Source organism: Schistocerca nitens, chromosome 10 (assembly GCF_023898315.1).
Source record: "Schistocerca nitens isolate TAMUIC-IGC-003100 chromosome 10, iqSchNite1.1, whole genome shotgun sequence".
Classification (NCBI taxonomy): domain Eukaryota; kingdom Metazoa; phylum Arthropoda; class Insecta; order Orthoptera; family Acrididae; genus Schistocerca; species Schistocerca nitens.
The window spans coordinates 5,158,881-5,303,059 of NC_064623.1; the positions used below are offsets into that span (position 1 = coordinate 5,158,881).

The following is a 144,179-nucleotide window of genomic DNA, read 5'->3' on the forward strand; positions in this document are numbered from 1 at the left end:
CATTTGGCCAACGCTATTCCGTCTTACCCGTAGAAATGTACGTCCAGATTAGTATATAATATACCCGAGCTATAAGTTGTAAAATTGTAATATCTGTAAACTGAAACAATTGCTGCAATCGCTGTAAAGTCGAGTGATAATGTTTAAAATAAATAGGTAATCAACTGTCACCTTAAAAAGGAATTTATTTAAAATAAAAGCTATATAGTGCAGGGACCCACACATCAGCGTGTGATCCCTCCAGCCCCTCGCCTAGTACCGTACAGAAAGGACACGCTCTCTAGGTAGCGCTCTCAAGCTCCCCTCCCCAGTTATCCGTTGCGCAATTTTCATTCAGGGCTTGACGACATCAACTTTCATGTGGCGTCCCTAGGCAAGGAGGTCTGACGGTAATCTTTCAACATAAATACAGATATTGCGATATTTGATCATATTCACATCAAGAGTTACCGGATACAAAACAAACATTAATAACGGAATTCAGAAATATATTTCTCTATTTTACGAAGCTACCGTTGTTCCCTGTAAGAAGAAGTATTTATTAGACTCTACTTCATTTACTTCTACAAACATGAAAGAGATTTCGCTGTTAGTGCAGATGTAGAGTAACTGCTTGAAGTAGGTGATTGTACAAAAAACGTATCTGTACGATCGGGAGGCCGTGACGCTACAAGATCGGCTGGGATTGCCCCTGCAGCCAGCGCCGCTCTCGCATGTAATTATGGCGCAGCAGCGGGTGCTATCTGCCGCTGTGTTTGATGTGCTGGTAATTATCGCGCAGCCGTACACACAGCTGCACCGTCTGCCCGCCTGGGAACAATTGGCGAGCAACGTGACTCCGCGCCTGGTAGTCCGTCCGTCCCGCACTGCAGCGGAAGGATGCGGGCCAGCCGCTTACGAAACGAGGGCTTTGCTCTCTCCTCGTGCGGGGGCGGGATTGGTTGCGGGCCGAGTGAGCCTCTGGGCGGGTCCCTCTCCCACCTACGTACGTATATAAGCGGCCGCACACTGCTCGTCTCGTAAACCGAGCGACGCCGAAGGCCAGCGCTCTGTCTGGCCCGCATTTCAGCGCGAGACGTACGCACTAGCAGTAAGGCGTAAGTATTGCCTCGTTCCAGTCGCACGGAACCGGTTTCCTGCAAATGGGACTGTCACCGGACGTAGATGCTACACAGTACATTCGATTCTGCCGCAGCATATTCAGAGTGAGGAATATCGTTACAGGTGTATCACAAGGAATGATGTCCGGCCTACTCTTATTGTTGGTCTTATACAGGGTGGTCCATTGATCGTGACCGGGCCAAATATCTCACGAAATAAGCGTCAAACGAGTAAACTACAAAGAACGAAACTTGTCTAGCTTGAAGGGGGAAACCAGATGGCGCTATGGTTGGCCCGCTAGATGGCGCTGCCATAGGTCAAACGGATATCAACTGCGTTTTTCTAAATAGGAATCCCCATTTTTTATTACATATTCGTGTCCTACGTAAAGAAATATGAATGTTTTAGTTGGACCACTTTTTTCGCTATTGTGATAGATGGCGCTGTAGTAGTCACAAACATATGGCTCACAATTTTAGACGTACAGTTGGTAACAGGTAGGTTTTTTAAATTAAAATACGGAAGGTAGGTACGTTTGAACATTTTATTTCGGTTGTTCCAATGTGATACATGTACCTTTGTGAACTTATCATTTCTGAGAACGCATGCTGTTACAGCGTGATTACCTGTAAATACCACATTACTGCAATAAATGCTCAAAATGATGTCCGTCAACCTCAATGCATTTGGCAATACGTGTAACGACATTCCTCTCAACAGCGAGTAGTTCGCCTTCCGTAATGTTCGCACATGCATTGACAGTGCGCTGACACATGTTGTCAGCCGTTGTCGGTGGATCACGATAGCAAATATCCTTCAAATTTCCCCACAGAAAGAAATCCGGGGACGTCAGATCCGGTGAACGTGCGGGCCATGGTATGGTGCTTCGACGACCAATCCACCTATCATGAAATATGCTACTCAATACCGCTTCAACCGCACGAGAGCTATGTGCCGGACATCCATCATGTTGGAAGTGCATCGCCATTCTGTCATGCAGTGAAAAATCTTGTAGTAACATCGGTAGAACATTACTTAGGAAATCAGCATACATTGCACCATTTATGTTGCCATCGATAAAATGGGGGCCAATTATCCTTCCTCCCATAATGCCGCACCATACATTAACCCGCCAAGGTCGCTGATGTTCCACTTGTCGCAACCATCGTGGATTTTCCGTTGCCCCATAGTGCATATTATGCCGTTTTACGTTACCGCTGTTGGTGAATGACGCTTCGTCGCTAAATAGAATGCGGGCAAAAAATTGTCATCGTCCCGTAATTTCTCTTGTGCCCAGTGGCAGAACTGTACACGACGTTCAAAGTCGTCACCATGCAATTGCTGGTGGATAGATATATGGTACGGGTGCAATCGTTGTTGATGTAGCACTCTCAACACCGATGTTTTCGAGATTCCCGATTCGCGAAATTTGTCTGCTACTGATGAGCGGATTAGCCGCGACAGCAGCTAAAACACCTACTTGGGCATCATCATTTGTTGCAGGTCGTGGTTGACGTTTCACTTGTGGCTGAACACTTCCTGTTTCCTTAAATAACGTAACTATTCGGTGTACGGTCCGGACACTTGTATTATGTCGTCCAGGATACCGAGCAGCATACGTAAGCACACGCCCGTTGGGCATTTTGATCAAAATAGCCATACATCAACACGATACCGACCTTTTCCGCAGTTGGTAAACGGTTCATTTTAACACGGGTAATGTATCACGAAGCAAATACCGTCCGCACTGGCGGAATGTTACGTGATACCACGTACTTATACGTTTGTGACTATTACAGCGCCATCTGTCACAAAGCGAAAAAAGTGGTCCAACTAAAACATTCATATTTGTTTACGTACTACACGAATATGTAATTAAAAATGAGGGTTCCTATTTAAAAAAAAAAGCGCAGTTGATATCCGATTGACCTATGGCAGCGCCATCTAGTCGGCCTACCACAGCGCCATCTGGTTTCCCCCTTCAAGCTGGACAAGTTTCGTTCTTTGTAGTTTTTACGTTGGATGCTTATTTCGTGAGATATTTGGCCCGGTCACTATCAATGGACCACCTTGTATACAGGGCGTCTTCCGTAAGAGTCAACAGACGCATTATCTGTGTTGTCTCGGCGTATATTTTCAGTTTTGTTTTTACAACGTGTATCTGCTGTCACATCAAACAAATTCCGCTCATCGAGTCCTCCATGTGGCGCTCAGCGTCTACGATAAGCGTCAGTTTGTTTCCCGTTAGAAACTAAAAGATTTTTAAATTGGAATTTTACGTGCCCATTCGACAGCGCGGTCCCAGATTACTCCAGCGCGATATTCATTTTCCAGTATGGGTTAACAGGGACGGTAAGACACGAAGGATAGCTAACAGTACTGCAGCAGCGACTGAGCAGCGCCGTTGCCCCGTGCTGGCCGCTACCGCGCTGCCCAGTCGCTGCTGCAGTACTGTTTGTTGTTTTACGTGTTCACTACTCGCCTCAGTACACGTTCGGTAAAACGAAAGTCGCACTAGAGTAACGTGGTAGCGCTCTGTCGAATAGGCACGCAAAATTCCGATTTAAAACTTTTTTGTTTGCGATGGGAAACGAACTGACGCGTTCCGCCGACGCTGGGAACCGAATGAAAGACGTGATGAGCAGAACTTGTTTGAGCTGACACCACAAACACGCCGTAAAAACTAAGTTGCAAATATCTGCTGAAACACCAGACAGAATGCACCTGACGACCCATAGAATAGACATCCTGTATATAAAGCACTAGTCCCCCCCCCCCCCCCCCCTGAACCCCACAAAAGTTTAGAAAATGTTTGAAATTATGTTTTAAGTATGTTGAAAGTAGCTAAGGGCTCTCATTATCAAACATCAGATGAGTATAATGTGGGTAACTTCCACTCTGTTTTAAGAAAAGTAAATATATCACGCATCCCACTGTTTGTGAGGCCCTCCTCAACTGTGTGTCGCAAACTGATACACTAGTATATGTCGATACTGTCTACAAACTGTTTTGCGAACAGAGTCAGTACCAAAGAAGTGATACATTAAAAGAGCGCCGGCCACGACGTCCCAAACTCACGCGTGCGTGTGTGTGTGGGCCGCGTGCGTGTCGGCCGAGACCCCGCCCCCCACTCTGCTCTGCTCGCTCCCCCTCGGAAGTAGCCGTGCGGCATTTTCCGGTCGGCACAGCCCTCAGAGTTCGGCAGATTCGTGGTGTCAGCGCTTTTTACCCTTCGCTGTTTGTTCGCGGTATGAAGGACGTTCGCAGAGTAAATTTCCTTTACTTCACGTCTATGGGCACAAATTTGTATGTCATCAGACTACCGGTTTCGGTCTCTATTGACCATCTTCAGATCTGTTTTATAGAAACATGTCCTAATATACTGGAGCCATAGTGGCATTGTAGAATGCTAAACACAAAATCAATGCCAGGTTGTAGCATTTGGCGATGCCATTACGGCGCCATTATATTAGGACATGTTTCTATAAAACAGATCTGAAGATGGTCATTATAGTCCTAAACCGGTAGTCTGATGACATTAAAATTTGTGACCGTAGACGTGAAGTAAAGGAAATTTATTCTATCTTCGGGTAGCTGTTCAATTCGCGACCATGTCGCAGCTTGTGACCATTCACAGTGGCTGTTTGCGCAAAAGGAGACAGTCTAGTTATCTGTCGTCACGATGCTTTAAAATGACAGAAGAGAGGGATCAGAATTCTCAGTTCGTATAAGCGACGGGTTGTCCTTATTTGTTATGAAACGACATTACAATTACATGCAGAGAGAATTTAAACATTTAGATGACAATCCAGGAGCAAAAAAATTCAACGATCGACAGACGGGATTCATTGTTCTGTACATCAAGAAGCGCTCGTGCTAAATTTGCAGACATCGAGCAATTGGCAGTACGAACAGTAAAATTCCTGACGTCGCACCCATTATTTCATAGTCAGTTGCAACAGTTTTCATTGGAAATGAACGAAGAGTTAGGAGACTTCGTATATTACTGCAAAGTAAGTTGGTTAAGTCGAGGCGCATGCCTGGAACGATTTTTCGACTTAAAACTCGCTGTTGTTCTATTTATGAAGGAAAAAGGAGTGCAGGAACGAAAATTAGAACATCGGGAATGCATTGCAGACTTCGCATTTTAAGTGGACTCCACCGCACACTGACCACAGTGAAACACTCCAAGGTAACCTCTTTCTGATTTGATGAGAATGCATTTAAAAAGAAAATCGCGTTGTAGAAGGGACACATTGTGACAAAGACAGTCGAGCTCCGTAAGCTCACTGGCGTTAAGGGAATGCTGGTTTGAAGAATTCATTGTGGTCATGCCAGTCTAACACCCCTTTTCGAGCTGTTTTCGGGACCGTTTGCCATTTCAGTTGAAAGCGGCCCTGTGCAAATACAGGCGTAATTGATTGACCTGGAAGCTAATTCCAGTTTCAGTGACAAATCTTTTTATGTTAAAACTGTCCAGGATGTATATACATTGCCTTCTTCAGGTAGATTTTCGAAGTCTCTATAATGAGCCTGCGAAACTGCTACAATACGAATTTCGATCGAAGTATTCGTATGAAAGACGTACAAAACGCAAGACGATGGCTGACATCGCGTACACACGATCTCTGTCTAGATTTCTTGAAAATGAGCTTCCAGCAGTATTATAAGAGGTTCCTTTGACTACAAGAACGGCTGGCTTATTTTAGCAGTGAAGGCCCCTGCCTCATCTGAACCTGACATTCCGCGGAAAAAGGGTCGGCACGAATGGTCACGTTCCTCGCCCACCGAACCGCTGCCCCTTCAGTTCTTTTGCCTGTGGGGATGGTTGAAGGGGGAAGTCTATGAAGAAAAAGTAAACTCAGGACACCAATCGATTGTTCACATTGTGAACAGCGCTGGCCCCTCCCAAAAGAACGGCAAGACGATCTCAGAAGACCTTCTCGTGGTGTTGTCAAGAGATTTCTAAAGTGCACTGAACTCTTAGGTGGAATTTATGGCAGTCGACTTTGAGCTTAATCATTTGCCTTTGCTTAACACCCTGTGTGTTTATTTCATTGGGTTACATTGCAATAGCGGTATCCCTGTAAGTAATAAAAATTGAACACATCTTATATGGACTTATTAGTTAGTTCGTCAGAGGTTCCATAGACATTAAAACGAATATTTTGGCTCAAATGGTTCAAATGGCTCTGAGCACTATGGGACTCAACTGCTGAGGTCATTAGTCCCCTAGAACTTAGAACTAGTTAAACCTAACTAACTTAAGGACATCACAAACATCCATGCCCGAGGCAGGATTCGAACCTGCGACAGTAGCGGTCTTGCGGTTCCAGACTGCAGCGCCTTTAACCGCACGGCCACTTCGGCCGACGAATATTTTATCGAAGTGATGTGGAACGAGTCAGTTTACAGGATATGTTACTGTGGTGTCACCGCCAGACACCACACTTGCTAGGTGGTAGCCTTTAAATCGGCCGCGGTCCGTTAGTATACGTCGGACCCGCGTGTCGCCACTGTCAGTGATTGCAGAACGAGCGCCGCCACACGGCAGGTCTAGAGAGACGTCCTAGCACTCGCCCAGTTGTACAGCAGACTTTGCTAGGAAAGGTTCACTGACAAATACGCTCTCATTTGCCGAGACGATAGTTAGCATAGCATTCAGCTACGTCATTTGCTACGACCTAGCAAGGCGCCATTACCAGTTTATATTGAGATTATAATTCACGTATCAACAAGAGCGATGTTCTCCTATTGTGGATTAAAGTTAAGTATTCCAAGAGCTTCGTACTTTATTTATTAGACTCAACTACTTTAACTGTTCCAGACCTCACGCCAGCCTGCGTGAGCTAAAACGCGTGCATTTCGGCCTCCTCTAGCAACACGGTGTTGGCTCTTCTGCCAACACATCAGTTACACGTGATTAGTGTCGGCAAAAAAAAAAAAAAAATGGCTCTGAGCACTATGGGACTTAACATCTGAGGTCGTCAGTCCCCTAGAACTTAGAACTACTTAAACCTAACTAACCTAAGGACATCACACACATCCATGCCCGAGACAGGATTCGAACCTGCGACCGTAGCGGTAGCGCGGTTCCAGACTGAAGCGCCTAGAACCGCTCGGCCACCACGGCCGGCGTGTCGGCAACAGTGAACATATTATTACTTTTAGGGTTCCGGGGCTCAGTAGGTAAAATGGAAGTATCATAGCATTGCTTTGTTGTCCGTCCATTCTTCTGCCTGTCTGTACGACTGTTAAAGGCCCTTTTTCTCAGGTACGGGTATACGTAACAAGTTTAAATTTACCTCACACACTGAGGTCTGTGGTCCCTTGGCGGTGTACAAAATTGAAGCTTATAAGTAAATGCAATCAAAAGATATGTCATTTATGTTCTTTTTTTAACACTTGTAAACTCACTGATGGCCGAGCGGTTCTAGGCGCTTCAGTCTGGAACCGCGTGACTGCTGCGGTCGCAGGTTTCAATCCTGCCTCGGGCGTGGATGTGTGTGATGTCCTTAGTTAGGTTTAAGTAATTCTAAGGTCTAGGGGACTGATGACCTCAGAAGTTAAGTCCCATAGTGTTCAGAGCCATTTGAACCATTTTTGAATACCTATAAGGTACCTCCCGTTGGCCTAGAATAATGTACACTACTGGCCATTAAAATTGCTACACCAAGAAGAAATGCAGATGACAAACGGGTATTCACCGGAAAAATATATTATACTAGAACTGCAATGTGATTACATTTTTACGCAATTTGGGTGCATAGATCCTGAGAAATCAGTACCCAGAACAACCAACTCTGGCCGTATTAACGGTCTTGATACGCCTGGGCATTGAGTCAAACAGAGCTTGGATGGCGTGTGCAGGTACAGCTGCCCGTGCAGCTTCAACACGATACCACAGTTCATCAAGAGTAGTGACTGGCGTATTGTGACGAGCCAGTTGCTCGGCCACCATTGACCAGACGTTTTCAATTGGTAAGAAATCTGGAGAATGTGCTGGCCAGGGCAGCAGTCGAACATTTTCTGTATCCAGAAAGGCCCGTACAGGACCTGCAACATGCGGTCGTGCATTATCCTGCTGAAATGTAGGGTTTCACGGGGATCGAATCAAGGGGAGGGCCACGGGTCGTAACACATCTGAAATGTAACGTCCACTGTTCAAAGTGCCGTCAATGCGAACAAGAGGTGACCGAGACGTGTAACCAATGGCACCACATACCATCACGCCGGGTGATACGCTAGTATGGCGACGACGAATACACACTTCCAATGTGATTTCACCGCGATGTCGCCAAACACGGATGCGACCATATTGATGCTGTAAACAGAACCTGGATTCATCCGAAAAAATGACGTTTTGCCATTCGTGCACCCAGGTTCGTCGTTGGGTACACCATCGCAGGCGCTCCTGTGTGTGATGCAGCGTCAAGGGTAACCGCAGCCATGGTCTCCGAGCTGATAGTCCATGCTGCTGCAAACGTCGTTGAACTGTTCGTGCAGATGGTTGATGTCTTGCAAACGTCCCCATGTGTTGACTCAGGGATCGAGACGTGGCTGCACGATCCGTTATAGCCATGCGGAAAAGATGCCTGTCATCTCGACTGCTAGTGATACGAGGCCGTTGGGATCCAGCACGTCGTTCCGTATTACCCTCCTGAACCCACCGATTCCATATTTTGCAAACAGTCATTGGACCTCGACCAACACGAGCAGCAATGTCGCGATACGATAAACAGCAGTCGCGATAGGCTACAATCCGACCTTTATCAAAGTCGGAAACGTGATGGTACGCATTTCTCCTCCTTACACGAGGCATCACAACAACGTTTCACCAGGCAACGCCGGTCAACTGCTGTTTGTGTATGAGAAATCGGTTGGAAACTTTGCTCGTGTCAGCACGTTGTAGGTGTCGCCACCGGTGCCGACCTTGTGTGAATGCTGTGAAAAGCTAACCATTTGCGTATCACAGCATTACTTCCTGTCGGTTAAATTTCGCGTCTGTAGCACATCATCTTTGTGGTGTAGCAAATTTAATGGGCAGTAGTGTAATAGGCAAAAATGAAGGTTTCACAATAGAACCAGAGGAAAAATCTAAAAATTGCAAATTTTAATTATATCACACGAAAAAAAATTCTTTTTCTCATTTGTCATCCGACGTTAAACTTAAAATTGAAGCAGTCAGAGCAGTCAGTAGTTCTGCATTCTCGCTGACTGGTCCGCAGAGCTAAAAGCCAAACATCAGGAAATGAATGATTTTTATTGCTCATGTGATGAGTTTCGGAATTAATCCATCATCAGATATCCAGGAGCGATGACTGCACGTAGATATGGCATTTAACAGACAACAGCCATATCTACGTGCTGTAAGTCTGCGATTGTTTGCTTCACACACAACTTGAAACTCACCATCTACGTGCCGTAATCGCTCCTGGATATCTGATGATGCGTAAATTCCGAAACGCATCATATGAGCAACAAACTCATTCCTTTCGTGATGTTTGACTTTTACCACTGCTACTGAGTCAGTCTGTAAGCACAACTGCTGACTCTTTTAATAACGGTCGCCTGCCTCCTCCATGACTGCGTTTCACCTTTATGTTATTGAAATTAAAACGTTCTCGACAATCGTGGAATCCCCAGGAACAATATCCTGCCAGTATCAACGTCGTTAACACGAAAACGTCGCACAGATTCACGATTCCCGGAATGCATGAACTGTCTGTATATACATAGTTAAGTTCGTATGGAACCCCGAGTGCGCCAGTATCACTAGTTGTCTTGGCCGTACTCGTGCAGTTGCACTTACAACTAGGTTTTTTTTACAAGCTACAAACGTTTGAATAACAATTCGTTCATGGAGATGAAGGAATTATCAAGGGGAAATCATTTTGGATTACTAACTTCCTCACTTATCTATCTGTCTTTATCCCAAAGAAAGCAGGTGTTGACAAATGCGAAAATTACTGGACTGTCAGTTTAATAAGTCACAGCTGTAAAATACTAACGCGAATTCGTTACAGACGAATGGAAAAACTGGTAGAAGCCAATCTCGGGGAAGATCAGTTTGGATTCCGTAGAAATACTGGAACACGTGAGGCAATACTAACCGTACGACTTATCTTAGAAGCTATATTAAGAAAAGGCAAACCTACGTTTCTAGCATTTTTAGACTTAGAGAAAGCTTTTGAAGCCCGCATCTCGTGGTCGTGCGGTAGCGTTCTCGCTTCCCACGCCCGGGTTCCCGGGTTCGATTCCCGGCGGGGTCAGGGATTTTCTCTGCCTCGTGATGGCTGGCTGTTGTGTGATGTCCTTAGGTTAGTTAGGTTTAAGTAGTTCTAAGTTCTAGGGGACTGATGACCATAGCTGTTAAGTCCCATAGTGCTCAGAGCCAAAGCTTTTGAAAATGTTGACTGGAATACTCTCTTTCCAATTCTGAAGGTGGCAGGGGTAAAATACAGGGAGCGAAAGGCTATTTACACTTTGTACAGAAACCAGATGGCAGTTACAAGAATCGAGGGACATGAAAGGGAAGCAGCGGTTGGGGAGGGAGTGAGACAGGGTTGTAGGGTCTCCCCGATGTTATTCAATCTGTATATTGAGCAAGCAGTGAAGGAAACAAAAGAAAAATTCGGAGTAGGTATTAAAATCGATGGAGAAGAAATAAAAACTTTGAGAGCCGCGCAGGATTAGCCGAGCGGTCTCAGGCGCTGCAGTAATGGACTGTGAGGCTGTTCCTGGCGGAGGTTCGAGTCCTCCCTCGGGCATGGGTGTGTGTGTTTGTCCTTAGGATAATTTAAGTTAAGTATTGTGTACGCTTAGGGACTGACGACCTTAGCAGTTAAGTCCCATAACATTTCACACACATTTGAACATTTGAAAAACTTTGAGGTTCGCCGATGACATTGTAATTCTGTCAGAGACAGCAAAGGACTTGGAAGAGCAGTTGAATGGAATGGATAGTGTCTTGAAAGGTGGGTATAAGATGAACATCAACAAAAGCAAAACGAGGATAATGGAATGTCGTCGAATTAAGTCGGGTGATGTTTCGGGAATTAGATTAGGAAATGAGACACTTAAAGTAGTAAGAGTTTTGCTATTTGGAGAGCAAAATAACTGATGATAGTCGAAGTAGAGAGAATATAAAATGTAGACTGGCAATGGCAAGGAAAGCATTTCTGAAGAAGAGAAATTTGTTAAAATCGAGTACAGATTTAAGTGTCAGGAAGTCGTTTCTGAAAGTATTTGTATGGAGTGTCGCCATGTATGGAAGTGAAACATGGACGATAAATGTGGTGCTACAGAAGAATGCTGAAGATTAGATGGGTAGATCACGTAACTAACGAGGAGGTATTGAATAGGATTGGGGAGAAGAGAAGTTTGTGGCTCAACTTGACTAGAAGAAGGGATCGGTTGGTATGACATGTTCTGAGGCATCAAGGGATCACAAATTTAATATTGGAGGGCAGCGTAGTGGGTAAGAATCGTAGAGGGAGACCAAGAGATGAATACACTAAACAGATTCAGAAGGATGTAGGTTGCAGTAGGTACTGGGAGATGAAGAAGCTTGCACAGGATAGAGTAGCATGGAGAGCTGCATCAAACCAGACTCAGGACTGAAGACCACAACTGTCAGACATGTTATGTTACTGGGCAAACGGTGAATAATTTTTTCTGCTGTGTATTGAATTGTTTTCTGAGCCCCTGACAGCTTTCATAATGGGTGATAAGTCGTTTCTCACCTCTATTATTGTAGGTATTGTCTTCACTGTTTTCTTCATGTGACGTATTTCGTTAGCGAAAAATAATAAAAAAAGAACTCATAAACGTGTAGCACATAGCCATATCCACAAATTAATTTGCAATGGAATGTAAAATGAGTCATTCCACATAGTTGCGGTTTATCGTGCAAAAAGATCCATGGGAAATGAAAATTACTAACTGTAGAGTTTTGCACTGTAGGAAGCAAGGGAGAGGATGTTGCTATGGGTGGCTGGTATACTTTTTCTGCAACACAAATGCACACGTGGATTAACACGGTTCTTTATTTACAAGGACTGGAAATTATACTTGACTGGAACAGAGTCCATGTGTTGTGATAGCCTCACTACAAGTCCAGCTATGATCACTACCATAACCTGTGATGAACTACACCCACTCCGCGACTGAACTGACAGACACCAGACATGGATTGTGAGGCAGTGAGGCCCTCTGGTCAGCGGCGGCGGCTTAAGTAGCTGGTGTCGGGAGGGCGCTGGCGGCGCATTGCTTGTCGGTGTGTCTCTGGCAACAACTTACGCCAGCACACCAACTATACAGGTGTGTTGTGATGGCACAGTTAAAATGTCTAGCGCCTTGAAGATAACACATGTACATGGCTACGGCTGGTGAACAGATATCATTCTTACTTTTCGCTTTTGTTCAATCAACACGTTCTTTCTCAGTGATGAGTTGCCCCAGAAAACTATTCCATAACACATTACTGCGTAGAAAGATGCAAAAATACGAAGAGTGATAGTAGCTGAGCTTAGCTGTTTGAGCAAGTTATTAATATTCTTCTTCCAGAGTTCCAGTTTTCATTTGCATTCTGTTTGTTATGTATGAGTCGAACCAATGCTGTGCCATAAATTTCATAAAACTTAATCAAAAGCCTCGTAAAGGTCACAAAAAATAACGACTGACGATATTTTATTATTTAAGGCCTACAATATTTGTTTAGTGAATGTATACATAGCATTTTCAGTCGAGGAAATGTACTAGAATTCAAACTGCGATGTGCTAAGCAAATTGTTTCTACTTCAATGTGAGACTACTGTTGAGTACATTACTTACAAAAATTTGAAAAAACATCAGTAAGGAAATTAGATGAGAATTATTTAAATTTTACCAAAATTACCCTATCTAGAGAGTTTTGATACACTCTAAGAGAAAAAAGGGTGTACTGCGAAGGAATTATCCCATGTAAATAGAGGCAAATTATTACAATTTCAGAAATATTGTATGATTAATTCAAGAGAAAGAACTTCACAAATTGAACAAGTCAATAATGTGTTGGTCGACCTCTGTTCCTTATGAAAGCTGTTTTTCGATTTGGCATTGACTGGGAGAGTTCTCGCATATCCTCCTGAGGATACTGTGCCAAATTCTGTCCAATTGGCAAATTAAATCGCCAAAATCCCTATCTGGTTGGAGGGCACTGTCCATAATGCTCCAAACGCTCTCAATTGGGGAGAGGTCCGGCGACATTGTTAGCCACGATAGGATTTGGGGAGCACGACGATAAGAAGTAGATACTTTCGCCGTGTGCGGCTGGGTATTATCTTGCTGAAATGTAAGCCCAGAGTGGCTTGGCATGGAGAGCGACAAAACGGGGCGTGGGATATCGTCGACGTACCGCTTTGCAGTCCGTGTGACGCAGATAACAATCGAGAGGGTCCTACTATGGGTAGACCATCACTGCTGGTTGTCGGACCGTTTGGCGGGCGACACCCAAGCTGGTACCCCGCCGCTGTCTGGGTCGTCTTCAGACACGTCTTCACTGTTCATCGGAGCTCGGTTCGAAGCGGGACTCATCACTAAAGACAATAGTACTCTGACCAATGAGAGCGCAGGCCAAAGACAAGTCTGGAGACGGCGCAGACGCTGGTGAGGTATCAACTCGCCTCCCGCTCGCCCTACGGCCCGACACCCAGCAGTGATGCTCTGGTGGGCCAGTCACACTGATGGCGGGACCACTTTCGTTGTTATCTGGGGCACCGTTACAGCACAGCTGTACGTCGACCGTTTACCACTGCCCGTTTTGTAGCCATTTATGACAAGCCATCACGTGTTTACATTTCAGCAAGACAATGCCCGCTCGCACACGGCGAGAGTTTCTAGTGTTGCTTGCCGAACCCTGCCCTGGCCAGCAAGTCGGCCGGATCTCTCTGCAATTGAGAACCTTTGGAGCATTATGGGCAGGGCCCTCCAGCCAGCTCGGGATTTTGACGATGTAACGCACCGATTGGACAGAATTTGGGCACGATTTCCCTCAGATGGACATCCAGCAAGTCTGTCAACCAGTCAAGCCGAAGAAGTGCTTCAGCAAGGGCCAGAGGTGGGCCAACGCGCTGTTGGCTTTATCAATTTATGATGCCCTTTCTCTCGAATAAATCACCCAGTTTTTCTGGATCTACCGATTTCGGCCCCATTCGTATGATTCCTTCGCGGTGCATCGTTTCTTTTTCGGTCTTATTACAGTGTACGTAGGAAGTGTTGGCGCCACGTCAGAGGCGCTCTGCTGTTTGTGTGCAGTGAGAAGGCGCGATGTCGGTGAGTGGGGAGCGGCTGCGGCACCCGCTGGCGGAGCGCCTGAGTGCCGGGTTCGAGCACCGCTACGGGGACGGCTTCGTGGTGACGCGGCCCGGCGGCCTCGTCATGCCCGCCGAGTTCCTGCTGGACGCGCAGCGCGTCCACGACTTCCCCGTCAGGCAGGACGACGTGTGGCTCGTCACCTTCCCCAAGTCAGGTCAGTCTGCGAAAGGAGAAGGTCCTTACAGAGCTGACGCGTTAGACTCGCGGGGAACCGGCAGTTCCCCCTCGCACTACTTTTGTGACGTCACCTCCTGCTGTTTCGCGTCGAGGAGACAATTCGAGGCTGAGAATCCTTCATTCTACAAGTCCCAACTTTCTAGATAATCCTGTTCTTGACAGGTTCGGCTTTCTGCATTATACAAGGCTTCAGGGCAGATCGCCGATAATGTTTTCATTTTGTATTCATCCGTAAGTTGTTATTGCCGCACACCCTCATAATGAGTTTGAGTGCAACATTCACCTTCTTTCTTCTTGGTCCCATAACACTTTTTTTTCTGTTACACCAGTTTGTGTCCATTGTCCTAGGTTTTTAAATCTCTCCACGTTCTACATTTTCCCTCCTTCTAATGTCACAAACGTAGGAGATTCTTGACGTTCGCCATATACTGTGCTTCCTCGATAGAGCGTTGTAAACCTGTTTATTTCTGTGTCGGATGGTTGGATTCCCCGTCTCTTCTAATGATTGTGACAAAATCGCAACATCGTCTGTAAATAACAGTATATCTGTATTCCTCTCCTTGCATCCCAATCGTATTCCATCCACTTGTCTCATTTCTCGTCACCTTTACCTGATCACCTTTACGAGGACACAGCGAAAGAGGTGACTCTGGTTTTGGTCTTAAATCACTCTGAAATTGACTTTCGATGTCGTATTACATAAGGGCTGCTCAGTCAGTTCACTCCATTTTCTAACCAAACTCACTCGTGTATATAAGAAGTTGCCACGGACCTGCCAAGTTATAGACCAATATCCTTAACGTGAGCTCACACCCAAATTCTTTAACATATTGTCGGATCGAATGTAACAAATTTCCTTTAGATGGGAAAGCTTCTGTCCAGAAATCTTCACGGTTTTAGAAAGCATCGATCGAGTGAAACACAGCTTCGTCTTTTCTCACACGATAATGTGCTAACCACGGATGAAGGGCAACGGAAGATTCTATATGCCTAGATCTACGGAAAGCGTTTGACACCGTGCTCCACCGCAGACTGTTAACGGAGGTACGAACGGTACGTATGGGAAAGGTTCCCAGGTATGCCAGTGGCTCGAAGACTTTTGACGTAACAGAATCCGGTAGATTGTCCTCGACAGCCAGTGTTCATCAGAGGCAAGGGTATTGTCGGGAGTGCCGCGGGGAAGTGTGACAGGAGCGGTGTTGTGGTCTGCATACGTAAATGATGTGATAGCGTGAGCAGGAATCTGCGGCTGTTTGCTGATGACGCCGTGGTGTACGGGAAGTCATCGTTGTTGAGTGACTGTAGAGCGACACAAGGTGAGTTGGGCGAAATTTCTGGCTGCTGTCATGAATGACAGCTGTCTCTAAATGTAGAAAAACGTAAGTTAATGCGGATGAGTAGGAGAAACAAACGCGTAATTTCCGGATGCAGCATTACTAGTGTCCTGCTTGAGACAGTCATGTCGTTTAAATATCTGGATACAACGTTGCAAAACGAAATGGAACGAGCACATAAGAATGGTTGTAGGAAAAGTGGATGGCCGACTTCGCTTTGTTGGCAGAATTTTAGGATGGTGTGTTTGCGATTCGCTTTTGAGTGCTGCTCGAGTGTCTGGGATGCCCTTCCGGTCGGACTGAAGGCAGACATCGACGCAATTCAGAGGCGGCCTACTTGAACTGTTACCGGCAGGATCGATGAACAAGCAAGTGTTACGGAGACGCTTCAGGAACTCAGATGGGAATCCAGAAAGAGGGAAGGCGAACACTACTGAGAACATTTGGAGAACCGGCATTTGAAGCTACCTTCAGGACGACTCTACTGCAACCAAAGTACATTTCGCGTAAGGACCGCGAAGGTAGGGTAAGTCTGGGAAAGTCGGGCCACTTTTCTTCTTCAGCATAAACTTTGTGTGTTTCTCAACTTTTCGACTTCAGACAGCATGTTCGTATATAGTGTCATATAAACTTAAGCACAACGCCTTATTGAGGCACTGCCGCTTAGAATACAAGAGGTATGGTAAAAGGAGAACATACGTGAGAGCTCCATCTCACCCATAGGTGCAGCAGTGACATGGACCAGTGTACTCTGAGAGATGGACCGTAAGAAAAGGCTATATATGAAGAAAAGAGTCAACTAGAATTTAGTATTTTTACTTGGAATGTGTTGCAATGAATACAGAATTATATTGTTAAATAGTTTAGTCCAAAGCAATTTGATCAGTTTATTTTAAATCTTGACTAAACTTTGGTTTTCCTAATGAGCTGTTGGTTTTGTCCAATCATTAGCCTGTCTTTCTCTCACCACAGCAATTACACCGACTACCAAATGTTGAACAATATTCATGTGGCCTCCGTAAACAGGAAATGCACTTAATCCAATCGTCAATTTTATTAGTTTCGTAATAGATTTCGCCACACACAACAGATTCATCTTCACCCCATTCATCAAAGTTATTTTCGTAATCTCCTACAATATCTACAACTGATGAATACGATCAGCTATTTACATTATTTTTCTGTTTTAGCTTCTTCAGTCTTTCTCTTCACTAGTATTTCTCCTTGGTTAGCTTTTTGTGCCTTTTTTATGTTTCCTTTCTGCTGTTATCCGCCTATTTCTTTACCGTTTCAATATTTTCAGCATAGTTTAGCCCTTTGGATGCAGTGACTGCCTTCTTCTTAAAATTCATGGTTTTATTAATGCATGGAACAGATGATATTTCTTCCAAAAGTTTTCTCTGTGTTGGTTTAGGAGTAGCCAGTTTTGAGACGGTAAACTTAGATGTTTTACGTTTAGCAGGAGTGGAGTCCGCAGTTGTGTAAGTGAAAGAAATTGCCTTGTATAGATAACACTTCTGACGAGCTTTGAATCAGCAGGTCTTTTGATGACCTTTGAAGTGGTTCGTTGGCCTGTGTGTGAGATTCTGTTCTTCCATTTGTTGGCACAGACATATCTTGCGGCAAATAAGCGTAGTCCGGGACTTCGGCCCTCTTCAGTGGGGTTGTTCCACATCCCTTGTAGCTAAATGTAGCTGTATTCCACCTCTCACACATTAAGGCAAGTGGTCCATCTCTCTCAAACAAGTACTGGTCCATCTCTCCCGACTGTCTGGGGGAGGCGAACCACCCTCACTCATACCTGCAGATAGCGGAATCGTGTTAATTGCATTTGTAAAGCTCGCATGTAGGAAAAAAAAACTGCATCAATATTGCGCAAACTAAGCCTTAATACTATACTTACATGGCTACACGATAAAACTTTTCGGCTCACCAGAACTAAGATGAAAATGTCAGCAACACTTTTGCACCACGTTTGTTCTTGAAAGAGGTCCTCGCAGGTAGCTTGAGCTGCTCTCCAGCGGCGCATTTGTGAACTACGCCACTGCTACGTCTCATCCTGGACTGACCCTAAGATAAGAGAGATTGGGGCTCGTACGGTGCCATAAGTACAGTTGTTTTTCCCTCGCTCTGTTGGTGAGTGGACCGTGCAAGGAAATCGCTAGTGATGGCTTGCTGAGTATGTACGTACACGTAGGTGTAGCTCAGCGATCATAGTGTCTGGCTGCCTTGCGGAGGACCCGGATTCGTTTTCCGATACTGGCCGGGTTTTGTCCTCGGCGGGAGGACTGGAACAGGGTGGCCTCTGTCTCGTGAGGTCAACTGGGGAAACTACTTGAGTGAGAAGCAGAGGGTCTAACGTCACGAAAGCCGACAACGGCCGAGGGAGTGGTGTGCTGACCACACGGCCCTCCACAGTGCGTTGTCACAGGATGGCACGGTGGTCGGTCGGTCCCCCTTGGTCCTCAACACGTTGCAGATGTCAGTCGTGGTGAAAACACTGTTCAGTGTCTTATGTCGGAGCAGAGTAGATTCCAGCGTGGCCACATTGTTGGTGCTAGTATGCTGGATGCTTTCGTAACCGAGGTAGCCAAAGTGTTTGCTGTTTTCTCTGCGGCGCGCTGCGGTCATCTAGAACATGTTTTATCGCCTTTTAATACAAGTATGATTATTGTGTTCACCTGGTGTTATTGGCCGTTTACCGGATCGGATGGTCAGCAACTGCAATGGCGAACGGACTCTACATCTACGTGATTACTCTGCAATTCACAATAAAGTGCCTGGCAGAATTCGTGCTTCTGACACAGCACAACCTGTATTTATTATTTCCGACAGCACTCGAAGTTTGTTTGAATACCAACGGGTTTCCTAAGCGGAATTAGGAATGGTAATACGTTTTTCGTGTTTCCATATTTTTGTAGTTTTTTATTCTAAGAGTGTGTTACTGCTACGCACTTATTATGTGATCACCTCGAAACAGTTGCTGGAAAAAGTTTTAGTTTTTAATTCAGTCGTTTCATTGAGCAACTCTCTTTCGTTATTGATGTTATTAGCGGCTACTTCTAGCTCCTGTATGCTGGGCATGGGCGAAGTTTTGGGTAATGTGTGAAGCAAATTATTTTTGAATCTGCGCCCTCTTTCTGGGACACGGGCAACTAGAGGAGATTTATAAGTCTCACCTGCTCTGAAAGAGTCGAGATGTTCTTGGAATCGGAATTTTTAGTTTATTGTATGTTTTGTCCAATGCAGCATGTGTAAGTTCGCTTCGGTACGCCACATCTAACTCAAAACGTCTGTTGTCTTATCTATTCATAAGTTGAAAATGAGGTGGTGAAAATCCGAATGAGAAACGACTCCGTTTTACTGATTAAGATTCAAAATGTTAAACTTTGAACGTTAACATATATCGTCCCATCATGAGGCTAAACTCATCTACATCTACATCTACATCTATACTCCGCGAGCCACCTTACGGTGTGTGGCGGAGGGTACTTATTGTACCACTATCTGATCCCCCCTTCCCTGTTCCATTCACGAATTGTGCGTGGGAAGAACGACTGCTTGTAAGTCTCCGTATTTGCTCTAATTTCTCGGATCTTTTCGTTGTGATCATTACGCGAGATATATGTGGGCGGTAGTAATATGTTGCCCATCTCTTCCCGGAATGTGCTCTCTCGTAATTTCGATAATAAACCTCTCCGTATTGCGTAACGCCTTTCTTGAAGTGTCCGCCACTGGAGCTTGTTCAGCATCTCCGTAACGCTCTCGCGCTGACTAAATGTCCCCATGACGAATCGCGCTGCTTTTCGCTGGATCATGTCTATCTCTTCTATTAATCCAACCTGGTAAGGGTCCCATACTGATGAGCAATACTCAAGAATCGGACGAACAAGCGTTTTGTAAGCTACTTCTTTCGTCGATGAGTCACATTTTCTTAGAATTCTTCCTATGAATCTCAACCTGGCGCCCGCTTTTCCCACTATTTGTTTTATGTGATCATTCCACTTCAGATCGCTCCGGATAGTAACTCCTAAGTATTTTACGGTCGTTACCGCTTCCAATGATTTACCACCTATGGCATAATCGTACTGGAATGGATTTCTGCCCCTATGTATGCGCATTATATTACATTTATCTACGTTTAGGGAAAGCTGCCAGCTGTCGCACCATTCATTAATCCTCTGCAGGTCTTCCTGGAGTACGTACGAGTCTTCTGATGTTGCTACTTTCTTGTAGACAACCGTGTCATCTGCAAATAGCCTCACGGAGCTACCGATGTTGTCAACTAAGTCATTTATGTATATTGTAAACAATAAAGGTCCTATCACGCTTCCTTGCGGTACTCCCGAAATTACCTCTACATCTGCAGGTTTTGAACCGGTAAGAATGACATGTTGTGTTCTTTCTTCTAGGAAATCCTGAATCCAATCACAAACCTGGTCCGATATTCCGTAAGCTCGTATTTTTTTCACTAAACGTAAGTGCGGAACCGTATCAAATGCCTTCCTGAAGTCCAGGAATACGGCATCAATCTGCTCGCCAGTGTCTACGGCACTGTGAATTTCTTGGGCAAATAGGGCGAGCTGAGTTTCACATGATCTCTGTTTGCGGAATCCATGTTGGTTATGATGAAGGAGATTTGCATTATCTAAGAACGTCATAATACGAGAACACAAAACATGTTCCATTATTCTACAACAGATTGACGTAAGCGAAATAGGCCTATAATTATTCGCATCTGATTTATGACCCTTCTTGAAAATGGGAACGACCTGCGCTTTCTTCCAGTCGCTAGGTACTTTACGTTCTTCCAGAGATCTACGATAAATTGCTGATAGAAAGGGGGCAAGTTCTTTAGCATAATCACTGTAGAATCTTAAGGGTATCTCGTCTGGTCCGGATGCTTTTCCGCTACTAAGTGATAGCAGTTGTTTTTCAATTCCGATATCGTTTATTTCAATATTTTCCATTTTGGCGTCCGTGCGACGGCTGAAGTCAGGGACCGTGTTACGATTTTCCGCAGTGAAACAGTTTCGGAACACTGAATTCAGTATTTCTGCCTTTCTTGGGTCGTCCTCTGTTTCGGTGCCATCGTGGTCAACGAGTGACTGAATAGGGGATTTAGATCCGCTTACCGATTTTACATATGACCAAAACTTTTTAGGGTTCTTGTTTAGATTGTTTGCCAGTGTTTTTATGTTCGAATTCGTTGAATGCTTCTCTCATTGCTCTCTTTACGCTCTTTTTCGCTTCGTTCAGCTTTTCCTTATCAGCTATGATTCGACTACTCTTAAACCTATGATGAAGCTTTCTTTGTTTCCGTAGTACCTTTCGTACATGATTGTTATACCACGGTGGATCTTTCCCCTCGCTTTGGACCTTAGTCTGTACGAACTTATCTAAGGCGTACTGGACGATGTTTCTGAATTTTTTCCATTTTTGTTCCACATCCTCTTCCTCAGAAATGAACGTTTGATGGTGGTCACTCAGATATTCTGCGATTTGTGCCCTATCACTCTTGTTAAGCAAATATATTTTCCTTCCTTTCTTGGCATTTCTTATTACACTTGTAGTCATTGATGCAACCACTGACTTATGATCACTGATACCCTCTTCTACATTCACGGAGTCGAAAAGTTCCGGTCTATTTGTTGCTATGAGGTCTAAAACGTTAGCTTCACGAGTTGGTTCTCTAACTATCTGCTCGAAGTAATTCTCGGACAAGGCAGTCAGGATAATGTCACAAGAGTCTCTGTCCCTGGCTCCAGTTCTGATTGTGTGACTATCCCATTCTATACCTGGTAGATTGAAGTCTCCCCCTATTACAATAGTATGATCACGAAACTTCTTCACGACATTCTGCAGGTTCTCTCTGAGGCGCTCAACTACTACGGTTGCTGATGCAGGTGGTCTATAGAAGCATCCGACTATCATATCTGACCCACCTTTGATACTTAACTTAACCCAGATTATTTCACATTCGCATTCGCTAATAACTTCACTGGATATTATTGAATTCTTTACTGCTATAAATACTCCTCCACCATTGGCGTTTATCCTATCCTTGCGGTATATATTCCATTCTGTGTCTAGGATTTCGTTACTGTTCACTTCCGGTTTTAACCAACTTTCCGTTCCTAATACTATATGCGCACTATTTCCTTCAATAAGAGATACTAATTCAGGAACCTTGCCCTGGATACTCCTGCAGTTTACCAATTTACGTTAACTTTTCCTGTTTTTGGTCTCTGAGGACGGACGTTCTTTATCAACGATGATAATGTTCTCTCTGGTAAGCCGTCAGGTATTTTATCGTTTCGCCCAAGGGGGGGTCCCTCTAACCTAAAAAAAACCCCGTGTGCACGCCACACGTACTCTGCTACCCTAGTAGCTGCTTCCGGTGTGTAGTGCACGCCTGACCTGTCTAGGGGGGCCCTACAGTTCTCCACCCAATAACGGAGGTCGATGAATTTGCAACCATTATAGTCGCAGAGTCGTCTGAGCCTCTGGTTTAGACCCTCCACACGGCTCCAAACCAGAGGACCGCGATCGACTCTGGGCACTATGCTGCAGATATTAAGCTCAGCTTGCACTCCGCGTGCGATGCTGGTTGTCTTCACCAAATCAGCCAGCCGCCGGAAGGAACCAAGGATGGCCTCAGAACCCAAGCGGCAGGCGTCATTCGTTCCGACATGTGCTACTATCTGCAGCCGGTCACACCCAGTGCGTTCAATAGCTGCCGGAAGGGCCTCCTCCACATTACGGACGAGACCCCCCGGCAAGCACACCGAGTGCACACTGACATTCTTCCCCGACCTACCCGCTATTTTCCTGAGGGGACAAAATGGGATTGTTTTTTTTTTTCCTTTAGTGAACAGTTTATTGTCATTCTCAACAAATTAAAAAAATCATTACAACTGTAACTATAAGTTTAAACTTGCGCATTCCTCTTTGAACGAATTGTTATGACAGGTGCCAGCTAGAGATAGATTTCTTTTCTCGTCTTTCTACACTATATAAACACATAGCCGTTTAACTCGCTTAAGAAGTGAATTAGACATTATTACTTCGATGTTAATCGTATTCCTACAACAAACAACTAATGTCGAGTTTTGACCATTGACAATTGGCGTCTAATGTGTACCCGCTAATTACCGTTGGGCCGGAGCTGCATCTAGTATTGGCTGTATTAATTACAGCATCGTTCATTTGTTGTTATAACTTTTCAGACTTCAAAGTATTAGCAACAGACAGATTAAATTATGCAAACTCTAACTTAAATGCATTGTCTAGTCACAGAAAAGTATTGTGATTCCAATAGACGTGTCAAAAGACAAATTCACACTTTTGTGTGTTGATTAGCGACGTACAGTAATGTATCTTCGACAAATGAGTTACACGTATTAGATAAATATGAGATTTCAGCATCGTGTAGGAGGCCCATAAGGGATAACTATTGTAACCTCCAAGTACGAGAAATCCCTTACTATATGGGACGGTTGGCAACCCTGCCTTCTTTACACCTTAAGACGCCACCTGTCTGCTTTCATCTTGGTCTCATGGTACAAGCTACTGAAAATGCGGTCCAGCTTCCAATTAATTTGTTGTGGTTATTATGAACGGACGTGAACGACGGTTCTAATTAAAAATTACTCACAGTATTAACGAACCCTAGCATTTATGAATACTTGGGTTAGCAGCAAAACACAGCACAACATATTTACACATCTATACATATAATAAAACTGTAACTGGCCAACGTTTCTACATAGGAGACATTTAGCTTATAACTGCAATACAAGCCTAAAGAACTAGTTTTAAAATTTTTGTTTATTTGTCTGTTTGTCTGTTTGACCGTTAGTTTGTAGGAGCATCACGCAGAAACTACTACACGAAACTAGATGCGATTTTCACAGTCGTATTGTTGGAGGTGTAACTTAAAATTTGGTGCATGTTTCATCTTGATATATTGCCAAGAAGCCGAGTCGTCTATACATACGGAGTTCTTTTTGTTAACTGGGTCTGTGGGGGGAAATCGGATCCATAGGAGATACAGTGAAACTGTCTTAGGAACCATTAGGTGCTTTTTTGTGAAAACAGTTTTTACATAGTAAAATTTTTGGTCACTCTTGAGTTATATATGAAAACGAGTAATTCACAATATTTTTTAATGTGGATCGACTCAGTTTTGTGTAAGGACCTTTTCATTATATTGGAATAAAATTGGGGTAGCAGAAGTTTTGTAACACTAAACTAAATAAACCAGGACAAAAATGATAGAATCCGTAAAAAGTAATATTTTGGAACGTTTTATCATCAAAATAATGATGTTAGCAGTTTAATCCCTATATGCATAGACATTCTGTAATTCATTCTTGAATCGGTGTATATATTATCGTTGATAAGTTTCATCGAGTTGGCACTACTATTATCATTGACAAGTTTGTCGAGTTGACACTAAAAATCTATTATCGGTCTTAAGTTTGTCGATTTAACACTAAAAATCAATTTAATACGTTTCTTCAGAGGTTTCCATCGTGTCTTATCGATATAAGTGAGTAATACACTTTTTGTGATTTCGTATTAGTGTCTTCGTTCGTTTAACTTCTTTCATTCGTCAACTCTTTCATCAACTGGTGTAACAATTATCGTTGATAAGATTGTCGAGTAGTAATAATGCCTTGCCAGAGATTTCGTCCATGTGGATCTCGACCCCGCATGAATTTTGAAAAACCTTGGAGCTTATTATCGGTGAGAAAAACAGATATAAAAAAACTAAGGTTAAACTGTCGAAATGGCCAATGGTAAAGAATTGCAGTGTGTGTAAGCACGGATCCTATAATTTTCGTAATTTCTTTAAGTACAACACTAGGCTGTTCTGCTGTCGAGGTCTACTGGAATTTCATACTTCATATATCGGTATCTTTGCTTACAAACACAGCAATTCTTCACCGTTTTGGACTCGAGATCCACACGGACGAAGTCGTGGGCCAAAGTTACTTTCTAGTAACACTCGTCCACTACGTCACTAACCACCGTTGCTCCAGTCCACACTGACGCCATTACTCCATTCCATACTGGTACGGAAGTTGACTGCACAACACGACTTCAGCTGACTGGACACCACCGTACTGATTCGACTCGACCCGACCTACCAGCCCCGCGCAGACAGTGCGTAACACTAATCTAAACACCACCAGAAGCCACAACGGTACCGACCGGCCGCCGTGTCATCCTCCGCCCACAGGCAGATACGGAGGAGCGCGCGGTCAGCACACCGCTCTCCCGCCCTTTTGTCAGCTTACGAGACCGGAGCCGCTACTTCTGAATCAAGTAGATCCTCAGTTTGCCTCACAAGGGCTCAGAGTACCTAACACTGCCGACGCACAATTCAGCTACGTCATTCGAAGATTACTTTTACTCTTAGCTTCAGCCAGCAGATGTGCCGTAGGCTCAGAAACGATTGCATCGATTGTTGTTGATAATTCTTCCGGGTTATATGGCCGCGGTCCACGGAATTATTCTATTCCTAACGTTTCGTCCAATACTACGTCGGACATCTTCAGAGGTATGGCTGGTCCTGCTGAGTCCTGCCTACCTATGGCAGTCTAAAACATAAAGTGTTTCGGAAGAGCACACATACTGATACTTACATAAGAACTCCAATCATCACCCACAACAAAAAAGAGGTGTAATCAATAGTGGACAGGGCAAAACGGATTTGTACCCCGGAAGATCTGGATACGGAACTGAATCATCTGAAACAGGCCTTCGAAAAGAATGGTTACTCAAACAAAGAAATTAATAGAGTTTTAAGACCTAATTACTGCAGGCTAAAGGAAAAGGATGGTACACAGCAATGGAAGAACACGGTGTCTTTACCTTTCATTAGTAAGGTTACAGATCGAATCGGCAAAATTTTGTTGAAACTTAGAGTGAAACCGGTAATCAAACTTACCAGAAAAATAGGACAAGTACTTCGTTCTGTTAAAGATAGAAGACCACCATTATCATCTAGCGGTGTGTATAAAATTCCGTGTACTTGTGGCAGGGTTTATGTTGGTACTACGAAAAGAAGTGTGAATACGAGGGTAAAGGAGCATAAAAGTCTTTGCCAACTGGGAAAAATAGATAATTGGCCGTTGCGGAACATGCACTTCAGTCAGGTGACCATGTAAGTTTTCTGAACCTACAGTTTTAAGTGCTACCACGAACTATTATCCACGACTGTATAGGGAGGCTATTGGAATTTATAAACATGAAGATAATTTCAATAGAAAAGAACAGGCCTTGAAATTAAGCGAGATATGGACAGTGGACCGTGGTCTAGGGGTAGCGTCTTTGATTCATAATCAAAACGTTTTCGGTCCCGGGTTCGATCCCCGCCACTGCCTAAATTTTGATAAATAATCAGCATTGGCGGCCGAAGACTTCCGGCAGAAGAAGTCTGCCTCATTCTGCCAACGGCCTTGTCAAAGAGGGCGGAGGAGCGGATAGAGGTTCAGGGAACTCTCTTGTCCTAGGGGTGGGAAATTGCCCCTAAAGGCGGAAGAATCAGCAATGATCAACGACATGAGGATGCAAAAGGCAATGGAAACCACTGCATTAAAGACACGTAACGTGTATCCACAGGACATGTGGCCTGTAATTGCAGAAGTGTCATGATGATCTCTCCATTGACAAAAGATTCCGGAATAGTCCCCCATTCGGATCTCCGGGAGGGGACTGCCAAGGGGAGGTTACCATGAGAAAAAGATTGAATAATCAACGAAACGATAACGTTCTACGAGTCGGGGCGTGGAATGTCAGAAGCTTGAACGTGTAGGGAAACTAAGAAAATCTGATAAGGGAAATGCAAAGGCTCAATCTAGATATAGTAGGGGTCAGTGAAGTGAAGTGGAAGGAAGACAAGGATTTCTGGTCAGATGAGTATCGGGTAATATCAACAGCAGCAGAAAATGGTATAACAGGTGTAGGATTCGTTATGAATAGGAAGGTAGGGCAGAGGGTGTGTTACTGTGAACAGTTCAGTGACCGGGTTGTTCTAATCAGAGTCGACAGCAGACCAACACCGACAACGGTAGTTCAGGTATACATGCCGACGTCGCAAGCTGAAGATGAACACATAGAGAAAGTGTATGAGGATATTGAAAGGGTAATGCAGTATATAAAGGGGGACGAAAATCTAATAGTCATGGGCGACTGGAATGCAGTTGTAGGGGAAGGAGTAGAAGAAAAGGTTACAGGAGAATATGGGCTTGGGACAAGGAATGAAAGAGGAGAAAGATTAATTGAGTTCTGTAACACGTTTCAGCTAGTAATAGCGAATACCCTGTTCAAGAATCACAAGAGGAGGAGGTATACTTGGAAAAGGCCGGGAGATACGGGAAGATTTCAATTCGATTACATCATGGTCAGACAGAGATTCCGAAATCAGATACTGGATTGTAAGGCGTACCCAGGAGCAGATATAGACTCAGATCACAATATAGTAGTGATGAAGAGTAGGCTGAAGTTCAAGACATTAGTCAGGAAGAATCAATACGCAAAGAAGTGGGATACGGAAGTACTAAGGAATGACGAGATACGCTTGAAGTTCTCTAACGCTATAGATACAGCAATAAGGAATAGCGCAGTAGGCAGTACAGTTGAAGAGGAATGGACATCTCTAAAAAGGGCCATCACAGAAGTTGGGGAGGAAAATAATGGTACAAAGAAGGTAGTTGCGAAGAAACCATGTGTAACAGAAGAAATCCTTCAGTTGACTGATGAAAGGAGGAAGTACAAACATGTTCCGGGAAAATCAGGAATACAGAAATACAAGTCGCTGAGGAATGCAATAAATAGGAAGTGCAGGGAAGCTAAGACGAAATGGCTGCAGGAAAAATGTGGAGACATCGAAAAAGATATGATTGTCGGAAGGACAGACTCAGCATACAGGAGAGTCAAAACAACCTTTGGTGACATTAAAAGCAACGGTGGTAACATTAAAAGTGCAACGGGAATTCCACTGTTAAATGCAGAGGAGAGAGCAGATAGGTGGAAAGAATACATTGAAAGCCTCTATGAGGGTGAAGATTTGTCTGATGTGATAGAAGAAGAAACAGGAGTCGATTTAGAAGAGATAGGGGATCCAGTATTAGAATCGGAATTTAAAAGAGCTTTGGAGGACTTACGGTCAAATAAGGCAGAAGGGATAGTAAATTCCATCAGAATTTCTAAAATCATTGGGGGAAGTGGCAACAAAACGCCTATTCACGTTGGTGTGTAGAATATATGAGTCTGGCGATATACCATCTGACTTTCGGAAAAGCATCATCCACATAATTCCGAAGACGGCAAGAGCTGACAAGTGCGAAAATTATCGCACAATCAGCTTAACAGCTCATGCATCGAAGCTGCTTACAAGAATAATATACAGAAGAATGGAAAAGAAAATTGAGAATGCGCTAGGTGACGATCAGTTTGGATTTAGGAAAAGTAAAGGGGTGAGAGAGGCAATTCTGACGTTACGGCTAATAATGGAAGCAAGGCTAAAGAAAAATCAAGACACTTTCATAGGATTTGTCGACCTGGAAAAAGCATTCGACAATATAAAATGGTGCAAGCTGTTCGAGATTCTGAAAAAGTAGGGGTAAGTTATAGGGAGAGACGGGTCATATACAATATGTACAACAACCAAGAGGGAATAATAAGAGTGGACGATCAAGAACGAAGTGCTCGTATTAAGAAGGGTGTAAGACAAGGCTGTAGCCTTTCGCCCCTACTCTTCAATCTGTACATCGAGGAAGCAATGATGGAAATAAAAGAAAGGTTCAGGAGTGGAATTAAAATACACGGTGAAAGGATATCAATGATACGATTCGCTGATGACATTGCTATCCTGAGTGAAAGTGAAGAGGAATTAAATGATCTGCTGAACGGAATGAACAGTCCAATGAGTACACAGTATGGTTTGAGAGTAAATCGGAGAAAAAAAAAATGGTTCAAATGGCTCTGAGCACTATGGGATTTAACATCTATGGTCATCAGTCCCCTAGAACTTAGAACTACTTAAACCTAACTAACCTAAGGACAGCACACAACACCCAGCCATCACGAGGCAGAGAAAATCCCTGACCACGCCGGGAATCGAACCCGGGAACCCGGGCGTGGGAAGCGAGAACGCTACCGCACGACCACGAGATGCGGGCTAAATCGGAGAAAGAGGAAGGTAATGAGAAGTAGTAGAAATGAGAACAGCGAGAAACATAACATCAGGATTCATGGTCACGAAGTCAATGAAGTTAAGGAATTCTGTTACCTAGGCAGTAAAATAACCAATGACGGTCGGAGCAAGGAGGACATCAAAAGCAGACTCGCTATGGCAAGAAAGGCATTTCTGACCAAGAGAAGTCTACTAATATCAAATACCGGCCTTAATTTGAGGAAGGAATTTCTGAGGATGTACGTCTGGAGTTCACCATTGTATGGTAGTGAAACATGGACTGTGGGAAAACCGGAACAGAAGAGAATCGAAGCATTTCAGATGTGGTGCTATAGACGAATGTTAAAAATTAGGTGGACTGATAAGGTAAGGAATGAGGAGGTTCTACGCAGAATCGGAGAGGAAAGGAACATGTGGAAAACACTGATAAGGAGAAGGGACAGGATGATAGGACATCTGCTAAGACACGAGGGAATGACTTCCATGGTACTAGAGGGAGCTGTAGAGGGCAAAAACTGTAGAGGAAGACAGAGATTGGAATACGTCAAGCAAATAATTGAGGACGTAGGTTGCAAGTGCTACTCTGAGATGAAGAGGTCAGCACAGAAAAGGAATTCGTGGAGAGCCGCATCAAACCAGTCAGTAGACTGATGAAAAAAAAAAAAAAAAAAAAAAAAAAGGACAGTGGCGTTACAAAATCGATAAGTGATTTTTATCTATGACGGACTATTATCGATAGTTACATTGTGGCGTTACAAAATCGATAAGTGATTTTTATCTACGACGGACTATTATCGATAGTTACATTTTATGCTTGACTAGTTTTCTCTCTGCTACTATGTGCAATCTAGACCACGCCCACTTCCCTCGGTATTTAGGCCGCTCTGCGACGCCCGACTCGTCAGTCGGCAGGACTCAACATGACCAGCCATACCTCTGAGGATGTCCAACGTAGTATTGGACGAAACGTTAGGAATAGAAGAATTCCATGGACCACGGCCATATACCCGGAAGAATTATCAACAAAAGTACCATCCGGTCGTGAAAGCCTTCATTGTATGATTGCATCGATTACACCACTCTCTAGATACGTAAATAATAATAAAATTTCCGTGAAAACTTGGCACGTGAGGAATCTTAAACCTCACCGTTTCCTCACCGATGTGGCAAATGGTTACTATTTGAGCACGTTCATTCGGCAGGTACGACCTGGACGCAGGAGCTGGTGTGGCTTCTGATGAACGACCTGGACTTCGAGACCGCTAAGGAGATGTGCATCACCAAACGGTTCCCGTACCTCGAGTGAGTACCCGGAGAATGAAGTGTCGGAACGGCGGCTCCTTTGTAAGACTGCTGTCCGCAGGCCCCGTGTTTACTGTTGCCGGCAGACACGTGAGCCTGGTGCCCGCGGCGGCCAGGCAGGGGGCGCCGGACACCATCAGGCGGGCAGCAGACCAGCCGCCGCCCAGACTCATCAAGAGCCACCTGCCGCCGGCGCTCCTCCCCAGGCAGCTATGGACCGTCAAACCCAAGGTAAAGGAGGCTCTGCTGCAGTAGAGTCGTGGTTTCCATCAGCATGTTTCAGGTGCCGAGTACAAAAATGTATAAACCAAGTCCCACCGCCAATTACACTGTAGTTGTTATTGTGGTCTTCAGTCCTCAGACTGGTTTGATGCAGCTCTCCATGCTACTCTATCCTGTGCAACCTTCTTCATCTCCCAGTACCTACTGGAGCCTACATCCTTCTAAATATGCTTAGTGTATTCATCTCTTGGTCTCCCTCTAAAACTTTTACCCTCCAAGCTGCCCTCCAATGCTAAATTTGTGACCCCTTGATGCCTCAGAACATGTCCTACTAACCGGTCCCTTCTTTTTGTCAAGTTGTGCCACAAACTCCTCTTCTCCCCAATTCTATTCAATACTTAATCTTTAGTAATGTGATCTACCCATCTAATCTTCAGCATTCTTCTGTAGCACCACATTTCGAAAGCTTCTATTCTCTTCTTGTCCAAACTATTTATCGTCCATGTTTCACTTCCATACATGGCTACACTCCATACAAGTACTTTCAGAAACGACTTCCTGACACTTAAATCAATACTCGATGTTAACAAATTTCTCTTCTTCAGAAACGCTTTCCTTGCCATTGCCAGTCTACATTTTGTATCCTTACTTCGACCATCATCAGTTATTTTGCTTCCAAAATAGCAAAACTCCTTTACTACTTTAAGTGTCTCATTTCCTAATCTAATACCCTCAGCATCACCCGACTTAATTCGACTACATTCCATTGTCCTAGTTTTTCTTTTGTTGTTGTTCATCTTATATCCTCCTTTCAAGACACTGTCCATTCCGTTCAATTGCTCTTCGAAGTCCTTTGCTGTCTCTGACATAATTACAAATTCATCGGCGAACCTCAAAGTTTTTATTTCTTCTCCATGGATTTTAGTACCTACTCCGAACTTTTCTTTTGTTTCCGTTACTGCTTGCTCAGTATACAGATTGAATAACATCGGGGAGATGCTACAACCTTGTCTCACTCCCTTCCCAACCGCTGCTTCCGTTTCATGTCCCTCGACTCTTGTAACTGCCATCTGGTTTCTGCACAAATTGTAAATAGCCTTTCGTTCCCTGTATTTTACCCCTGCCACCATTAGAATTTGAAAGAGAGTACTCCAGTCAACACTGTCAAAAGCTTTCTCTAAGTCACAAATGCTAGAAACGTAGGTTTGCCTTTCCTTAATCTTTCTTCTAAGATAAGTGGTAGGGTCAGTATTGCCTCACGTGTTCCAACATTTCTGCTGAATCCAAACTGATCTTCCCCGAGGTCGGCTTCTATCAGCTTTTCCATTCATCTGTAAAGAATTCGCGTTAGTATTTTGCAGCTACGACTTATTAAACTGATAGTTCGGTAATTTTCACATCTATCAACACCTGCTTTGTTTGGGATTGGAATTATTATATTCTTCTTGAAGTCTGAGGGAATTTCGGCTGTCTCATACATCTTGCTCACCAAATGGTAGAGTTTTGTCAGGACTGGCTCTCCCAAGGATGTCAGTAGTTCTAATGGAATGTTGTCTACTCCCGGAGCCTTGTTTCGACTTAAGTCTTTCAGTGCTCTGTCAAACTCTTCATGCAGTATCATATCTCCCATTTCATCTTCAACTGCCTCCTCTTCCATTTCCATAATACTGTCCTCAAGAACATCGCCCCTGTATAGATCCTCTATATACTTCTTCCACCTTTCTGCTTTCCCTTCTTTGCTTAGAACTGGGTTTCCATCAAAGCTATTGATATTCATGCAAGTGGTTCCCCTGTCTCCAAAGGTCTCTTTAATTTCCCTGTATGCAGTATCTATCTTACCCTTAGTGAGATAAGCCTCTACATCCTTACATTTGTCCTCTAGCCATCCCTGCCTAGCGATTTTGCACTTCCTGTCGATCTCATTTTTGAGACGTTTGTATTGATTTTTGCCTGCTTCATTTACTGCATTTTTGTATTTTCTCCTTTCGTCAATTAAATTCAATATTTCTTCTGTTACCCAAGGATTTCTACTAGCGCTCGTCTTTTTACCTACTTGATCCTCTGCTGCCTCTACTATTGCATCCCTCAAAGCTACCCATTCTTCTTCTACTGTATTTCTTTCCCCCACTGTTGTCAATTGTTCCCTTACACTCTCCCTGAAACTAACTCTGTACAACCTCTGGTTCTTTCAGTTTATCCAGGTCCCATCTCCTTAAACTCCCACCTTTTTGCAGTTTCTTCAGTTTTAATATACAGGTCATAACCAATAGATTGTGGTCAGAGTCCACATCTGCCCCTGGAAATGTATTACAATTTAAAACCTGGTTCCTAAATCTCTGTCTTACCATTATATAATCTATCTCAAACCTTCTAGTATCTCCAGGGTTCTTCCATGTATACAGCCTTCTTTCATGAGTCTTGAACCAAGTGTTAGCTGTTAGATGCGATATTCCGCTCAGAGTGAACAGTACCTAACATGGTATTGTCACCTTTGTAGCTGTATTCATCGTAAACAGTGTTCCTCTGTCGGCCAATTTCACTGACATCGATTTGTTGTAGAATCATGGAACATATTTTGTGTTCGACATAATAACCTTTCCAGACCCTGAGAAGCTCATATCCAGAAACCAGCACGGTTTTAGGAAACAGCGATCATGCGAGACACAGCTGGCCCTTTCTGTGCATGGGTTACAACAGGCTCTAGATACCGGCTCCAAGGTTGATTCCATATTTCTCGACTTTCGAAAGGCGTTCGACTCAGTGCCGCACTGTCGCTTACTACAAAAAGTGCGCGCTTACGGTCTATCCGATGACATATGCGGTTGGATAGAAAGTTTTCCAACAGACAGGGAGCAGTATGTCGTCCTGAACGGGGTAACTTCAACAGAAACAAGAGTAACTTCAGGTGTGCCCCAGGGCAGTGTAATAGGTCCGCTACTTTTTACGATTTACATAAACGATCTGGTTGATGGTATTGACAGCGGCCTTAGACTGTTTGCCGATGATGCTGTAGTCTACAGGGAAGTAGTATCACACGAAAGTTGTGAACAAATCAATCAGGTTTGGCAGAAAATAAATGCGTCGTGTAATGACCGGCAGTTATCTCTCAATATTAGTAAGTGCAACCTACTGCGTATAACAAGGCGAAAATCCCCGTTAATGTATGAGTATAAAATAAATGATCAGTCTTTGGAAGCGGTAACATCAGTAAAGTATCTGTGTGTGACTATTCGAAATGATCTCAAACGGAATGATCAGATTACACAAGCAACGGGTAAGGCGAACTCTAGATTGCGGTTTGAATTCTTGTGACAGCTCATTGAAAATGGATGCAGCTTAAAACTGAGCGCCTTGCGCAGAAGAGTGAAAGACGTGCGGTAAAAATGCACATTGGATTTCTGCTTAATATTAACTGAGTGAAAGCTCCTAATTCTTGGGAATAAGTTGATACTGTTAACAAGAAACGATATACAGGGTGACTCACTAACTATTGCCACCTAGAATAACTCCGAAAGTATGTCAGTAGCTGAAAAGTTTGTAGGATAAATGCAGCATGGGACAACTGTGGCCTAATATCGTGTAGGGCATACAGGCAGAAGTGCCGCAACACGACGTGGCGCGCACTCGACTAATGTCCCAAGTAGTTCTGGAGGGGAGTGACACCATGAATCCTGCAGGCCTGCCCATAAATCCGTAAGAATACGAGGAGGTGCAGATCTCCTTTTGCAAGGCATCCTAAATATGCTCAATAATATTCACGTCTGGGAAATTTGGTGGCCAGTGGAAGTGTTTAAACTCAGAAGAGTGTTCCTCGAGCCACTGTGTAGCAATTCTGTACGTGTGGGGTGTCCTGCCCGTCGGAATGCACAATGGACACGAATGGATGGAGGTGATCAGACAGTATGCTTACGTACGTGTCACCTGTCAGAGTCTAGACGTATCAGGGGTCCCATATCACTCCAACTGTATACGCTCAACACAATTACAGGCCTTTCACCAGCTTGAACAGTCCTCTCCCGACATGCAGGGTCCATAGATTCATAAAGTTGTCACCATACCCGTACACGTCCATCCGTCCGATGCAAACTGAAACGAGACTCGTCCGACCACCCAACATGTTTCCAGGCATCAACAGTCCAATGTCGGGCCCAGGCAAGGCGTAAGGCTTTGTGTCGTGTAGTCATGAAGGGTACTCGAGTGGGCCTTCCGCTCCGAAAGCCCGTATCGATGGTGTTTCGTTGAATGGTTCGCACGCTGACACTTGCTGATGGCCCAGCACTGAAATCTGCAGTAATTTGTGGAAGCGTTGTACTTCTGTCACGTTGAACGATTCTCTTGCAGGATCTTTTTCCGGCCGCAGCGATGTCGGAGATTTGATGTTTTACGGGATTTCTGATATTCAGGGTACAATTGTGAAATTGCCGTACGGGAAAATTCCCACTTCGTGGCTACCTCGGAGATGCTGCTTCCCATCCCTCATTCACAGACTATAGCAGCACGTTTAAACTCAGTTAAATCTTGATAACCTGCCTTTGTAGCATCAATAACCGATCTAACAACTGCGGCACACACTTGTCCTATATAGGCGTTGCCGACCGCAGCACAGTATCTGCCTGTTTACATGTCTCTGTATTTGAGTACGCATGTCTATACCAGTTTCTTTCGCGCTTCAGTGTAGTTTGTCTACTCTATACTGCCGCCATCTGTATATGTGCATGTTGCTAACCCATGAGTTTTGTCGCATACTTGTATATATGTAGATGCAAGTAATGTACACATATAAGGGGCAGTCCAACGAAAACGAAACAGACGGAAAGAACTATTTGTCATTTCAAAAGTAATCGCCGTATGTGTTAATACTTGTAACCCACTGTGAGTTATGGTCAATACCTTCACGTGGAAAATTTTTGCTATTGCCTATGGAAACATGACTGTACCTAGGCGTGTACGTATTCGTCCGAAGCAACTTGAGGACCACGAACGTCTTCTTTCAGGACTCCAGAAGTATGGAAATCGCACGGCGAGTGATCCGGATAGTATGGAGGATGTGTACTGGCTTCCCAGCGATTCTTCAGCGGCGTACACGAACCAACCTTGTCAACTTAGTGTCAGCCGGCCGTTGTGGCCGAGCGGTTCTAGGCACTTCAGTCTGGAACCACGCGACCGCTACGGTCGCAGGTTCGAATCCTGCCTCGGGCATGGACGTGTGTGATGTCCTTAGTTTAGTTAGGTTTAAGTAGTTCTAAGTTCTAGGGGACTGATGACCTCAGGTGTTAAGTCCCATAGTGATCAGAGCCATTTTGAACCATTTGAACCAACTTAGTGTCACGATATTTCCCCATACGATTTCCGTACTTTTGGAGCCCTGAGAAAAGACATTCGTGGCCGTGTATTTGCTTCGGACGAAGAGGTGTACGCCTCGGTACAATCATGCTACCGTAGCAACCGCAAATATTTATCTACAAAGGGACTGGCCGTCTTGTCTGACAGAGAGATAGATGTACTAACAGCTATTGCGATTACTTTTGAAACAATAAACAGCCTACTTACTTTTTTTCCACGTGTCTCGTTTTCGTTTGACTGACCCTTATGGAGAGTCGCGGCACGAGTGCTACATGCGCCGCTGCCAGGCGCCGGAGTGAAGTCGCGGTGTCGCCTGTTTTGCAGATCATATACGTCGCCAGAAGTCCGAAAGACGCCGCCACCTCGTTCTACTACCACAACTGCCTCATCCACGGACTCAAACTCTCGCTGGACGAGTTCCTCGAGTGTTTCCTCTCCGACTCTGGTAAGTGAAGTGGAATCCCCGACACGTCCTCTTAAACAGCAGCGATGAAATTAAGTACTGTGGAGGATGATTCAAATAGTATGGGACAAAAAGAGAGTGTTCCTGTGACTGCAGTAACGGCTTTATATCGGGAATACCCAGATACACTGCAAGGTTAGCTCTTACAGCTTAGTTTGGCAACAATGAGGCAATGGAAAGTCGCCGTTGTTGTTCATCGCTGGCGTTAGTATTCAAAATGGTGGCATCCGCGATAGAAGAGGCGTACGATGTCATAGAATAAGCAAAAAATATCATCAGTAATCCTTGTTGAAATATATTTTCGGGCCGAGTTCGATGAAGTGGCACCACACCGTCAAGATGTGTACGCAAGAAGAATAACCGCAGGATGGCCACCAGTCGAGAATGAAGTGGTGGAAAACATTCACACGATCTGAGAAAGAAACTCCAGAAAGCTCATGAGTCGTGCCAGCGGGGAAGTGGACGTGTCGCAGTCGACAATGTGGCGTGTGTTGCGCAAGCTTCTGCAGTTCGAGGCTTAACAGAACTCAAATGGCGCAACCGCTAAAAGCAGCCGATAAACTGAAACGGAGAAAACTATGGACAGACTTTCAAGCACGTTTGGAGGCGGACGGTTTCGCAGACAGACTTGTGTTTCCTGCCGAAGCCACATTTCACTGAAGTGACAAAGTGAAAGAGCATAATTTGTAATGCCGCATCCCTCTCTGGAAGCTGAACGTGAGTCTCTGAAGCTTAATGTTTTCTACGCGCTAATAAACCACAGAGTCTTTGGTTCTTCCTCCTTCGCGGAACCTACCGTTACAAGCATAGCCTTTCTCGGTATGCTTTCTGTCTCGTCGATGCTTCAGCTGACAGAAAAGGTACTTAGTTTTGCAGCAGGACGGACCCTCGTCACGTTGGCATAACCTCGTACACTACACCAGTGGTTCTTTTGTTTTGAGAATGTCTAGCATATGGTTTCCGTACCCCTATTTCCGCAGGACTGAACAACAGTTAAAGCACCGTACAGTCGGCGGGGTTAAGTCCGTTGGTCGGGCTACGTTCAAACGGACCTGGTAGGAAATGCAACGCCAGACAGACATCTCCCGTGCCACAAATGGAGCACATACCGAACATCTGTGAATGTCCATAGCAGCAGTAACAGTTAACCTTTCAGTCTATATGTATATTTCTGAAATAAACTCATTACTGCTGTCACAGGAATACTTTCTTTCTGTCACGTTCATTTTCCATTACTCTGTATCATATTTCAAATCGTTGTTAGTTAGTTACGTGTTCTAGTGATCAACAGCACGGAAAACCGTTATGATGTGGAACGTGTCAAATGCACAAGAAATGCGCACAGGAAACAAGGTATTTTTTTCCCCCTCCAGATTTATTTACTCATATTCAAGAATTCATCTATGGTATAGAAAGAGTTGTCGAGGAGGTACGATTTCAATTTGTTTTTGAAACTATTACTGCTGTCTGTCCGACATTTTATTTCATCTGGTAATTTATCAAAAAGTTTTATAGCAGCATATTTTACCCCTTTCTGTGCCAAAGATAGGTTAAGTAAAGGATAGTGTAGGTCTTTCTTTTTTCTAGTATTGTAATCATGAATATTGCTGTTGATTTTAAACTGGCCCATGTTGTTGAGAAAAAATTTCATTACTGAGTAAATGTACTGTGCAGCAGTTGTAAGAATTCCTAACCTTTTAAACAGATGCATACAAGATGAGCGGGGTGGCCAAGCGGTTAAAGGCGCTACAGTCTGGAAACGCGTGACCGCTACGGTCGCAGGTTCGAATCCTGCCTCGGGCATGGATGTGTGTGATTTCCTTAGATTAGTTAGGTTTAAGTAGTTCTAAGTTCTAAGGGACTGATGACCTTAGAAGTTAAGTCCCATAGTGCTCAAAGCAATTTGAGCCATACAAGATGAGCGACTATGAACCTCACACATTATTCTAACTACTTTCTTTTTAGCAGTGAACACCTTTTGCCTAAGTGTTGAGTTGCTTCAGAATATTATTCCGTATGACATCAAAGAGTGGAAGTATGCAAAGTATGTTAGCTTACTAATTTCTACATCCTCAAAATTGGCAATTATTCTGATTGCAAAAGATGCTGGACCTAGTCGCTTTAGGAGATCCAAAATATGAATTTTCCAATTAAGATCCTCATCTATATGTACACCCAAAACCTTAGTATGCTCTACCCTGGCTGCTGACTTCTTTTGATGTGTTATGTTTATTGAAGGAATTACACTTTTTGCAGCACTTGTTGTGATCTTCAGCCCGAAGACCGGTTTGGTGCTGCTGTCCACACCACTCTATCCTGTGCAAGCCTCTTCACCTCTGAGTAGCTACGCATCCCACATTCACTTGACCCTGCCTATACAGGGTGTGTCCGTGACAGCGTGCAATGTCAGGCAGGGAACATGCCAGTTTCGAGGGATAATAGGAATAAAATCGCATTACTGTGTGCTTTCTTATTTACATTAGTTACAGTTAACTTCAAATACCATCACTGGCACAATGAATTTACCATTTGTACTGCATCTTACAAAATGTGCCGAAACTGACGACCGTCAACCTCAATGAAAGCACGAAATCGGCGAACGAGGTTCTGACGCACCCTGACAAATATCCCTGGTCTGTTTCCAATTACATCAGACGCAGCTACAATTCTGGCAACTAATTCCATCTCCGTATCCACAGGGGTCCCATACACGAGTGACTTTAGATATCCCCATAGGAAGTAATGGAGGGGATTCAGGTCAGGAGTCCTCGCAAGCCGTGGAATAGCACCTCCTTTCCAATCCAGCGGTCAGGAAATACAGCAATGAGATGGTTGCGGACATCCACACTGAAGTGAGGCGGTGCTCCGTCGTGTTATACCCACACCGTCTCACGAACGGCCAAGGGTTCGCTCTCCAACAATTGAGGTGGACCTCTTGGCACGAACGTCAAGTACGAGCGGCCACTGGGACGGCCGGGCAGAAGATATGGCCCAGTGAGAGTGTCGCGTACCGTGCCAGCCCAGATATTAACAGCAGCACATGTTCAGATGTGTGTGAAATCTTATGGAACTTAACTGCTAAGGTCATCACTCCCTAAACTTACACACTACTTAGCCTAAATTATCCCGAGGACAAACACACACACCCATGGCCGAGGGAGGACTCGAACCTCCGCCGGGACCAGCCGCACAGTCCATGGCTGCAGCGCCGAGACCGCTCGGCTAATCCCGCGCGGCGCAAAACGTAGAATGATGGTGTGACTCTGCTAGAGGGTGACTGTTTTCCTCATCCCACGCATTGCTATTCGTGCTGTTCGAAATACCATTACCATCAAATGAGGCCTCGTCAGTAAACAGCACGGTTTGGAGGAAATCTCTTCGGCGAGCCCGTTGTTGCAGCAACCTGACACAACGCCGTCCTTGGTGAAAAGTCAGTCACAGTCAGTGAATGGACTCGTTGTGGGTGATACGGGTGTAACTGTTGTTCGTGGAGTACTCGGCGTGCCCTAGTACGTGCAGCGCCCGTTTTACCTGCAATACGACGAGCCCTCGTAGTGGGGTCCGCTACAACATGTTCCGGCACCTCCTCTTCAAGATCGGGTGAGCGAGTGGTGCTCATGTTGCCAGCTACCTCGTTTCTTCTTTCGAATCACCAACTTTCTGCTCGAAATGCGAAAATATTTTGTTGACACCGACTTACATAGGGAAGAACGATCATCACGATAAAATAAGGGAAATTAGTGTGTAACGTCCCCTTAGAAAAATTGATGAATTACTGTGCTGATAAACCTCTCACATTATTTGATTTTCAAACAGCTGAGCAGAACTGAACGTACTCAGACATTTCGCTCTTTACCTATTCTTATCAACACTAAACTGACACACAATATTTTTAGCGCAACGCAATCTCACTTTCAATAATCCTTACAAAAGAATGGCCCTGACTAACATTAACCTATACGTTTCACAAATCACTTACCTCACAAAAATCTTCGTTACTAGAACTACTGCAATACAGCGAGCGCCACTACAGCCAGCTAAATAAAATTCAAACTACTGAAGGCACTAACTACTGATAGGCATAGTTAGCAAATGAAAGTTTCATAGAGAACAAGCAATGTATTTACCTTAATAGTGTTCAAAAGTCATAATATATATATATATATATATATATATATATATATATATATATATATATATATCAATCCATGATATCCAATATTACAAATTTTCTCTTTCTGATGGACACACGTCCAGATCGTCCGCTCATCTTAATATCTCAAAATTCTGCCATCTCTCTCCTCACATCCACCACTGCTGGCGGCTCACCTCCAACTGCGCAACGCTACGCACTGTTAACATCTAACTGTCAAACACTACAATAGCCAACAACAATGCAAACCAGCCACAGACTGCACACAGCACAGCCAGTGATTTTCATACAGAGCGCTACGTGGCGTTACCAATAAAAAACCTATACAGCTTACTTAGGCCGGTATTACACTATCAAATTTCTTTGTCCAATGTCTTTATCCAATATCTTTGTCAAAGATATTTGATAGTGTAATAGGGACTTTGTCAAATGTCGTCCAATATTTGATCAAATCTAGGGCCTCGCTGTATATTTGATCAAAGAAATCGCTTGTCTTCTATTCATTGCTATGTGACATGTTACCACATGGAGCGCTAGCATCGCTGCAGCGTTCTGTCGTCTGTAGTGTTTTTATAACCATTGCCGGTAAATACAATTGGTGTGTGCCGACAACTACAAAATTAATAGAGATGTCTGAAGCTAATGAGGCGCTTTACAACGTGAGGCACCCTGAATACAAAAATAGATTAAGAAGATTGGAGACCTAACCTAACTTAACCTAACATAACCCTCTCCTGTAGCAAGGAATCGGAGTGTTACAGTGAGCCTGTCTTCTGAAGATGTAGCAGTTCTTAAGTGAATATTGTGCTTTGTGATATGAGGATACACTCCATTGAGCACATACAGAAATGTATGCTCATCCATTCTTAAGTAATTGATATACGACTTGACGTCTTCCACTGTAAGCTCATGTAACAAGTTTTGTTGAATGCTTTTATCGTGTCGTCGTAAAACCCACGGCTTCACCCAGATTAGATTAGTTTTTCGTTCCATAGATCCGTGCTGAGGAGATCCTCGTGGATGTGCAACATGTCGATTTTTTTAAAGCTGAAATAACAATACTAATAGTATGAATAAATACAATACACCATTTGTTTCTATTAAAAATTTCGCCAATGGAGTAGAAGGAGTTTGCCAGTAGTAAGTTTTTCAGGCTCCTTTTAAACTGATCTTTATTTCTAACTAAATTTTTTATGTTTCCTGGCAAATTATTGAAGATGAGTGTTCCTGAGTAGTGGACCCCTTTTTGAACTATAGTAAGTGCTTTTAAGTCCTTGTGCAGATCATTTTTGTTCCTGGTATTGTATGTATGAACTGAGTTGTTTGTTGGAAAAAGAGATATATTATTTACGACAAATTTCATTAAGAAGTAAATATACTGAGAGGCAGTAGTTAGTATATCCAGTTCTTTGAAGAGGTTTCTGTAGGACGTCCGTGAATTTACTCCACAAATAATACGTATTACACGATTTTGGACTCTGAAAACTTTTGTTTGACTTCAAGATTTACCCCAAAATATTATCCCATATGACACTATGGAATGAAAGTAGGCAAAGTATGCAAGCTTTTTCATTTTTATGTTGCCTATGTCTGCTAACACTCGAATTGCAAATACAGATTTGTTAAGGCCTTTCTGCAGTTCTGTGGTGTGCTGCTCCCAACTGAATTTATTATCAAGTTGTAATCCCAGGACTTTTAAGACTGTCAACCTCGTATGTATGGTTCCATTTTTCCCCCCACTTCTTTTCCGCATGTGCACACAATGCAATTGGGGTACGTAGAACTGCTGCGGTTAATAACAAGTTGTCAGCCATCTTGAACTTTGACGAAAAATTTGATGACAATGTAATACCCCTTCTAGCGCTACGTCAAAGATCTTTGTCAAATATATTGGACGGAATATTGGATCATATCTTTGATCAAATCTTTGAAAAAGAAATTTGATAGTGTAATACCGGCCTTACAAGAGCTCGTACGGAAAGATATAGGTGTTCATTCTTTCCGCGCGCTACACGACATTGGAATAATAGAGAATTGTGAAGGTGGTTCGATGAACCCTCTGTCAGGCACTTAAATGTGATTTGCAGAGTATCGATGTAGATGTAGATGTAGAACCAGTCTGCCGCATTCGTGAGTCGAGAGAAATAAACACTCGTCGTGACGGATGATGCCTGCTAGGAAATCGTTCCCTGTACAGCCTTTCAGCAGCGAGGGCATTGCAACGTACCTCCCCACACACAAGGAGCATGTCAGTGAGTGCTGCGAGACAGTACCGGTACTGCTCCATCGTATTGTGCTGTACGTATCTGAATCCCATAGAGTAATGAAAGGGTCTGTCGATTTGTAGCACGTTCTGACATGTTTGTCGTTGTTTGTAGTGGTCTTCAGTACAGAGACTGGTTTGATGCAGCTCTCCATGCTACTCTATCCTGTGCAAGCTTCTTCATCTCCCAGTACCTACTGCAACCTACATCCTTCTGAATCTGTTTAGTGTACTCATCTCTTGGTCTCCCTCTACGATCTTTACCCTCCACACTGCCCTCCAATACTAAATTAGTGATCCTTTGATGTGTCAGAACATGTCCTACCAACCGATCCCTTTTTCTAGTCAAGTTGTGCCACAAATTTCTTTTCTTCCCAATTCTATCCAATACCTCCTCATTAGCTATGTGATCTACCCATCTAATCTTCAGCATTCTTCTGTAGCACCACATTTCTGACATGGAACAATGTAAATACGATTCAACAGAGCCATCCTATGGGGAAGTAAAGTAAACAACACCTGCATCATGACTTCCTAGTAATAGGGCACGTCTCCTTGTTTCCTAGCAGGAGATAAAAAAATACATGTAAATAAACAGCACAGTACATGTAAACCTGTGCGCATGTTAGTTGTAAGTAAGGTGGACAGTACCATCGTTAGACAAAGCGGTAGACAAGTTTACATACGTATCTCCTCAAGCTGGTTTCTCCGACTCCAGGTTGGCTACCTCAAACTGTCCAGTGGAGAATTCTGTACGTCCTCTTACGTTTTTGCACGCTCTGACGAAAACACCCCGCACACCCAACCTTGGACTCTGCCTACACTTCCTAACCGCCTCATTTCCTTCCATTAGCAAAATGAAAATTTCTTGCTCTATCTGTTCATTTAGTCGAGTTTTGCCACAAATTTCGTTTCTTCCCGATTCGATCCAACACCTGTTGGTTCGTAATCCGATCCACGCACTGAACCCTCTGCGTTCGTGTGTAGCAGCAGATATCAAAAGCTTCTGTCCTGTTCTTGTCTAGTCTGTTTATCGTCCACGTGTCACTTCTGTAGAAGGCTACACCTCAGAAAAGAGTTCCTAACACTAAAATTTATAGTAAATCGTGATATATTTCCTTTTTTCAGAAAAGCTTCTTTCATTGTTGCCAGTCTTCCCAAAACAAAAGTTGGTGCGTTGTTGTAAGGTCACCCCATATTTGTCACGGACGCCGAAATGCGGACTTTCGACGAAGTGGTTATCGCCGCTGGACGGAGCTGCGGGTGCACACTGCACGAGAGCGACGTGTGGAGACGCTGCACCGTGTCCAGTGTACCCGCAGTCCAGTGGTCCGCTACCAACAGACACAGCAGTGACCACACTGTGCGCATCTCTGCAAGCAGATTCACCATTCCGCAACTTCTGTTTTGGGGACTCTGACCCTGTAGGTACAGCATGTGTGGACATACACCGTCCGAAAAATACGAGTGTAATGCCAAAAGTAAGGTCTCCTATTTTCTTATAAGCACATAGACCTGTTTATTTCTACAATGGTTTGCATCAATTTACAGCTTCGACATAATCACCATTTCCGTCGATGAATTTTTGTAGACGCTGTGGCAGTTTCTGTATGCCCATGTCATACCAGCTCGCCGCCATGCTGTTCAGAAAGTTATGAAGCTCTTCTTTCTCCTCGTCGTCGGAGCTGAATCGCTTTCCGGCGAAATGTTCTTCTAACCAGTCCAGAAAGTTGTCCTGTTCGGCTGCAAGGTGGTGAAGAAATGCGCGGGAAGCATCAGCTCGTTGCCGCGTGTGGTCCTCAGTCGGCACGCGTGGCTCCCACCTTGTGCACACCTTCCGGTAGTTCAATGTTTCTGTTAAAATTCTGTGAGCGGCGCTTCGGGAAGTCTCAGGAACCAACGTGAAGAGATCATCCAGGGTGATCTGCCGATCTCCACGGATGCTTTGCTCAACCTTCAACACTGTCTCCTCAGAAATTGACGGTCTCCCGCGCCTTTGTTCGTCGTGAATTTCGGTCCGACCAGCTGCAAACTCTACACCACTTACGGACATTTTTGACATCCGTGCACGACTCACCACGCACTTCCGTCAATTGGCGATGGACCTGAATCGGCGCATTGCCCTTTGCGTTCAAAAACCGGATAACTGCGCGCAATTCGCACTTGGCGGTAACATCCAACGGGAGCTCCATTCTCAACGGCTGCCGAGCCAAGACTGAGCGCCTCAGCGCGGCGTGCGCATGTTACACACAGCGTGTGAAGCACTCTTCATAACAGTGTGACCAACTGCCACACAAATAGGTTTCTGTACTTATAAAAAAATAGGAGACCTTACTTTTGGGATTACCCTCGTAAAAACGAAGCACCCGGAAGCGGAGGAGGAAATGAAGTGAAGCTTCGCGCGTTGGGAAGGTATGCGATGTTATTTCCGTGATTAGAAAATCGAGTCAAATTTAGAAAGAGCTTGAGAGTGTGACTTCACTTCTTCGGTGTGACGTCGCGCCCTCTCAGGACCGGATGCAAGGACTGATTCTGTTGGGTAGAGTGTGACGAAGCCGTCGTATCCTGTCCAGAGGTGAGCTCGCCCACAGCAGCATCCTGGATACTCTCACTAGGGCGGAGTTGAGCGTGAGCCAGCCCCGTACAGGTTGTACTGCGGGCAGAATTAGGGGTTTTGCTGGCTCAACATCGCGCACTAAGTTCATAGAGGCACGTGCCACGGGGCTGGACGACCGTCGTCCTGTTGAAAAATGGCACCACAACACAGTCGCACGAGGGGTAGCACACGAGGACGCATGATGTCTCGACGTACTGCCCTCAGTCAGTACCAGGCGTGAGATGAGGACGTACCTCAAGGTTTCCGGACCATCACATCAGGAGTAACACCGCCGCTCTTCTTGAAAACATTGGTAGAGCGGAACCTCCATACTCGCTGAACCACTGTTGACTGCTGAACACACTGCGACGCCGTTCTTCGGCAGTCCACGGCAGCACGCCAGACGCAGCCGCCTGTGCTGTGGCGTCAGCGGCAGTCCACGCATTCCCTTGTCCAGCTCGTGCCAGTCTCCGACCAACGCTAAAGCCGTCGGCACACGGACCGTGCATCCGAACCCTGAGCGTTAAACGTGCCGAGTTTCTTGTGGAACAGCACGTTCGGGAGTCTTTACGAACGTGCAGAGCAATATCCAGCATGTCAGACATTCTGAGCGTTGACGAATGAGATGGCACAACGCCACCTACGTCACATGCACGTCATCTTCCTTCACCATTGAGCTGTGAGGCGCCATATTGGGACTGAGTTCAAGCCTATACGTATATATGTCGTTTCTGAGCACCAGCAAATTGAGAATCACTCGAAAACCCGTTGTTAACTGCGTGATTTGTTGCAGTAAAATAATGAGAAACATCATATTAGTGGGAAAAGAACTATTGTAACTTGCGTATTATGAGAGTATGTCATTTGAATGTAGCGACACACTGAAAATCCACCAAAAACACATAATTTTTGGTACAGTTGGTTATAATTAAATTTCAGTTAGTAACATAGCTACGGTTAAAGCATTTATCAATTAGGAACATGTTAGAATATGCCATAAATAAATTCTTGTCACGATAGCGAAGTTAGCCGGCACGGTAGCTGAGTGAATGTATCAATGACGAACTTCAGTGGGCGTCAGGGGACGTCCGCCACGAACAATTGCAACGAACTATAACGAACAAAATAAATTAGGAGACGGCACGGTAGCTCAGCGTGTTCGGTCAGAGAGCCGGTTGGCCTCTGTAATAAAAAAACTGAGTGGAAGGATCAACCACCGAACTTGAACAGGATGTCTTGCGACGTCCGCAACGACCAAGCACAACGATTAATAACGAACAAAATGAAAAAAAAAAGTGAGTAGCGTTGATGATTCGTGGTCAGTTACGTGATCTGATGATGGTTCGCCTCTCGCGTAGTCTAAATATTTTTTTCCTAACATTCGTGTTTATAATAGGTTCTGATGCTTTATTATTAGTGTACTGTAAGTATATACTACAATATTTGATGCTATGTAAGTATAAGTTCACCTCTTTTTGAGGAATGAGTTTGTTCGATTGGGTTAATCTACAGGACAACTTGCGCTACTTGTATAAATATATTTTGATCCTTTTTCTTTTGAGTCCGTGATTTATATGTTCTAAAGATTCTGCTACTGGGTAGGAGCAGTGATCAAGTAAGAATGACCTTAGGGCTTTACTAAAACGTGAGAAAGATAAAATAGTGTTTATCTTAAGTGGAGAACTATCGCAAAATTCTGTCGCACTGTTTGTAACGGAACTTTTATAAGGCTGTGTCCCTATTGATTGGATATGGTACTTTCCTTTTTGTCTTAAAACATGTACACCGATACTGAAGTTTCTATATTACATATAGAGCAACGTGACTAGGATACGAACAATGGAGGAAATGGGCGTTTTAATAGAGATAACGGAATTTTAGGCGCGCCTGTTGAGTAAACAGTGTGATTTACGAACTAGAAACATCCCACAACTGCCGCTGGAGTGCGCTGCCATCGCGTATACCACATTGGAGCCCACCTACCGTATGGACAAGTCGCATTGTTCCTGAGCGTTCAGCAGCACGTTGAACTTGGCACGCTCAACGCTAACGTTGGACAGCACGGTCCGTGTGCCGACAGCTTAAGGGACGGCACAGAACGTTGCGGGAAATACATTACTTTTTCTCGAATCACAGGCGTATATGTGGAGGGGTCACCTGCTTTGTGCTCGGTGCATAACACGCCGCGGCAGGCCTACCTAGTCGCGGTCAGACTCGGTCGGCCGGGATGCTGACAGTGAGCCAGCCTGCCCCCAGGTTCTCACGCGCTGCAACATGGGGCGCCCCACAGATCTGGATGTTTGCTCATTTCGACCCGTCGGCGCAGTGGAGACCCACAACGAGGACCCTTCCAGACCCTGTCACCGCTGGTAACGCTGCCTCGCACGAGTACGCGGCATCTGCGTGCCATTTCCAACGACCACTCGACGCCGATGCTGTTCGTATGCCTCACGTGCCCCACCAGGGCTGATGAGAGCGCTGAGCACGAATGACACTCGGGCAGTCTGTTGCCCCCCTCATACCTGTCACAGAGATTTGCATCTCTGGTCACTCACTTTGCTCACTTTGAGCCGCAACGGGCGATCTGTGACAATACATTAGAGGAGAAAAACTTCTTTCCCAAGATCGCTAAAATAATCTTAGTCCTCGATGGCCGGTTTCGGTAATCAGAGTTACCATCATCAGATTTAGACAGACGCGTTACCGCATACGTCTTAAAATAGCAGTAAAAGTGCTAGTCTAGCGGTGCCCTCGATGCCACGGTATACTCTGTTGTGACTGATATAAGATAGATGTATGTCGTCAATAACTGTGTATTAGTTCTTTTAAGTTTGTCATCGACAGGAAGTCCAAAATGGCTAAGCATGGATGGCTAGAGGACAAATGTAAGGATGTAGAGGCTTATCTCACTGGGGATAAGATAGATACTGCCTACAGGAAAATTAGACCTTTGGAGAAAAGAGAACCACTTGTATGAATATCAAGAGCTCAGATGGAAACCCAGTTCTAAGCAAAGAAGGGAAGGCAGAAAGGTGGAAGGAGTATATAGAGGGTCTATACAGGGGCGATGTTCTTGAGGACAATATTATGGGAATGGAAGAGGATGTAGATGAAGATGATATGGGAGATATGATACTTCGTAAAGAGTTCGACAGAGCACTGAAAGACCTGAGTCGAAACAAGGCCCCGGGAGTAGACAACATTCCATTGGAACTACTGACGGCCTTGGGAGACCCAGTCCTGACAAAACTCTACCATCTGGTGAGCAAAATGTATTAGACAGGCGAAATACCCTCAGACTTCAAGAAGAATATAATAATTCCAATCCCAAAAAAAGCAGGTGTTGACAGATGTGAAAATTACCGAGGTACCAGTTTAATAAGTCACAGCTGCAAAATACTAACGCGAATTCTTTGCAGATGAATGGAAAAGAAGATAGAAGCCGACCTCGGGGAAGGTCAGTTTGGATTCAGTAGAAATGTTGGAACACGTGAGGCAATACTGACCCTACGACTTATCTTAGAAGAAAGATTGAGGAAAGGTAAACCTACGTTTCTAGCATTTGTAGACTTAGAGAAAGCTTTTGACAGTGTTGACTGGAGTACTCTCTTTCAAATTCTAATGGTGGCAGGGGTAAAATACAGGGAACGAAAGGCTATTTACAATTTGTACAGAAACCAGATGGCAGTTATAAGAGTCGAGGGGCATGAAAGGGAAGCAGTGGTCGGGAAGGGAGTGAGACAGAATTGTAGCCTCTCCCCGGTGTTATTCAATCTGTATATTGAGCAAGCAGTAAAGGAAACAAAAGAAAAATTAGGACTAGGTATTAAAATCCATGGAGAAGAAATAAAAACTTTGAGGTTCGCCGATGACATTGTAATTCTGTCAGAGATAGCAAAGGACTTGGAAGAGCAATTGAATGGAATGGACAGTGTCTTGAAAGGAGGGTATAAGATGAACATCAACTAAAGAAAACCTAGGATAATGGAATGTAGTCGAATTAAGTCGGGTGATGCTGAGGGAATTAGATTAGGAAATGAGACGCTTAAAGTAGTAAAGGAGTTTTGCTATTTGGGAAGCAAAATAACTGATGATGGTCGAAGTAGAGAGAATATAAAATGTAAACTGGCAATGGCAAGGAAAGCATTTCTGAAGAAAATAAATTTGTTAACATCGAGTATTGATTTAAGTGTCAGGAAGTCGTTTCTGACAGTATTTGTATGGAGTTAGCCATGTATGGAAGTGAAACATGGACGATAAATAGTTTAGACCAGAAGAGAATAGAAGCTTTCGAAATGTGGTGCTACAGAAGAATGCTGAAGATAAGGTGGGTAGATCACGTAACTAATGAGGAGGTATTGAATAGAATTGGGGAGACGAGGAGTTTGTGACACAACTTGACAAGAAGAAGGGATCGGTTGGTAGGACATGTTCTGAGGCATCAAGGGATCACCAATTTAGTACTGGAGGGCAGCGCGGAGGGTAAAAATCGTAGAGGGAGACCACGAGATGAATACACTAAGCAGATTCAGATGGATGTATGCTGCAGTAGGTACTGGGAGATGAAGAAGCTTGCACAGGATGGAGTAGCATGCATCAAACCAGTCTCAGGACTGAAGACCACAACAACAACAACAACAACAACAAGTTTGTCATGCCTATTCCTGAGAAAGAGTACGTTCACTGCTATTTCAAAACACATGCAATAACCTGTCTGTCGAGATCTTAGGATGATAACATTGATTACCGAAACCGGTCATCGACTATAGAGATTATTGTTAGCGACCTTATCTTCCGCAATGTCCAGCCATTTACATACGTCCCTATAGTGTGTACGCTTATGAAGCTGCATCGACAACCGACCGTGTCTTCCAGGTGCTTCGCTCTTTTTACCGTGCTGTGCGCCCTGTTACAAGCAAAAGTTTAGCTTTTTGCCGAGTAATACGTCCTTTAGTACCCTTGTGAATCTCCTGCTCATAAATGACTGTTACACGGTCCAGCATAAGCACTATCTTGCGTTTCTACGGTCGTTAGGTTTGTTAACCTTCAGACATCGACTGTACACAAATTTAGTGTTTTACAGTTACACGGCTTTGATGGGTGGTAGAATAAGCAGATTTCTGTATTTTAACGTTATTTTGCTTCAATTGTAACCCTACGAGCTGGGGTGCTTCCCGTGTGAGGACTGCGACAGTGTAGTAGGACTGCATGGCTTCTTAGACGTAGGGCACAAATGTAGGGCTGTATGATGTCTAAGAAGCAGCACAGTGAAACTGGACGTATTTTTTGGATGACGGACGATACATGTGATTTAAAATGGTGATTTTCTGCGTGAGTAAATTTATGAGTTGATTGATGACGTTTATTATACAATAAAACGTATCAAAAATTTAAAAAAAGGCTGGTTGCATATTTATACATAAATAAATGAGACTACTTGGTATCTAACAAGTAGCCCACTACGGTATTTCAACATGGTGTCTAGCTGCAGAGCTCCGTAGTGGGACTGGATCGTCCCTAAGAAATGGAGCACTGATGTGGTAGTGTATGCCATGGGACAGCAACGCAGCGGTACTACTGTGCAACTCAAGGCAAGTAGCTGATGACGTTTGCTAATAGCGGAGTTTTGCATGTTAAAAGGAGTGACGTCGGATGAGGTATAGAGTGAAAGAGATGGTAATGTAAAATTCAGTTTATTCCATAGTAAATTCGTGTCAGTATTTGAGAGTTCCTTTCCTAAAAAATTATCCAGAAGTAAATCGTGAATAACTAAGGGAACCGAAATCTCATGTAAAAGGAAGAGTGTAATTATATAGATGCCAGAATAAATTTAGATCTGACGTTACTTTCATAGTGCAAAAAATAGTGTAGTATTTTAAGGTAAGTCTTTAAGACGTCTAGAAGTGTGCACATCGTGACAGAAGTAAATTATGCGGATAGTAAGATTACAGCTATGTGGGATATTGTCAAACAGGAGATAGGACAGCCAGCCAGTGTACAAGATTCCATAACAATTAAACTAAATGACAATGTTCCGACTGATAATCAGCAGCTTGCGAATACCTTTAACAATCACTTTCTAAATGTAGCACCAAAAATGCTATTCATTGGCTCAGTTGAAGAAGCAAGAGTATTAAAAATGTCATTCCATTCACAAAACTTTAAGCTACTAGAAGTAGCACGAATGCCGTTCAGTGAATTTAATGGAGTGATAAAAGTTAAAAAAAAAAAAAAAAAAAAAAAAAAAACAAAAGCTCATTTGATGTTGATGGAACATCAAACAGAATTCTGAAATGTTATTCCAAATTAATAAGTAATGTCCTTAGAATCACGCATCACCGGCACAGGGAGTTTTCCAGACTGGTTAAAATATGCAACTATTAAACCTGTTCATGATAAAAGTGACAAGACAATCTTCAACAGTTATATCATCAAGTTTTCGTACTGACACCTTTCTCCATAATATTCGGAAAAGTAATGTACTCAAGAGTCACCTAACACTTAAGTAGAAATAGTTTATTTAGCACTTCACAGTTTGAATTCCAGAAGGTTATCTTGACTGAGAATGCCATTTATATATTCACTCATAAAATATTACAATCCTTAAATAATAAAATACCGTCAGTTGGTATTTTTTTATCTTTCGAAGGCGTTTGATTGTATAAATCATGTTACTCTCTTAGAAAACTTCAAGTTTTTATGGAACTTAACAGAGAGAATGCAAAAAGTTGCGATGAATAATTCAAACAACGTGGGATAGGTAGAAATTTTAGTGACTGGGGAGAAATCACAAATGGAGTCCCACAGTGTTGAATTTTGGTTCCACACCTGTTTCTTATACATTTCAATGACACTGCACTTAACATTCAACAAGCATAACTGATACTTTTCGGAGAAGATACTAGTGTTATAATAAATATCATTAGAGAGGAAAGAACAGAAGATATGGTAAATAATATTTTTCAGAAAAAATGTAAAGTGGTTCTTAGAAAATGGAATCTTTCTAAATTTAGAGAAAACACGCTATATTCAGTTCCTTAGAACAGTCATACTAAGAACTGATGTAGCACATGAGCAGGAGTCAGTAAATAGGTAGAATATCCCGAATTTTTGGGTGTTTATGTTGATGAAAACTTGAATTGTAAGAGGCACGTTACTTAGCTTCTCAAACAGTTAAGATCAGCTATATATATATATATATATATATATATATATATATATATATATATATATATATATATATATATAGAACCAACCTCCTGACATATTTAGCATATTTCCACTGTATAATGTTTTACGTAATAATTTTCTGGAGTAAGTCATCATTTATGAAGATGGCACTGATTGCATAAAACCGAGCAGTAAGAATAATGTGTGGTGTTCACTGATGGGTGTCATGTAGGTACCTCTACAAGGAGCTAAGCATTTTAACTGCCCCATCACAGTACACATTTTCTCTAATGAAATTCATGGTAAACGACCCATCATAGTTTGACAGGATCAGTGATGTACATACCTACAACACTAGAGGGGAAAAATGACTCGTTATCAAAGCTGTCAGTAGCTCAGAAAGGAGTTCGATATGCAGCATCAAAAATTTTTGACCATTTGCCCGATAATATCTGACAGGTAGCAAAGCAAGTTTTTAAGTTAAAATAATTTCTCCAGGGTAAAAGAAATGTTCAAATGGTTTATGGAACATGTAACAAACTAATTACGTCCTCTGCTTCGGTGTAGGGATGTTGGTTATCCCTGAAGCAACTGCTTTTCGGTTATATTGGCTTTTTTTTCCACGCCAATTCAACCGGACGTTCAAAATCGCTCGAAATAAGCTGTTTCTGAAATAAACGATTTTTTTATTCCTATTATTTCCTGTAAAAATGTTAGAAATCGAAATAAGACGGAAATAATGTTGACTCCCACAGTTTCAAGAGACATAAAATGAACATATCAAATTAAATAGGCAAATGAAAGAAACATTACTCCATCTACCGTTCACTGCTGATAAGTGGTTGAAAACTACAACAAAATCATCAGTACTCTCCTATTGATTATAATTTTTTGAAACTCTGCTCGAAAATCATGTTCTAATCGGGTATCATACCACTGTTTGAGCAATACGAATAGTCAGTGCCAAGGGCGAGAACTCAGATTAAAGAACTCTGTGTTTCGTGTTAATTTGTCCGCTTTCAAGGGCTTCAAGGAGATAGAGGCTGTTATGCAGACAGAGCCAGCAAATGAGCTACTGTTTCTATTAAATACTATAAATGGATTTTTGTTAAATTTTTCATTTATTGCTGTTACCATAGTTTGTTTCCTTCCTCTTTCATTATTTCATAGAAATGGCTGACAAACCTTTAATTTTTTAAAGCAAATGAGACTTTGTAGCTCACTGCTTCGTCACTTCGGAAAAATATTTCCAGACTAAGACTGGTGCCACTCAACAATACAACGGGTATAAGAGCGTAGGCTTCCGCGGCTGGTGTCATAGTGATCAAAATTCTTCTGGGTATTATGCCGCGTCATTGCTAAAAAGTAACATCAATAATAAACTAAAACCGACGTTTCGGCCGAATTGCAACGGCCTTCCTCAGGGCACGAGGAAGGTCGTTGCAATTCGGCCGATACGTCGGTTTCAGTTTATTATTGTTGTTAGTTTTTAGCAGTGACGCGGCACAATACCCAGAAGAATTTTAATCACCAGTACAACGGGTGTCCGACGAACTGCCGTATAGACGAGGTGGGGGGGAAAGTCTCCAACAGTGCACGCACGCGCGTACCTTAAGCCGCGACGCACGGCAACGGCTACATTATTGTCTGTGCTATGCAATACCGATCATGTTATGTATTTATTGCCAGTTTCTGTCGCCATTGCTATTGAAATAACACTGGTTGCTTCTCCCATTTTCCATAAGAACGCAATATATCGAACCAATTCAAATTTCGCGAATAAAAATTACTCCTTTTGTCAAAAAGTTTATTAAAACGAAAACTTTTACCACTGCTCCTGTGGCTAATCCATATTGATATTGTTACAAACATGTAGGGAAGGGTGTCGGTTATTGAGAACTAAAACACCGCTGTCGGTTTTAAGCGGTCGGTTTTTCCCACTTCTACTGCGGCGCCGAGTTACGTGGGAACACGGGAAGTCGCCAAGTAGCTTTGTTGACTGTTGAGCACGTGCCTTGCGATGCGGTTTGTCCGACCCCGGAGAGAACTTCAACTGGCAGACGCTTCGAGAAGACGCCGGCTGTCCGGCAAAATCGTATTTACAAACCGTACTAAATGCCTTCCCACGAACGGCGCTGGCCAGGGCACAAACAAACAGTGTGTGACCACCGGGGCAGGGGGGGACAGGGGGGGACAGGGGGGGGGACAGGGGGCACCCATTACATCTACATCTACATCTACATCTACATTTATACTCCGCAAGCCACGTGACGGTGTGTGGCGGAGAGCACTTTACGTCATTACCTCCCTCTTTCCTGTCCCAGTCGCGTATGGTTCGCGGGAGGAACGACTGCCGGAAAGCCTCCGTGCGCGCTCTAATCTCTCTAATTTTACATTCGTGATCTCCTCGGGACGTATAAGTAGGGAGAAGCAATATATTCGATACCTCAACCAGAAACGCACCCTCTCGAAACCTGGACAGCAAGCTACACTGCGATGCAGAGCGCCTCTCTTGCAGAGTCTGCCACTTGAGTTTGCTGAACATCTCCGTAACGCCATCACGCTTACCAAATAACCCTGTGACGAAACGCGCCGCTCTTCTTTGGATCTCCTCTACCTCCTCCGTCAACCCGACCTGGTACGGATCCCACACTGATGAGCAATACTCAAGTATAGGTCGAACGAGTGTTTTGTAAGCCACCTCCTTTGTTGATGGACTACATTTTCTAAGGACTCTCCCCGAGTGGTTCTGCAGCGGGTCCGCCAGCTGCTCGGATAACGGTCTGCAGGGGACCTGTGTTGGGCTTACGAGAACTGCTGCAGTCTATATCTACACCTGTACCCAGCAAGCCACGTTACGGTGTGTGGCGGAGGGTACTTGTGGTAGCACCGTCGTGTCCCCCGTTTCCTTGTTGCATTTGCCAGTGGTGTGTGGGAACAATGACTGTCGGTGAGGGTCCGAATGTGCTCCGATTTCTCTGATTTTCATGTGGTGCTCGTTTTGTGGAACAAATCAGGGAGGAAGAAGTATGTGACCCGATTCTTTGCACAACACAGTCTTTCGGAATTTCCCTCCGTGATGCACAGCGCCCTCTTGTAGCGTAGCCAGACTGATATCGTCAGCATAACTCCAGAAAGGTTCAGCTGTCCTCTCGCTGGCCTGTGTGGGGCGCCAGCTCCACAGTGGCAGGGTCTCGGCAGCAGCAGCAGCAGCTTGTCTCTCACCCGAAGATGACGGCCAGCCGGGCTGTCGAAATATTGCGTCGACTTGAAGATCCGGCTGCAAATCCGAGAAGAGTTTTACAGGCCTCAGTATTAACTACAGTAAGACCAACAAAGTGTACAGTTAGTATGGTGGCCCCGAGATACTAATAAACAAATTATACAAATACTTGATGAACTGCTAAACTTTGAGACATATGAAAACAATCTTAGGAAAGAAACAACAGGGTAAAAGTGACTTGCAGTTCATTTGGGAAACCGAATTCTGTGTTCAGAACTAAACTGCCTCTGTAGCTTAGGCGGAAAGTCTACAGCCAGTGCATACTGCCAGTACTGGCCTACGGACATGAAACACGGAGATTAAATGCAGCAAAAGTCCAAAAATTTAATGTCGCCAACTAGAAATGGAAAGATGTAGGAAGAGCATCTATGGTAGATAACGGTGCTGGTAGAGGGTGAACAGTTTAGCCTCGACTAGCAGGAGCCGTCGCACATGGAGGTGCATCAGTAGATGTAGCTATTTTTTCATTACGCTTAGCAGGGGTCTCATCAATTCTTGGTGCAGTAAACTTTAATTCAATAGCAATTAATATGCGATCAGAAAGTATAACTGTAGACCAAACTCCTCCATTTGTTTGGTCTGTTGCCCTTCTCGTTCTTCTTTCACTTTCAGTTTTAGCAGACAAACTAACTGATCAGAGAAGAATCACGGTATAAGTGTATATTTTTATTTTTTTATAATGATATACACTCATGGAAATTGAAATAAGAACACCGTGAATTCATTGTCCCAGGAAGGGGAAACTTTATTGACACATTCCTGGGGTCAGATACATCACATGATCACACTGACAGAACCACAGGCACATAGACACAGGCAACAGAGCATGCACAATGTCGGCACTAGTACAGTGTATATCCACCTTTCGCAGCAATGCAGGCTGCTATTCTCCCATGGAGACGATCGTAGAGATGCTGGATGTAGTCCTGTGGAACGGCTTGCCATGCCATTTCCACCTGGCGCCTCAGTTGGACCAACGTTCGTGCTGGACGCGCAGACCGCGTGAGACGACGCTTCATCCAGTCCCAAACATGCTCAATGGGGGACAGATCCGGAGATCTTGCTAGCCAGGGTAGTTGACTTACACCTTCTAGAGCACGTTGGGTGGCACGGGATACATGCGGACGTGCATTGTCCTGTTGGAACAGCAAGTTCCCCTGCCGGTCTAGGAACGGTAGAACGATGGGTTCGATGACGGTTTGGATGTACCGTGTACTATTCAGTGTCCCCTCGACGATCACCAGTGGTGTACGGCCAGTGTAGGAGATCGCTCCCCACACCATGATGCCGGGTGTTGGCCCTGTGTGCCTCGGTCGTATGCAGTCCTGATTGTGGCGCTCACCTGCACGGCGCCAAACACGCATACGACCATCATTGGCACCAAGGCAGAAGCGACTCTCATCGCTGAAGACGACACGTCTCCATTCGTCCCTCCATTCACGCCTGTCGCGACACCACTGGAGGCGGGCTGCACGATGTTGGGGCGTGAGCGGAAGACGGCCTAACGGTGTGCGGGACCGTAGCCCAGCTTCATGGAGACGGTTGCGAATGGTCCTCGCCGATACCCCAGGAGCAACAGTGTCCCTAATGTGCTGGGAAGTGGCGGTGCGGTCCCCTACGGCACTGCGTAGGATCCTACGGTCTTGGCGTGCATCCGTGCGTCGCTGCGGTCCGGTCCCAGGTCAACGGGCACGTGCACCTTCCGCCGACCACTGGCGACAACATCGATGTACTGTGGAGACCTCACGCCCCACGTCTTGAGCAATTCGGCGGTACGTCCACCCGGCCTCCCGCATGCCCACTATACGCCCTCGCTCAAAGTCCGTCAACTGCACATACGGTTCACGTCCACGCTGTCGCGGCATGCTACCAGTGTTAAAGACTGCGATGGAGCTCCGTATGCCACGGCAAACTGGCTGACACTGACGGCGGCGGTGCACAAATGCTGCGCAGCTAGCGCCATTCGACGGCCAACACCGCGGTTCCTGGTGTGTCCGCTGTGCCGTGCGTGTGATCATTGCTTGTACAGCCCTCTCGCAGTGTCCGGAGCAAGTATGGTGGGTCTGACACACCGGTGTCAATGTGTTCTTTTTTCCATTTCCAGGAGTGTATTTTATGATTTTGGTTGGGGTGGCTTTAAATATTGTGGGCTAGCATGAGACTTTTAATTAACTTATACCGCGATAACACTCGTACGGACATCGGTTGCCCCGAAGTACGTACGATATAATATTTTTTAAACACTGCGCGCGACTCACCGCCTTCTAATAAATAGTTTGCGTGAGCGCTGCTATTTAGAAAAGAAAATATGCGTATTCTTACCCAAACTGTAATTATTAATATGGGTCTCAGGGGCTACTGGTTATTTATGTACCAAATTACATAACGATTAACTGAGATATTGCGGAATGTAATGATTTTGAATATTTCTTATTCATTATTTGCATGGCAAAACTGGAGAGAATCGCGTCTGCCGTTAGGCGGCCAAAATGAAACATACTGAACTCAATCAGTATTCTAAATATTAATAAACTAAATCTATTTTGACTCTTTTCAACTTTGAAATTAATGAAAGATCAAAACTGAGAAGTCTCTCGCATTTACATTTAATATTATGACATGATATTTTAATTAAATATTACAATCAGCGTAATGGCCGATTAAATCCTGCTAGGGGAGATGAGCTCCCTGTACTGCGAAGTTCTGTAAAAACTTTTTAATTATAATTAATAGTTGCAATCATGAGAGGTGACAACTACGTCAATAATACACACTTTCTAATGACAATTTCTATTATATTTTTCAAAATACAGATAAAACTTACGTCAATTATCAGACAGCACTACAATGGCCGCCTAACGCTAGACGAAACAAAACAGGAGAGCTAGTTCAATCAAAGCATTGTCTCTGATCTTCATGGCCTATGTTACACAGGGATTATACCAAAAAAACTGTGTTTTGTTAATTACATCGATATTTGTGTTTTGATAATAATAACATACATTCTTTACTATTTGTTATACATTGCGCGCCGGCCGCGGTGGCCGAGCGGTTCTAGGCGCTTCAGTCCGGAACCGCGCGACTGCTACGGTCGCAGGTTCGAATCCTGCCTGGGGCATGTATGTGTGTGATGTCCTTAGGTTAGTCAGGTTTAAGTAGTTCTAAGTTCTAGGGGACTGATGACCTCAGCTGTTAAGTCCCATAGTGCTCAGAGCCATTTGAACCATTTGAGCCATACATCGCGCACACGTACACAGTCTTGAAATAATTTATAATTCACACGTGTCATAACAAAAACTTCCTTTTCCTTTCTCAAAATGTCCATTTATGTGACGTACCGTCACAGAAGACAGCAGAAGATATGACGCGATAGTGACTGAAACCTCAGCGGTCTTGTTCACGTCAAGTTGCAGCGGGGAACCACCACTTACAGTATCACGCTGTTACTGTTGTTACGTCAGTGTTCGTGAAAACAGGCAGTTCCACTCGAGGTGACGGGGCCGAGCGTCGCACGCGCTGCCGGTCGCCCACCCACGCACACACTGGCACCCCATCACGTAGCACCACGTTCATCTCGCCCTCTCCAAAAGTCTGCGCGTCGCCCCACTGATGCGTGTAACACACACCTCTCTCCTCACTGCAGAACTACTGACGGCTTCATTTATGTCTTCCAAATCCTTTCTGTTTGTCGCTTAGACAAACAAAAATCATAAAGTTTATGGTAAAACGTATTGTCTTTCTTGCAGTTCAATTCACTCCCTACTGGACAAGCGTCCTGGAATTTTGGAAACTGCGGAATGAGCCGAATATCCTGTGGAACACCTATGAAGAAATGAAACAGGTGAGTTCTGTGTAGCAATAATATATATATATATATATATATATATATATATATATATATATATATATAATATAGCAGTATTTATTAGCTCTATTGAATGAAACTATTAAGCCAGCTCCATCAACAAGTATTGAAGCAGTAGATATAAAATGTAACTGTGGCTGAGCACCAGACTCTTGCTAAAGTGTAGGAATACGCTGTCTGACGACGAGCATTCGCACACCGCTGTGTAATGCGGAGCTGAACACCAGCTGTCAGCAGGGCTGGACCTGCCGGTATGAAAGGACGTGGGGAACACCGCAGAGGAGCAGCGGCAGCAGAAGCGGTCAGCGGTCAGCAGGGCTCACTGGCTGGCCACAGGACTAGTCAATGGGTGTCATCTGAGTAACGAACCCATCAGTGACACGTCAATAGTTCTACAGCTGTCCACATCGGCTCTTAGTGATGCGATTCTGGAGTCTCTCCGCAAAGCAACGACGACACACTCAGGTTCTCTCAGAAAAGGACGTTGGAGCATTGCGGTGGGTGGTTGTAAAAAATCGCCTGAAATCACCGCAGGGAATGGCTCGTGTGTTCCAGATTTCTAGAAGTGGTCTAGCTGGCACAGTCACCATCTGAACCCAACGGAACACCTTTTGGGGTGAATTAGAAAGTCGGCTTCGCTCCACCTCCGGGCATCCAACATCACTCTGTACTCTGGTTCCGGCTCTTGAGGAAGAATGGCCAGTCAGCGTCCCCAGCAGAGGTGAAGCCATCGTAGAGGGCCATGTTAGAGTCCTCTGTCCTCTAATTGGTATCCAGAGACTTTTAATCGCACGGTCTATAGGTATTACTGTCAGTGACGCTGAGCAAAGGCTGAAATCGCTAGACGTGAGCAAGGCTGGAGGACCCGGTGGAATACCTGAGAGGAGGTACTGAACTCCTACAAAAAAGGGAAGCACGAATGGTGACCGGTTTGTCCGACCCCGGAGAGAACTTCAACTGGCAGACGCTTCGAGAAGACGCCAGCTGTCCTGCAAAATCGTATTTACATAGTTTACACATAAAGCGTCGTCCGAAACCGTACTAAATGCCTTCGCCGAAAATTATTTTGAACAATTAGTTCAGGACTCCGTTCGAAGTGTAGATGGTTGCGGAAACACACTTGACCTCTTGGGAACAAGTAATCCCCAGCAAATAGAGAGCATCATGAGGGGTACAACTATTACTGACCACAAGGTCTTGTAACGAAACTGGTTACCACAAGACCTAAATCCACTGACTGTAAACACAAAATTCATCATTCGGCAGAGATGCCTCAGATCACCGTCTATCCTACTTCACAGAGCAGACGAGCCTCCGAACCCGACCTTCTGTGCTGAGCCGTGGACGTCCAAACATTCAGCGCCTGGTGGTAAAGGACGTCCTACCTCTTTCCTTAGAAGCTCACGACAGTAGCACGTGAACACTCGTGAATACTCGTTCACAGGCTCTGCGTAATAATGATACGCACTTCGTGAACGTCGCTTATCTGAATGGATTTTACCATCTGAAGCACATATCTTGGCTGCTCCGGTTACGTGCTTTTGTTAGCGCCACCAGGAGATGCCGACGTCGCGGTGAGCAGTGAGCAGTGGTCATAACGTTTTGGCTGATCATTGCATGTACGCCTGGTGCGTTGTAACGGATAGCGTATATGCAGGTGTGCAGCAGTGAAAGGGACAACGGCCCTGTGTCAGGTACTCCGATCACCCTGGGTGCAGTTTTTAGGAGGTTTTCCACATTTGTTGCAAATGCTGGGATAGTCTCTAATCACCATCTCAGAGTAGGCGATACAGAAACAGTTCATATACTCAACACGTGGAACAAAGTTCACACGATCCACAGACGAACGACGCACGCTTCTTCTGTCGCACAAGTTTTCTGCCGGCTGCGGCGACCGGAAGACCATGAGGGAAGAAAGAAAAAATGCCCAGGTGCGAGCAGGGCTCACGCATTGAGGGTTCAGTGCAAACTTTATTACGTGTATACAGACACTTCACCCATTCCGAGAATGGATACTGATGAACCAACACTGTTCACAGTTCACCGAGCCAACCCACACAGTATTTGTTTCCGCGATATTTACCTCGCCTGTCACCGAGGCGGACACGTCCACAACCAGACTTCAGCCACTGTGCGCAAGTCTGCAGATCTCAGAAAGTATGAGTTTCTGGACCCATGTTTATTGGAATATGTTTCTTTTTTTCACCACCTCTCAAAATATTCGACGCTTCTCTTTTAACATCCAGCACAGTCATCTGGGAAAATCGGATTTTCTGCCGGTAATCCGTCGCAATCTTCGTGCTCCCTGAGGCTGAACCCAGCGGTTTTTTCTGGAGGGAGGCGAGCTGTTTCAGTGTTTCACTACGCTAGCCAGACACTGCTTGTAACTAATTTGTTCTGTTGCGACTCTTTTATTTCACTCTTTTGTTAGCTAGGGGGAAAAGACGGGTGATATGTCTCCCAGTTCGGAATGTGTTTGTACTACATTTGGGCGAACAGCTCCGGTATTCGCCATAACGACCAATAAGGAAAACCTGCAAAACCAGGCCACATCTGCGTGGAACGGGTCCGGAACATACACTCCTGGAAATTGAAATAAGAACACCGTGAATTCATTGTCCCAGGAAGGGGAAACTTTATTGACACATTCCTGGGGTCAGATACATCACATGATCACACTGACAGAACCACAGGCACATAGACACAGGCAACAGAGCATGCACAATGTCGGCACTAGTACAGTGTATATCCACCTTTCGCAGCAATGCAGGCTGCTATTCTCCCATGGAGACGATCGTAGAGATGCTGGATGTAGTCCTGTGGAACGGCTTGCCATGCCATTTCCACCTGGCGCCTCAGTTGGACCAGCGTTCGTGCTGGACGCGCAGACCGCGTGAGACGACGCTTCATCCAGTCCCAAACATGCTCAATGGGGGACAGATCCGGAGATCTTGCTGGCCAGGGTAGTTGACTTACACCTTCTAGAGCACGTTGGGTGGCACGGGATACATGCGGACGTGCATTGTCCTGTTGGAACAGCAAGTTCCCTTGCCGGTCTAGGAACGGTAGAACGATGGGTTCGATGACGGTTTGGATGTACCGTGCACTATTCAGTGTCCCCTCGACGATCACCAGTGGTGTACGGCCAGTGTAGGAGATCGCTCCCCACACCATGATGCCGGGTGTTGGCCCTGTGTGCCTCGGTCGTATGCAGTCCTGATTGTGGCGCTCACCTGCACGGCGCCAAACACGCATACGACCATCATTGGCACCAAGGCAGAAGCGACTCTCATCGCTGAAGACGACACGTCTCCATTCGTCCCTCCATTCACGCCTGTCGCGACACCACTGGAGGCGGGCTGCACGATGTTGGGGCGTGAGCGGAAGACGGCCTAACGGTGTGCGGGACGGTAGCCCAGCTTCATGGAGACGGTTGCGAATGGTCCTCGCCGATACCCCAGGAGCAACAGTGTCCCTAATGTGCTGGGAAGTGGCGGTGCGGTCCCCTACGGCACTGCGTAGGATCCTACGGTCTTGGCGTGCATCCGTGCGTCGCTGCGGTCCGGTCCCAGGTCGAAGGGCACGTGCACCTTCCGCCGACCACTGGCGACAACATCGATGTACTGTGGAGACCTCACGCCCCACGTCTTGAGCAATTCGGCGGTACGTCCACCCGGCCTCCCGCATGCCCAGTATACGCCCTCGCTCAAAGTCCGTCAACTGCACATACGGTTCACGTCCACGCTGTCGCGGCATGCTACCAGTGTTAAAGACTGCGATGGAGCTCCTTATGCCACGGCAAACTGGCTGACACTGACGGCGGCGGTGCACAAATGCTGCGCAGCTAGCGCCATTCGACGGCCAACACCGCGGTTCCTGGTGTGTCCGCTGTGCCGTGCGTGTGATCATTGCTTGTACAGCCCTCTCGCAGTGTCCGGAGCAAGTATGGTGGGTCTGACACACCGGTGTCAATGTGTTCTTTTTTCCATTTCCAGGAGTGTATTTATGCCTGGGGGTAGGGGCCGGCTGTCACGTTATTTTCTGGCAGCCGACATTCAATCTGCTGTTCGTTCTCGAAGTGACGCTCCTCAGATACTTGATTTGCTACCTGGAGTACAACCGCCTGCGTGCCCTGTGCTGGTTCTGCCGGGTCATTTACTCTGCCACCATTTCCAAAGTTATTTGCCACGGGTTTGGGTGTTGCCTCCATTGGATCTTCAGGAGATGGAGAGGCGGGTTTCAGGCGGAGCTAAGCTGATATCCCGTGTTCCGGATGATAAGATTCTGCGTGACCTTTATTTCGATGGATTTTTAATAACGTTGTCCCAGTACCTGGGTGTTTGTGTCAGAATCTTGACATCGTCCTAATTCATCGAATGAATTAGTTCCAATCAATGTTCCGCTATAGTTGACTCGGAAGCCTGTTTGAGCCTGGTGCGCCGTTGGTGCTCCATACAGCTGTTGTCCACGGTCCTACAGTACTCACCACGCAGGCGTAAGTACGGGACCCGCTCCACGCAGAATTCAGCCTCAGGGAGCACCTGATGGAGACTCCGAGCTTCCCGATAGAAATATCGTGAAAGTACGACGCGGATTAACGGCAGAAAACCCGGTTTTCCAAGATGACAACGCCTTGTCTCGGAAGCCTGAAGATGTACCCCGTATATTGTTTGGACGTGTCCGTGACGAGGACTGTCCATCGTGTTGAGGCGTAGCGCCGTATACCGATCCTGCCTCGGAGGCGGTTAAGTGGGAGATGTGTCTCAGAGCTGGATAGTGACAGATGGTGACGTGAGACTGTATCAGCCGATAGAGGACAATATTGGATAGGTGACTGTGATTTAGTTTCGATTGTGCCCACTAGAGTGCACTAAAGTAATAGAATGTTTTTCATAAACTGTTCAGTATTTTCATAAAGCGTTATTATGTCTTTTTGTGTATGTAAAATGTTATAAATGGGTTTTAGTAGCATGAATGATGCGTGAATGTGGTTTAAGGTTAATATGAAGATAATAGTTTAACGAGTTATGTAGTGGGATTTAGTATGTGAACATTTCGAAGAAGTATGGATGTGCACAAAGGGGATTTTTGTAGAATAGATTTGTAAAGTAAGTTTATGGTAAAGGGGAAGTTAATTCAGGTATAAATAACAATAGTAAATAACTTTATGCATAAACAAAACTTCAGCATATTAGATAATTACGTCGGTAAAAAGTGCAGTCGTTAGGTTTACTATTTTGCGATTGGTTATTGATGAAAAGCGTGGACTGACGCGGGAGAATGTTGTTTTGCTATTGGCTGTTGAGCAAACTGACCAATGGTAAAGCAATATTCTTCGCGCGCCTTTCTCTGCTGGTAGAGAAGACTTAGAGTATTCTAGAGAGGAGTCGGAACCTAGCCATGAAACAGTTCGGACGTGTGTAGTAGTAGTTCCAATTGAAATGGTAAGTTGTCGGATCTAGCAGTGTTTCATACATCAAAAGTGCTGTAAAGTGACGGCATCATTATTCCGATGGGTGTGTAGAAATTTCGGAATTTTTAAGTGAATTTTGTGACAAGAAAAGACATAAATTCCGCGTGGTGTATTGAGCAGGTCGGTGGCTAAAAAACTATGACTGCATTAGGTACCGACAGACTTAATATTTGGCGAGCATTCTCAACCAAAAACAATACGTATTTTTGTAGCTATTACGTTTTCGGGAAATGCAACACCATAAACGTGCTAACGTGAGTGAAAGGCATTGTGAGTGACAGTGTTAAGACTAGCACGGGCTTGGCAGTGATACTTGTTCACCTAAAGTTTCAGAATATATTAATTAAGGACATAATTTCCAACCTTTCATTTCGTGTGAAAACTTTCTCCCGGAACGTAGATCAGTGACTTTAATTGCAGCCTGGTTCACGTCGAAGTACAGTAGGTTTTGCTCGGCTTCCCTACTCATGATCTGCTGAGACAATGTTCACAGGTAGGTGCAGGTCCGTCGTAAAGGGACGGAAGGAACCGCGCCGCCGCAGTGTCTACACGGAATGGTGTACCACTTGCAGTCACGTAACACGGCGTGAAAGCACTGGTCGGACTTTAGTGGGTTAAACGACACAGAAAGCTGACAGTGGCTGACAGGTGGGGGGGGGCTGTGTAGTGTGATCCGACCAGTCGAAGGTTCGCCTGTTTTCTTCAGACGATGTGACGTGTCGAGTGCACAGGCGGCTGAGTGAGATGCTTAACCCGCAGTGAGGCCGCAAGCGCCGGCCGTGGTGGCCGAGCGGTTCTAGGCGCTTCAGTCTGGAACCGCGCGACCGCTACGGTCGCAGGTTCGAATCCTGCCTCGGGTATGGATGTGTGTGATGTCCTTAGGTTAGTTAGGTTTTAGTAGTTCTAAATGGCTCTGAGCACTATGCGACTTAACTTCTAAGGTCGTCAGTCGCCTAGAACTTAGAACTAAATAAACCTAACCAACCTAAGGACATCACACACATCCATGCCCGAGGCAGGATTCGAACCTGCGACCGTAGCGGTCGCTCGGTTCCAGACTGTACCGCCCAGAACCGCACGGCCACTCTGGCCGGCTTTAGTAGTTCTAAGTCTAGGGGACTGATGACCTCTGATGTTAAGTCCCATAGTGCTCAGAGCCATTTGAACCATTTTTTTTAGGCCGCAATCGCGTATCACACGTTTGGGGAGGCGGGAAGGGGGGGGGCGGGTAGAGGGTTAGTTCCGCACTACGGTTCGGGGTCAGCTCAGCCAGGTTACTGTCTACAGAGACCAGGGTGTTAGTTTCAACGTCCTCGGTGACAAAGTGTTGCCCTTTCTTCGTAGGCTCACGGTGTATGTGTGTGTGTGTTACGTTCCTGTCTCGATTAACACACGAGTACGCTGTCGCGGTTGCACTGGCCCGCGAAGTTGGCTTCTCTTAACTTCATAGAAAATGACTGGGGCTATAAGGAATGGCGGAAGAAGTGTAGCAGTAATCGTACCCGCAGTTTGGTAGCTCTGCAGGAACCAACCATCAGCCAGTGGCTCCAGCCAGGTGTGGTGTACCTGAACAGGCATTTGGACTCCCTGCCCCGCCGTATACATGCGGTGTTTTGCGGTATTGGCGTGTTATTGCCTTCCACAGCCCACATTACGAAGTCACAGCTTCTGAGGTACCCCTTCTGTTCGAGCCACATTTTATTTCTTTATTTTCCGGTATTAAAATTTTGTTTCGCGTCTGCAGGTATCATGCAGCAGTCAGAACGCAGAATGCACACACTCGGGAGTAACATTTCAGTGCCCACTCCGGCTGAAGGAGCCGGTGGACCGGATGGCGTTGCGGGTGAACGGCGGTGGTGTGAGGCGCAGTGGCTGGACACGACAGCAGCCTTTACGAGAGTAGGGAGAGCACAGTGGTTCTGGAGCGAAGCAAGAAGGGCTTCATAAATATTTGCTAATGTAAATGTCGTGTGACTAGGGCCTCCCGTCAGGTAGACCGTTCGCCAGGTGCAAGTCTTTCGATTTTACGCCACTTCGGCGACTTGCGCGTCGATGGGGATGAAATGATGATGATTAGGGCAAGCCAACACCCAGTCCCTGAGCGGAGAAAAATCTCCGAACCAGCCGGGAATCGCACCCGGGTCCTTAGGGTTGACACACTGTCGCGCTGACCACTCAGCTACCGGGGGCGGACTATTTGCTAATAAAAGTAGATTCCTCCAAGGTATTGGGAGACGGTTACGGATAGTAAGTATTTTATTACAACAGTATTAATACGCCAGAGATCGATCATCTTAATAAATAAATGAATAATGTTGAAGCTAATGAAAATGTACGGACGACTACGAAATACCACGAGTGTGTGTAGGAGGTACAGGCTGCGCTCCACAGTCGCTGCTCCCGATATACATAGCTCTGTCGTAAGACCGTCCTCTCAGCAAATAATTAATTTTCAGTTAAATCACAATCAGCTGGTGTTTAGTAAATAAGTACATCATAATAGTATCCCTTTTGAACGTTATTCCGAATAATATAGCTGCCCACTTCATCACTTAGAATCACAGGAATTAGAATTGCACTATACTGAGAAGCCGACGGCGCTGATACTGCTTTTGCGGAATGACATAAACTTTGAGAGCTTCTCGGCAAAACAGTCAGAAAGAATCCTAGGAGTACAAGACGGCGCTCTAAGATAGTCCAAGGACGGATTGCCTCAGTCTCCGTAAAACACGGATGGAAAAGCACGGCCAGTCATACTTTACATCTCTTACACCATCCTCTACGGACTCAATGGCTAAACTCAGACATTTCTGCGGGTTTGTTACAAGTGCATGTCTCATGAACCATGGACCTTGCCGTTGGTGGGGAGGCTTGCGTGCCTCAGCGATACAGATAGCCGTACCTACGGTGCGTAGGTGCAACCACAACGAAGGGGTTTCTATTGAGAGGCCAGACAAACGTGTGGTTCCTGAAGAGGGGCAGCAGCCTTTTCAGTAGTTGCAGGGGCAACAGTCTGGATGATTGACTGATCTGGCCTTGTAACACTAACCAAAACGGCCTTGCTGTGCTGGTACTGCGAACGGCTGAAAGCAAGGGGAAACTACAGCCGTAACTTTTCCCGAGGGTATGCAGCTTTACTGTATGGTTAAATGATGATGGCGTCCTCTTTTCCGGAGGTAAAATAGTATCCCATTCGGATCTCCGAGCGGGAACTACTCCGGAGGACGTTGTTATCAGGAGAAAGAAAACTGGCGTTCTACGGATCGGAGCGTGAAATGTCAGATCCCTTAATCGGGCAGGTAGGTTAGAAAATTTAAAAAGGGAAATGGATAGGTTAAAGTTAGATATAGTAGGAATTAGTGAAGTTCGGTGGCAGGAGGAACAAGGCTCTTCGTCAGGTGAATACAGGGTTATAAATACAAAACCAAATAGGGGTAATGCAGGAGTAGGTGTAATAATGAATAAAAAAATAGGAGTGCGGGTAAGCTACTACAAACAGCATAGTGAACGCATTATTGTGGCCAAGACAGATACGAAGCCCACGCTTACTACAGTAGTACAAGTTTATATACCAACTAGCTCTGCAGATGATGAAGAAATTGATGAAACGTGTGATGAGATAAAAGAAATTATTCAGGTAGTGAAGGGAGACGAAAATTTAATAGTCATGGGAGACTGGAATTCGAGATTAGGAAAATGGAGAGAAGGAAACATAGTAGGTGAATATGGATTGGGGGTAAGAAATGAAAGGGGAAGCCGTCTGGTAGAATTTTGCACAGGGAATAATTTAATGGAGCTAACACTTGGTTCAAGAATCATAAAGGAAGGTTGTATACATGGAAGAATCCTGGAGATACTAGAAGGTATCAGATAGATTATATAATGGTAAGACAGAGATTTAGGAACCAGGTTTTAAATTGTAAGACACTCCCAGGGACAGATATGGACTCGTTATGAACTGTAGATTACAACTGAAGAAACTCCAAAAAGGTGGGAATTTAAGGAGATGGGACCTGGATAAACTGAAAGAACCAGAGGTTGTACAGAGTTTCAGGGAGAGCATAAGGGTACAATTGACAGGAATGGCGGAAAGAAATACAGTAGAAGAAGAATGGCTAGCTCTGAAGGGTGAAGTAGTGAGGCAGTAGAGGATCAAGTAGGTAACAAGACGAGGGCTAGTAGAAATCCTCGGGTAACAGAAGAAATATTTAATTTAATTGATGAAAGGAGAAAATATAAAAATGCAGTAAATGAAGCAAGCAAAAAGGAATAAAAACGTCTCAATAATGAGATCGACAGGACGTGCAAAATGGCTAAGCAGGGATAAATGTAAGGATGTAGAGGTTTATCTCGCTAGGGGCAAGATAGATACTGCCTACAGGAAAATTAAAGAGACCTTTGGAGAAAAGAGAACCACTTCTAAGCAAAGAAGGGAAAGCAGAAAGGTGGAAGGAGTATATAGAGGGTCTATACAAGGGCGATGTACTTGGGGACGATATTATGGAAATGGAAGAGGATGTAGACGAAGATGAAATGGGACATACGATACTGCGTGAAAGAGTTTGACAGAGCACTAAAAGAACTAAGTCGAAACAAGGCCCCCGGAGTAGACAACATTGTATTAGAACTACTGACGGCCTTGGGAGAGCCAGTCCTGAAAAAACTCTACTATCTGGTGACCAGGATGTATGAGACAGGCGAAATACCATCAGACTTCAAGAATATAATAATTCCAATCCCAAAGAAAGCAGGTGTTGACAGATGTGAATATTACCGAACTATCAGCTTAACAAATCACGGCTGCAAAATACTAACGCCAATTCTTTACAGACGATTGGAAACACTGGTAGTAGCCGACCTCGGGGAAGATCAGTTTGGATACCGTAGAAATATTGGAACACGTGAGGCAATACTGACCCTACGACTTATCTTAGATTAAGTAAAGGCAACCCTACGTTTCTAGCATTTGTAGACTTAGAGAAAGCTTTTGACAATGTTGACTGGAATAGTCTCTTTCTAATTCTGTAGATGGCAGGGGTAAAGTACAGCGAGGGAAAGGTTATTTACAATTTGTACAGAAACCAGATTGCAGTTATATGAGTCGAGGGGCGTGAAAGGGAAGCAGTGGTTGGGAAGGGAGTGAGACAGGGTTGTAGCCTCTCCCCGATGTTATTCAATCTGTATATTGAACAAGCAGTAAAGGGAACAAAAGAAGAATTCGGAGTAGGAATTAAAATCCAGGGAAAAGAAATAAAAACTTTGAGGTTTGCCGATGACATTGTAATTCTGTCAGAAACAGCAAAGGACTTGGAAGAGCGGTTGAACGGAATGGACAGTGTCTTGAAAGGAGGATATAAGATGAACATCAACAAAAGCAAAACGAGGATAATGGAATGTAGTCGAATTAAATCAGGTAATGCTGAGAGAATTAGATTAGGAAATGAGACACTTAAAGTAGTAAATGAGTTTTGCTATTTGGGGAGCAAAATAACTGATGATGGTCGAAGTAGAGAGGATATAAAGTGTAGACTGGAACTGGCAAGGAAAGCGTTTCTGAAGAAGAGAAATTTGTTAACATCGAGTATAGATTTAAGTGTCAGGAAGTCGTTTCTGAAAGTATTTGTATGGAGTGTAGCCATGTATGGAAATGAAACATGGACGATAAATAGTTTGGACAAGAAGAGAATAGAAGCTTTCGAAATGTGGTGCTACAGAAGAATGCTGAAGATTAGATGGGTAGATCATATAACTAATGAGGAGGTATTCAATAGAATTAGGGAGGATAGGAGTTTGTGGCACAACTTGACAAGAAGAAGGCCCCAGTTAATAGGACATGTTCGGAGGCATTGCAGCGTGGAGGGTAAAAATTGTAGAGGGAGACCAAGAGATGAATACACTAAGCAGATTCAGAAGGATGTAGGTTGCAGTAGGTATTGGGATATGAAGAAGCTTGCACAGGATAGAGTAGCATGGAGAGCTGCATCAAACCAGTCTCAGGACTGAAGACCACAACAACAACAATGTTTGTGTATGTGTGTGTGTGTGTGTGGGGGGGGGGGGGGTTCTTGCAAGCTTCATAATGACAGCTTCAGCGTTAATGTAAGGACCTTCGTTGGGCCACAGGCAGGGCAGCAGCGTGTGTCTGTGAGTTCTGTTGCCTCCTTTTGAACGTGGCGTCACAGTAAACGTCTTTCCCACGTGTTGTTTACACTTCTACATCGATATGCACAGCTTTTGAACACGGACACACCTGTATGACACCGTCCCAGATAAGACCCGCGCTCATTACGCGATATCGCTGGGCAGTGCTGGCCGCCATATTGCTTGTTTATCCGGCTGCAACGGCCATTAGGCAGCCATCGCAGATTAACGTGAGAAATGCTTCACTATCTCTAAACTTTTCCCACGTAAACTTCCCGATACCAAAGTGTCAGATTTCTTTTGCTGATACGATAAATTACGCAAAAAGAATATTTCGAAGTAATAAAAGTAAATGTGATTAATTTATGACAGTGAAAGCGTATGAGCTAAGTGACGATAAAGTATAAATATGTCGTTGGCTGAGGCCGTGGTCGGTCGTCTTGTAAATTGTTGCGATGCTAGCACACGGGACCTGCAGTGACGAAGTGACTGTATGTTTCTGCACGGCGCATTAAAGTGAGAACTAAGATTATTAGTGTCTTCATAATTAATCAACCCCTCCACCAACACAACCAAAGCTAAGTATTTCAGATTTATTTTAAACATTCCCGCCTCGAACATGGCCAGGTGGGAGTAAATTCTGTGCTTTTTCATCGCGAATCTCAGCTCTCTGTTCTCATTTTCATAAAAGCATGGTCCCATTATTGGTACTTCCCTTTCTGTCATGATCCATGCGATTTTGTGGCTTTCTGCATCCATTTCTAAGGAAACAGTATTAATAGTCCCACTTCTTCTGTGCATCACCGGAAAGGGACTGTTAGAAAGCGGCTGGCAAAAGGATGCAAAATGTGGTGGCCACGAAGAGACAGAGGAAGAAATGGTGTTGCAGTAATAGTAATCAAAGAACTGGCGAACAAAGTAATGAACGTGGAAAATGTGGCAGAATAATTAAACTTAAGATAATAATGGGAGGAAATATTCTTGATGTAGTCCAGGTCTGTGCTCCTCAAATAGAATGCGAAACATGCGAGAATAAGAGTTTATCACTAAAGTGGAAGATGCTGTGACATCTAACGAGACTGTGTTGTACGTGACTTCAGTGGTAGAGCTGCGGATGATTGAAGAGGATATCAAACGTAGGAAGCCACGGAGAAGATCGCGGAAATGAGGAAGGTGAGGAATTACTATAATGAGGTATAAATGAATAATTAGTAATGGATGGTATAAGAAAAGAGACAGTCACAAGTTAACCAGATACATTTGGAATTTCGAACAGAAATCCACAATAGATATACACTCCTGGAAATTGAAATAAGAACACCGTGAATTCATTGTCCCAGGAAGGGGAAACTTTATTGACACATTCCTGGGGTCAGATACATCACATGATCACACTGACAGAACCACAGGCACATAGACACAGGCAACAGAGCATGCACAATGTCGGCACTAGTACAGTGTATATCCACCTTTCGCAGCAATGCAGGCTGCTATTCTCCCATGGAGACGATCGTAGAGATGCTGGATGTAGTCCTGTGGAACGGCTTGCCATGCCATTTCCACCTGGCGCCTAAGTTGGACCAACGTTCGTGCTGGACGTGCAGACCGCGTGAGACGACGCTTCATCCAGTCCCAAACATGCTCAATGGGGGACAGATCCGGAGATCTTGCTGGCCAGGGTAGTTGACGTACACCTTCTGGAGCACGTTGGGTGGCACGGGATACATGCGGACGTGCATTGTCCTGTTGGAACAGCAAGTTCCCTTGCCGGTCTAGGAATGGTAGAACGATGGGTTCGTTGACGGTTTGGATGTACCGTGCACTATTCAGTGTCCCCTCGACGATCACCAGTGGTGTACGGCCAGTGTAGGAGATCGCTCCCCACACCATGATGCCGGGTGTTGGCCCTGTGTGCCTCGGTCGTATGCAGTCCTGATTGTGGCGCTCACCTGCACGGCGCCAAACACGCATACGACCATCATTGGCACCAAGGCAGAAGCGACTTTCATCGCTGAAGACGACACGTCTCCATTCGTCCCTCCATTCACGCCTGTCGCGACACCACTGGAGGCGGGCTGCACGATGTTGGGGCGTGAGCGGAAGACGGCCTAACGGTGTGCGGGACCGTAACCCAGCTTCATGGAGACGGTTGCGAATGGTCCTCGCCGATACCCCAGGAGCAACAGTGTCCCTAATTTGCTGGGAAGTGGCGGTGCGGTCCCCTACGGCACTGCGTAGGATCCTACGGTCTTGGCGTGCATCCGTGCGTCGCTGCGGTCCGGTCCCAGGTCGACGGGCACGTGCACCTTCCGCCGACCACTGGCGACAACATCGATGTACTGTGGAGACCTCACGCCCCACGTGTTGAGCAATTCGGCGGTACGTCCACCCGGCCTCCTGCATGCCCACTATACGCCCTCGCTCAAAGTCCGTCAACTGCACATACGGTTCACGTCCACGCTGTCGCGGCATGCTACCAGTGTTAAAGACTGCGATGGAGCTCCGTATGCCACGGCAAACTGGCTGACACTGACGGCGGCGGTGCACAAATGCTGCGCAGCTAGCGGCATTCGACGGCCAACACCGCGGTTCCTGGTGTGTCCGCTGTGCCGTGCGTGTGATCATTGCTTGTACAGCCCTCTCGCAGTGTCCGGAGCAAGTATGGTGGGTCTGACACACCGGTGTCAATGTGTTCTTTTTTCCATTTCCAGGAGTGTATAATCAGAAATGAAGGAATCAGAAGATGCCTGACAGGAGTGAAACTGATACATCTACATCTACATCTATACTCCGCGAGCCACCTTACGGTGTGTGGCGGAGGGTACTTATTGTACCACTATCTGATCCCCCCTTCCCTGTTCCATTCACGAATTGTGCGTGGGAAGAACGACTGCTTGTAAGTCTCCGTATTTGCTCTAATTTCTCGGATCTTTTCGTTGTGATCATTACGCGAGATATACGTGCGCGGTAGTAATATGTTGCCCATCTCTTCCCGGAATGTGCTCTCTCGTAATTTCGATAATAAACCTCTCCGTATTGCGTAACGCCTTTCTTGAAGTGTCCGCCACTGGAGCTTGTTCAGCATCTCCGTAACGCTCTCGAGCTGACTAAATGTCCCCATGACGAATCGCGCTGCTTTTCGCTGGATCATGTCTATCTCTTCTATTAATCCAACCTGGTAAGGGTCCCATACTGATGAGCAATACTCAAGAATCGGACGAACAATCGTTTTGTAAGCTACTTCTTTCGTCGATGAGTCACATTTTCTTAGAATTATTCCTATGAATCTCAACCTGGCGCCTGCTTTTCCCACTATTTGTTTTATGTGATCATTCCACTTCAGATCGCTCCGGATAGTAACTCCTAAGTATTTTACTGTCGTTACCGCTTCCAATGATTTACCACCTATGGCATAATCGTACTGGAATGGATTTCTGCCCCTATGTATGCGCATTATATTACATTTATCTACGTTTAGGGAAAGCTGCCAGCTGTCGCACCATTCATTAATCCTCTGCAGGTCTTCCTGGAGTACGTACGAGTCTTCTGATGTTGCTACTTTCTTGTAGACAACCGTGTCATCTGCAAATAGCCTCACGGAGCTACCGATGTTGTCAACTAAGTCATTTATGTATATTGTAAACAATAAAGGTCCTATCACGCTTCCTTGCGGTACTCCCGAAATTACCTCTACATCTGCAGATTTTGAACCGTTAAGAATGACATGTTGTGTTCTTTCTTCTAGGAAATCCTGAATCCAATCACAAACCTGGTCCGATATTCCGTAAGCTCGTATTTTTTTCACTAAACGTAAGTGCGGAACCGTATCAAATGCCTTCCTGAAGTCCAGGAATACGGCATCAATCTGCTCGCCAGTGTCTACGGCACTGTGAATTTCTTGGACAAATAGGGCGAGCTGAGTTTCACATGATCTCTGTTTGCGGAATCCATGTTGGTTATGATGAAGGAGATTTGTATTATCTAAGAACGTCATAATACGAGAACATAAAACATGTTCCATTATTCTACAACAGATTGACGTAAGCGAAATAGGCCTATAATTATTCGCATCTGATTTATGACCCTTCTTGAAAATGGGAACGACCTGCGCTTTCTTCCAGTCGCTAGGTACTTTACGTTCTTCCAGAGATCTACGATAAATTGCTGATAGAAAGGGGGCAAGTTCTTTAGCATAATCACTGTAGAATCTTACGGGTATCTCGTCTGGTCCGGATGCTTTTCCGCTACTAAGTGATAGCAGTTGTTTTTCAATTCCGATATCGTTTATTTCAATATTTTCCATTTTGGCGTCCGTGCGACGGCTGAAGTCAGGGACCGTGTTACGATTTTCCGCAGTGAAACAGTTTCGGAACACTGAATTCAGTATTTCTGCCTTTCTTCGGTCGTCCTCTGTTTCGGTGCCATCGTGGTCAACGAGTGACTGAATAGGGGATTTAGATCCGCTTACCGATTTTACATATGACCAAAACTTTTTAGGGTTCTTGTTTAGATTGTTTGCCAATGTTTTATGTTCGAATTCGTTGAATGCTTCTCTCATTGCTCTCTTTACGCTCTTTTTCGCTTCGTTCAGCTTTTCCTTATCAGCTATGATTCGACTACTCTTAAACCTATGATGAAGCTTTCTTTGTTTCCGTAGTACCTTTCGTACATGATTGTTATACCACGGTGGATCTTTCCCCTCGCTTTGGACCTTAGTCGGTACGAACTTATCTAAGGCGTACTGGACGATGTTTCTGAATTTTTTCCATTTTTGTTCCACATCCTCTTCCTCAGAAATGAACGTTTGATGGTGGTCACTCAGATATTCTGCGATTTGTGCCCTATCACTCTTGTTAAGCAAATATATTTTCCTTCCTTTCTTGGCATTTCTTATTACACTTGTAGTCATTGTTGCAACCACTGACTTATGATCACTGATACCCTCTTCTACATTCACGGAGTCGAAAAGTTCCGGTCTATTTGTTGCTATGAGGTCTAAAACGTTAGCTTCACGAGTTGGTTCTCTGACTATCTGCTCGAAGTAATTCTCGGACAAGGCAGTCAGGATAATGTCACAAGAGTCTCTGTCCCTGGCTCCAGTTCTGATTGTGTGACTATCCCATTCTATACCCGGTAGATTGAAGTCTCCCCCTATTACAATAGTATGATCACGAAACTTCTTCACGACGTTCTGCAGGTTCTCTCTGAGGCGCTCAACTACTACGGTTGCTGATGCAGGTGGTCTATAGAAGCATCCGACTATCATATCTGACCCACCTTTGATACTTAACCCAGATTATTTCACATTCGCATTCGCTAATAACTTCACTGGATATTATTGAATTCTTTACTGCTATAAATACTCCTCCACCATTGGCGTTTATCCTATCCTTGCGGTATATATTCCATTCTGTGTCTAGGATTTCGTTACTGTTCACTTCCGGTTTTAACCAACTTTCCGTTCCTAATACTATATGCGCACTATTTCCTTCAATAAGCGATACTAATTCAGGAACCTTGCCCTGGATACTCCTGCAGTTTACCAATATTACGTTAACTTTAATCTCGATGGAGACCACAGTCTATTTTTAGGGATAATGAAGACATTCAGAAGAGTTACATAGGGACAAAAAGACAGGCAAAAATCAAGTGAAGGAAACGTAGAGAAACCCAAGAGTTATATAGGGACAAGATTAAGAGAAGAGAGAGGATTTAGAGGAATAATGGAAGAAGTAAATCAACAAAATTCAGACACAGAATTACTCCATGGTGGAATGAGAGAATTGCAGAAGCTGTCAAGAAAAAGAATAACACATGCAAAGAATGGTTCAAAATCAGAACGGAGCGTAACAGAGAGGAATGGAAACGACTAAGCAGAGCAGCAAGGAAAATGATAGCATCGGCTAAGTGGATGTCTTGCCAAAACTCACAAAAGAAATAGAAGAGAATTTTAAGGATGTCAAGAATCTCTGCCTCGTGATGACTGGGTGTTGTGTGATGTCCTTAGGTTAGTTAGGTTTAAGTAGTTCTAAGTTGCAGGGGACTGATGACCATAGATGTTAAGTTCCCTAGTGCTCAGAGCCATTTGAACCATTTTTGATGTCAAAAAGATATTGTACCGCCTTTTAGGTAACAGAAGGGAGCAAAAAGAAAATATTTCAGAAGTCATAAACATCGAAGGAAAACCGTGTGGCAGGAGGAAGAATTGTTGGCAGTATGGGAATCATACCTTCAAAAACTGTATGAAGGACAGGAGAAACAAGTGCACATGATGAAATAGAGGGAAACGAAAGAAATAACACCAGCTGCGAATATGAACAGTGATACAATACTGTCAAATGTTTTTTTTTCCAGTCTTTGATCACAATATCATTTACTTTGACGGTGACCGGTTTCCGTCAAATGGTTCAAATGGCTCTGAGCACTATGGGACTTAACTTCTAAGGTCATCAGTCCCCTAGAACTTAGAACTACTTAAACCTAACTAACCTAAGGACATCACACACATCCATGCCCGAGGCAGGATTCGAACCTGCGACCGTAGCGGCCGCGCGGTTCCAGACTGTAGCGCCTTTAACCGCTTGGCCACCACGGCCGGCAGGTTTCCTTCAGTAATGACCATCTTCAGACCTACAATATAAAAATATAAAGACCTAGTGGGCAGTACAGCATTACGTATCACAATATACTGTCATACAACCAGGGAGATGTACAGATAAAATACGGTAAAGCGTACGTGTTCTACACCATGTCCTAATGCGATAAAGCCGTAATGGCGTCGTCAAAACATAGAAATATACTCAGCACAGCATTATCACATAGATCTAAAATAAGGTGTACAATAGGCCACATCGTCCACACAGTCATTTTTCCAACTGGCTACCAGAAATCTGTTTGCCTACATCCTACATAGATGTAGCTACTGTGGGATTAGATGTAGTCATCATTTACGTAAGAAACATAATCTGATAAAAACACATTAGGTAAAATACATGTAGCAGACTGTGAAATATTGATAACTATTATAGAAAACAATTGTGATACAGTAAAAGACGAATACAGTAACCCATATAAAATTATTAAAAGGGAATATATGAAGATAACAGGTCTAACACTTTTATGGTAAATTTACGGTCAAAAATAAATATACCTAATACATTGCCTGTAGCAACCTATAAATTACCTATGAAAGATAAAATGTCTATATGACAACTGAAGAAAAGACAAATCAATTATCAGCGCCCTCCGTTGGGTCGGCCGCCAGGATGTTACGTAGGCGCGCAGCGATCGTAAGAACTTAACCACTAGAGGGCTTTTCATACATCGTGAAATGTCTTCCACAGAAACGTTTATACAACGTATATAAAAGTGTCAGACCTGTTATCTGCAACTGATAATCAGAAGCATGTACAGAAAATGCCTGAATTGCGTTATAATAGACTGCAGAAAATCCGAATGATCTATGGCGGACAGAGGGGTTCGGAATGGAAGTGTGCTCTCACCAGCGCATCTTAATGTAGTCGTGGACAACTTCATAATGAAAGTTCAGCAAGGGTCAAAAGCAGATGATATGAAAATCGTAGCCTGTGCAGATCATGTAATGATTTGTGAAGAAAATGGGCAGAAATTGGAAGAACAAATAAATACCTAACAGAGAGTAATTGAAGAAGCAGGCATCGATATAAGCTTAACAAAAAGTGAAGTAATGAAAATGAAAAGTAAAAATGAAGGATCAATTTACTATGGAAAAATTATTAAAGAAGTAAATGCTTTCAGGTATGTAGGAAGTAAATTATCTAAGAAAGGAAACATCAGGGACGAGACTTATGAGTAAACAGAAAACTCTTCCATATTTTGTTATTGTGTCTCGGACGTAATTAGAAATTGTAAAATACAAGATCACGATTTACAAGTCATATTATTTGTTAATTTTGATCTATGGGTCAGAATGTTGTATTTGGACAAAGAAAGGCCTGAGTGGAATACGGGGAACAGAGATACGCTCTCTACAAGGCATCCTGGGTAATACGAGAAGGGACAGGATAAGGAACGAAACACCCTGCACATGGAGATGGAGCCCCTAAAACGAACTGTGGAGAGTAACAGGTTTAAGTGGTCGGTCACACTGAAGTAACGAAGAGAGCCCTAGAATGGATAGAATCTAGCCGAAGACTAATTGGAAGACTGCGAACAAGATGGAGAGGTGGGAACCGAAGAGGACTGTAATGGCGGCAGATGATAAGTGCTAGATCGTGGGAGAAAAGAGAAGCATGGAAGAGGCCCTGTGAACGACCTGCATAAGCAGAAACGTCTTGAGGGAGAGGAAATCTGTAAATTTATCTTATGTAAACAAATAAGTATCTGATACTTCCGTACCATTGTCTATTATTAATAACGCTTGTATCGACGAAAAGTAATTTTAAAGGAAACTGGAAGCCTTATAACAGCATCCATGAGGGCAAATATTCACTCAGACGCATCCCGCATTCTCTCAAAGACAGGCTTTAGAACGAAAAATGCGCATGTACCAGGAACATCATCACTAATTCTCTGTGTCACGAAAATGTGAGATTTTGGGTCCGCCTTGATGCAAAACACTTTCTTTTATTTATTTATTCCCAAACTTGTTTCAGCGACAATACGCCGTCATCAGTGGATTCTTTAATTTTGAAACAAGCAAAAATAGCACACTTATAAACACTGTAAAACATTAGTACACGTGTACGGTTTGATTCCAAATTATTGTGTTTCTGTGAGTAGTTTCTAGTTTCTACAATAGCGTTTGTCTGGCAGGTACATTTCGTGGTAAAAAATACATAAGATTAGAACATACTGATTGAATAGCAGGAGTAGCACTGAAAAGGTAGCAAAGAGTGCCCCAACAGTCAAGGAAGAGTATAAATACAAATCCAGGAGATATTATTCAGTAAGTTAAGAAAAAGAGGTTCGCAGATAGTAGAGAGTAAGAAATAATGATGTACAAAGCATTCTAGGATTTGTTGCCGCGTACGTTCAGGATGAATCCTCGAGCTTTCGTCTTTTACCTCCATGGTCAGGAACAAGTGACTGTGGTGGCCTTACGTGGCCGGTAGACGGGATGTAATTGTGCGCTGCTGGCACCACCGCCCCCGTCATAGCGTGGACACTGCGGCGAATATCTTTGCGCCTTCTCAGCATCGAGAGCTCGCTTCCGTCACAGTTGACGTTCTTCTCACACATTCTTCTTTCTACAGAGGCTCGAACGGAGACACCTGTGCGTGAAAGCATAGCTGTTGGGAACCTGTGAAGTGTCGACGTCAAAAGTGGTACACGATTAAGAGCTCAGTTATTTATTCACAGTGCCTAGAAGCCTCGGTTGTCACTAGTCCAGGTGCGTGTTGTCGTCTAGCTCACAAGGGGAGGCCGCCAGTTGTGAAATTCAGATTCGATTCATACTGCGCATAATAAAAGCTCATGGCCAGAGGTGTAATGTGGCAAAGCACCAAGACGCACTTCTCAGCCGTTGTCGAGAAAATCGACAGTTAATAGAAACCGTTGCGGTGAAATACTCTCTACGATGTATAACTTCCTATAGCGTCGTGGCGCAGCGGTAAGTGCTTGGTTTGTAAGTCAAAGGTCGCCGGATCGAATGTCGCGCCATGCAATTTTTTTTTTTAGTATTTGTTTTTTGTAATATATATATATATATATATATATATATATATATATATATATATATATATATATCATGGGGTCTCTAATTCGAACGTTTGACTTACACTATACGTATTCGTTTCGGAATATCGTTTCTACGTCTTCCGTTAACTACATGTGTAAACATTATGAAGACAATTAATAACATTTGTGAAATACAACTTTGTTTGCAGAAAACATAATCATGTTCGAAGTCGCCAGTTTTTCCACGACAAACGACTTTCAACAACTTATTATATATATATATATATATATATATATATATATATATATATATATATATATATATCGAATCTCGCACCATGCAACTTTTTTTTAGTATTTGTTATTTGTAATTAATATATATAACAAATACTAAAAAAAAGTTGCATGGTGCGAGATTCGATCCGGTGACCTTCGGATTACGAACCCGAGCGCTTACCGCTGCGCCACGACGCTGTAGGAAGTTACAAATCGTAGAGAGTATTTCACCTCAACGGTTTCTTTTAACTGTCGATTTTCTCGACAACGGCTGAGAAGTGCATCTTGGTGCTTTGCCACATTACACCTCTGGCTATGAGCTTTTATTATGCGCAATATGAATCGAATCTGAATTTCACAATTGGCGGCCTCCCCTTGTCAGTGTCTGCACGCCCTGGACGTGGTGACGTCAGCGACCCCGGAGGCGCGGAGGCTGTCCCGGCTGAAGTGGTTGTCGCGCCAGCTGTGGAGTGTACCCGGTCACACTCGCGATTTTACGATGACCCTCGATGATCCATCTGCGATGTACAGGATTGCTGTAGTCGTGCGGTCGGTTGACCCCCTCCCTGCCACTGGTAGGTTTCAGCACCCGAAGGCGCCTAAGTGTAGAACAGGCATCTGGACCCAAAGAGCCCCTGTCGCTGGCTTCTGCGTTCAAGTCCGGTATTGGTAGCACCCTGCGGTGTGGTGTTGTCGGAAGACAGTAAGTTTCTCCATCAGCAGAGGGTAGGCGGCGATCAGCATGATGGTTCAAATGGCTCTGAGCACTATGCGACTTAACATCTGAGTCATCAGTCCCCTAGAACTTAGAACTACTTAGACCTAACTAACCTAGGGACATCACACACATCCATGCCCGAGGCAGGATACGAACCTGCGACCGTAGCGGTCTCGCGGTTCCGGACTGAAGCGCCTAGAACCGCACGGCCACCGAAGCCGGCATCAGCATGATGTTCATAATGGGCCAGTTCGCAGACTGTGCTGGAGCACCTAGGACATAGATTCACTGTTGCTGTGAGTGCTATAGATACCAGTGATCAACTCATGATGAGAGCTGGGGTATTTAAAGGGAGCCGGCGTGTGGCTTTGACGCAATGTGTCCTTACTCTCCTACATTCACTTAACAGGCTGAAACTTCCTGGCAGATTAAAACTGTGTGCCGGACCGAGACTCGAACTCGGGACATATATATTCCCGAGTTCGAGTCTCGGTCCGTCACACAGTTTTAATCTGCCAGGAAGTTTCATACCAGCGCACACTCCGCTGCAGAGTGAAAATCTCATTCTGGCCTTTACAAGCTTTCAACTGCTGTTATGAAATAGATACAGTTTCTGCCCTGTTTTCAGCTAAATACTTATTTATCATTGGGCAGACATAATGGCTCGATTCCTGCTTCTCCCTCTGCCTCTCGCATGACTGGTATTTGTCTGCTGCAATATCAGCGAGTTCTAATAAAAAGTTTTCCTAATTTCTAGCCCTTACTATTGTGTGCCGTGACAAGTCTCTTTAATTACAAAATCTCAGTACGTAGGAACCGGGAACAAAACGTTTGTCCTGTCAAAAAGTATTTTGTGTTTCTTTGTGAAGCTGTGTTCGGCAACTGCAGATTTCTCCAGTTCTCTTCAGTATGCCACTGATGTTCTGCACAGTGGTCGGCAACGGTGCGGATGGAGTGACGGATGTAACTGCTTCCGCACTCACAATCCCAGGAATCCTGAGGCCGAGAATGTCCTTCATAGGGCATGACATCTCCTTTATCTTCTTAGGACGTCGGAAAATACGTCTTATGCCACGTGTCTAAGGCGTTCAGCCTGACCAGGTTGCCTCCAAACACGTCTCCGACGATTGTCTGTTTGAAGGCATATGCAACACTCATCGGTGAACAAACGTGATGCCACACCTGAGCGCTCCATTCGGCATGTTGTTGGACCCATCTGTACCGCGCTGCACGGTGTCGTCGTTACAAGGACGGACCTCGCCGTGGACGTCGGGAGTGGAGTTCCGCATCGTGCAGCCTACTGCGCACAGTTTGAGTCGTAACACGACGTGCTGTGGCTACACAAAAAGCATTATTCAACACGGTGGCTTTGCTGTCAAGGTTCCTCCGAGCCATAATCCGGAGGTAGCGGCCATCCACTGCAGTAGTAGCCCTTGGGCGGCCTGAGCGAGACATGTCATCGACAGTTCCTGTCTTTCTCTAACTCCTACATGTCCGAAAAACACCGCTTTGGTTCACTCCGTGACGCCTGGACACTTCCCTTGTTGAGAACCCTTCCTGGCGCAAAATGCGGACGCGATCGAACCGCGGTATTGACCGTCTAGCCATGGTTGAACTGCAGACAACCCGACCCGTTTACCTCCTTCCAGGTGAAATGACTGGAAGTAATCGGCTGTCGGACCCCTCCGTCTAAAAGGGGGTTCTCTTGTATGGTTATTTACATCTTTGGGCGAGTTTAGTGGCATCTATCAACAATCAAAGTGACTGTGTGTGTGTGATACAATATCCACAGTCAACGTCTATCTTCAGGAGTTCAAATGCAGTCAGTAGTACAGAATATACGAAGACATCAACGATTCAGGTGGTGGAACTCGGTATAAAGGCTTTAAGTTCTGTGCTACGTTAGTGTGTGCGTATGTGTCTTTACTGCAGTTGGTAAACAGACACCGTTATTGGCAGAGCGAGTTGCATGCACGAGCCATGATTCTGGTACGGGCTCAGGGGCGACAGTTCACGTGTGATAAAATAGGAAAAATCGGCACGTACAAGGAAATGGGCCTCTCTAATTGTCAAGTTGCTAAGAAGTTGAACTGTTGAAATACACTGATTGATAATTTCGTTAGATTCGGAGTACAATATGGACAGAACACAACATATGGACAAAGTAGAAAGTTATCTGAAGCATACAAAGGGTTACTTTGCGCGGAGGAACGGCCACAAACCATTATTCTTCTCAACTTGTTGCTGGTTTGCAGTTGCCAGTAACTGCCAGACGTCCACTACAAATTTCGTCAAATGACAAACGTCTTACATTCAAGAAGTGACAGCAGAAACTGCTCTAACAACCAGACATAAACAGGCTATACTGGATTTTGCTGAATCGCATAAAGTGATCTTCAGTAATGAGAAGAAATTTAATGTAGATGTGCAGGATGGATTTCAATATTACTGACATCGACTGAGAGCAGAGCAGCAGGTAAGAACGAGCAGAAATTTTGATGGTGGAGGTGTTACGATTTGGGCAGATTTCTTGCGTTAAAGCTACATCACACACTGCTTGGCTGAACGCTAGAATGAACTCTAACATGTACACCGAGATCCTAGAGACACTACTGATCAGAATATTTGTGGACCTAGGGGACAAAAGGCTAATGTTTCGACAAGATAATGCTTCTGTGTATGTTTCTGCTGCAATCAAATAGTGGTCTGAAGATATCGAAGAATATCGCCGTTAGTGCGTTGACAAGAGCGAAACGAAAAGGGTGGGAGACAATTTCGTTGCAAGAAGTACAAAACTTTTACAAAATCAATGCCGAAGATTTCTGAGGTAATTAGGAAGTACTAGCAATGCAATAGCACCTACATCTAAATACATACTCCGCAATCCACTATACGGTGCGTGGCGGAGGGTACCTCCTACCACAACTAGCATCTACTCTCCCTGTTCCACTCCCAAACAGAACGAGGGAAAAATGGACTGCCTATATGCCTCTGTACGAGCCCTAATCTCCCTTATCTTATCTTTGTGGTCTTTCCGCAAATATAAGTTGGCGGCAGTAAAATTGTACTGCAGTCAGCCTCAAATGCTGGTTCTCTAAATTTACTCAGTAGCGATTCACTAAAAGAACGCCTGCTTTCCTCCAGAGACCCCCACCCGAGTTCCTGAAGCATTTCCGTAACACTCGCGTGATGATCAAACCTACCAGTAACAAATCTAGCAGCCCGTCTCTGAATTGCGTCTATGTCCTCCCTCAATCCGACCTGATAGGGATCCCAAACGCTCGAACAGTACTCAAGAATAGGTCGTATTAGTGTTTTATAAGCGGTCACCTTTACAGATGAACCACGTCTTCCGAAAATTCTACCAATGAACCGAAGACGACTATCCCCCTTCCCCACAAATGCCATTACATACTTGTCCCACTTCATATCGCTCTGCAATGTTACGCCCAAATATTTAATCGACGTGACTGTGTCAAGCGCTACTCTACTAATGGAGTATTCAAACATTACAGGATTCTTTTTCCTATTCATCTGCATTAATTTACATTTATCTATATTTAGAGTTAGCTGCCATTCTTTACACCAATCACAAATCCTGTCCAAGTCATCTCGTATCCTCCTACAGTCACTCAACGACGACACCTTCCCGTACACCACAGCATCATCAGCAAACAGCCGCACATTGCTATCCACCCTATCCAAAAGATCATTTATGTAGATAGAAAACAACAGCGGACCTACCACACTTCCCTGGGGCACTCCAGATGATACCCTCACCTCCTATGAACACTCACCATCGAGGACAACGTATTGGGCACATCAGAACAGTGAGTTCTCTTATACTAATTTCCATCCAGAAAATGCAAAGGTTTAATTTTGTTACTTGTGCTATGAAAGTAACTATGTAATTCCGTCTCGATTGTTTATGTCATATATGTATCTACTAATTTCATAATAAGTTCGATACATACATGTTTCAGATATTGTACTAATACTTTCGTGGAAGCCTGTCTTTATACTGATTTCCTCTACTGGAAATGGACCTACAATGGAGCCTTGAGGTACACACGGTGAAGCTAGAGTCAACAGCATTTGTTGTCTGTCTGCGCAGGACCTGGGCGCCGTGATCCGGAAGACGGCCGCCTTCTTGGACAAGGAGGTGACGGAGGAGCAGGTGCGGCAGCTGGAGCAGCACCTGAGCTTCAGCAGCATGAGGGACAACCCGGCCACCAACTACGGCGGCGTCGTCGAGGCGTCGCGGCAGCGGCTGCGCCTGCCGCCGGCGCCGGCCGGCCTCAGCTTCATGCGCGAGGGGCGGGTGGGCGCCTCCAGGAGGCGCATGTCGCCGGAGATGGACCGCCGCTTCGACCAGTGGATCCAAGACCACGTGCGCGGCACCGGCTACTCGGGGCCCCTCTGAGTCCCAGGGCACCCCAGCCATTGTGGTCCTCCAGCGGGGGCAATGCGTATAAAATATCCTCGGTATTCTTGGTGAATCGGATTACATTAAGAACTCAATCTTTAGTTAGTAACCTACTCAGTCCCAGTAGGGAACAAACGACAGTCACCGTGCTGACAGATGTGGTGTCGATGTGCGGAATGCTGGTGGTCCCCTGATGGAACATAAACAACTCGGTGAACTTTCGAATGTCCATTGTAATTGTCTGGGCTGTTATGCCGTGGTCGGTTGATGAATTCTGTGTCAATTCCCAACTTTCGAATGTCGAGACACCGCTTGTGTGCACCACCGAGTCTCTGGTCACAGTGGCTACCACATGGGGGGCATTTTCAAATCGTGATGCCAATACAGGTGCAGTCTCGGTGCAACCGATCTCAGTGACCAAATGTAAAGACTTCGGACGACGGTCAGCAGAATTCAGATAAGTTTAGTTTCTTCGGTCGAATCAGGCGACGTTTACGTATGCAAAATATGGATTGTGAGAAATTTATTTAGTACTTGAAAGAAGGAATTTGTGGACTCCTGAGTACGATAAATATAATAACAGGGATATATCCCGGAATTTATTGTCTGAAACCAACAGTTTTGAGCAGGTTAAAAATGCAATAATAATTACTTGAACGTTACCTTACATTATGTTATGCATTTTCTGTGTTTCACAAGGCGTTTCACCCTCATGTCTACACTTTATGCAGCGTGTCATCTGCAACACAGCCAAACTTGTACCGGTAATTTTAGGCTTAGTTTATCGCCTCAAATAAATTATGTGGTTAACAAAGAAAGGTGGCATATGTCAATTTTGCCGTTTAAAGTTAATGTACCGGATTTTTTTCGGCTGTGGTATGTGGGAATTAGCTTGTAACTTAACCACTTCTTAGCTTCTCTCTATCTGAGTGAATCTTCCTGAATCCGTCAACCAAAGCTTCCCAAAACTGATTACCGGACAAACTAATACCTAACTTAAACTGTACTGTGCAAACCTCAGCTTACACTGACTTATACTAAGGACCAATGTGATTTGTTCAACACTGTCTACAAACTAAGGCTGGCTGTTTCTATACAAATGCAGTGCTACCCTGAATCTAACCTAATTTCCGAAATAAATGCGCGACTGAAATTACAAAGCAATTCGTGGCCCTAAACTGTATTTTCACGTACCTTGTGTCTTGACAAACATTTTTGCAGATTTCTGAAAGCAGCGCACAGCATGCAGCAGCAAACCAACATTAAAAAACTACAACTGAAAATTACGTATTACGAAATGAATTGTGCACACGTACATAATAAACTGAATGAAGGATGGAAATTTTAACTGGTATGAAATGAATTCTGACAAAATTCGCATTCAAAAGTTCATATTCAAAAATCATGCTTCAAAAATCAAGTGAATGATCAGAATAATATTTACATAAAATGACTTTAAGTAAGGGGAATCCCGTCGCCCTATCAGAGCAGTTCTTATAACAATCCTGCTATCTGAGCTTCGTTACTCCAGTCTCAATAACACAAAACAGTGACACACGCTTGCATAATCTCTCAACATTCCAGAAAAACACAAAAATAATCTATGAAAATATTCGTACGCCAATTCCATCAATCTTATATCACACTTATAAAGAAAATTTCCTGGCCATTCTTGAAAACACATCTGCTGCTCAACACGGCTCAGAGCGCGTGCAGCTTCTCTAGCGTTCTCAGGCGGAGGCGGTGTAGCAACACAGAGATATTGTAGCAATAGTCAAAGATTACTCAGTTACGCGGTTTACCTCTGTGTGATCTATGCACATCGATATCTACGTAAGAAACAGAATTTACCAAAATAACATGCACACCTCACAAGCTGTCTAGGTATTATTATTGCTGTGACTACGTAGGCTTTCCCGGCGTATTAAGTCTTGAAAGTCTCTTCGGGTTTGCTATCGGATCCTAAAATCAGCTTGACTCGATATTTCGGCCAGTTGGATCCCCGAAATATCGAGTCAAGTATTATTATTGCTGCTTACTGGTGTTCTTAGGTCAGCAGGATGGTGATTCTGCTATAAGAGGTTGTTTGCAAATGTGGCGTGTGTGTTGCGACAGTTCAATGGCTTAGGTGTTCAGAGTATATTATTCTACAGACCTTTCTTCCTGTACAGCAACTCCTCGCATAGTTTAAAGGGTTTCGAGTTTCTTCATTGGTTGTATGTGTACACTATCTAAAAATACTTGTTTTCTTTTGCTTACCTGAATTCTGTGATTTATGCATGTAGTGACTCCGTTCAGCTGAAATGAACATCCTTAGCCTAACTAAATAAATAAATAAATCTTCACTTCCCATAAACGTGCGCTTATTCTTATTTATGTCTATGGATGTGTAAGCCATGATGTCCTCGTGCAAAACCTAAAACATTATGGAATAGAAGACACAGTAGATTCCTGGATTTTATCTTATTTGCAAGGCACGGAACAGAATCTGTCATTTCCACATCGACCACATAGCAGTAGACACGTAGAATCTGAAACAACCACACGTGGTACTCTAATTTGGGTCCTCTGTTGTATATACACTGAAGCGCTAAAGAAGCTGTTATAGCCATGGGTATTCAAATACAGACATACGTAAACAGGCAGAATATGGCGCTGCGGTCGGCAACGCCTATATAAGACAACAAGTGTCAGAGGCAGTTGGTAGATCGGTTACTACCGTTATCAAGATTTAAGTGAGTTTGAACGTGGTCTTATAGTCGGCGCATGACCGTTGGGGACACAGCATATCCAAGGCAGTGATGAGGTGGGGATTTTCCCATACGCCCATTTCTAGAGTGTACCGTCAATATCAGCAATCCGATAAAACATCAAATCTCCGACAACACTGGCACCAGAAAAAGATCCTGCAAGAATAGGACCAACGACGACTGAAGAGAATCGTTCAGCGTGATAGAAGTGTAACCATTCCGCAAATTGCTGCAACTTTCAGTGCTGGGCCATCAACGAGTGTCAGCGTGTGAACGATTCAACGGAACATCAACGATATGGGCTTTCGGAGCCAAAGGCCCACCCGTGTACCCTTGATGACTGGACGACACAAAGCTTTACGCCTCGCTTGGGCCCGTCAACACCGACATTGTGCTGTTGACAGGAAACATGTTGCCTTGTCGGTGAGTCTCGTTTCAAATTGTATCGAGCGGATCGACGTGTGAGGGTATGGAGACAACCTCATGAATCCATGAATCCTGCATGTCAGCAGGGCACTGTTCAAGCTGGTGGAGGCTCTGTAATGGTGTGGGGCGTGTGCAGCTGTAGTGATATGGGACCCGTGATACGTCTAGATAGGACTCTGACAGCTGACACGTACGTAAGCGTCTTGTCTGATCACCACCTACATCCACTCATTCATGTCGATTGCGCATTCCGACGGACATGGGCAATCGCAGCCGGACAATGCGACACCCGACGCGCTCAGAATTGCTACACAGTGGCTCCAGGAACACTCTTCTGAGTTTAAAAACTTCCGCTGGCCACCACGAACATTATTAAGCATATCTGGGATGCCTCCCAACGTGATGTTCAGAATAGATCGCCACCCCCTCGTACTCTTACGGATTTATGGACAGCCCTGCAGGATTCATGGTGTGTATTCCCTCGAGCACTACTCGAGACATTAGTCGAGTCCATGCCACGTCGTGTTGCGGCACTCGTGCGTGCTCGCGGGGAACCTACACGATATTAGGCAGGTGTACCAGTTTCTTTGGCTCATCAGTGTATATATTAGGACAATTGTCAGAAGATAAAAATTGTGTTCTTTTCGCTACTGATGCAAGAACAGGAACAAAATGTAGTGCCAGTCTTTCTTCTGAGAAGACAGCTAATGAAATATATGGAAACGTCATAAGATGCTTCAAGGCAAATGGATTATTGTCGAAGTACTTCTACGGACCATAAAATTAATATTCTTAAACAATGAAGTAGATAGTTTTACGTTTTTGGTACTACAGATGGATCGCTACCTTAACTTGAAAACGCATACCCGGGGATTAATGGAGTACTTTAGTTCTGCTATATTTATAGTACGTATGATTGCTGCTATGAAGATGGAAAAAGCAACTAGTTTTTTTTTTTCGTACAGACAAGGTCTGTTCCAAAAATTCCGGAACATTCGTAATTAGGGGCCGACAAGCGGTTGGCACCCCTGTACACGCCAGTGTTTAATGTATAACTGACGGAAGTTCCACTGCTGTACGTCTGTTACTTACTGTTCTGTGGTGTATTCAGTAGAACGTTGTGTCGCTCAGTTCGAGAATTGGCACAGTTAGAGGAGCAACGCGTCTGCGCCAGATTTTACGAGAAACTCAAAGGTAACTTCTGCAGAGAAACACCAAATGATGCAGGAAGTCTACGGTGATGAGTGCTTAAGGCGTACCCGAGGATACGAGTGGTTCACACGGTTTAAAAACGGCCGAACAGAAGTTGAAGGTGGCCCTCGTTCAGGACGCACTTCGACGTCTTCGGACGTCGCTCGTGTCACGAACGCCGTCGAAAGTGTGCGTGCCAATGGAAGACTGACTGTCCGAGAGAATGCAGAAGAACGTAACATTTCAGCTCAACATGTCATGAAATTCGTACACAACATCTTCGAATGCATCGTGTTGCCGCCAAGTTCGTCCTATACCTCACGAGTCGAGACCAGGAAGACTTTCGCCTCGCAGTATGTGAAGAGCTTTTGGACCGCGTAAATGAGAACGAGATGCTCCTTAGGAGAATCACAACTGGTGACGAGACGTGGGTCTACGGCTATGATTTTCAGACCAAGTGTCGGTAAAGGGTCTCCGAGACCAAAAAAAGCTCGTCAGGTCAAATGTCAAAGCCATGCTGACAGTTTTGTTTGACTTTGAAGGATTAGTTCATTGCGAATGCGTGCCACAGGGACAATCTGTTAATCGACGGTACTATCGGGACGTGTTGCGACGCCTGCGAGGAAATGTCAGAAGGAAACGAACGGCCTGCAATGTGGCGAGACAATTCGTGGCTCTGGCAGCATGATAACGCTCCAGCACATTCATCCCTGTTGGTGCGTGACTGCTGCACAAAAAACGAAATCACAGTGCTGTCCCATCCTCCGTACTCTGCAGACCAGGCCCCTGGGGAGTTTATTATTTCCAGAGTTGAAAATGCTGCTGAAAGGACGAAATTTGCAACAACAGACGAGATACGAGAAAATTTGCAGATGGCGCTTCGCGCGATCCAGCAAGAGGCGTAGCAAGACTGCTTCCGGAAGTGGAAACGGCGTTGCGAGCTGTGTATAAGTTGTGGAGGGGAGTGTTTCGAAGGAGCCATGCACAATAAGCAAAAGGTACAAGCAGAAAAATTTTGTGGACGAAGTTCCGGAATTTTTTGAACAGACCTCGCATTTTCATTCACTAATGAGCTATGGAATCAATTTTTGGAGAAACTCAACGTACGGGGATACTAATTTTAGAATAAAGAAGCGTGTTAAGACAGTTATACCTGTTGTTAATTCTAGAACGTCCTGCCGAGATCTCTTCAAAAAACGTGATATTTTGACGCCTATTTCACAACGCGTGTTTTCATGTATGTCCACTGTCATTGGTTAAAGTGCAAAGTATGAAAAGAACACGAAGAACGAAAATGGCTTCTGAAAATTTGGCCACGTTTCGCCTATGGCGGCCAACTCACATTCGTCGCAGACTACCCAGTCTTCCACAAAAGCGTTTAGTATAAATGCAGCAGGATTTCATATGCAAAATGATGTACAGACTCACGTAATTTTGAAAGTTTCGCAAATTCGAGTTTATTTCCAATAAGAACATAAAGAAATTGAAAGTCACAGTGCACAATAAATTAATTTCAGAACCTGACCGAGTTTCTTAAGATCTTGAAGATGATTGAATTAACCACGATTAATTGCGTGAATTATCTTTAGAGCACCGTTAAAGTTCCACAGTACGACAAACTATAAATTCCACAATGGCTTCACACTGAGACCTTCTAAGTGCGGCTTGTATCACACGCAACCCGAAAAATAACGAGTCCATAAAATGCCGAAAAATTTCGATGGTCGAAAGTAGGAACTCTTGGACAATTCACACACGCTATCAGCTATTTCACCGCTCATGAGATAAAATTCTCTCGAAACACAAACTAACACAGCCTGACCGCCTCTAACAGCGTCCGAACTGTAACACTTCTGCTACTAAATGTAACTGGTTTTTCTCTTTTGATGCTAGTCATTTGTCAGGATGAGCATTACTGCAATGGGCATTTGATTCTAAAGCATTATGTCAGGGTGAAAAACACTAAATAAATTAACTTTTCTCTCTTAACAACATGTGGGCAGGGTGGGTTCTTCCTTGGCTCGGGTATGAGGTAGAATGAAACAGCATTTTTACATAAGATAACTTGTATTGAAAGTTTTGTACAACTGTTTCCTTACTGGATGTTCTGGCTCGGAGAGCGGCAGCTGTGTCGTTTGCGAAGCCTTCTGCTGCGGCAGCGGCGGCGTCTGATTACGCCTGGCGGTGTGTATCTCGTGTCGCCGTTTCGCCCAGTTGACTGGAGACGCGCCTCGTGCGGTGGCCCGTTTAATTATTGAGAGCGAAGTCGTGCATGGGATGGTGATACCTCAGATGTGGCGTCCAGTGTTTCTCTTTCTATGCGGCAGCGTGTGTTGTGCGTCCGCCAGCGGAGCGGCGCGGCGGGGGAAGGCCAGTCCCGGACTCGAACAACGGACTCCCGCTTGCCAGTCTTCGGCTGTCAGGTCTTCATCACCAGCTCACAGGTGAGTGCTGATGTGAGGCCGTCTCCTTCCCGTCCTCACGAGTCACCCGGGTACGTGAAAATCAGTCTTCAAGTACCTTCTAACTTCTGTCTTCTGGCGGCGAGGCTGCGGCTTGCTATTCCATCACAGCGGCGGACTTGGTGCTTCTGTGTACGATGTAGTCTCTTCCTGCATGACGGTCTTCAGCACCGAAACTGAACTGAAAACTACTCCTGTCGGGCCCACTGCGTCTCGCGTATTTATTCACTTCAGTTCACTGTTCTGTCACGTCGAAAAGCTTCTCGAAGAATCTTCTTAACGTCGGTCATTGGCTCTTGGAATGTAGGCGAGGGCCTTTGATCACATGTGACGACTGAGAAACATATGAGCCGGTCAGGCGATGCCCTGACGTCTGAATCGACAGCAGCGTCCGCTTATGTGGGGAGGGCGATGGCTTCTCCTGAACGTACTGACTTCATGGTCATTGGCTCTTCTGTCACTGCTGCTCTGCCCGCTGTTTGCCAGTGTGTAATTCTTCTAAACTAAACTAAGTTTTTCATTTATTTTCTAATTTCTACTTCACTTCACATTGATTCCACTACTTTATTTACCTATCTTAAGTACCACTCAACAGAAGATAGACACCCCTACCAAAATGCCACTGTTCACTCACGAAACCTCTGTGAAGCACCAGTCAACTCGTTTAGGCTACTGAACATGAAAGTTTCTGAAATTCTTAATTTTAACCATTTACACACATTGAAATTTTCCGAGAAATATAACGCTGTTCTCAGTTTTCTTTTATCTGCTATAGTTTATTTATAAATAATATTTTCTACGGTTTTCCTCCGTTTGTGCATTTATAAGTGTACATATTAACAAACAATTCAAATTATACCTTAAATGATTTCCTATACATGTAAAAATTACAGTGCTGCCGTTGCTTTTAATGTTTCTCTGTTTATTTGGTAAGAAAGCTGTTTTTAATTGCACTAGATCGATTTTGCAGCCTCTCATATAAATATGTGAATAATTTCCGTAAATCTACTATAAGAGTCCGTTACAGTTCTACGAAACGAATCCGTAGACACCTTGTTTGTTGCAATCGCATAATGCATCGCCTAGGTATTCGCTTTTACAGTTCAGGAATTATTCATAACATTTAACTTAGAGACTTATGAACTAACGCGGACATCGAAGGCGCGTCTTCACACGCACAATCGTCTATCTTTTCTGCTTCAAATGAGACTACTGGCTCTTCAGCGACACTTGTGGTTCAGTGTTTATTAATTTTGGGGTAAACTATAATTTTTCACTGGACACGAGAAGCGGCCATGTGAAACGAGGAGCCATTGTGCTGCCCAACGGGCGGGTTTTGCCGGTCACGTGGTCACCTTCGCGGCCGGTGGAAGTCCGGAGACAACGCCATCTGCGGAGCGGAGTGTGAAACTGGCCGTCCTCTTGCTCCTGTCAAGGTGGTTTCAGCTGTCAACTCGAATATGTCCCGGTCTTATAATAGCCGCCGCCTGTGCGTCCGCGGTCGCGTGATTGTGACTGAACAAAGTGTCTGTTCCCCTTACGGTAGACTGCCGTGTTACAAAACGCAGTGGCGTGAACGGTCCAGCGGAACCGACGCGAGCAGCGTGAACGGAGGCAGCAGGCAGCGTCTCGCTCAGCTGTCGCTTCCTCTCTCATTGAGAAACCTCTGCCAGCGGTATATTCCATTGAGAACTCCGGGCTCTTGCGTAACGGACTTTTGTCGCGTTCACTGCCTCGTGAGTGCCGGTGTAAATCTGGATTGCCGCCTCCGTAACCACGCGCGACGTACACGGCGGTGAGAACAATGGCAGGCAAACGCTGGGGGAGCACACGGAACGTCGTCTTTCTGTCTGCGAGGTCGAGCACTGTCTCCCTGTAGCGACGTGCCCGCCAGGTCAAAACAGCGCTTCGGACCGAGACCTGACCCTGGTGCTCTCTGGGTTCTGCATCTACAGCTGCATTCTGAAACGTGGACTCATTCCCGTTTTCTCAATCATGTACCGTTTACGAAACACAGACAGCCTCTCCAGAAGATACATCTTTTGTAAAAGTCAAGATAACCCGTTTTAGCAAGTTAACACGTCTCTCCTTGACATCCCACATGTGTCCGTGTATGTGAAAGACACCCAGATGGAGCGCTTACCATGCGCGAACGTCGGAGGATTTTCAAACAGTGCGATACAGCAGTTTCTTGTTAACCCCTAATCTACTAGTCTCCTGCTTGTAGCTTGAGAGGAAGCGGTTCTCTAGGAGTGTACTACCAATTTTGAGGGAGACCAGAGCGTTGCCAAGGATGGTTACTACTGTGTACGTTTCAGAAAGGTAATTTTCCTCACCTGTGGCTTAAGGTATCTGACCTGTCTTCCTGTAGTTAAGAAGTAAATACTCCAGAATGCCAGTCGATAACAGCTGCCAACATTTGTAATACAAAAGTATACTAAAAAAAAATGGTTCAAACGGCTCTGAGCACTATGGGACTTAACATCTATGGTCATCAGTCCCCTAGAACTTAGAACTACTTAAACCTAACTAACCTAAGGACATCACACAACACCCAGTCATCACGACTATATATATATATATATATATATATATATATATATATATAAAGACGCGCCACGAAGGAATTATCCGAATGGGACGGAAATAGGTTGATGTGATGCACATTTACACACAAACGATTGTAATTTCAGAAAAATTGAATGATTTATTCAAGAAAAAAGCTTCACAACTTCAGCAACGCAATAAGAGTTGATGCAAGCAGTTATTTGGCTTGCCATTGATTGCCAAAGTTATTAGATGTCGTTTTGAGACATATCGTCCCAAATTCTGTCCAGTTGGCCTGTTAGCTTGCCGAAATCACGAGTTGGCCCTGCCCATAATGCTGCAAACATTCTCAATTCGGGATGGATCTCGGAACCTCGCTGGCCAAGGCAGGCAGGGTTCAGCAAGCACGATGACGAGTAGTAGAAACTGTCGCCTTGTGAGGGCAGGCGTTATCGTGCTGAAATGTGAGCCCAGGACAGCATGGCACGAAGAGCAACAAAGCGGACGGTAGAGTATCGTCGACGTACCGCTGTTCTACAAGGGTGCCGCGGATAACAACCAAAGGAGTCCTGCTATGAAATGAAGTGGCACCCCAAACCATCGCTCCTGGCTGTTGGCCCTTATGGTGGACAACAGTCACGTTCGTATCCCACAGCTGTCTGGGACGCCTCACTGATCATCGGACCTAACCTCGAAGTGGGACCAATCGCTGAGGCAACTGTACTCCAGTCAATGACATCCCATGCAGGACGTACATATCATCCAATTTTTTTTGGATTGTAACCATTTGTTTGTCTGTACATGTATATCACATCTACAGACTTACGTTCAATTCGGGTAGCTCCTTTGTGGTTGTCTTTTTCTGTGTTAGAGTGTAGATACCCACGGTGTAGCGTTCATCTTGATTCAATTTATACATGCAAGTCTTCCTGTCTAGATTGTATACCAATTCGGTTAATTTCAGAATATGCTGATACAATAGTCCAATACTTACCATTCATATACAATCTTTCGCTCGACTAAGATCCATAGCTCAAGACAGAAATGTGTGGGTCACACCAATACCCAAGAAAGGAAATAGGAATAATCTGCTGAATTACAGACCCGTATCACTGAGGTCGATTTGCATTCCATTCGAGCATTATGAATTTCCTCGAAGGTAATGATCAATTGACGCATAGTCAGCACGGATATATCGTTCTTGTGAAACTTAACTAGCTCTTTATACTCACGACGTAAAGAGTGCGCCGGCCGGTGTGGCCGTGCGGTTCTAGGCGCTTCAGTCTGGAACCGCGTGACCGCTACGGTCGCAGGTTCGAGTCCTGCCTCGGGCATGGATGTGTGTGATGTCCTTAGGTTAGTTAGGTTTCAGTAGTTGTAAGTTCTAGGGGACTGATGACCACAGATGTTAAGTCCGATAGTGCTCAGAGCCATTTGAACCATTTTTTCGTAAAGAGTGCTATCGGCAGGGGATGTCAAATTGAGTCCATTATTTCTAGATTTGCAGACGGCTTTTGACACTGTTCCTCAAGAGCGATCTATCATCAAACTGCGTGCCGATGGAGTATCGTCTCAGCTATACGAGTCGTGATTTCCTGTCGGAAATGTCACAGTTCGCACCAACTGACGGAAAGTCATCGAGTAAAACAGAAATGATACCTGGCGTCTCCCAAGGAACCGTTAGAATATCTCTGCTGTTCCTAATTCACATAAAGCATTTAGGAAACATTCTGAGCAGCCCTCTTAGATTGTTTGCAGATGATGCTGTAATTTACCGTTTAGTAAAACTATCAGAAGATCAAAACAAAATAACAAAATGATTTAGAAAAGATATATGTAAGGTGGAAAAAGTAGGTACTCAGTCTAATTAGTCAAAACTGTGAGATCATTCACATGAGCCCATTTACGTTAAGACGCTCACAGTGCTATCCACTGCTAAAATTTTCGTTAATTTTTTTTCCCTCGACGTTACCTCCTGCATCAATAATACGCTGTTCAAATGTGACGTCATTCTGAGCAGTGGTCCTCTTTCTGCAGGGTCTTGCTACTGGAACATTAATTATGGACACCCTGTACGTAAAGAGCGGCAGCGTCTCTACATCGCTGTTTGATGACATCAATGAATGGTATATAACGAATGTTACCTTCTAATTATTAGAAAATCTAGAAACTTTCCAAGTTTGCGTTTCCAGTTCTGTGCTAAAAGAAATTTTGAAACTTTGCTTTAATGTGAGTACAAATAAAGGATTTTATGTAGGAATACACATATAATTACCAAAAGTGATCGGAAACAAAAATGGCGCCATATTGCCTGAAGTGACCAGTTGCATGCTGTTCGTACCCAGCAAATGACGGTGTGTGCTACATCTCTGATTATCTTCCTCATGCAAATGGATTAAATTTGTCTAGCCTTTCAGTTCCTGGCAATGTGAAGCGTATGGAAATATTTAAGAAAAAGAATGAAAACGTATCTGTTAATCCGTACGGATTCGCTAGGTAAGTGCCCGAGTGGGGCAGTAGGTCGGTGTTATTTATAGTGTTACACTTGTGTCACTTTTTTACTGTCGCGCCTCATCCTTCCTTTCTCCACCTAATATGTGAACCTTATCTGCCACTCAGTTCGACACACATCATCATTAATAGGAACAGTAGCTATCCAGACGGTGTTTTTCATTCGTTAAGAGAAGCAGTCACGGTGGTGCTGATGAGTGTTAGGGGGGAGAACGATGACTGGGGACGACACAGTAGTGGCAGAAGACTACGCAGCGCGGCAGGCGGCAGAAGTGAGGCGTCGGAAGGAAACACGTAAAGGCGAATGAAAGCTGTATACGAAAAAAAAAAAAAAAAAAAAAAAAATAAAGAGCGCTGTCGGTATCGGGAACACAGCAATGTACGGAAATGAGACGTGGAGTGCGGGGAATGCAGAGAAGAAGGAAGGAAGATAAAGGTTTAACGTCCTGTCGGCAGCGTGGTCATTAGAGACGGGACGGACCAAGAGCTCTGGTTCCGAAAGGATGAAGAAAGAAATCGGCCGCTCTCTTTTCAAAGCAACTATCCCGCCAATTTACTGGAGCGATTTAGGGAAATCACGGAAAACCTAAATGTGGATGGTCGAATCGGGGTTTGAACCGCCGTCCTCCCGAATGCGAGTCCAGTGTGCTGACCACTGCCCTAGCCACCTCGCCCGGTAGAGAAGGTGAAGCTGCAGACGAGTGGAGACGTAGCAGTGACGAAGAATTTTATAAATAACTGGACGGATTACAAACTGAACAACTTTACAAATTGCTTGGAGAGACAGAACACGAAATAAAGAACTTTGTAAAGGAAGGGGGCAGACAGCATACGAAATTAAGTGGACAGGTACAGTACGAAATGAAGAAATTTCTAAATTAAGTGGACAGATAGCGCATGAAATGAAGGACCACCGCAAGTAATAGCAAATAATTTTATCGGAGACAGGATAGCGTGTCATGTGGTACGGAATTCAGCAGCAGTTGATCTGCAGCTGGAAGCAGCAGTAGAGGGGGAAAATATGGTAAGGGCAGTGAAGCACTGGAATATGGAGAACAGATAATAGAGCACGTTGGCAGTAGAAGTCAGTGAGACACGAAACGATAGCACAAGACAGAAACACAAGGAGGACTGTGTTAGACCATTAGAACATCTGACGACTTTAAAAAAAAAGTCTGAACAGGTGGGACTGGTAGCCAGAAAGGATGTATGGTTATCGCTGAGTCGTTTCGGTAGTTGGAAGTGGGACTTTGTCATTGACCCGAATGGATCAAACTGTGCTTAGCAAACACAGTTGTAGGGAACTGAACTGGAACGACCGTGAGGTCTCAGCCGCAGATAAGGAGAGTGGTAGACTTTGGTTCGTTGGGAAACGCAATCGATCTACTACGGAGACAGCATACTGAACACACGTCCGACGCATCCTAGAATACTGCTCAAGTGTGTGGAACCACTGCCATATAAGTCTTATGGGGTACACAGAGAAGGGCAGCACGAACGGTGACAGGTTTGCTTGAGTGCCGGCCAGGGTGGGTGCTGACTGGTGGAAAACGGGAGACGCTTGCACACAGACGTCGACTGTCCCTACCTACAAGGTTACGAACAGTACAGTTTTGGTGTGGAGCCTAGTGATACACTTGAGGCCTGTTCCCATCGCTCCCGTGGCGACCACGAAGACAGAACAGGATTGGCTGTCATCTCGGTACGCACACACGACGCCATTCACGCAGTAATTCTTCCCGCGGTCCACACGCGAACCGAACGGAAGCAAACCATAATATGTGGTACAGCTGAACTGCCCTCTGCCACGCACCTCACAGTGCGTTGCAGAAAACTGATGAAGACGAAGTGTTGGCTATCTCTCTAAACGGTTAACCTCTTTGGTCTACATGTAGTACCTAGATTATTATCTGTGCTGTTCTTCCCCTCTTTAGGTGAGAAGAAGCATGGCAGCCACGTGTTAGTTGTTGTGAGACGAAGCTATGTTTCAGTTGTGGGAGAAGGACGTGTTTGAGTTGTTGCAAGTGAAATACATAGAGTCTTGGATGGCAGTCGAAGAGATAGGAGTGACAAATATTCAACTTGTCAACAGTTTGCGTTAGATCGTTCAAACTGCATCGTTGGCTGCAGGGCATGATGGGAGTTAGTCCACACATGCATCGTTTGCTTTAGCGACGAAGACCACTCGGATGCGTTCGTCAGTAAGTAAAATTGTCACATCTGGGGGACTGAGAATCTCTTCAGCCTCAACAGGTGACTGTGTGGTGTGCAGTGTCCAGTCACGGAATAATCGGTGCGATATTCTTTGATGGCACGGTGACTACCGAACGGTACGTGAAGGTTTTGGAAGATGACCCTGATTTCGACAAAAAGTGGTTCATGCAAGACAGAGGTCGACTCTATCGAAGCAGGAAAGTGTCTAATGACCTGGAGGGGAACTTTGGGGACCGCATGCTGGCTCTGGGGTACCCGGAGGTCACTGGCATGGGCCTCCATTGGCCGTCGTGCTCTTTAGATCTGAACACTATGCGACTCATTTTTGTTGGGTGTGTTAAAGACAAGGTGTACACCAATAACCTCAAAACCATCGCTCAGCTCAAAACAGGCGTTCAGGAGGTCATCGACAGCATCGATATGCCGACACTTCAGCGGGTCACGCAGAATTCCGCTCTTTATCTACGCCACAACATCGTCAATGATGGCACGCATATCGAACGTGTCATAACCTAAATCCGAATACCTGTAGTGACATTTACATGTTGAATGAAGTGTATGCAGGTCGTAGTTTGTAACTAGTTTACGTTTTCTTTCATGTAATTCAGTGATTGTCGCCCTGTATGATTAGATGTGGCTCTAAAACAATGTTTTGGAAGTACACGGGAGTTATCAGTTCGTACTTAGAGTCTCCCTGTGGAAATAGTAAATTTTATCGTACAGGTAAAAACTCATGATGAAAAAGACGCAAGGAAGCCAGCAAAAGAATGAGCTAATTCACAGTTTCTTAAATTATAGACATTCGTTAAGGAAAGTGTATGTTACAGGAACATAGGTAGGGAAAAAATTGAAAAATGTCCTTTTCCTTACGTTATGCTAGGTCTTGCGTGATATATACTCTATTTTCCAAGTTAATTCGAACTACAATCACTGTTTACTAAGGAGATGTGTACAAGGTGCACGTAAGTAATGTAATACCGTAAGTCTGGTTCCTTTCATTCACTGACATGCGACAAGCCTGTGAACGTTGCTACTCTTGTTGCGGTGGGCGACTGTTAAAACGGGTTGCATAAAGAAAAGCATCCTTCTAAAGTTCCCGGTGAAAAGCCGTAATGTGACGTCACTTTCCCAAGGTCTGATAAACGAAGCAGTTACGCGTGCTGAACAATCGTGAATTAATTTCGCGCTTGTATCTGCGGGCGCTATCACGGCGAGTGGAAAGATACCAACTCATTAACTGCCGGGGACCGAGCTTTTGAGTTGAGTGTCTGGGAGTCAAGTCATGATTACTATGTAAACACGGCTCGGCGTAAACACAGCTGATGCCTCGTGTGCGTGTGTGCTGTTCTTTTCTCAGGAAACCTTTGTACTGCGGAGCTGTGAGACAACACCACTTTTTGCACGGCATGTCTTTGGAACAAGTAGACCTTTGTGCCACAGTTTTCCCGTTGTCATCTGCCTCTATATCTACATGGTGTTTCAGTATTTCTGTGGGGGCACTTTTTTCCGGAAACGGTGCTTCTGACTTTTTCTTTGGGGTATATTACGTTTTAAGCAAACTGATAAGGGCGGATAGAAAGTTTAACGTTGCATCGCCCGTGAGGTGCTGCGAAATGGAGGAACTGACTTCCAAACAGAAAGATGCAGAAACATTAGTAAATTTGAAAACAGCTCTCAGAACTGAACATTTTGGTGGAAAAAGCTGTTTTCCTGTAATTTGCACTGCTTCGACGATACCATCAAAAAAGGAAACGTGGGTGTGCATGGAGATCGACACCACGCTGGCAGAGTCTTCGAGGGCGATCCGACATGCGGGACACTGCCGCCTTGGACACAACAGCCGAGAACACAGAACAGCTCACGATGGTCGCCAGCGGCGTACTAGAGAGAAAGGCGACGTGCAGTCGGTCGGTCCATTGCACACGATCAGCAAGTGGCCGGAACTGACTCACACGCAGACCGACGTGTTCACATCTCGCTACAGCCAGACGCCTCACTTCACTCGACGGCCGGAGACACCATCCGCTTTGCAACCAACAGGCAAACTGTACAACACGCACTCCTCACAAAGCACACGCAGTCTGCCCAAGGCGCTGGTTCCCTCTTTCCTACGAGGCGATCATCCGCCACTCTGCCCCACGACTCATACGCGGCACAACCTGCTGTGACTGCGGCGAATACCTCTACTTTCATGTTTACTGGTTCACTATTCGTTTAGCACATTAGGGTCCTAGAAGGCATGCCTTACACTGAACCAGGAGCAACACGTACCAAAAAATATTTCAAAACTATTGTCAATTTCTGTGCGGACTTCTGACTCAGTCATGTTTATGTGACAAATTGTTCTCAGAGAAATTACAATTACCAACACAAAAGTAATAGTGAGTTACAATAATTGGCATTAATAATAATATTGATAAAGGGCATTAAGAATAAAAATAAAATTGTATGTAAACAAGTTATACAAAACTGCAACCGGTCACTTTTTTGAATAATTATGTTTTATTCCATGAACCGGTTTTCGGACGTTTTCAGGTTCATCTTCAGATGGTGTCAAGAACTTACATCATTATTGCTAGCATAAGGCTGGGTGCTGGCTCTATGACAAAAAGATGGAACACACTTTAATGTCTCGCCATGACTATAGCTTATCTGTCGATAGGGATGTAAATTTAGTTTTTTACTTACTACGACAGTATAGGCGGCTTTTTTCGGTTAGTGTCCATCTGTCTGCCTCCATTTTGTTGTCCAGTTGTTATATCACTACACACACTTCCACACAAACTATATTAATTTACACTCTGACAGCGAGACTTTTCCAGCATCGAGCATGCACTTTAGAACTGTTGCTTGTAACAAAGATCTTGACAGAAAGATGTGGCATAGGCCTGATTTGCACAGAGATGTAATTTGTTGTTCTTTACATGTATTAAAGTCGATATAAGAGCAAATATTTTAATCAGACTGGCGATAACATTAGGGCACAAAATAAAACAAATAAATAAATTACTACAAGAACGAACTTCAGGTGATCTGATATCTTATTTCTATTTGTATGTTACAGGTAGTTATCGCAATTTTTATCATGATTGGCATTAACATGAATACCCAGGAATCAATGATACAGACTTATTTTATCTGCAGTGAGATGCAGCTGTCTGTATTACTAGGACCTATATATTGAAATTAATAAGAAATCTTCATTGATTCTTTGGTATTCATGTTAATGCCAATCATGATAAAAATTGCGATAACTACCTGTAATATACGTAATATACAAATAGAAATAAGATATCAGATCACCTGAAGTTCGTTCTTGTAGTAATTTATTTATTTGTTTTATTTGTGCCCTAATGTTATCGCCAGTCTGATTAAAATATTTGCTCTTATATCGACTTTAATACATGTAAAGAACAACAAATTACATCTCTGTGCAAATCAGGCCTATGCCACATCTTTCTGTCAAGATCTTTGTTACAAGCAACAGTTCTAAAGCGCATGCTCGATGCTGGAAAAGTCTCGCTGTCAGAGTGTAAATTAATATAGTTTGTGTGGAAGTGTGTGTAGTGATATAACAACTGGACAACAAAATGGAGGCAGACAGATGGACACTAACCGAAAAAAGCCGCCTATACTGTCGCAGTAAGTAAAAAACTAAATTTACATCCCTATCGACAGATAAGCTATAGTCATGGCGAGACATTAAAGTGTGTTCCATCTTTTTGTCATAGAGCCAGCACCCAACATCATGCTAGAAATAATGATGTAACTTCTTGAGACCATAATCTAAAATATCCGTAATGGATGAGCATAAAAATAATATTGATTAGTCTAAAAAATTTGTAGCCTAGTTTACTATCGTGGGATAATGAAAGAAGAGAAGATTGGAGACACAGTGACAAGAGCTGTTAAAAAAAGAACAAAGTTTGCGTAGAGGACTCTGAGACAAGGTGGTGGGGAGAGCGGTGGGGGAGAGGGAGCTGCGGACAGGTATATGGGGGGAGGGGAGATGGCTGCTCCGACAGATGGTGGACTCTTACCTGTGTTTTGAAATTTCAAAGGGATTTAATGTCTCTAACATTTTGAGGAAGATTATTCCAAATTGGGGAGGGGGGGGGAGAGGTCCTGATCGAGGATTTTACTTTGCTGAGAATGAATATTTCTGCTGCACTGTTCAGATGGTAGTGTAATCACTGAAGATGAACAAGAGGGCTTGCAGTGGTTAGTAAGACGGTAGATCAGACGCAACGTATGACAGATTCTTCGCCCATCAACACATAACTGTTCGTCTGCAGGAGTGATGTGGTGGAGGCGACCGGCACCGCAAATGAATCGCCCACGTCAGCTCGGAGAACAGGATCACCCTAACCCATTAAGGAGAGTGTTGGTGACTCTAAGAGTGTATTTTAAGCTTAGGTGAGTACTTTTTTTATATTTCTGTAGTGAATGAAGTTACGCTGACCCCTTTTCACAGTTGTTTTCAGATCGGCTTAAGTGATGGTCGACAATTATGCCCAAGTTCTTCGCAAGAAAAGTAAAATTTATTTTGTGCCATTTAAGATTAACGGTGGAAGAAATTCCCCGAAGTGAGAGGTAATAAGTCTTTTGTGAGCGACTAAATTGCTTGCTTTTCAGATGGGTTAAATTTAAAATCTACGTTCTGCGACCACTCTGATAGGGCAAGCAAGTCAGCGTTTACACACTGGATGGATGTGTGCAGCTTTGTTGGACTCGCACTTTGTGCACTTGAAGGTTGCAAGTGCGTAAGTAATACTTGCAATGGGACAGAATAGTAGACACATCATTAACAAGTAACACAGGTCTGCAAAAAATATTTTTTTTAAAGTTGTTTGAAATTTGATAACTGACTTTAATCTACTTTTCAGCGCTGGTTTCAAAAATGTAATCAATTTTTTTCTATCACGTCAGGTTTTCTCACAAAAAGGGTGTATTTTTGGGTATGATAACAAAATTTAAGCAATTTATCACATTTTTTCCAACGTTATAAAATTTTATTTTATTTACAAATCATGTTCTAAACTACATTTACAGTACATTTACATTTCTATTTAAGCTCGTAACTCCTTATAATAACGCTTTCGCTTTCTGTCGAAGCTTCTTTTATTGCTTTTCCGGTTGTGGACTCGTTGAGGATCATCTCTTTTTATCCGTTATCGTGTTGACGTTCCATCTTCCTTCATATCTTCTTTCCATTTCTTTGTTGTCTTAGTGGAATCTTCCACCCTGCTGTTCACTTACATCACCAAGGTTTGCAGGGAAGTAGTCAAGATGTGTGTGGAGAAATTGAACTTAAATGCTCGTGTTACAGCCTAGCTCCTTAAAGTTGTCGAGCATCTCTGCCACGACTGTCTTGTAATTTGGATCTCTTTTATTTCCTAGGAAACCGGTAACAACTAATTTAAAAGATGTCCATGCTACCTTTTCTTTTGTTTCCATTTTGTCTACAAAGTTGGGATCTGTCATTAGTTTTCTAATGTCTATTTGAACTGATTTAAATTCTCTATAATGAAATGAAAGCATCAGTATGAATGAAATCAGAACTTGGGTACTGCTTCAACATCGAAACATCTTTATTTAAATCAGTACACTGATACTGCCGGCCGGAGTGGCCGAGCGGTTCTGGGCGCTACAGTCTGGAACCGCGAGACCGCTGCGGTCGCACGTTCGAATCCTGCCTCGGGCATGGATGTGTGTGGTGTCCTTAGGTTGGTTAGGTTTAAGTAGTTCTAAGTTCTAGGTGACTGATGACCCCAGAAGATAAGTCCCATTGTGCTCAGAGCCATTTGAACCATTTTGAACCATTTGATACTATTTACGTCATAGCTCCACTCCCAATGATCCAGTTGTGGATTCCTAGTAGTAACATGATGCATAAATCCCTGAGAGTATGTCAGTCAGAGAGTATTATTCTGTACCAGTACCGAGCGAGGTGGGGCAGTGGTCAGCACACTCGACTCGCATTCGGGAGAACGACGTTTCAAACCCGCTTCCAGCCCGCCTGATTCAGGTTTTCCGTGATTCCCCTAAATCAAAAAATGGTTCAAATGGCTCTGAGCACTATGGGACTCAACTGCTGTGGTCATAAGTCCCCTGGTCTTAGAACTACTTAAACCTAACTAACCTAAGGACATCACACACATCCACAGGATTCGAACCTGCGACCGTAGCAGTCGCACGGTTCCGGACTGCGCGTCTAGAACCGCGAGACCACCGCGGCCGGCTTCCCCTAAATCACCTCACGAAAATGCCGTGATGGTTCCTTTGAAAGGGTACGGCCGTCTTCCTTCGCCATGACCTCCCCAAATCAATCAATCTGCGCCAGTGCTGTGAATTTATAGGAAACTGAGACGAATGGTATGCAGTCTCGCTTGATGGGAAGTCATTTAGAGTTACGATTCATTTATTTCAGTTTAAGTGTTAATTAGTAGCAGCCTGTTAACTCGTGTCGGGCTTGGTCGTATCGGCTTTGATCGCTCGCACCCCCTGGTCTCAAGTCGGAAGTGCGAGGTCGGCCGGGCCGTCTTCGGACGCGGTGCGCGCCCACAAAAAGTTAGCGAAGCCGGTCTGGTGCGAGGTGAGGCTCGCTTCCCCAGTTCACTGTAAGGAAATCAACAATCTGTCTTGTAGTGAGCCACGGAGAGAGAGAGGGGGGAAAACTGTTGTAACCAAGAGGACTGGTGATTGGGAGGAAAGTATTAGAACTTGACATCAACGCTACCACCGGATGGAGACAGCGAAAAAGGATTCGAGAGGACGTTCCCACTCCATGAAAAAATACTAGAGGTTGACCACAGTAAACAAAAGCACAGCAACGAGAGATTTATCAAAGTCACAAAAAGTGCACCCCACCTAACTTGAGAGAGAGGCAGCTCGCTCCAATAAACCTGACCGGAAAGGTAAAATTGACAACTTGAAGAAAGGACACTCTTGTTTCTACCTACGAGAAGGGAGGTCGCAGTTCGTAGTAATAGACGGTAAACCATCGAGTAAAACTGAACTGATATCAGGTGTTCCCCAGGGAAGCGTCCTGGGACCTCTGCTGTTCCTGATCTATATAAATGACCTGGGTGACAATCTGAGCAGTTCTCTTAGGTTGTTCGCAGATGATGCTGTAATTTAAAGTCTAGTAAGGACAACCGAAGACCAGTATCTGTTGCAAAGCGATTTAGAAAAGATTGCTGTATGGTGTGGCAGGTGGCAGTTGACGCTAAATAACGAAAAGTGTGCGGTGATCCACACGAGTTCCAAAAGAAATCCGTTGGAATTCGATTACTCGATAAATAGTACAATTCTCAAGGCTGTCAATTCAACTAAGTACTTGGGTGTTACAATTGCGAACAACTTCAGTTGGAAAGACCACACAGATAATATTGTGGGGAAGGCGAGCCAAAGGTTGCGTTTCATTGGCAGGACACTTAGAAGATGCAACAAGTCCACTAAAGAGACAGCTTACACTACACTCGTTCGTCCTCTGTTAGAATATTGCTGCGCGGTGTGGGATCCTTACCAGGTGGGATTGACAGAGGACATCGAAAGGGTGCAAAAAAGGGCAGCTCGTTTTGTATTATCACGTAATAGGGGAGAGAGTGTGGCACATATGATACGCGAGTTGGGATGGAAGTCGTTAAAGCAAAGACGTTTTTCGTCGCGGCGAGATCTATTTACGAAATTTCAGTCACCAACTTTCTCTTCCGAACGCGAAAATATTTTGTTGAGCCCAATCTACATAGGTAGGAATGATCATCAAAAGAAAATAAGAGAAATCAGAGCTCGAACGAAAAGGTTTAGGTGTTCGTTTTTCCCGCGCGCTGTTCGGGAGTGGAATGGTAGAGAGATAGTATGATTGTGGTTCGATGAACCCTCTGCCAAGCACTTAAATGTGAATTGCAGAGTAATCATGTAGATGTAGATGTAGATGTAGACGAGAAAGACAGCGTTCCTGACGTCGTCGGAGAAGCGGCTGGTGCAGAGCCGTCTGCCACCGTGGCCCCAGGGCAGCCCTCGAGGGATTGGAAGCTCACACCAGGGGGCCTAATGCTCGACAACTCGCAGCCACCTCATCCGACGACACGACGAGGCCGAGCCGGCAGCAGTTAGGGCGTGGGCCGTCCCACTGCACGGGCAGTGCTCACTAGGCTTCACTCGTCCCACTTTAGAATCCACATTCAGGCTTACATATGCTAATGACCTGATTTCGACCTCAATTTGTTCGATGCATTTTCATCAGATTCGTGTCCGAGTTGCGCAACAGATTCAATCAGTCGCTCTCCACTGCCTTCACAGCCGGTCACAGGTGCCCATTTAACTTTATAGTAAGATGGTGTGTATGAGCTGCCGATTTACTTTTACGTCAGTCTGCACTTTCCAATGTTAGACTGCATATCAGGAGCCGCTATAATTTAAAGTCAGATTGCGTATTAGGCGCTCCGACCCTTATTCCGCTCCATCTGAGTACTTAGTAACATTTTATGCAATTATGTTCTTGAATGCAATTAATGAATGAATTATATTATACAGTCAGTGAGACAAGGAAGTGTACGCCATAATGTTAAATGCAAAGTCCGCAGCGACATCCCTGGTAGCTGTCTCGAATCTGCAGTCAGTGCGCTTTTGCACAGTGTATAGATGAACGGTGTGAGAGTTTTGTTTTGTCGGTTGCAGTTTTGGCTATTTGCACTTATTTACAGCCAATTTAAACGCTGAAAAAATGTACAGTATTTCCATTCAGAAGCTATTTGGTTCGAACGAGGCAAACTGGGTGCTTCTAGAGGATAATGATCCGACACATCGCAGCCGTCTCTGTGCTGCGTTAAAACAATGAACTGGCGTCCAATGTCCTCCGGATGCAAATCCCATCGTAAATGTATGGTCGTATATTAACGTGAAGCTTAAAGGAAAGCCAATGTATACTCTGAGGCAGCTGGACGACACGGAGATCGTTAGGGAGAAAATAGCAGAAAATCTCGTGAAAAGCATGCCAAAAAGATGCCAAGCTATAATCGATAATGACGCCGACTGTATTAACTATTAGGTAACTGTGCAATTAGTAATAACATGTTTTTCATGCCGACCGTTGTGACCGAGCGGTTCTAGGCACTTCAGTCCGGAACCGGGCTGCTTCTACGATCGCAGGTTCGAATCCTGCCTCGGGCATGGATCTGTGTGACGTCTTTAGGTTAGTTAGGTTTAAGTAGTTCTAAGTTCTAGGGGACTGATGACCACAGGTGTTAAGTCCCATACTGCTCAGAGCAATTTTTGTATTTTCATGTAAACATATATTTATAATAGTGTCTTTCATTTCATAGAGATAAGGACGTACACTTTATTGTGGAACTGACTGTATAACAATTTAAAATTATTGCCTCTATTCATTTCAAATCGCTTTGCAACGTCACGCCCAGGTAGTTAACCGACGCGACGGTAAATGTGGCACACCACTGAAACTGAATTTCAACATCACACCATCGCTTTTCTCACTCATCTTCATTAACTTACATTATTCTACACCCGGAGCAAACTGCCATTCGTCACTTCGAATATAAATTCCCTCTAAGTCATCCCGAAGCCTGCTGCAGTAACTCAACGACAACATTTTCCGACGCACTACAGCACCATCAGCAAAGGGCAGAGATGAAAAGCGGTCCAGTCGCACTCCTGACAATACCATGTCCCCTGACGGGTTCTCTTCGTCGAGAACCACGCACTGCGTTCTTTTGCTTAACACGTATTCCAGCCACTCACATATCTGGCAAGCTATTGTCTACCCACCCTTAAAATTACGGTTTGTACTCTCCCCATTACAACTGAGGGCAGTCACCAGAGAACCTGATATCAGAATTCGACCCGAGTACAACCTAATTTCTAAAATGCGAAAGAGATACACATTTTAAATAAAAACTCTAAACGCTGTGAGCAAAATACGAGGGTAAAAATAGTTACAATGATGACGAAATAACACGAAATTATTGTCAGTGTCGAAAACTGAAGCTATGATGGAAGAGGTTCTCGCAGTTGCATATTACACCTATATTAGTTACTCGAATTTCTTCGAGGAAACTGTTACCGGCACATAGCCAGTGATTTTATAAAACGTCTTTTATAAACGGCATTTGACAGAGATATCTAGCAGTGTAGTAGAGTCCTTGGCGTGCTTCCTTTGCGCGTATCCCAGCAGAGGGCGTTGCCGAAGGCCGTTGTTTTCCGCGGCCGGGGAACGCAGTGTTCTGGTAGGCGGCTACAGCGGCGCTCTGTGTAAACATCGCGGTGGTCTGTCGGTACGTGCCAATAACTTGTTTTACTCAAAGGAAAGGGGGAAAAATGCTAGGCATCCGAAAATGCTTTTGTTCCGTGATCAGTTTGTCCGGCTGATTCTATTGACGCGCGAAAATTTCGACATCCTCTGCTGGATTACGGAAACGACTGTGTGGGACTGTTCCGCATTTTGTCTCTTATACCTCGTTCGGGTCGACTACGTACCAGAGGCAGTTGTACTATTTCTGCCTGCGTGCTCCTTGCATCGAGAATGGGAATTCCACTGTCCGTGCTTTGTACAAGTTACCGTATACTCTGCACATTTTACCTTACATACCGGTGCTCCTGGTCTAGTGAACTCCCTCCGTAGTCTGCTTGTAATAGCACCTTGTGCATAAAATACCTTGGCTGACAGCCTTAGCTAAACATCTAGCCACCTTTTTCTGATAAGTATCCTCTAATTGTAAGCCGTGTGTACGGTTTTGTATCGGGACATCGCTGCATCTTACTTTTAATATTTTTACGTATTTCGGTTAAGTCATGGACTGTAAAGCCATTTGCCACTAACATTACCTTCAGGTTGTCAGACGCTTTCGGAGCTCGATTAAGGGCAGTTTTGAAAGTACAATCAATCTTGCTGATAAGGTGGTTGTGGCAGGAATTCTTGGTCATGTTTTGCGAACACGTCGGTTTTCTGTGTTTTATTCATGTCGTGCATTATTTTGTAAATGTTTAGTGCAACCCTCCCTCTTTGAATTTTTCGTTTATTATGTTTATGTTTGTACTCAGCGTGTGTCAAAGTACTCGTCGGAGATTTGTCGATTATCTGATGTACGTTTCCTCAGTTCACCTTTTTATTACTTTTTAAATGCAGTTTGAACACACTGCGAACATAAAACTTAGGCTACGCTACGGTAAAACCTTTAATTTACATCATCTGGCTTAGTCTCAACCAGAATGTCGTCCTTGCACTTAACCTAGGCCTGGGACTACGGTACAAGTTAGTCACGCACCGCACTCAATGCATCACGGGGGGGAGAGAGAGAGAGAGAGAGAGAGAGAGAGAGAGAGAGAGAGAGAGAGAGAGAGTGTGTGTGTGTGTGTGTGTGTGTGTGTGTGTGTGTGTGTGTGTGTGTGTGTGTGTGTGTGTGTGGGGGGGGGGGGGGTTATTTAAAGCATCACACTGCTGCACATTATTTTTAGAAGTGTCTATAGTTTCATTTTCTTAATGTTCAACTGTGCAGTTAATTTTCCTTCGTTAAATCACGCTGCTATATACTCTTTGTCTTACTTCCCCTCTTTAAGTAGTGTGATAGTCTTCGATGTATATTTTACATGACTCTACCTGTTGTATGCGAGTAATTAGAGAAGAATTGGATTTTATCTGTGACAAGAATTGAAGGTAAGAACTGTGAAAGTTTCCCACCACTTCTGGTCTCAATCTGTGACGTAGCTGAGCTACGGTGCAATGTGTTGTGAAGCCATCGAGCCGCGGCGTTTGGAGTGGAAATGAAATTTTGGATGGGGAGCAGTGCATGAGGATTGCTGTGCCCTGGTGGTTCGTGTGTTTGTGAGGTATTACTGTCATTTAATGTGCTACACACGTCTCGTTGCGGAGTGTACGAAATTACATGGTGGAACAAAGGAATATATTGTGCAGACTGTAGTCATGTAAAATAGAATACGTAGTAAAATTTAAGCTGTTCTCTTAGCTGACTGCGTAGCCACTGAGTAAATGGATGAGTGTTTAATTAAAATTGCGTTAGAAGGTAGATGGATCAATGTTTGATGCATCGATGTCTTATTAACATCGATCCGCATAACTCCATGATTTAATTGGAAAAATGATCCACTTCCGATGTTTATCGAAAACTGAATATTTTCTCGTGGGTTCCGCCGTATTGGGCTATCACTCATTTATCATGGTCGCTTCCCATCGTTCGCTATGCATACAGTTACCAACTGAAAAACGGAACAGAAAAGTAGTCGGCAACGTCAGTGCACATTTTTGTGGGGTCTATGGTTGAGCTAAACAGGTTAACTGGCGTTGAAGATACAATGATCGTATGGTGTTTTTTGGTATGGTTTTGACGTATTTCGGCGTTTTCGGATTTTTCAGTGTATTGCGCTTTGAACGGTGTTTTTTTGGTTTGTCCCAGCAAAGGACCACCTTTTCCCGAGGTTATCCCACTAATTTAATCCGGTTTAGTCAGTGTATTGGTTCGCGTGATATTTGTATTTTCGCGGGTGTTGTGATAGATATTTAATGTTTGATACGTTCTAAATAGTGGTTTTCAGCACGGTGATGTCATTGGTCAAAGCAGACGGGTGGTATCCCAGTGTCCAGTAATCCCAAAACGTGACTGAACGCAAAAACTTAGTTCTAACAATTGAATGTCCTATTCAAAGAGTGACCGGTTTGTTTTTTGAGATTTTGCTTTGACATCCAGTGTTTCTTTAATGGGTATATTACTATACAGACTTAAAACTTCCAAATGTGAAATTATAATAGTCCTTCACTTCAGTAGAAAATTGGATGTTTATTGTGTACGTATTCTGAAACGTGTCCGCTTGTATCACTCGCTTCGTGTACATTGCCAATTACCTGCAAATTTTTGAACATTTTTTTGAGCTCTTGCTGTGTGTCATAAAATTTATATTTATAAAGCAGCTCCGATCGGTTTCGGTAAATAAATATTGTATCTCGTGCAGTTTGTCAAGTTTTGGGACCTTCTATGGACTCAGCACACACAAGTAGTGCCTTGCTGTGCAACTAAAACTGCTGTGGCACACACTTTCACGTTCGATGCCAAAAGTGGAGTTGTGGCCTAACCCCAACCAAGCTGTTGTGATGCAATGGCACTGGTAAGATACTAGAGTGAGAAATTAGGATCTGTAGGTTTTATTTTGCTGTTAATGGGATCGAAAAACTTAAGACCGACGTTTTGCAAAATTGTCATTTAATGTAATGTCTTCCTCGAAATACTTGCTTTATGCTGTACCGAGGCACGGCTTTTTGTACGAAAGCCATTGTATATTCACAAAGTCAACTTGGGAAGCGAAGTTTTGTTGTGGTTTCGATTAAATCTCACTGTTAACAAAGAGGAAGCAGTTGAACTTCAGCAGCATAGTGGACGGTGTCACGAGACTTCAGCAGTGGAAACAACGCTTTGAGCTCAGAGTGTGAGACTCTTGAGGGGTGTGGCAGCAACATGCACTGTTTAGTGGACTGGACACGTTGGTCTTGCACCTGCCGATCAGCATTTGCTGGAAGTGCTTCTCTTCTTTCATCTCAATAACTCTACTGTGGAAAGACGTCGTTTGCAAGTGGCAGCGTACGCAGAAAGTGCTATATAGGAAACAATGTGCAGAGATTGGTTTCGATTATGGGGTGGCTCAATGCATCGTGGTCGTATTAGTGTCAAGAGTTGCTACAGATGGTGAATGTTGAACGCTACTAACTACAATTACTCAATTTGACTAACGCATTTAAAGACATTCTTGTGCACGACAATGCCAAACCACATGGCGCAAAGCGACTGAAGGAAACCATGAAGGGACTAGGATACTATATCTTTGCCCACGATCGCCCCCTTCCGAATAACGTTTGTTTTGGCCATGCACCATGGCCTCTCCGAAACTTGGTCTACGAGAGGATAAGTTAAAAAGAATCTGATCTTTATCGCGGGGTTCATTTGCTAACTGAAAAGGGGGAAACGTTGTAGCTGTCGAAAAAACACAAGTAAATTACCTTATACCATTTTACTAAAATAATCTGGTTTTCTGTCCAACAGCGGGAGTTAATTAAAATAAGAGTTGCGTTCTTCTCTAAAGAGGGCACTGAAAGCATTCTATGTTATTGTTGTGGTGCTAATCCCCCCGCCGCTTCTTTCAGTAGTAACAATATAGCTAATCGGAAGAAACGTAATTGTTAGCATGAAACCACTTGGTTTTTGTAGGACAGCTAAGCCGCAATGACATGCCAGGTACGGATGTTCAACTGACTAGGAGCTTAGGACTGATTCTGTTTTTAGTACAGTGTCTGGTTGAGCAACTGCAAATTGAGACAGCAAGGTTAGTTCTGTTTCTGGATTTTGGGCGCAACACTGATCAGAATACGTAGACTGTTTCGACACTTCCCTTAATACTGTGGTGGTATATACTAAAAAAAAAAAATTATTTGGTGGTGGGTGATAACATTAAGTAAAATCGTAATTTCTTATTTCTGTTGCAGTACTTGATTTAAAGAGAAATGGTCATCAGTAGCGTTGGGTTCTGACTGCGACTGGCGCGAGACTGTTCAGCAAACTCAATACCACCACAAGCATTTGCGTAGACCCTGGATTTTCCGCGGTGCGTACGTAACAGTTTTTGAAACACAGCACGCGACTCGATGCCTTCTACGGTTAGGTTTGCGTGGGTGGCTAAAATATAATAAAATATAAGTACAAATAAAATAAAAATAAAAATCTGCGTACATTACGCGGAATGTTGATAAAAATTAGTTCTCAGGTGGCCTGATGGCAACTGGTTTATGTACCAATTTTAAAACAACTAATACCTGAGATTTCAATTTTCATGGAAAGTAATAAATTGATTTGATTACTTTCCATTACAAAGGCAAAGCTGAGATTCTCGTCTGCCGTTAACGGACAATAGAAAATATACTTCAACCAATGCAACGAAAGTAATGATAGCTTTAATTTTATTGGCTTTACAATATTGAATGAGAAAAACAGAACTGTCTTGCATTTACATTTAATAAATGATTTAATAAGAATAATCGTTTTGCCGGCGTAATGGCCGACCCATGCTGCAAGAGAATTGGTCACCCCCCTGAGCACACGCTAAAACAATAAATTTACACAAAATACTAACTCACTCATACGAGAGGTGCGAGCCGTACAAAAAGTAAATGTAAATGGAAATATTTATATTCTGAATAGTTTTACGGAACTTACAATTATATACAGCGTACAATGGCGCCTATGATCCATGTAGGAATGGAAGACAAGAGTGAGCCATATGATACAATGTCTCTGGTTTCTTTTCATTGACACACAGATAAAGGTTTGATATCATTACACTTAGTTCTCAGAATTTTTTCTTCCAAATGTTAATGTCCGTTGCACGAAACACATCGCACTTTAACACTTCTAGCATCGCATGACGAATTAATCAGAATACAAAAACTCAATTTGTTTTAAAAGCACGAACTTTAAATAGTCGAACTCCTATACACAACAGCGAGTTAATGTGTTAAATGTATGTCATATGAGCATGTAAGCTGTACTGATATCGTAGTCATAGGATACTACGATTTTTAATTTGAGATGTGCACTGCTTTAAATTTCTGAACATATAAAGCAAGCTGCCAATCACTATATTACTTTTAAAACTTATCCAGATTCTACTGAATGTTTGTAGTTTCTTTGTAAACAACTCATTGTAGATAAATGCGTCCACGAAATGTCTGAGCTTATTAATATACAACCCGAATAGCAAGGCTGCCAACACGCATCACCGTGGCCGCGCCCACACCCTACTTCCTCTTGATCTGAAGAGGACCCCCGCCCGATATGCCGTGACACGCCGCGCCCTCCATACCACCAATCCGCAGTCCAGTCAGAAATTCTGCGTGATACCCAAAACGATCGTACTTCTGACAGCTTACTTATACGGACTAAAATGCTTTCCTATAAGAATGAAATAGTGCATCTCCGATTGTCCTGGTCCTTGAATATCGGGATGTCATGTGTAATGAAAGCGCTTGTTGCGTTTCCGGAAAATATGCTGCCTGGCAACGAGGTCATTCTGTTGCAGATATCTCGTTAAGCTTGAGCTGAGAATAAGTTAAAATTCTGCAGAGGATGGAAGCTCAAGATACGGGAGGGTAGTTTTGTAGATCACTTGCTCCACCCTTCTTGTAGACGAATGTGACCTGTACTTTCATCCAGCTATTGGGCACAGTTTTTGTTAGAAAGATCTTCGGTATAGAATCTGATAGGGATATCATCCGGTTCTGGAACTCTGTTTTTAGCAATTTCAGCTGTTTTTCATCAATAGCGACACTAAATATCCTTTAGTTCACATCTGCGGTCACAAAGTTTTATCAGAGTATCGGTTTCGGTCTCAAGTGACTATCTTCAGATGTTTTTCATAAAAACATGTCCTAAAACAAATCTGAAGACGGTCATTGTAGACCGAAACCGGTAGTTTGATGACACAAAATTTGTGACAGACGTCAACTAAAGGAAACTTACTCTACATTCGGGTGACTGTTGAATTCGCGACCATGTCGCAGCCTGTGAACAGTGACACTAATACCTGCGTCATTCGCCTTAGCAATAGCGCGACGATTAAATAAGGCAACACACCTGGATTTTCAGTTGTAAAGCAACGTTTGACAGAGGAGTTCAATTTCTGTTTTCGCTTTGCTACGCTCACCATCTCGTACATAAGTATATGGACACTCGATTTGGCGACACTAACGGCCTTTACATATGAAATGAAATCGTCTCGACTTTGAGAGAGATCTGTCGATAATACTCTGCTACGCTAGTCTTTGAAGGCGTCAAGCAGTGCCTTCTTGACAGCCAAGCGAGTTTCATTCAGCGTCTCGATCTGCAGGGACGTTCCTTTGACGCCTATTATGTCACTGTTTGCTTAGAACTTTCTCTAGTGACCCCATCGTGATCTGCTCTGATATACATACCTACTAACGTGATTGATCATTTCTCTAAACATTACTCACTATTCCATATTCTCCTCTCCATAGCTAAATATTTCCAGTTTGTTACTGCCTCGTCTAGTCTCTGGCGAACATACAAATCATCCTACTTGTTTCAGTTAGCGTTTGTACTTTGATAGTTGTTCCTACAATTACTTCATGTCGCAGGTATTTTGCGTGGGCATCATCAGAGAGAACAGGTCGGTTTATTGCATTCATAAGTGGGCTTCCAAACAGTCTGGTCTAGGTAGTTCTCACAGAACGCTTTTAGTAGTCTTTATCAGGACGTATTGTCGCCCCCACTACTTGAACTGTAATTTTCCTAACGGATTGTATGGAGGAATATTAGTCTTCAGTGATAACACTATGACTGAAGTACTTAGGTACTGGAGATCTTGGGTTTCTCTGAAATTTTGTTATATTTGGACGTGGCTCTTGGTGGTCGTAAGGTTCAGTTAATAGCTCATACCCACTCTTGACACAGTCTTGTCAAAACAATCTCGCATGCGCCCCCTGCCCCCCCAGGGGATCCACAACTCTTTTGTGGATACGTGCGTAGCGAGCACGGGACCCCGAGCTGATGTGGCCTTCCTTCCTTTCCGGGCTGCATACCTTCCCTTTCCGCACCCTCCCCCATCTTCACCCCCCCCTTCACCATTGGCTCTTTCTTTCCCTTTCTCCCCCTCTGGGGTTATGGTTTGTGCCTACGTCCGGAGACGGACGCTTGTAAATATACTACATTCTTTGCCTTCCTTACTTGTAAGTCTTCATCCTTCCTTTGTCCTTCTCTTTTCCTTACCTCTACCCTTTTCTCCGCTGCAGCGTTTGAGACCTCTCTTCTTTCCTTTCCCTTTCTCTTTCTTCCTCCCTGTGCGTGTCTGAAGGCCAACCCACGCACTTCCGTGTGTAGTCGGTGACGGGGTAACGCGAAATTCCCCGCCCCGGGTAGACAGGTAGGACACGTACGTACCCCCTGGTAACGGCCAGGCCCAGGGAGGGGTGATTACCCGAGCTGATACCTTCCGAAAGTGCCGATTGGTCCCTCCGTCCGTTTGTCGGGAGGTGTGACCTGAGGTGTGAACAATCACCTAAGGCGGGAGTGCCCTCAGAGAGGGACCCCACAAGGGAGGAGCGGGCCATCGGAGACGCCGGTAATCATGGGGGATTCTTCCGCAATGGTTTCCTCACCTTCCACTATGTCTGCTCACAAACGTAAGTTCACTGAGTCTCAACTACAGTCAGTTCTTCCATCGTTGCCACAGTTCCTTGTTGTTTCTCGGTCTGACGAAGGTCACGACTTCTCCACGGTCAACCCTTTCATTATTCAGAAAGGTGTCGACGCAATTGCAGGTCCAGTAAAGTCTTGTTCCAGATTACGGAATGGCACCCTGTTGTTAGAAACAGTCAGTGCCCTCCAGGCACAAAAATTGCTGCGTACCTCACTACTACACACTTTTCCTGTCCGGGTGGAACCGCACCGTACCTTAAATTCCTCGCGTGGAGTCGTTTATACACGCTCCCTCGATGGACTGTCTGACGAAGAAATTCAGCACTACCTGTCTGACCAGGGTGTAACGGCTGTTCATAGGGTTATGAAAAGGGTTGACACGAACATCATTCCAACCCGCACTGTCTTCTTGACATTTGACAAAGTTCAACTCCCATCGAAAATCAAAGCAGGCTATGAGATAATTTCCGTTCGCCCTTATTTCCCAAACCCTACGCGTTGCTATCGGTGTCAGCGGTTCAATAACACAAGCCAGTCCTGTTCCAATCCGGCCAAATGTGTTACGTGTGGCAAGGATGCCCATGAGGGTGCTTGTCCACCTCCATCCCCTCGCTGCATCAACTGTATGGGTGACCACGCTGCTTCCTCTCGAGATTGTCCCGTTTTTAAGGACGAAAAGCTGATCCAGGAAATTAGAGTAAAGGAAAAGGTGTCGACCTTTGCTGCTCGCAAATTATTCGCCAGTCGACAGCCCACCGTGCCTCAGAAAGGAAAATACAGCGCTGTCCTTGCTTCTCATCGGCCAACAAAGGAGGCGGCCACGCAGACATGAGACCTCACCTTTAGTGCCACGGACGTCAGATCGGCCAGCGCAAAGATCGCCCGTTCAACCTCACCACTTTCGCCTGCCCACTCTCTGGCTCACCCTTCGTCGAGTTCTGCTAAATCTCGAGCCCAAAAGTCAGACACCAAGACTTCGAAAAAAGAGCATACTCGTGAAGAGTTTTTACGTACGGCAACTTCCCAACCATCGGTTCCTCCTTCCTCTAAACATCATACTTCCAAGAAGGCTACAAAGAAACCCAGTTCCTCTCCTTCTCCGCCAAGGCGTGTCCCATCTACAGTACCACCTGGCGGAAGTCGCCCTCGGCCGTCTTCTGTGTCGCCGAGGCGCACTGCTGGCGGCCGATCAACCGGCCGGTCGCTGGTGGCAGGAGCTGCTCCTGACCAACCTATGGATCAGGATCTTCTGCCTTCGGCTGAATGCCATTCCATGCTGTCGGTCGCAAGCTCAGAGCAGTCGTTGAGTTGACAGCGACCTTGGTCACATTCCTCCATTTTCTGTTCACCCTATGTCCATTATCCACTGGAATATCCGCGGTATTCGAGCCAATCGGGATGAATTGTCGATCCTCTTACAATCCTACTCGCCGGTCATCTTCTGTCTTCAGGAAACAAAGCTGCGTCCCCATGACCGCTTTGTTCTCCCTCATTTTCAGTCCGTCCAATATGATCTCCCCTCTGTTGAAGGCACTCCAGCACATGGAGGACTCATGATTCTTCTCCATGAAACTCTCCATTATCACCCAATCCATTTAAACACTTCCTTCCAAGCTGTCGCCGTCCGTCTTTCCCTTTCCGGATACATGTTCTCTCTTTGTACTGTATACATTCCATCGTCCACACCAATGGCACGAGCTGATCTCCTTCATCTTCTTGGTCAGCTTCCACCCCCATATTTGCTGGTTGGGGACTTCAATGCCCACCACCCGCTTTGGGGATCTCCACATCCTTGTCCACGTGGCTCACTATTGCTAGACGTCTTCCACCAAGCAGATCTAGTTTGCCTCAACACTGGGGTCCCTACATTTTTGTCTGCCTCCACGACAAATTTATCTCATTTGGACCTTGCGGTCGGTACTGTTCCGCTAGCTCGGCGCTTCGAATGGTTCGCCCTTGATGATACACACTCGAGTGACCACTTTCCATGTGTCCTTAGACTGCAGCCTCAACGGCCATATATGCGCCCGCGACGCTGGAAGTTTGCTCAAGCCGATTGGACACTTTTTTCGTCTCTAGCGACATTCGATGACCGTCACTTTCCCAGCGTCGACGATGAGGTCACACATATTACCGACGTTATTCTTACAGCTGCGGAACATTCAATACCACGCACCTCCGAATTGCCCCGGCGCCCCCCAGTTCCTTGGTGGAACGAGGCATGCCGTGATGCACTACGTGAGCGGCGACGTGCTCTCCGCGTTTTCCGCCACCATCCTACTTTGGCAAACTGTATCCGCTATAAGCAGATACGAGCGCGATGCCGTCGTGTCATCCGCGATAGCAAGAAGGCAAGCTGGAAATTCTTTATTAGCTCATTTAACACCTTCACTCCCTCCTCGGAGGTTTGGAGTCGGCTTCGACGGTTCTCAGGCGCGCCTAGTTTCTCCCCGGTCTCTGGGCTCACTGTCGCGCATGACACATTAGTGGACCCCGTCGCAATTTCTAACTCGTTGGGTCAGCACTTTGCCGAGATTTCAAGCTCTTCAAATTACCCGCCAGCGTTTCTCCCGAAGAAACGTGCAGCGGAAGTGCGACCTCTTGCTTTCTCCTCTCAACATCGCGAAAGCTACAACACTGTTTTCTCCATGCGGGAACTCCAACATGCACTCTCTTCTTCTCGCTCTTCCGCCCCAGGACCAGATGGTATCCACGTCCAAATGTTGCTGCATTTATCAACCCATAGTCTGCGTTACCTCCTTCGCCTTTATAATCGAATTTGGACCGACAGTACTTTTCCCAGGCGATGGCGGGAAGCTATCGTCGTTCCTGTTCCGAAACCTGGAAAGGACAAACATCTCCCCTCTAGCTATCGCCCCATTTCTCTCACGAGTAGTGTCTGTAAGGTTTTGGAGCGTATGGTGAATTACCGTTTAGCGTGGTGGCTGGAATCCCGCAGTCTTTTAACACCTGCCCAATGCGGATTCCGAAAGCATCGTTCTGCAGTTGACCATCTTGTTGCTCTCTCCACTTATATCATGAACAATTGTCTCCGGAAACGCCAAACGGTAGCAATATTTTTTGATCTGGAGAGAGCATACGATACCTGTTGGAGGACAGGCATCCTCCGCACACTGTTCTCTTGGGGCTTTCGAGGCCGGCTGCCCCTTTTTCTTCGCGAATTTATGGCAGAGCGCACATTTAGGGTGCGGGTGAACACTACTCTCTCCCGCACTTTCTCCCAAGAAAACGGGGTACCCCAGGGCTCCGTGCTGAGTGTTGTACTGTTTGCCATCGCTATAAATCCAATTATGGATTGTCTCCTTCCCGATGTCTCGGGCTCCCTCTTTGTGGATGATTTTGCGATCTACTACAGCTCTCAACGGACCAGCCTTCTTGAACGACGTCTTCAAGGATGTCTCGATCGCCTCCACTCTTGGAGCATCGAAACAGGCTTCCGTTTCTCTCCCAGTAAGACCGTTTGTGTTAATTTTTGGCGACGTAAGGAGTTTCTTCCGCCCTCCTTACGTCTAGGACCTGTCAACCTTCCGTTTTCAGACGTTGCTAAATTCTTGGGTCTTATGTTTGACAGAAAACTGTGCTGGTCCTCCCACGTTTCCTATCTTTCGGCTCGCTGTCTGCGATCGCTTAACACCCTCCGTGTCCTGAATGGTACCTCCTGGGGAGCGAACCGAGTGGTCCTTCTCCGCCTCTATCGCGCCTTAGTGCGCTCGAAATTGGATTATGGAAGCATAGTCTACTCCTCTGCTCGGCCGTCTATTCTTCGGCGTCTCGACTCTATCCACCGCCGTGGATTACGTTTAGTGTCTGGAGCTTTTTACACTAGCCCTGTGGAAAGCCTTTATGCTGAGACTGCTGAACCTCCGTTGTCCAATCGGCGAGCAGTCCTTCTGAGTCGTTATGCTAGCCATCTGTCTTCCATGCCTGCTAATCCAGCCCATGACATCTTTTTCGACGCCTCCTTTGATGTAGGGTATGCAGGCCGCTCCTCCTCCCTACTACCCCTGGGAGTCCGCTTCCGTCAACTGCTCCATTCTCTTTCCTTCCGCTTTCCTAAAACCTTCTTGACAACTTGGGGTACAGCACCGCCTTGGCTCCGTCCCCGGATCTGCCTGCTCCGTGACCTTTGTCGATTTCCCAAGGATGGTACCCCTACACTTGTTCATCGTCGGGCATTTGCTGCTCTATGTGCACAAATGACGGACGCCACATTTATTTACACCGACGGCTCGAAAACATCGTTAGGTGTAGGGAGTGCCTATATTGTTGGCGACTCCCCAAATCAATTTCGGCTTCCCGACCAGTGTTCGGTGTATACTGCGGAGCTTTACGCTGTTCTCTAGGCTGTCCACTACATCCGCCGCCATCGGCGGATACAGTACGTTATCTGCTCAGATTCTCTCAGCTCTCTCCTCAGTCTCCAAGCTCTTTACCCTGTGCACCCTCTGGTCCACCGGATTCAGGACTGTCTGCGCTTGCTCCATCTGGGGGGAGTCTCGGTGGCGTTCCTCTGGCTCCCGGGACACGCTGGTATCTGTGGGAATGAGGCGGCCGATATAGCGGCCAAGGCTGCAGTCTCTCTTCCTCGGCCAGCTATTCCGTCGCTTCCCTTCACCGATCTACGGAGCGGTTTATGTCGCAAAGTTGCTCATTTATGGCATGCGCATTGGTCAACACTTCCCAATAATAAATTGCGGGAAGTGAAAGCTCTTCCTTGCGCTTGGACTTCTTCCTCCCGAACGCGTCGTCGGGAGGAGGTAATTTTAACTCGACTCCGGATAGGGCACTGTCTTTTTAGCCATCGACATCTTTTAAGCGGCGATCCTCCCCCACTCTGCCCCCACTGCTCTCAGCTGTGGACGGTGAGACACCTTTTAATTGAATGCCCCTATTTTAATCCGTTACGCGCCCGTCTACAGCTATCGCCTGATCTATCGTCGATCTTAGCAGATGACACGCGCTCAGCCGACCGCGTTCTCCAGTTTATTAGTGCTAGTGAAATGACGTCAGTCATTTGAAGCTTTTTTTGGGGACAACCACCCCCTTTCTGTAGTCGATTTTTAAGCATTCCTTCTGCTTTTAGTTTCTCCAATTTTATGACTTCGTTCCCATTGCTGCTGATTTTCAGTTTCGGTTTTTTTACTGTTTCCTAAGTCACAGGCTGGGCGCTAATGACCATAGCAGTTTTGCGCCCTAAAAAACCAAACAAAAAAAAAAAAATCCTGCCAGGTGGCCCTTGCTAAGACTGGGTGGCGCCCGTGGGGAGAGCTCCTGGTCGGAGTGGGTGGTATCGGGGCGGATGTTTCGCAGATGAAACGTCAACATGTATCAGGTCGCTCTGCGGCCGAGTCTTACAAAAAGAAAGGTACTGTCTCTGGTTCGGGTTCTCCTGCCCTTTCCCCCTTGGCCACTCCCCCTTGGAGGAAGGACAGGCCCGCCGGCTTGGGGCGAAGTACTTCCCCCGCTATTTGGTCTGTTCTCGAACCGATGGGGGGACGTTTGCCACCTCCAAGCCCATGTTCTTTGTTCAGCACATAGAGGACATCTTCGGGGAAATCGAGGCACTTAGTAAAATGCGTTCGGGGTCCGTTCTTATAAAGACCACCTCCGCCACACAGTCGGCGGCGCTCCAGGCGTGCGACCGACTAGGGGACATCCCAGTGTCCATTGTCCCGCATCTGGCACTAAATAGGACGCAGGGGGTTATTTTTCATCGGGACCTCCTGCTGCAATCTGATGAGGAGCTCAGGGCCAACCTGGAGCGCCGAGGCGTGCATTTCGTCCGGCGAGTCCAGCGCGGCCCAAAAGACCGTCGCATCGACACCGGGGCCTTTATCCTCGCCTTCGAGGGGGACGTTCTCCCGGAGAAGGTAAAGGTGATGTGCTACCGGTGCGATGTGCGACCTTACGTCCCGCCTCCTATGCGCTGTATTCGGTGTTTGCGCTTTGGGCACATGTCGTCACGGTGTGAGGCTGAGCCCCTTTGTGGCGATTGTGGACGTCCTCTTCGTGAGGAACATACATGCACCCCACCACCTCGGTGCGTTAATTGTCCTGGCATCCACTCGCCTAGATCCTTAGACTGCCGCGCATATCAGAAGGAGAAGAAGATTCAAGAACTCAAAACTTTGGATCATCTCTCTTATTCTGAGGCCAGGAAGAAGTATGACCGCCTCCATCCCGTGCCATTGACAACTTCGTTTGCCTCAGTCGTGTCCACTCCTTCCACAGTATCCTAACCCCTATCCTGTCCCCCCTCCACCTCCTCCCCCCATCCGGGGTCTATGCCTCCGCCTCCCAAATCCCTCCCTTCGAAATCCTCCTCCCCCGTGGCCCCCGCCCCCTCTGCCCCAGGGGCCACCCTTCCTCCTCCTCCTCCTCCTCCTCCTCCTCCTCCTCCTCCTCCTCCTCCTCCTCCTCCCCCGCGGCCTGAGAAGCGATCCTCTTCTCAGGCGTCCATCGGGGAAACGTTCCGAACCCCAGCTTCCGAGGTCCGGCGTTCCAAAACGGACCCCGCGCGTGTGGACCTTCTTCGGGTCCAGCCCACCATCCCTGTGCCTCCTCGGCCTTCCAAGAAGGCCTCCAAGAAGTAATCCCCCTCTCCACCCCGGCGCGTTTCGTCTGACGCTCCATCCATGAGTCGCTGCTCCCGGCCGTCCTCAGTTTCGCCGGGACGCTCTGCTGCCAGGCGCTCAGCTGGCCTCTCGTCGGCAAATGATGCTGCCCCTCCTACACAACCCGGGACAGCAGCCGCAGCTGGCGACGACTCGATGGAACAGGATCCGCCTCCCGCCGGTTGTAGCGTTGTTCCCTCGAAACCGGGCCCTCCGCGGCCGTCGAGGTAACCAGCTCTTCCCCCGTCTCGTTTCCCCTCTTTTTTGAGTAGCGATGGCGTTGTTTCATTGGAACATAAGAGGTATTCGATCTAATCGGGAGGAATTGCAACTGCTCCTCCGCCTGCACTGTCCGCTCGTCCTTGGTCTCCAGGAAACCAAGTGGCGCCCAACTGACCGTATTGCCTTTACCCACTATACCTCGGAGCGGTATGACCTCACCCCTGTGGACGGAATCCCAGCTCATGGTGGGGTCATGTTGCTCGTTCGGGACGATGTCTATTACCATCCCATCCCATTGACTACACCACTCCAAGCAATAGCTGTCTGTATTACTCTTTCTGCTTTTACTTTTTCAGTTTGTACCATCTACACTCCATCGTCATCCTCAGTTAGTCGGGCTGACATGATGCACCTGATTGTTCAGCTTCCTCCGCCGTTTTTATTGTTTGGCGACTTCAATGCCCATCATCCCCTTTGGGGCTCTCCTGCATCCTGTCAAAGAGGCTCACTCTTGGCGGATGTCTTCAACCATCTCAATCTTGTCTGCCTCAATACTGGCGCCCCGACTTTCCTCTCGGACTCTACTTATACCTACTCCCACTTGGACCTCTCGATCTGTTCTACCACTCTTGCCTGTCGGTTCGAGTGGTATGTCCTTTCTGACACCTATTCGAGCGACCACTTCCCCTGTGTCGTTCGTCTCCTGCACCACACCCCATCCCCACGTCCTTCGAGCTGGAACATACCGAAAGCTGACTGGGGGCTTTACTCCTCCCTGGCGACCTTTCCGGACCACGATTTTCTCAGTTGTGACAGGTCGAATACCTCACGGCTGTTATCGTCAATGCTGCCGAACGTTCCATTCCTCATACTACCCCTTCCCGTCGCTATTCCGTCCCCTGGGGGAATGAGGCTTGTAGAGACGCTATCCGTGCTCGACGACGTGCTTCACGCACCTTTCGCCACCATCCTACGGTGGCGTATTGGATACAAACGACTCCGAGCGCAATGCCGTAGAGTCATCAAAGATAGCAAAAAAGCTTGTTGGGCCTCTTTCACCAGCTCCTTTAACAGTTTTACTCCCTCTTCTGTCGTTTGGGGTGGCCTGCGCTGGCTGTCGGGCATTAAGGCCCACTCCTCGGTACCTGGCCTGACCTCAGGTAATGAGGTCCTTGTTGATCCTGTGGCTCTCTCCAACGCCTTTGGCCGCTTTTTCGCGGAGGTTTCAAGCTCCGCCCATTACCACCCTGCCTTCCTTCCCAGAAAAGAGGCAGAAGAGGCTCGGCGACCTTCCTTCCACTCGCTGAATCTGGAAACTTATAATGCCCCCTTTACTATGCGGGAACTCGAACGTGCGCTTGCACTGTCCCGGTCCTCTGCTCCGGGGCCAGATGCCATTCACGTTCAGATGCTGGCACACCTTTCTCCGGCGGGAAAAAGCTTCCTTCTTCGTACCTACAATCGCGTCTGGACCGAAGGTCAGGTCCCCATGCATTGGCGTGACGCCGTCGTGGTTCCTATACCCAAAACCGGGAGGGATAGACACCTTCCTCCTAGTTACCGCCCCATTTCTCTTAAAAGCTGTGTGTAAGGTGATGGAGCGCATGGTTAATGCTCGGTTAGTCTGGATTCTTGAATCTCGACGGCTACTTACCAATGTCCAATGCGGCTTTCGTCGCCGCCGCTCCGCTGTTGATCACCTTGTGACCTTGTCGACATTCATCATGAACAACTTTTTGCGAAGGCGCCAAATGGTAGCCGTGTTCTTCGATTTGGAGAAGGCTTATGATACCTGTTAGAGAGGAGGTATCCGTCGCACTATGCACAGGTGGGGCCTACGCGGTCGCCTACCCCTTTTTATTGATTCCTATTTAACGGATCGAAAGTTTAGGGTACGTGTGGGTTCCGTATTGTCCGACGTCTTCCTTCAGGAGAACGGAGTGCCCCAGGGCTCCATCTTGAGCGTAGCCCTTTTTGCCATCGCGATCAATCCAATTATGGATTGCATTCCACCTAATGTCTCAGGCTCTCTCTTTGTCGATGACTTCGCGATCTACTGCAGTGCCCAGAGAACATGCCTCCTGGAGCGCTGCCTTCAGCGTTGTCTAGACAGCCTATACTCATGGAGCGTGGCAAATGGCTTCCGGTTCTCTGAAGAGAAGACGGTTTGTATCAACTTTTGGCGATATAAAGCGTTCCTTCCGCCATCCTTACATCTCGGTCCCGTTGTTCTCCCATTCGTGGAAACAACTAAGTTTCTAGGGCTCACATTGGACAGGAAACTTTGTTGGTCTCCGCACGTCTCTTATTTGGCGGCCCGTTGTACACGTTCCCTTAATGTCCTCAGAGTTCTTAGTGGTTCATCTTGGGGAGCGGATCGCACTGTCCTGCTTCGCTTGTATCGGTCCATAGTCCGATCGAAGCTGGATTATGGGAGCTTCGTCTACTCGTCTGCTCGGCCATCCCTCTTACGCTGTCTCCATCCACCATCGGGGGTTACGTCTTGCGACCGGAGCCTTCTACACTAGTCCCGTTGAGTCTTTATGCTGAAGCTGCCGAATTACCATTGACCTACCAGCGCGACGTACTGCTGTCGGTATGCCTGCCGGCTGTTGTCAATGCCCGACCACCCATCAGTCCTTCTTCGCCGATTCTCTCGACCGTCAGTACGGGTTGTATGTGTCTGCCCTGCTGCCCCCTGGAGTCCGCTTTCGTCGCCTGCTTCGACAATTGGATTTTGCCCTCCCTACCACCTTCAGAGAGGGTGAGAGCCCGACACCACCTTGGCTCCAGGCTCCGGTTCATATTTATCTCGACCTCAGCTCACTCCCAAAGGAAGGTACTCCGGCTGCAGTGTATTGCTCACGGTTTGTCGAACTTCGTGCTCGACTTGCCGGTCACACCTTTATTTATACCGATGGCTCCAAAACTGACGATGGTGTCGGCTGTGCCTTTGTCGTCGGGGACGCCAACTTTAAATACCGGCTCCTCGACCAATGTTCCAGCTTTACGGCCAAGCTTTTTGCTCTCCATCAGGCCGTTCAGTATGCCCGCCGCCACCGCCATTCATCGTATTTACTCTGCTCTGACTCACTCAGTGCTCTTCAGAGCCTTGGAGCTCCCTATCCGGTCCATCCCTTGGTGCAACGGATCCAGCAGTCCCTCCATTGTTTCGCTGATAATGGTTCTCCTGTCAGCTTTCTGTGGGTTCCCGGACATGTAGGAGTGCCTGGGAATGAGGCTGCTGATGCTGCAGCCGAGGCTGCAGTCCTCCTGCCTCGGCCAGCCTCCCATTGTGTCCCGTCATCTGACGTTCGTGGGGTTGTTTGTAAGAGGCTTGTGTCGTTGTGGTGGGATGCTTGGTCATCCCTCCAAGGAAACAAGCTCCGGGCAGTAAAACCGCTCCCAACTGCTTGGACAACCTCCTCCCGACCATCTCGGCGAGAAGAGGTCCTTCTGACCACGTTGCGGATTGGGCATTGCCGGTTTAGCCACCGCTACCTGCTCTCCGGTGACCCAGCCCCGCAGTGCCCTTGTGGTCAAGCATTAACAGTGCGCCATGTTTTATTGTCGTGCCCCCGCTTTAGTCAATCTCGTGTTGTCCTGTCCCTGCCATCTACTTTACCGGATATTTTAGCTGATGACCCTCGAGCTGCGTTTTATGACTTTAAGTGGCTTGTCCAAAGACATCTAACTTTTTTACTTATTTTATCTGCATCTTTGTCGGGACTTTCTGGTGTCCCCCCCCCCTCCCCTTGAGTTTTACTAGATTCCATGTGCTGTAACAACTGTTACTGGGCGCTAATGACCTCAGTAGTTGAGCGCCCTTAAACCCCACAAAAAAAAATCTCGCATGCAGGTTAAATTTGTGAGTTGGTGGAACAGCGTTTCCCGTCTAATGAAAAAAATTCGCCCTTTATATCCCGTTTTCCATTCCCGTTAAATCTTCCCGAAAAATGTTGTCAATTTCAGGTTTTAACCAGCTTTCTGTACAATGTGGGCTCCACTGAGTTTGAGTAGTACTTCAAACTCGGCCACTTTGTTGCGAATGCTGCGGCATTGCTGACTACCTAGGAGTTTACAAGGGGCGATTAACCGCCTGACATCGCCGCTGCAGCGTGTGCGCAAAGTAGCGCGGTTCCGACGCGGGTATAAAAGCACCGACGTGTAGGCGAGGGGACAGTGTGGCGTCCTTATCGTTCTGACGTCCGTTAGGGAAATGCAGGAACGGGATTAACAAATGCGTCCAAACTTGGTCAACTTGCTATTACTCTTTTCCTGGCTGCTGAAGGACAAACACTGCAGAAGAAGGAACGTGTGAGGCAGTATGTATGTCGAAAACATCCTTTGTGGAATGGTGCGTGAACTCCTTTTCTAGTCGCGATTCTTCACAAGACGACAGTCGATCTGGTAGGTAAACCCCATCCACTGCGGACAAGAAGCAGGTGTTGGATAATATTAGGGCGGACTGTCACGTAGTCGTTCGTTCGCCAGCAGAGGATCTCGACATCAGCTGGGGTAACGTGCAACATTTTCGGCGGGAGTTAAGTATCGTGAGGTCTGCAGCTGATGGATACAAAAAGGAAACCAGATGGCTGCCTGGAGTGTACCTGATAAGTTTCAATCTTGGAGGGAACACGTCCCTTGAGCGCACTGCTACAGGCGACGCTACTATCACCCTTTCAGGCCCTTAAAAAGCCCTTGGAGGGTCGCCGATTTTTGTCTAGTTTACCGGGCACGCAGTTACGGAACGCTTCACGCAGCAGCCCGCAGTCTTTTACGGAACGGACTTTGCCAACCTGGTGCAGCGGTGGGGTAATTGTCTGAATGTCCATGGCGGTTTTGCCTCATTGGCATACCGATTCTGGAGCGTACGTGTACATACTTCGAACGGAAACGTTTTCATGGCCTCTCACAATATTCTCATTTGTGGGGTGCGCTTATTTGCGTCTTACGTCGATACTTGTGGGTCCTCTAGCGCTACTCTTACCTAGGCGGGATGGGTGGTCACCTTACGTAGGACGCGCTTATGCGCAACCCCGCACACATTCAGCTACCTGGGAAGCAGCCTCTGACATGTGGTGCGCACCTCTCCCATTTTAGCGGACCCTACTGCTCCCAGTCCTATGACGTAAGCCTACGAAGTCGCAGCCTAGTTTGTCAATGAACCTACCAAGTCTACTCCGATCCTTATACTCGATTCAGAACGAACAATGCTGCCGGTGAGTTTCGTATAAACTGCTAACTTTGTAGAAAGCAGATTTGCCTCCCTAATTCCAGGTGGGGCTATTAAGTAATTTTGTGCAGGAACTCTTCAAATCAGTGCATGCAACACTTTAGAACTGTTTTTAAAGAATACACTTGACTTCAAATGCTGCTTCGTTGTGAAACTGAGATCGGCTGGGGTTTAAACGTCGTGAGTCGACTGTAGCAGGTGCGTGAGAGCACCGTTTACGAACAAACACAGCTACAGAAAAAAATATATTGTGACTGCATGAGATATTTCGCTAAATTGTCGAGTGAGTTATTGAAACAGCGTTGACCGCGCCGCCGCAGCAAAACCTCAACGCATGCACCTCGTATTAGCGCGGCCTGCACTGCTTGCGCTGGTCCTGCGCCCTGTAGCTTAGCAGACCTGGCCACTGCATCACCCAGGGGCACCCGTAACAGAGTTTTAAGCCGATGGGACTCAGAGTAGTCTCTCATACGATGTGTGTGGCTCAGATTTATAATGTACGGTCAAACGTGGCTTGTCTTTTAATTGCACCAATTTAAGAATATTCAGTCATTTCTTAACAGCAGCGTATGTGTCTTAAGTGCATCTATATTCTATACTCTTTTGTCTATGCTGCGACTAAAGACAAACCTTGACTGGATTTATAGGTAGTGAGAAATGTGCCCTGGTATTCTGAAGATACGCAGAAAGAAATCTCTAATTCCCGTACAGAATGAGGTTAGTAGCGTGATATGACTCGAAATAGTCACACAGCACTCACTTGTATATATTCACTGCACTGGAAAGATCTGAGGTCCTAAGTATCCTAATATTGCATGTACTTTATGAACGAACTGGTAAATAAAATTAAAGCAATAACTGAATTCGGTTCAAAAAAAGTATTTAGACCTAGGTTTCAGCACTCCGAAAAATTTTTCTTAAAGTGTAAGTACTGACTAACAATACAAGAAAGAAACAGTACTTACATGTCACGTATAAAATAAATGTCAAGCGATAAAGCTTTAGTCGTGAAATTTTTGAAATAGAATACATGGGAGGCAAGCCACTGAGGGCTGCCCACACATGTCGAGCAACAGGTAGCACATCAGATTGAGGCGCTCGCGTTAGCAATTGCCTAAAATAAGTTTTTTGTATTTCTTTCTTGGGGCCCATCTCCTATCAGATTGAACGCATCTTCGTAATAAAAATAAGTAATGTCGCCTTTTCAACAAATAATAGTTCGAAAAAATTTTTATTCACAATTTAAAATCTACCCGTTCCCTTTTGCAAAACCCTCGTATCTATAATACTTTTTCCACACCCGTTCTTCTTACTACGTAGGACAAACAGAACGTGCCTTTAATCAGATGCAAAGAACATCTTTTAAGAAAAAATGGCACTACCACTCAAAACTGGTCTTCTGCCGACCACCTTCTGATTACAGGTCACACTCCTAAAGTTGTTCACGATATCAACATTTTGCACACTGAGAAGAAAGGGCGTAGATTAGATGTTCTCGAAGAACTAGAAATTTTTAAACGTCATTCTCATAAAGATGGCCTCATTTTTAATGAGTAGCTACAATTACGTAATAAAAGCCGTTACTTTATATTTGACATGGTGTTCCCTCGTGCAGTTGCCGAAATATTTTTTCTATCTAAGTCTACTGATAGTTTTTTGTTTATTAAATGGTTTATATTGGCTGCATTTCATGGTATACCGTTTCCTACTCGCTGAATTATTTAGCTCTCTTCTTAATTCCATAATGTCGTATTCAACCTTTAAACTGTACTTCTAAGCTCTTACGCATACAAAATGTTACCATGTCTGTTGCTGTCAGATAAAATATTCCCTTTTACTTCATGTACTAAATAATGTTCATAATATTCGTCTTCCTGTATTTTGAATGTTCAGCAGCATGTTTGTATCTGCGGGCACTGGACGGCACTCTCGGTATAACGTTCAGCTGCCCGCAGTTGCTAAACGCGGTCGCCCCAGTCCGGAGCCACCTGTTGCTCGACGTGTGTGAGCAGCCCTCAGTGGCTTGCCTTCCATGTATTCTATTTCAAAAATTTCGCGGCTAAAGCTTCGTCGCTTAATATTTATTTTATACGTGACAAGTAAGCACTATTTCTTTCTTGTACTGTTAGTCGGTACTTAAACTCTAAAAAAAATTTTTCTTCGTATAGTTTTGTACTTATGTTATAGGCCAGTTTGAGTGTGTCACTTCTGATGAAGACACACACACTAGTACCGAAACCTAGGTCAAAAGACTTATTTGTTTCAATCGAGGACTGATATTGCTTTAATTTCACTTTGTAAACAGTCGCTGATCATTCAGCCATGTTCAAAACTTTAAGAACTGCTAAATAATATTGAGTGCTTTGAACAAATTTTAGCTTTCCTTTTGCAGCTTCCAGCAATGTAACTGGGCAGTGTCCCTATCTCTGTGCACATAGACTGCAACACAGAAAATTAACAGAATGATTGTTTAACATAACTACAACTTTCAGTCGAACATTTTGAAACGTCCCCTTAGAAAAATTATACATGACTGTGCTTAAACTGACACTATTTTTAGCGCAACGCAATCTGACTTTCAGTAATCGCTACAAAGAATGGCCCTGACTAACGTTAACCTATACCTTTCACAAATCACTAACCTCACAAAAATCTTCGTTTCTCGAACTACTGCAATTCAGCGAGCGCCACTATTGCCAGCTAAATAAAAGATTCAAACTACTGAAGGCACTAACTACTGATAGGCATAGTTAGCAAATGAAAGATTTTGATAGAGGACAAAGAGTGTATTTACCTTAATAGTGTCGAAAAGTCATAATATACATAGCAGTTCGTGACATCGTCTTAAAAATTTCAAAACTCCATTTCTCTCCCCACATCCACCACTGCTGGCGGCTCACCTCCAACTGCGCAACGCTACGCGCTGTTAACAGCCAACTGCCCAACACAATGGCGAATATTACAACAATGCTAACCAGCCACAGACTGCACACAGCACAGCCAGTGATTTTCATACAGAGCGCTACGTGGCGTTACCAATAAGAAAACCTAAACAGCCTACTTACAATTTCACCGTAATGGTTCAGTGTGGCAGGGTCTTAAAACAGCTGTCACCAGCACAGCATATGTAACCATAGCATCAGTTCGTGTAAACAAATGGTTCAAATGGCTCTGAGCACTATGGGACTTAACTTCCTGAGGTCATCAGTCCCCTTCAACGTAGAACTAGTTACACCTAACTAACCTAAGGACATCATACACATCCATGCCCGAGGCAGGATTCGAACCGGTGACCGTAGCGGTCGCGCGGTGCCAGACTGGATCGCCTAGAGAGGCTCGGCCACCACTGCCGGTCTTCCTGTAAACAGCATAGTGTTTCTGTTTACGACTCTCGCTCCTCAGCCATGGCTCGGTAGCCGTAGATTGTCATGACAGTGAGTTTGACTACAGCAGCTCCTGTACGTGACACGAAACAAGATGGGTGCCAGCCAGCATGATACACACAAATGGATTCTGTACTAAGAATTATGTGAATTTAGGTAAAATAATCATAACTGACATCAAAGAGCGCCATATTCTCAAAAGCATACCGCAAGCAAACTTTAAAATTCTGTAAGGACACTTCAAAGATTCAAAGTACTAGATTGAAAAGCAGCTGTAACATTATTCTTGAAATGCGGAACTAGAAAACTGATAAATTTTATCAGTATACTTCAAGAGAGGTAGAAACTTGAATTTACTAAACCGAAAGCGAATAAACTAATGTATGATGCTGTAGCCAGTTTCTAAGCACTACAGACTTACCAACCTACCTGCAATACGCGACCGTCACCAATAGACATTGCCGGCTAACCTAACATTCAGAACCAAACTTCGTCACTGAATGTAAATGTGGGTGCTGTTTCTGGATTCCTTGCACGTGGTGATGTCTGCTCAACAGCATAGATAGCAGATTCCTTCTCCACACTGCACAGCCTCGAATGTAACTCTCCAACGGAGAACACTAGCATGCCAGTGGCAGTAGTAATGGCTGACTTTCTTCCAACAAAGAAGCCACGAGGCTTGCAACCTACGAACAATTGCTACTCGACGAGAGGGTCACAACCCAGCAGTGCCAATACAAACTCATTATTATAACCGTGCTTCACGACTGCAGGTAAAATGTAATAGTGGAACGCATGGACGTCCATTAGACACAGGCTGCCTTTCCTCAGAAAACAGTTCCACCAAGAAGAGTCCAACCGACCTGTAACGGCGCACAGGTTCGAACGTAAAGTGATAATGGTCAATATTCTTTCAAACCAGAAGGGCTGGAACCAGTGAACGATTGCCATTTGTCGAAAGCAAAATTGACTCAATGGAGACGTACATTTGAGTCAGTAAAAAGACAGGGTGTTACAGTGCTTGTGCAGATTAGCTGAAACTAATAATAGACAGGCGTAAAGTTGAGCAAAAATAAATCTCTATCTTCTAGAAAAACAGTATGAGATGAAACGAATGTGCAAACTGAACGCACATATAGTGACAAAGCTATGCAAACCATATATCGAACGAAGAACTCGCATAAGATTGTCAAATTACGAGGCATTAGCCAGTACTTGCATGTCAAAGCTACACTCCAGTACCGCCAATAGACGGATTAAAGTAGCAAAAGTGTTCATTGCTTCCAAACTTACTAGTCCTAAGTGGTGTGAGGGAGGGAGGGAGGGGGCAGAGTGACACAGCTACATGGTCCCTATCACATCACCTAAAACCCATTCCTGTTTTCTATCTGATGAGGGTACAAACGGTTACGAAGGCTAGGGATATCTTTATTGCTTTACTGTGACCATTATGCTTCCACTTTGTTTTCTGAAGTGAATAACCCTTTTAAAATAGTCAAAAATGACTGAGCACTATGGGATTTAACATCTTAGGTCATCAGTCCCCTAGAACTTAAAACTACTTGAAAGTAACCAACCTAAGGACATCACACACATCCATGCCCGAGGCAGGATTCGAACCTGCGACCGTAGCGGTCGCGCGGTTCCAGACTGCCAGACTGAAGCTTCTTTGGTAGAATACCGCAACGCCAGCCACCCTCTCCTCCCCCGCCAAGGCACCCTCCCCAATCCTTCCTCCCTGCCTAGTTCCTTTTAAGCCTAAAACCCTTGACTGCAGCCTCAAAGTGACACACCATGCTTCAAGGCACTCGTTGCGTAGTTAAGGTTGGGACCAGCTTTCATGTTCTGCGTCCCTGGATACCGTTTGGCACAAAGCCCATCTCCTCTTCCTTGCTGTGCTTCTCCTCTTCTGACTCGTGTTCATTCACAAAATGATAAATGTAGTTTAGGCATTCAATTCTGTTGGAACACTTACTGATAGCACATCAGTTGTTGAGCCAACAGAAGTGCGAAAAGGAACAATAAAACTTCCTCTAGAAATGTTTCGAATTGTGACGTACGGTAGAGGAAGATTAGGAATGAAAAGCACCATGAAATCTAGTTTCGCAGGACAGAGTGGATTGGGATATGGTTGTGGAAAGGGCCAAGATCAGTTACTGTTAGTTGCAGAAAACACACAAACTTTATTTGCTAAAAACCGGTTAACACAAAGTAATAGTGTAGAGCAAAAGGAAACTGGTGCTTTTCATTTATTATAATGTTCTACCAAGAACCGACGGAAGATTCTTTTAACATAAAGATTATGAAGTTCGATAGTCGCACCATCGTCACACCGTTACAAATAACAATAGAAAGTAAAAAGTAAAAATGAAATAAGATAGGCAAGAGGAAACTGATCGAGCAGTAATACAAAAACAGATTGTAGGTAAATTAAAGGAGAAAACAAAGTATGCCCATCGCTGTTATTTGCGGGAATAAATTTCGAAAATACCTGGCTGGGTGGAGTATCTAAGTACGCTAGTTCCAACAATGGTAGTTGCGCTGATTGCTTGTAGGGTTGCTGTCACGTGACCGCTTGGTTGAATTGTTTGACGATCAGTATGTCAGTGTCGAGTGTGCAATCAACGTGCTGAAATCCAAAACGAACGTTGGAGAGAGCTTCACATTGTTGAACAGTATACTAGCGGCATTGTTCGAGGAGTGTAGTAACGAGTCGTTAAGCAGCAGGTGGGTGCGCTAAGCAAGCCACGCGTAGTGAAAGAAACCACAACACGGCAGGGCCTGCCAGTACAGAGAGACGGAGGCTTGTTGGCGAGTTTCTGACGCCGGCACTTCGGTACTTACTATGAATGCAGCGGCCTGCACTCATTGAGCTGTCTGTACCTACACGGTCTTCTTGTAGTAGCCCGCGGTACGTTGCTGCGTGTCCGCCAGTACTGCCGCGGCTCCAGACACCCAACCAGAGGCCGCCGAACGTGGAATGAGCACCAGTCGTCTGCAGCAGTCAGCCAGACGCCCTGGCGAGCAAATTCCAGTTAGACTGTGGTGCGCTGGGTACGGACAGTCTCCTTTTGCCTGTCAGGAAACCGTAAGGGATGGTCTGTGTGCTGTCACCATATGACCAAATAAATAGCCGTTGGCTAATCATAACTGTTCCTTATTGTGTTGGGAGTGAGAACACAACTTGTGACGAGAAGAGCTTTCGTGTGATCAGTATCGGTGATTTTTTTTCAACTTCTCCACGGAGGCGGTACTGGAATCACTTCTTCACGACCACGACCACCTGATTACTATGGCTGAGCAAACCTCCCCAACGTCAGTAGGACTTGTTTAGAGTACGTGTTTGTGCTACGCTAACTGTACACACGCGGTTGCTGTTGGAAGTGTGCAAGTGCGTTAGACTTCGCATAAAGTGTCTATATAAGCCCCTACGTGGAATATTGTGTACGTGGTTGTCCGACCGTTGGAGTAGGTGGCCTATAGCATGCCACTGCATGACGACGGCGACGGAGGGTGGAGGTTGTGGAATCGTATCAAGAGTGTGGCAAGGAATGGACTATTCGCTATAAAATGTCACGATTCAGTTTAGGCATGCCACGCGTTCATTGCAGGGTACTGTATATACATGGTGCAGCATTTGGCGCAACCCAACACACAGATACATAGAGATCGTACAATCATTAACAAGTACTCCTGACCGGTTCTTTAGACTTCATCGTGATTCGATTGCATGTTACCGCTTTGTCTTTTAACTTTCAACAAACTGTTCTTCAGACGTGCGTGACGGCCGCGTTCGGCATACGTACGCCAGCATCGGACGCCCCAGCTTGACTCACTGTCGCCATTTAGCCTTAGCCGATGGGACGTGGACACTCAGTTTCATGTCGCCTGGCTGTCATACGAACATTGCCACCTCATTCAGCATTGGGTCAGTCCCTTCTGTAGTACTCAAAGTTGGCTACCACTGTGCAACATTACCATAATCTTATGCGTCGAATATTCTGTGCTGCATGTGTTTGGATAAGCGCGTGGCTACGCTGACTGCGTCACAGATGCGGCCGCCGCCGCCGTTCCGCCGCACTAAGGGTCTGCTGAACATCGGCGGTGCTTCTGAAAATCGGCTTCGCCAGCACTTCGTTGCATTTCGAGTGCCGAACCGAGACATTTGTAAGGCTTTGTTTTATTGTGGAGTTTTCCCCGTGCGTTCCAGTTGTCAGTTGGCACCCCTCGCGCGAACTAGAAATGGGAAAAAAACTGACCGGTTAAGAGAGATACCGGCAAAATAATTGCTACAGGATTACCGAGACATTAATGTACCCGCTTCCGTGTGTCGTGGCTCGAGGTACGTGTGTGCGCGCAGTGTGCAAAATTTGGATCTACCTGGGCTGCGCGGCAGTTTTTCGCTGTCGCTGCGACATCCAGTGTATTGCTGGATGGCACCAACCCTAGTCTGGAAATACTTTTCCGAGGTGACGATGCAGTGAAGTACTGTTTCATTTGCCTTAAGAGCCTGAAGATTTGTCTGCAATTTCTATGAAATAATAAAACAGGAAGGAAACTGTAGTGAAAATAATAAAATAAAAATTTTACGATAGTTCATTCACAATATACAGCAAAAATAGAAAGTAGCTCATCTGTCGCCTGTGTATACTTAATATGCCTTTATCTGCGTGTCGAACTTTAAAACGGACAAATCAACACAAAAAGCAATTGTTCAGGCTCAGCTATCAGCCTTTAGCACTGACTACTCGTAATACCCAAAGAGCAATACGATGCCCGATTGCGACATGATTTTTCAGCACAGATTTGAAAGCTCAATAGGAGAATACTGGTCATTTTTCTACTATTCGACAACTTGTAAGTTTTCGAGAAAAGCAGCGAACTGTGGATGGTCCAAGTTTCTTTTTTCCTATTAAATTATTTCGGTTCTGTGTATAGGTATTGAAAGTGAATGTGTGAAAATTTTTCAGTTTTAGATTTCTACGTTCACTATAGCAAATACTAGCAATAAAGAACCTGAAAACTGAGAACTTCAGAAACCGCTTAGTTTTAGCAGTTTCAGGCACCAGCTTAAACAGGAGTGGAAAACAGATATAACCGAAAATACACTCCTGGAAATTGAAATAAGAACACCGTGAATTCATTGTCCCAGGAAGGGGAAACTTTATTGACACATTCCTGGGGTCAGATACATCACATGATCACACTGACAGAATCACAGGCACATAGACACAGGCAACAGAGCATGCACAATGTCGGCACTAGTACAGTGTATATCCACCTTTCGCAGCAATGCAGGCTGCTATTCTCCCATGGAGACGATCGTAGAGATGCTGGATGTAGTCCTGTGGAACGGCTTGCCATGCCATTTCCACCTGGCGCCTCAGTTGGACCAGCGTTCGTGCCGGACGTGCAGACCGCCTGAGACGACGCTTCATCCAGTCCCAAACATGCTCAATGGGGGACAGATCCGGAGATCTTGCTGGCCAGGGTAGTTGACTTACACCTTCTAGAGCACGTTGGGTGGCACGGGATACATGCGGACGTGCATTGTCCTGTTGGAACAGCAAGTTCCCTTGCCGGTCTAGGAATGGTAGAACGATGGGTTCGATGACGGTTTGGATGTACCGTGCACTATTCAGTGTCCCCTCGACGACGACCACCAGTGGTGTACGGCCAGTGTAGGAGATCGCTCCCCACACCATGATGCCGGGTGTTGGCCCTGTGTGCCTCGGTCGTATGCAGTCCTGATTGTGGCGCTCACCTGCACGGCGCCAAACACGCATACGACCATCATTGGCACCAAGGCAGAAGCGACTCTCATCGCTGAAGACGACACGTCTCCATTCGTCCCTCCATTCACGCCTGTCGCGACACCACTGGAGGCGGGCTGCACGATGTTGGGGCGTGAGCGGAAGACGGCCTAACGGTGTGCGGGACCGTAGCCCAGCTTCATGGAGACGGTTGCGAATGGTCCTCGCCGATACCCCAGGAGCAACAGTGTCCCTAATTTGCTGGGAAGTGGCGGTGCGGTCCCCTACGGTACTGCGTAGGATCCTACGGTCTTGGCGTGCATCCGTGCGTCGCTGCGGTCCGGTCCCAGGTCGACGGGCACGTGCACCTTCCGCCGACCACTGGCGACAACATCGATGTACTGTGGAGACCTTACGCCCCACGTGTTGAGCAATTCGGCGGTACGTCCACCCGGCCTCCCGCATGCCCACTATACGCCCTCGCTCAAAGTCCGTCAACTGCACATACGGTTCACGTCCACGCTGTCGCGGCATGCTACCAGTGTTAAAGACTGCGATGGAGCTCCGTATGCCACGGCAAACTGGCTGACACTGACGGCGGCGGTGCACAAATGCTGCGCAGCTAGCGCCATTCGACGGCCAACACCGCGGGTCCTGGTGTGTCCGCTGTGCCGTGCGTGTGATCATTGCTTGTACAGCCCTCTCGCAGTGTCCGGAGCAAGTATGGTGGGTCTGACACACCGGTGTCAATGTGTTCTTTTTTCCATTTCCAGGAGTGTAGTTTCAGCGATAACGGCCATCCGTGTCACGAACCTGTATGGCTCTCCTTTGATGAAACGTGCAGCTGGTATCGTCCTGTCGTCACCAAGTGCACCCGCGCTACTGCCACTCGGGTAGAGTTCTGCCAGTGCCGTTAGCAGCCACGTCAATCCTCTTGGGCTCGACTGGCGCAGCTTCCAGTGTTTGAACCGAAAGTGTCGCTTTATTATAGAAACTTGCAAATAATCCTGTGCCACCTCGATTGTTCACGACACCTTCATCCGCTTCTACGCTGACTAGGAAGTTAGTCAGGGGGCCAGTCAGTGTGAAGACCCGTCTTTCGAAGAGTTTTAAGCATCGCTCAGTCTCCGGAGGTCTCCCGCGCGGCGGAGCACGGGATCGAAGTCTGGGGGGACACTGTGCCACTGTGAACCACAGCCGCAGCCACAGCCTCAGTGCAGGGCATACAGACAGTGAGACGTGGCTGCACCTGGCAACCTCGGCGTCCGCAGCAACAGCAGCACAGCGGTCGCACTTCCGCCGTGACGGACGCACTGGGTTGGCTTTCATCCACGGCGACTACGTTGAGCAGCATTCCCTGCCTTGTGGGAGCAGTGTTTTCACTGCGGAGCTGGTTGCTGCTTATCGTGCACTCGCTCACCTTTCCCCCCTGCCCTGGGGAGTCATTTGTCATGTGCAGTGACTCCACGGGTGAATTGCAAGCACTCGACGAGTGTTTTTCTCGGGACCCTTTGGTGCGCGGTATTCACGATGCTGTTTTTTCTCTCGCCGAGTGTGGTCGTTCAGCGACTTTTGTGTGGACCCCGGGCCACATCGGCATTCCAGGAAACGAACGTGTCGATCGGTTGGCCAAGCAGGCCACCACTTCGCCACCCCTGGAGCTTGGTCTCGTGGAAACAGACCTCCGGTCAGCCCTACATCGCAAGGTCCGCGATGTCTGGAGCTCTGAATGGTCTGCCTTGAGCACGACAAATAAGCTCTGCACGGTAAAGTCGTCCGCGGCCGTATGGAACTCCTCCTTGAGGAGCAGGAGTGGGGACTCAGTTGTTCTCTGCCGTCTCCGAATTGGACACACGCGGTTGACCCACAGCTATCTCCTTCGCCGTGAGAACCCGTCCAAGTGTCGCTGTGATGCAGGGCTGACAGTGGTCCATCTTCTGATGCACCGCCCCGTTTTAGCCCTCTTGCAGCAGTCCTTTAATTTACCAGCTGCACTTCCTTTAATTCTAGGTGACGATGCCTCTATAGCTGACTCAGTTTTACGTTTTATCCGTGCAGGTGGGTTTTATCACTTGCTCTAGTGTGGGCGCTCTCGCATGATTTCTCAGGCTACACCCACTCCAGCGACTTTTGTGACGTGGGTACCAAAATAGTGTCTTTTATGGTAACAAGTTGTGTTGGTACATCTATCAACGCTTTCCAGCTGGAGGTTCTTCGTTTGTACTAGTGGTTGACCTTTTACCTGATCCATCAACCATGTAGTCTGTTTTACTCTAGTCAACTATTTGCTCTGCTCATTTTAAGTGTCCTCTATTTAGTGTTATTGCGGTGTTCATTTTAGCTGTGTACCCCTTGGTGTTCCCTCTCCCTGGGTGCAGAGGTTACGCTTTTACGGTATGGGCCATTTACAAGTATGTCTGTTTGCGACAGGGGACTGATGACCTCGATATTTAGCCCCCATCAAACCCCAAAACCAACCAACTTCCGCCGCGTCACGCCCCAGCTGCTTTTCTGCAGCTGGAGCTGGCGGAGCTGCGTGCCCCAGGCTGTGGGGGTCGCGTCGCAAGAAAGCCCACACTGTGTCGCTTCGCCGCACTCAGCCTTCCTCCGACCAAATGGACGTGGACGTTCATTCTATTTCGGCGCTGTCTGCAGGTCGGAATAAGCTTTTCATCGAAGTGTCTGTGCTGAACAAACAGTTCTCACCATAAGCGAACGCTGGAACAGCTGTTCCTCTCCACAGCTCCCAAACGTGGCTGGTCTCGCCACCGTTCCCCCCCGTCGACAGCCGTCCGGTGCGCTACCATCGACACGCATTCGCGTTCTTGGTCAGTCTACTGCCGCCACGGCGTACAGATCTGTTGTCAACCCTGTCACGTATTTGGCTCTTACAGATCCCCACAGTGAGAATTTGTTTGGGCCAGACGCTTTCGTTGCCTTCGAATTTTATGTTACTAGCTCTGTACGTCTTGTCGGCTCAGGTTCCACATCAAGCAAAGCTTGGATACCTTGTGCTGTGAATTTTGAGAGCGGTTAGGAAGTGCGAATAACTTCATGCTCAAACCTTCGACTCGGCTGCATTTTTTGCGGGCACAGCCCATACCTCTGTGCTAACGCGAACACATTAAGCCTGCACTGGACAGGCTGACGTCACCAGGTGTCGTTAGACCTATATAAATGAGTGGGCTACGCCTCTAGTCACTTTCTTACAAACAGCCGTGTGGGCCATCGCCAACTTTGTGGAGACTTCAGTCACTGTAAACGCACTCTCTTGCTCGCTAGCTCGCTCTCTCAACCGTGCTAAGCAGCTGGAACTTTTTCAGAAGTCACAGAAGTTGAGTGAGGAAGGCATCATTGTTGAGCTGCATAACTCCTTTAACTCCAGAAAAGGTGTGGTATAGACTTTGTATTCAAACAAGAATAGACATCGCAGGAGATCATAGATGTGGAACAAAGGACTCGCAAGAACAATGGAGAGATTGAGAAGACTGCCACTTTTATTGTGACCTTCAATTCTCCAACGCTACATGCACACCATGGAAGGCTTCCTCAGACTTAGGGTTGGGTCATATGTTCCCAACACTATGCGATGCTTCAAATGCCAGCGTTTTGGCTATACAACACAGTCGCAGAAGCGAAGCGACTTGTGCGAATTGTGGAAAAGCAATGTGTCCTCGGAGTCTTTCGCGGCGGCATACACGAATAAAACGTTCTCGGTTTTCCAGCCGCGTCAGTTCGAATAAAATCCTCGAGCTACCGATGGCCATCTGCGCCGCCGTCGTCAGAAGTTCACTGACTGCCGGGGCTGCTCCGGTGTCTCGCTTGTATAGGCATGGTATCATCGGCAGCCAATCGGATCGATCCAATGTGGCGCGAGAGCTTAAGTCGACCCGGGCAGCTGGCGGAACACCGGTGGCGTCAGGTGGCGCCAGGGGCAGGCGACACGTTTCAAACTGCCGCTCCCGCGTCGCGCATCTGTCTCTGCTTTCTCTCGATGTCCAACGCTCGACCCCATGCCCTGCTGAGTGTGTATCCCTGGTCCCTGTTGAAATTGTTGTTTAAACGAATCTCGGCCGCTTCCTTTATAACGGAG

General features: G+C 45.4%; 1 protein-coding gene across 1 annotated transcript; it reads left to right on the top strand.

Moving 5' to 3' along the window:
• Positions 1-1,033: 1,033 nt before the first annotated feature.
• Positions 1,034-88,837, top strand: LOC126210281 (luciferin sulfotransferase-like). The gene is made up of 7 exons (XM_049939478.1): positions 1,034-1,097; positions 14,398-14,611; positions 30,378-30,477; positions 30,564-30,708; positions 36,367-36,487; positions 59,717-59,811; positions 86,215-88,837. The coding sequence occupies exons 2-7, from the start codon at positions 14,410-14,412 to the stop codon at positions 86,521-86,523; spliced, it is 972 nt and encodes a 323-aa protein (XP_049795435.1). The 5' UTR covers positions 1,034-1,097; positions 14,398-14,409; the 3' UTR covers positions 86,524-88,837.
• Positions 88,838-144,179: the final 55,342 nt, after the last annotated feature.

Bases quoted from the DNA above. Each gene is read 5' to 3' on its own strand.
- LOC126210281 (XM_049939478.1), top strand. From the start codon at position 14,410: ATGTCGGTGAGTGGGGAGCGGCTGCGGCACCCGCTGGCGGAGCGCCTG. The intron at 30,709-36,366 runs GTAAAGGAGGCT...CCTGTTTTGCAG, and splicing joins TATGGACCGTCAAACCCAAG to ATCATATACGTCGCCAGAAG. The intron at 36,488-59,716 runs GTAAGTGAAGTG...TCTTTCTTGCAG, and splicing joins GTGTTTCCTCTCCGACTCTG to TTCAATTCACTCCCTACTGG.